The 144,179-nt window shown below is 37.0% G+C and overlaps 6 protein-coding genes across 9 annotated transcripts in view; 4 read left to right on the plus strand and 2 right to left on the minus strand.

Moving 5' to 3' along the window:
• LOC121388283 (ankyrin repeat domain-containing protein 11-like) overlaps positions 1-7,970 on the minus strand; it is a 61,711-nt gene extending 53,741 nt beyond the window's left edge. The window contains exons 1-3 of the mRNA XM_041519564.1: positions 7,822-7,970; positions 2,309-2,399; positions 329-493 (exon numbers count right to left, since the gene is read on the minus strand). Of these exons, the coding sequence (XP_041375498.1) occupies positions 329-493; positions 2,309-2,399; positions 7,822-7,890 (325 nt within the window). The 5' untranslated portion in view covers positions 7,891-7,970. The remainder of the gene's footprint in view (positions 1-328; positions 494-2,308; positions 2,400-7,821) is intronic.
• Positions 7,971-32,512: 24,542 nt separating this feature from the next.
• Positions 32,513-58,264, plus strand: LOC121388475 (paraplegin-like). 3 transcript variants are annotated; one of them, XM_041519825.1, is made up of 20 exons: positions 32,513-32,643; positions 35,231-35,530; positions 37,286-37,400; positions 39,435-39,518; positions 40,261-40,415; positions 41,178-41,258; positions 42,063-42,190; positions 42,844-42,946; positions 43,429-43,578; positions 44,307-44,451; positions 45,116-45,224; positions 46,409-46,535; positions 48,106-48,268; positions 50,380-50,490; positions 50,865-50,980; positions 53,607-53,690; positions 54,894-54,966; positions 55,815-55,975; positions 56,424-56,501; positions 57,693-58,264. In XM_041519825.1, the coding sequence occupies exons 2-20, from the start codon at positions 35,336-35,338 to the stop codon at positions 57,834-57,836; spliced, it is 2,322 nt and encodes a 773-aa protein (XP_041375759.1). In that variant the 5' UTR covers positions 32,513-32,643; positions 35,231-35,335; the 3' UTR covers positions 57,837-58,264. The 3 variants fall into 3 exon arrangements, with proteins under 3 accessions (XP_041375759.1, XP_041375757.1, XP_041375758.1); XM_041519823.1 differs by lacking the exon at positions 32,513-32,643 and adding an exon at positions 32,813-32,915; XM_041519824.1 differs by lacking the exon at positions 32,513-32,643 and adding an exon at positions 33,384-33,524.
• Positions 58,265-61,928: 3,664 nt separating this feature from the next.
• Positions 61,929-87,829, plus strand: LOC121388669 (ATPase WRNIP1-like). 2 transcript variants are annotated; one of them, XM_041520113.1, is made up of 8 exons: positions 61,929-62,515; positions 63,324-63,518; positions 64,353-64,603; positions 68,091-68,317; positions 69,520-69,675; positions 69,893-69,972; positions 82,048-82,213; positions 84,356-87,829. In XM_041520113.1, the coding sequence occupies exons 1-8, from the start codon at positions 61,946-61,948 to the stop codon at positions 84,451-84,453; spliced, it is 1,743 nt and encodes a 580-aa protein (XP_041376047.1). In that variant the 5' UTR covers positions 61,929-61,945; the 3' UTR covers positions 84,454-87,829. The 2 variants fall into 2 exon arrangements, with proteins under 2 accessions (XP_041376047.1, XP_041376048.1); XM_041520114.1 differs by having other exon boundaries at positions 61,929-62,164.
• Positions 87,830-104,963: 17,134 nt separating this feature from the next.
• LOC121389546 (sodium-coupled monocarboxylate transporter 1-like) lies at positions 104,964-132,501 on the plus strand. Its single transcript, XM_041521214.1, has 14 exons — positions 104,964-106,379; positions 118,620-118,685; positions 120,805-120,856; positions 121,674-121,741; positions 122,249-122,403; positions 123,854-123,994; positions 124,878-125,007; positions 125,535-125,623; positions 125,924-126,051; positions 127,896-128,053; positions 129,031-129,248; positions 130,286-130,386; positions 131,489-131,604; positions 132,256-132,501. Exons 1-14 carry the CDS (start codon positions 106,038-106,040, stop codon positions 132,292-132,294), a joined length of 1,803 nt encoding a protein of 600 aa, XP_041377148.1. The 5' UTR covers positions 104,964-106,037; the 3' UTR covers positions 132,295-132,501.
• A 3,409-nt stretch (positions 132,502-135,910) lies between these two features.
• On the minus strand, positions 135,911-139,818 carry LOC121389377. The gene is made up of 2 exons (XM_041520975.1): positions 137,220-139,818; positions 135,911-136,535 (listed from the first exon to the last, which is right to left on the minus strand). Exons 1-2 carry the CDS (start codon positions 139,686-139,688, stop codon positions 136,311-136,313), a joined length of 2,694 nt encoding a protein of 897 aa, XP_041376909.1. The 5' UTR covers positions 139,689-139,818; the 3' UTR covers positions 135,911-136,310.
• A 1,085-nt stretch (positions 139,819-140,903) lies between these two features.
• Positions 140,904-144,179, plus strand: part of LOC121388404 (N6-adenosine-methyltransferase subunit METTL3-like) — a 24,235-nt gene continuing 20,959 nt past the window's right edge. Inside the window, exons 1-2 of the mRNA XM_041519714.1 lie at positions 140,904-141,203; positions 143,361-143,619. Of these exons, the coding sequence (XP_041375648.1) occupies positions 141,056-141,203; positions 143,361-143,619 (407 nt within the window). The 5' untranslated portion in view covers positions 140,904-141,055. The remainder of the gene's footprint in view (positions 141,204-143,360; positions 143,620-144,179) is intronic.

Genomic DNA, 144,179 nt, shown 5'->3' on the forward strand with positions numbered 1-144,179 from the left:
ACTCCATCAATCAACTGTTAGAAGAAAACATTTCGTGGCTAACGGGTCGCCAATAAAACTAAATTTGCGACAGTAAAACCACCGATATACGTCCGCAAATCGGAAAACACAGTAGGGTTATCCCCTAAATGACACCAAATTAGTGCTTGTGATAGTTTTGGAATGTTTTCGTGGAAATCGTTGTTATATTAAAAACACATTTTTGGATATACAAAAAAAGTTTTAGGATCGGCAGGTTCAAATTAGGGTCGGTCGGGTAACCGAAAACAAACAATATTTTATGATACGCCTAATCGAATTTACTCTTTAACAATAATATTTAACCAACCTCCTTGAGAGTTGTCATCGGTCATCCTCATCAACAGAGCCATCTGTTGACGCTCCGACAGAGGCATAGTCATCCGTGAGATGCTTCCAGGGGTTCGAGGGGCTGGGGGTTCAGGAGAACTATCCAAGGTCAAGCCTCGTTTTCGTTTTGGTGTAATTCTCTTATCTGAAATCACAATACACTTATTTGAAATCACAGTACACTTATCTGAAATCAACAGCATTTATTTGAAATTACAGTATACTTATCCCAGATCACAGTACACTTATCTGAAATCACAGTACACTTATCTGAAATCACAGTACATTCATTTGAAATTACAGTACACTTACCGTAGATCACAGTAGACTTCCATATATATATATATATATATATATATATATATATTTGAAATTACAGAAAATGCCACCCTAAAACAGGGACCAATTACTTGGTACCACAATCACAATTTGCTTATGAACATTAAAATGTACAGAGCCGGATTATCCTACTAGCACATGTAACATGTGCTATGGGCCCCGTGCTTTAGGGGACACCACAGTGAGGTGTACATTTATTTTCCTCAGGTCATTTTTTTCCCCTCTCCCCGAGGGGGTTACAAAATATGTATCCAGGGAAGGAGGTCCCACTGTTATTTGTGCTACAGGCCCCGTGGATCCTTAACCGTATTAAATAAATAAGTCAATAACTGATAATAATAAACATGCTATGCAGGTCAACCTGATACAGTTTTTGTGCAGCACTGCTGATTACAGCTGGGAGGTATTGAAATTTCAGGTTCGGTATCAGTATTTTTGGGGTGATTTACCTTGACATCGGTGGTACTGACACAATACTAATACTGATACTGATATGGAGCAGTATTTTTGGTATACTCAGCTTTAAATACATGTGTGAGTTAAGTCTCACCCACTAATTTTATCTAAATAACTTAAATTCCATACATATGGCTCTCGTCGGATTTATACCCAACCCATTTTTTTGTGTTCGTCAGATATGTTAGTGCTTTACTAAGTACCAGGAATTTTTTTTTCAATACTGAAATTTGCTAGATATAGTAAATCGGCATTGGTATGATACTGATACCGAACGATATATACCGTATACCGCCCAGCTCTGCCGCTGATTGCCATAATATATTTTGAGAGCTGGTTGTTTCAGCAAAACATCTTTTATTAAATTTAAAAAAATAAAACTGTCAAATATGTTACAGCTTTAAATTCATAAAAACTTATTTTTAGAGTTGTTAGAGGACATTTTACTTGCCCTACACAAACCATTTCCCAGGCAAATGGACCAGTATTAACATAGTTAAAAGTTAAAGTTAATACTGTTTAACAACACCACTAAAGCATTGATTTATTAATCATCGGCTACTGAATGTCAAACAGGATGTCAAAAAGGCTGTCCAGCACACCTTTAAGAAAAAGGTATAAAAATATAGAAAATGTAGGACAAAAGTAGGAAAATAGAAAGAAAAAAGTAGGAAAATAGAAAGAAAAAGTAAGACAAAAATAGGACTGAAACGATTTTCACACTAGGTAAACGAATGTGTTAACTCAAAAAGGTGCATATTTAAATTTGATCTCACACTGACTTTCAGGGTGTAAATTTAATAGGTTGAGATTGTCTGGTGCAGCAAATTGGGAGATATATCTTGCCACAAAAAAATCCCATCCACAAAACTGTCCCATAACTGTTCACTTTTATAATAACACAAGCAATATGCACGCTTTAACTACAATTAGCAGCATTTTGAAACTGTGTGTGGTAAAGTAAAACAAAAAATTAGGATAAAGTAGGAAAAACTTGGTATTTTTAAGAAAAAGTTAGAAAAATAGGACAAAGACCAAAGAGTCTGAAAAAGTCGGATCTCTGGATAGTCTGCATGTAGTCTTAGAGAGGAAACCCTGAGAGCCTTGACTACACCCAACATGTTATTAAAGAAAATATTTTAACAAAATAATAAAATCCACTAACCATCATCTTCCTGCACGCTTTCAGTAATAATAAGTTTTCTTTTCATTCCCTTACTTTCAGATTGTGGCGTTTTCACATACTGTGGCTTCTCCTGCAATAAACAAATAAATAAATAAATAAGCAAATCAAAAACAAACAAAAAAATGTAAAAAGAAATCTACATACCTTCAAATAACCAGCATAACAGTTTGTCAATTTGTCAAATAAGTGTTAAGTTGAATTAGTATATAATTTTTGAGCAAATCGGAATGTATTTCACAAAAAATACACTAAAAATCTCATTCAGTAATTATCAAATGGCCTTTATTTGGTTGCATTCTGTGTGGCTAAGGTAAAATAAATTTGGAAATACATTTTCAAACATAATGCATCTAATACAAAACTTAAGAATATGGGCCAAATTTGCAAAGTGTGATTATCACATGCTAATTTTATGCACTTTTAAGTCTTAAAAACCCCCACAAAAAACTATGACTTGTACCAGTAACTAATATAAACATCAACATTTATCATAAATTATTAAATTATATACACAGCTATTTAGGAAAATTACACACATGTGACTAAGTGATTAATACCTTTTAACATCCAACCCAAAACCTTTACAACTTACCAAGTTGTAATCACCACCGGTGAAATAAATAAATCATGAAAACTTTTGTTACACAAGATCCATTTGATATACATCAGTCAGTGAATTATATGTACCTATATATACACGTATAGTTCATACCGATAAACAAAAATTGATAATTTCTTAAATGAAACACATACGTTCTTAGTTCATACTTATAAATAAAATAGATTATTTCTAAAATCAGACATATACTTTTAGCTTGTTATTGAAAACAATAATTTACTGGCTGCTGTGATTGATTATTCACTGTTAAAAAAACATTGCTGTAGGCTAAAAATACTTGTGATCATTTTAAAATAGAATCTTGACAAACACAACAAAGAGGAGAGATTCCCTAATTAAACCAGTTACCTAATCTGAAGATAAATTTGGCGTCTTTTGTTTAACACAACAAGTCGGGTATGACTCAATGTTTCATTAGTAATGAATACATGAGTCATCGATCCCGAGACATTCATCAATACCCGAGATGGTCGCACCATTGCAAACCATGAACTTTTAAGCACTAATTACAAAAAGAAAGTCAAAGGATGTCTAATGGCATAATGAGAAACACAAGCAAGCAGAAATCAATATTTGTTTTCTGTGGCAAGGTGCAACCTTGAAAGAAAAAGTGTATAAATGGGAGTACATTTAAATCTTCTGTAAAAGACATCTTGTGTATATGTATATACATATATATATATATATATATATATATATATATATATATATATATATATATATATATATATATATATATATATATATATATATATATATATATATATATATATATATATATATATATATATATATATATATATATACATATACACACACATATATACACACACACACACATACATACATACATGGTTAGTCTTGCAATTTGTGGGCGATTTGGTGCCACAGGTTCGAGTCCCAGCAACGGCATGGGACAATTTGTGAGGCCAGAAAGGATTTAATTATACCCTGCGCCAGTGCGTTAATATCTATTTATGTAACAGTCAACCTCGATATACATACAATATATAGATATTCATACATCAATACATACATACACACACATATATACATATAATGACAACTTCCCTATAAAGGGCATAGTAGCCATGCCAATTCATGAACATTTCAGACCACTCTTGGATGTTATAAATTAAAGCTTGTTTTGTTTAACAATCTTTCCTGTCTTGGACACAATGGCTTGCTCACTCATGAATTTGTGCCCACGACAAGCGTGCACTAAAACAGCTTATTCTGAATGTGCATGACCATGGTTAACAATTCCACTTTATTATTCACATGACTGAACATAAACGAGTTAATAATAATCATACGAAGCACACGTGTAATAACAAGTGCAATGACGGAATTTTGGGAAGTGACGTCATAACATGACGATGCTTCCCCAGGCCTAGCTGAAACTGTGCATTCAAAATATGACGTCATTTCGTAGTCTCCTTGTAGATGTCGCTGAAACATTTTGAGTTGGGTCTTGCTATTCATAAAGAAAACAACAACAATATGGATAATAAAGAAATTATTACACTCGCGTGTGAGTCGTACTGATTTTACGAAACTCATGTCAGGTTTCATGTATTACTTTCACTCTCGTTTGGGCAATACAAAAATCCTGACACTCGTTTTGTAAAATCAGTACGACACACAAGCTCGTTTAATAATCTCTATGTAGTACATTGATTCATCGGCTATAGGATGTCAAACATTTGGTAAATGTGACATGTAGTCTCAAGAGGAAACCCGTAAGTGATCACCGACATTTCCCTACATATGTACGTCATGTATGTGTCGGCCAGGAAAGGTTTAGATGTGTAGCACATTGACTACCTTGCAAAATTATTTTAACTGTTCACCTGGCACCATTTCAGGACCATCATCTTCAGCTTGCCTTGATTTTGCTCATGGTGAAAACTGTACGCACTTTACCACTACTTTTGATATTCCGGTTTACACATTAAATTTAGAACATAACTGACATGGTCATGATGGATTAACCAAAAATTAAAAGGGTTACCAGGACTTTAGACTGCATCAAAGTTGAAGCAATAAACATACCCAAAATACATATGCCCAAAATAATCACGCCCAAATTAAGTCTAAACATGCTGACCTCAAAATAATTCACCTCAAAACCACTGAAATGTTAAGTCTAATTCAGGGCTGGGAACTGATGAACTGTAAAAAAGAAGAAAACTAGACAGGGCCCCAGAAATTCTTGAAATCCTAGGTTAAAATCTGTGCCATCTGACACATTTTGGAGGAAAGGACGATTAAAATGCGAGGAAACGCAATGTTCCATGAGAGGAAAACAGCTGATCTGAGGAGAATTCCCACCCACCCCTGCTAATTAGATTAAAATACTGACAACCCTACAGCAGCTGTCGTTGTGTTAATGACAGTACTGAACTCAAAGACCTTTCTACAATCAGAAAAGACAAAAGTCCCAAATTTTTGTTGCCATTGATTGACACCTGATTTTCAGGATGCCACAGCAAGAATGGAAGCACGGCAACCACGGCCTTAACTGCCGTGGTTAAATTTGGACCCTATATCAAAAGAGCAGGGCTCAATTTCACAAAACATTATAAGCATAGTTTTGCACGTAAACATAAATCTACGACTAAACCACAATTCTTAATACTATTATAGTTCAACAAATATAGTTAGAAGAACACATATTTAATTTTCTTTTGTCTTTTAAAGTATTCCAGCTTCTGTAATGATGTACTTTTCTACGTGAAATTGATGCCAAACACACGACCGGTATAACAGATGTAAACTCACGATGTTTAGTGAAATGGCCCCCAGCTATTTATGCTATCATGTAAACACTATACCATCGAGGGCTGTAAATAAGACTCTCACAACCATTATATGTACTCAATTTTCGCTAGAGATATTTGGAAAAACATATCAAGTAAAGCAACTGCATTTATTGTGTTTGATGGATGACATTTCTAATTGTAGTCATGTATTACTCTACAAATTGCATAGACTCGTTGGTCACATTCCCGCATAAAGTTAAGAGGTGTACAAATTGTTTATCATGACATATTTCAGGGCTTCTAGATTATGGTAGTGATATTCAGTGTTGGGCTAGTAAATAATTACTACGACTAGCCCGACGGCTAGTGGAAAAAACCCTTGTCAAATGCTGCATTTTGTAAATATTAATATCCTTCCACCTTTTTCTAAGGATTTTCAAGCTAAATTTTCCTCTTTAGGTGACATATCTAATTATTACTATTAGTAAAAATGTATTTATTTAAAGTAGGGCTAGTGAATTTTTAATCATGGGTAGTATATTTTAAAAATCACTGATCCCATGGTTAGTGGATTTTTTATAAAATTCTAGAAGCCCTGTATAATATTTTCTATATCCCTGGCTAAAGTTAAGTAGTATAAGTATAATAAAGCTTTATTTTGTTTAACTACACTACTAGAGCACATTGATTTATTAATCATCGGCTATTGGATGTCAAACATTCATAGATGAGAATGCCCCATCCCAAAAAATCTTGAAAATTACAGAGGCTTATTTAGAACATTGTTTAAATGACATACTGTTTAGCAGGTTATAAATTATAATGCGAGGCAGTCACGGGTATAGGGGGAATGCTCCCCCAGACAATTTAAAAAATATAATGGCCTGAAAGTAAAAATATTAATCCTTTTCTAATTATTAGTTTAGATCATTTTAAAGGGTTTTTTTTAGTTGATTTTATTTTGGTGGTTTCACAATATTTTTATCTATCTTAAATTTTATAATACAGTTTATATTTTTACAATAATTGACACACATTGATTATCAAGAAACATCTTTGCAACCACCTGTCTCTCACATCTACAGCTTGCATTCTGAACCAAATATCGAATTATGTTGTATGTAGTGTTATTAATCATTTGTTAAAAATGTGTAACGGACAACAAAAAAAGAAGGTTTTCTACCATTCTTTTTTGATTATTTGATTTCAAGTCTTCAGCTGTAGGCTATGGCTAAATGTTACAATAAAAAAAAATCATTCGTTTTTGGAAGTATTTTTTGTCCTTGACTTTGTATTATTAAATATTATGTTTAAATGATGCAGATGTAAACACGGCTGCCTTATTGGAATTTTCCAACAAGTTTGCTGCTGTCACTTGTCTGACTGACCGGTTATGTGAGGGAGCATCGACCGGCGTACACCGCTGTAGTCCAAACAAATACGCACATTTACACTGCTGACAGATCTCAGAGATCAAAACTGACCAATGGTAATGAAGATAACATATGTGGATAATATATAGTGCGGTCATGTTGGAATCGCCGAAATGCTGGCATAAAACCCGGACTACTGGACAAGTATAAAATCCGGATTGCTGGGTTGGTATAAAACCCAGACTACTTCGTAAGTATAAAATCCGGATTACTGGGTTGCTAAAAAACCCAGACTCCTGGTGTGAAACGTAGCAAATTTTGACAAAACCCGAACCATAATCGGACAGTGCAAACATCCGGAATTCCTGATACATCTGGAGGATTCTCATCTTTGAACATTTGGTAATTTTATAACATATTATCTGAGAGAGAAAACCCACTACATTTAGTAGCAAGGGATCTTTTATATGCACCATGCCACAGACATAATAACACATACCACGGCCTTTGATATACCAGTTGTGGCACACTGGCAAGAATGAGAAATAGCCCAATAGGTCCACCAATGAGGATCGATCCTAGACCGACTGGGCATCAAAAAAGTGCTTTACTACTGGGCTACATCCTGCCCATATAAGTATATAATCACATCTAATATTAGCAGTTAAATTAGCAGTGTGCTGCTCATTGTCACGTTACGTAACGGTTAATAAATTAATAAAAGCATAGACTGACCTTTCTAGGAGGCGATTTCTTCTCTGACATGTCTGGCATGCACAGTATCTTGTACCGTAGACCAGGCATGCAGAGTTTTTAGTCCTACCATCAGGATCAAGTAGCCGGACATGTAGAACAGTTCGCAAAAGCCAGCATCCCATGACGGACGTTCATCTGAAACAAAAAACGTACATTTTAAGATCCAAACAAACAAAACAATCAACAAATCCAAAAAATATATTAAAAAAAATAATAATAAAGAAATTAATCCTGGATGCCATAAAATGTCTGAATGTTTAATATGAAATTATTAAATACACAAAAGGAATGCAATGTGTTCAGAAGATTTGAAAGTAGGTGACTTTTAGACAAAAAAAAACAAAAACAGACGGCTAAATCTACTGAGAACATTAAGCAGTGTTCGAAATAAGCACTTGTCTGTCTCAACAAGTGAAAATCTGCAAAATGTATCTCGACGGTTGCCCAGTGAACAAAGAAAGAAATGTTTTATTTAACGACGCACTCAACACATTTTAATTACGGTTATATGGCGTCAGACATGGTTAAGGTCCACAAACATATTGAGAGAGGAAACCCGCTGTCGCCACTTCATGGGCTACTCTTTCCGATTAGTAGCAAGGGATTTTTTATATGCACCATCCCACAGACAGGATAGCACAAACCATGGCCTTTGATATACCAGTTGTGGTGCACTGGCTGTGACGAGAAATAGCCCAATAGGCCCACCGATGGGGATCGATCCCAGATTGACCACGCATCAAGCGAGCGCTGTGCCACTGAGCTACGTCCTGCCCCTGCCCAGTGAACAAGTCAAAATGTTCAGTGCAGTTTAATTTTAAGCAGTCAAAAATATTGTCCTAGCACTTGAATAAATCTAACCACTTATTTGGACAAGTATAAATATTGGCTGACAAGTAGATTTCTACATGTACTTGTCCGGCTGACTAGTGAAAATGTCTGCTTATTTCTATCGCTGTAAGACCTATGTGCAATTGTTAAGCATTAAAAACTGGGAGCTTTGGCGGCATTGGAGCCGCTGAAAATTGCAACCTGCTGCTTACTAACGAACACTCAGATTGCTTGAGGGGCTGCTTAATTTAACACATTCTGCACGTTTAAACTACAACTATTTATGTTAAAGCCACAATCTGGACTATATTTTTATTTAACAATTTAGAACAGATGAATCACAATAATTTTCTCAATGTCACGTGTAGTGTTGGGAATTGTTTGGAATCTTGCCATGGATTGTCAGTGATAATCTGTTGGCACCAACTGATCAACTTTCAATTATACAATTGGTTAGAATTATATGGCCTTAAGAGGGATTCACAACAGTGGGTAGAGACCCTACAAATTGTTACTTTTACCTTTAAAGTTTAATACCTATTCAGTATTTATTTTCTTTAATACAGCTGAAAACAACTCTGAACACCAGCATATTTACTTCAATTCTAGCACAGTGCTCCACAACTGGTGTAGCAAAGGCCATGGTTGTGGGATGGTGCATATAAATGATCCCTTGCTGCTAATCAAAAAGAGTCGCTCATGAAGTGGCAACAGTGGCTTTCCTCTCTTAAAATCTGTGTAGTCCTTAACTATATGTCCGATGCCATATAACCGTAAATAAAATGTGTTGAGTGTGTCATTAAATAAAAAACATTTCCTTTCCTTTCAATTCCAGTATGTAAACTGTTGGAACAATCACCAGGATTTGACAACTCCACTAGTCCTTGGTCAAGGCTAGTAATTTTTGGTCTGGGCTAGTGGAAATTATCAACTGTATTCCAATAATACATAGGGCACCAGCCAAAGCTTCTGTGACGGCTATAGTGACTTTCTCAAACATTTGTCAAACACTGCAATAACAATTAACAATTTCTATGACAATCAATTATGAATTTTTATAATCAATAATCACACAACAGAAGAGCACAAGCATTCAGTTTTCTTTTATAATCTATCAACGGAACATCAATAGTCACATGTCGTGCTTCAGTATCCTTTGTCTACACTCACTAAACTAGGCAGGTAGCTGGTTATGTATCATGTTGCCATTCGCATCGCAAAATTCCGAGATAATTGTTATAGACTTTTTTTTTGTTTTTGTTACCATGAACTCTCAGTTTAGGACAAGCAAGCATCTGAAAACTGTGAGAACGATCATTTCATTTGCACGCATCTCGTGCAAATTAAGTTGTTTATAATCAGTTGTGTTTTGGGTTTTTTTTTTTTTTTGGGGGGGGGGGGGGGGGGGGGGGGGGGGGGGTACCTGAATTTGATTTTACATTACCCATAAAATGGTTTATGCCAAATTTCCTTTCTCATAGGTTTGGATACATAAGCAGAACTCGAAACAAAGTAAAATATGACCTGCTGTTATTGTTTTGAAATAGAAGGCTAAAAGAAATATGTTCTGCAAAGAAAAATATGGTCTGCTGGAAATGAGACAGCACGGGGCATGGGAAAGCTTTGGGACAGTGTGTGAACAATATGGACCTCTGAGATGTATTTTGGAGCATTATGGAAATAAAATACAACAGAATCACAAGATAATAACAGATGCAATAATCGTATATATATACATTCTCTCTTGAAAAATAACCTGCAATTTTGGGGGCAATTTTAATCAGTTAACTTCTATTTCAACTGCTAGGTCTAAAAAAAATATACCATTTTTCAGTTTTCACAGCTTATTATTTCAAGCCCTGATGAGATGTGTTTATACATCACGATCGAAACTTACATGGGACATAAAAATATAAAAACATCAATCAAAAGGCATGATACTAACAGCTGGCTGCTTTATCTGCATAGCTCCCAGCTACATCTACATCACTGCATAAGACCATAAAAAGTAGAACAAAAAAAACAGAACAAAAAAAGAACACAAAAACCCTAAAATAACAAAAAACAAAACGAAAGAAAAAAAATTAATTTACAAAAATCAATGCTTATATTGTTGCAAAAGCAAATATACCTCCGACATCAAACAAGTGTCTAAAAATCATACAAAAAAACAAAAAGAACATAAAACCAAAAGAAAGAAAAAATTAATTTACAAAAATCAATGCTCATATTGTTGGAAAAGCAAATATACTTCTGACATCAAACAAGACTAGTGTCTAAAAATCATGACACTGCACAGCAAGAGATAAATCATTAAAGCATTCATGTCAAAGGTAGGATTGTCTTTACTTCATTAACACTCTTACCTACGTACAAGTACCCAGGGCTGATTATCATCCAATACTGATATATCCATATACACATGTATGTGTCCGTCTAGCATTGTGGCAACCACTAAGTCAGCAACGAAATATCATTGTAAATTCATTAACTTTAATTAGCGTGTTCAGTCAAAAGCCATAAGATGTGGCATTTCATTTTTATATTAATGTCGGAATGTTAAACCTGACATAGGTTGCCATGACAATGCACTGTGGTTCTACGTGTATTCTAGTATTCTAATATATATTAATAGTACACGTAAATGATGCAGCAAAATGGTCCTTTCTAAAGATAGCAGTAAAAAAGATTGTCCATTTATAATCTTGTATATTGTACAAGTATTTATTAATAATTTAGTTATGATATATATGCAATGTTTAAGTTGTCAGGTGCCAAATCAACAAAGATTACGTTCTGGATGATATATTTTAGAATATGTTCATCAAAGAGTTAATCTGATGTTCAGAGAAATAATCAAATAGTTTAAGGCCATAACAGAATAAATGCTACATTTTCATCATTTTTTTTTTTAAATGGAGCAGAAAAAAGAAAAGAAAAAACCATGTTCAAGGGCAACATTTCCTATGTTCAAGGGCAATAACTCTGTGAAAAAATTTGTAAATAGCCATGAAAGTAGAACCTGGATCTGTAACAGTACATCATAAGGCGATGCAAAATTTCAGTTCAGTATCTTGAGACATTGCGAAAAAAATAGTGCTGAAAACCATGTGTGACAGACAGACAGACAGACAGGAGGATGGAGACGAAACCTATGGTCCTTTCCGGTGGGACTGGTAGGGGACTACAAATGGTAGTGGACCTTTATATTTGGGGTGGGCAGAGCTGAAAATCTAGTATTTATTTTATTATGGCCTAATGGGCTCTTTATGTCATTTGGACAAGAAAACCTGAACATTTTGTACAGATTTCAAGCAATTATACTTTGATGTACATGTATGTGTTTATACACAACTGGTTTACATCAACCATATAGAGATTTAATTATTCACTTTGGGATAACCACTGTCTATGTATATCAAACAAGTAATGTATGTCCGTATTTCCATTATTCTTAATGAGTTTTGTAAAAGACTCTTACATTGTAAGATAAGACTGATGTAACAATGAGTATGATGTTGCAGAGGACCACAGATTGTCTTAGATTATTTCCTATATATACTAGTGGAAAAAAGTAACTGTGTATGGTTATCATGTTGATAAAAACATAATTTCAAGACATAAAACGATAAAATGATCATATAGCATTATTTATTAGGCAATTAAGCAAAACGTCAATTCATTTAAAATGTCACAGCATCCGTCATTTCATCGGTATTGGGGATGAAAGACATGGGGGGTAAAAAAACAGTTCACAAAGTTAATAGCGCGTATGGCCACCGTTTGTGTCGATGCAGGCCTGGCACCGTCGCCTCATAGAGCCTACCAAATTGTTGAAGAATGCCTGGGGAATGCCGTTCCAGATCTGTACTAACGTCTGACCAAGCGCTCTCAACGTCAGCGGCTGGTTAGGCAGTGCACGTACACGACGTTGCATCTCATCCCAGACGTGCTCGATTGGTGCAAGATCGGGTGAGACCGCAGGCCACTGCAACACATCGATGTTCTGCTGTGCTAGAAAATCCATTACCACCCGGGCGACGTGAGGTCTAGCATTGTCATGCTGAAGCGTGATGTGACGTTGCTGTCCTTGCACAAATGGGATGACGTGAGCCTGAATAATGTTGTCACGGTAGCGTACAGCGTTCAAATTGCCATCGATGACCACAAGAGGTGTTCGTCCAGTTGACGTGATGCCACCCCAAACCATGACACTGCCTCCGCCAAATGCACGTTGCTCCACAACACAGGTGTCACTAAAACGTTCTCCAACACGACGATACACTCTTGAACAGCTGTCACTGCTGTCCAAGTGAAACCTGGACTCGTCCGTAAACAGTATACCCGCCCAGTCACGGCGATTAAAGTGCAAGTGTCTTCTACACCAAGCCAAACGTGCTACACGATGACGTCTTAGCAAAACTGAACGGACAGCCGGGCGTCGCGGACGGATACCATGTTCACGTAATCGATTCCGTACAGTTCTGGGATTAATGGCACGCAATCCAGGAATGGTCCGCGCTGTCAGACTTGCCGTTTGGAATCGATTCCTGAGGTGCACGAGTCTGATGTGGTTGTCCTGCTGTCGTGACGTCACGTGTGGACGGCCTGCACATTGTTGGTCTCTGACATTACCAACATGTTGATAACGTCTCCACAAAGCCTGAATACTGTTTATGTGTACACCAAATTGCGTAGCGACAGCGCGATGGCGCATACCAGCCTGGATCATGCCAATTGCGCGAAGGCGGTCATTTTCGTTTATCCTGGGCATTGCTCTGCTACAATTTTCAACAGAAATAACCTGCTTTTCTGTACCCCCGGTTGGCATGCAGTGACCCGACAGTTGAAAAGTCGACAAAAACTTGAAAAGTAACATGTTGGGAGAAAAAAATGGGAAAAACATGTCCATGTCCCAGAAGCAAAACTGCACGTGCAAATACGGCATTGACCCAGCTATTGTGTGGCGGTGCGTTCACTGGTAACATGTACAAAACATCAGGCTAAAATATTGAGCGGTTTTATTTTCATCCGATTTTTTAGGTTACACAGTTACTTTTTTCCACTAGTAATATGTGGTTTTAATAGTACGGTGTATTATTAGTAAGGGGGACCGGGACTTGGCCCAATGATAAAGTGCTCCCTTGATGCATGGTCGGCCTAGGATCGATCCTCGTCATTCAAACAAGTGTACCATGATTGGTATATCAAAGGCAGTGGTATACATGTGCTATCCTGTCTGTTGGGTGGTGCATATAAAAGATCCCTTGCTACAATGTAGTGGGTTTCCTCTCTAAAACTATATGTCAAACTTACCAAATGTTCGACATCCAATAGCCGATAATTAATAAATCAATGTGCTCTAGTGGTGTCGTTAAACAAAACAAACTTTAACCTTATTACTAAGGGGTCATCCCCCACACACCCCAGCACTACGAGGGTAGGCAGAATTAACATGAACATATCAAGATGCATTATTACATGTTGGCACTAAAGTCTGACAACGTAAGTAAAGTTTAATTATTTTCCAAACTTTGGTAATGAGCACTTTATTAGTGCCCCCCCCCCCCCCAATGTATTCACTACCGTGTTGATAAAAGAAACTATTGAATGTGTATCATTCTGCATGTGAATCAACACAGACTCTCATAAACAAACTGTATGTGAATTTTTACACAAATAAATTCACAGAGTCGTCACATTTCTGACCTCAACATAAAGCCTTGCATTAACATGCAGTTCAGGATAGTAGTCGCTCATGAATAACCATGTCAGACCATTCCAAATGGCTTACAAGCAGTAGTCTTCCATTCTTGCTAACTTCACAAGGGCCATGGACGTCATACAAATTACCAAACAATTACATTTTCCCCGACATGCCTTAATATCTTATTAGTGCCTTCTGAGCAAAGCACAGACCATAACACATACATTGTACATTAAAAAAAACCCCATCAAGGACAGTTCAAATGTCTGTGAAACAAAACAGTCATCAGTCGATACTGGCAATAACAGCAAATGGGTTTTTTTTGTTAAAATGATCACCATCCCAGACACCAGTATGATGGCCGAAAGCCAACCAGAAGCATAAAGTGCACAGTTATTGAATGTTCAGAACATTAGTAATGTGAATATCTGGCAACTAGATAATGTTACAAGCTTGTCTCAACTATTATAACAGCATTTATCTTTACTAATGAAAAACACAAGTACAGAACTTTTGATAACATGTGTTGTCACTATCAATAGTTGCCATGAACAGTCTTCATACAAAATACAATCACTATGATAAAAAATAAACAAAACAAATGATAGTCTGTCTCTGGTCAGACTGAAGTTCCAAAAATGATGTAACAATGTTTTTGTTATTGTTGTTCGATTTTTTTAAAACATGAATTGGACAGAAAAGGTGGGTATATTTAGTTATTTTTTCTTGTCCTTGTCATCTGTCTTGGTGCCTCCTCATTGGCCATGGTGACCCGTCATTTGCCTAAATGCTTTTCATCACATTTTCCATATGGCCAAGGCAACTTTAATGACTTCAGATATAACAGGGACCACATCTTTAAAAACGACTGAATGTTTAACACCACCATAGCATGAGCTAATTAGTTAACATCGATCCCAAATTCAGCACTGGAGGGTGGGGACAGATGTCATCACCCACAAATTAATTTTTTTATTTAAACCTTTTAAATGCAACAGGTACACCAGTTATAAAATATTGGTAATAGTTATGATTCTCCTGCAACCCCCTCCCCTAATCATATGGTATCAAGTCTGGAATAACCAGTTACATATCCTGTACATTTAAATGTTAAAGTACCAGTTATTAACTATGAAATGAATATAAAACAAATGTATGTACCTGGGTTTTGTTTTTTAGCCGATTATTGGGATTACTGGCAGTTATATCGCCAACTGTCAAGGTTTTATCTGCGAGATTTCTGCAACTGATTATTTGCAGTATTTTAGCATCTCTTTCAAAGCAAACGCATAGTGACTGATGTTACATTTTTCAGTCAATATTTTATTTTAAATATCTGTACTTTTGTCATGATTGCCGTCGAGCATTTTTTTGCTGTTTGGTTCACAACAGAAGACCAGATCTCAACATTAAAGGGAGCTATCACTCTCGCTTCCCATTACTACCCTAAGACTAGTTCAAGGAGTAATTCTTAGCTGTCCTTAGCATGTGAATTTATATGGTATCAAGGGGGCGAGATGTAACCCAGTGGTAAAGCACTCGCTTGATGTGCGGTCGGTTTGAGATCGATCCCCGTTGGTGGGCCCATTGGGCTATTTCTCGCTCCAGCCAGTGCACCAGGACTGGTACATCAAAGGCCGTGGTATGTGTTATCCTGTCTATGGGATGGTGCATATAAAAGATCCCTTGCTGCTAATTGAAGAGAGTAGCTCATGGAGTGGCGACAGCAGGTTTCCTCCCTCAATATCTGTGTGGTCGTTAACCATGTGTCTGACGCCATATAACCATAACTAAAATGTGTTGAGTGTGTTGTTAAATAAAAAATGTCCTTCCTTCCTTATATGGTATCAATATAATACCTTGGTAATATCTTAAATGGCTCCTCATAACGTACCATGAGTTACAGGAGCAATTAATCACTCTCCTCAATGTTTTGCATGTCGAGGTCAGAAAGACAATTTATAAGCTACTTAATGCTAACATAACACATTCACAGACTACTTTAAATGAACTTTAGTACTCATTTAACTGACTGATTGATATTACAAAACACTGTAACAATTTAATGTCTGTCATGATCAATTAATTGGCCACCGAGGACTATTTAACCTAGTCTGATGACTTAAATCCTGTAACGTTAAGAAGCCTATGGTCTTCCAATATGAACCCAATGGTCTTCCAATATGAACCCAACAGCTAGAAAAATTCCAACACAAAAGTAAACAGCATACAGTAGACCTGCATGTACAGTGAAACCTCTCAAAACTGGCACCTCTGTAAACAAGAATTCACACAAAACTTTAAAGTTTTTCAAGATCACTTTTTACATACGGTACCAGTACAAAATATAACCTCTCTGAACCAGATACCCCTGAAAACCAAAAATGTTATGTGGGTGTCCGGTTTAAAGGAGTTTAACTGCATTTGAAATCCAAAAATTATCTGAAAATGTAGTGTCAGTCAACTTGGAACTACCCTGCTGTATTACTACCGGTCTTACCTAGTAATATATTATGTGTACTAGTAAGACATAAAACTTTCAGTATTAACAAACATCAGTTGCTACATGATAGTGATTTAAAAGCAATAAGAGTACAATGTTTTGATCATTATCAGTGTCTATAATATTACTAAATAAAAGACTAAGTTATGAAAACGAGTTATGTTACACAGCTTTGTCAATTGTGTTTTTAAAAGGGTATAAGAAAACCTTAACCCGCCCAGATCCTGCTGTCATTCGCTTGATGTACAGTCGGTCTACTATCCCTGTTAGTGGACCGATTGGGCTATTTCTCGTTCCAGCCAGTGCTCCACAACTGGTGTAACAAAGGCTGTGATATGTACTATCCTGTCTGTGGGATGGTGCATATAAAAGATCCCTTGCTGCTAATCAAAAAGAGTAGCCAATGAAGTGGCGACAGCAGGTTTCCTCTCTCAATATCTGTGTGGTTCTTAACCATATATCTGACACCTTATAACCATGAATAAAATGTGTTGAGTGTGTCGTTAAATAAAACATTTCCTTCCTTTAACAGCCTCTTTGAAATAAAGTCTCAAAGTACATGTACTCTCTCAAATAATTTTTCTTTTCTATAATTTCTTTTTTTACAAACACAAAACTGAAATAAATGACATGTAATTAAGCATTTATTTTTAAAATCAATTCTAAACATTATTTGCTCAGGCTATTTAGAGCCAATTTTAGCCATAATAAAGCTATATAATACTTTTCAGCCTACATGTAGAAATGATTGATTGCTAGTCATCTAAACTTACAGAACAGCCACAGACTGGATTTTCCCAACCCTGGCGTTGGAACAGCAGAATGGTGTAAATAAAAGAAGGCAAATATTGGCCACTATTTACATACAACTACTGTCTGTTAACTGCCAAATCAGGATAAAATATGTGCTTAGTACATGGTCGCCACTTGGTTTTCCATTTCAGCAATCTTACGTAGTGAAAGTTCTCTATTATATGACAATCTGTAGGACTTTAAATAAACCTGATCTTAATAGTGTGATGGTCTTAATACTAGGTTATCAAATCTAATTAAAATTAAAATCTTGCTTTTTTTTAATATTGGAATTTTATTTTCCCAGTTTGTCATTGATATGATCTTGACTAATAAAATTGATTAATAAGAAATGACGAGACACTGTTTTATACAGAACTAATAGCTCGTAGAATATAATTACCAGTATTTGTTTTTTGTGTGTTCCTGTGCATGTGTGCGTGTGCACAACAAATGCAGCAAAACCACAGAACATAATCATAAAGAATGATCCGGAAATTGATAAACTATGTTTGTATGTCCCTATCCATTTAAAAATCAGGCATATCCAATTTGGAAGCAGGAAATTGTCAGGGACTGCATCTGGGACAATGATAAACAAGATAATTCTGAATTTATAAATTATATGTCACATAGTACTTGGATCACTGACAGTAATTTGCTTCTGCCATTTTTACATCTTACAAATATTTTAAGAGAATTAAAAAATTTGTGTGTGTCAATGTAGCACTCCCAATCTCGATCAGAAAACTGTATGGGATACAATAAAGAAATGCTTGCACATTGAAAAATAAGTACATTTCATCGAAATGGGCTAGTAACCACCTGCTTTAATTGGACTTCCAAAATAACAAATGGTGACCATATTTCACTATTTGGATATTTTCAGTCAACTATAAGGCTATAACTCACATAATAGAAGATGATCACAGGAACAGTTAATCAAGGCCAGTGTACTGTCCAGTGTCTCAAACTAAAGGATGATTTACACACATGTACATATTACATTGTGTGTAAACAAATAATCATGATTCACCAAATACTGGGTCAATAGTTGTTTGTTGTCTGAAAAGGTTTACTGTACCATGACCAACTTTGTAAAAATAGACATGAACTAATTTCTTTCTTCTTTTTCAATACAATGCCTTCATTATATAAAAATTATCATCAAAAAAATAAAAGTAACAATAATTACTGATCAAACCACTACTATAACTGTTCTAACTAAAATAAACCTGTTTTATTCCAGATATTCTCTTCCTAATATATGTAACGTAGATTAATTACAGTAGACATTTCAAAAACAGTTTTAGATAAGCTGTACATTCCTTTAACACCTCGAAACCCCACCCAAAAACAATATATACATGTATATAGGGCTTCCCTTGACTTTTCCATGAACCCAGCCAATTAATGTACATTCTATTGTGACCATAGAGTGTGCAGGGAGCAGAGGATGGCAAATAACGGTCCATATTGATGTGCAAACTGCATTAGCTATACCCTGACCTGGCAGGTGCAACACAATCTCAGTCAAGCTGTTCTATTTTTAGCACCTAACCCATTTTTCACCAGAGCAGTTCAATAGGCCATATGACCATGACATTGCTGCTTTCAGTTATCGTGAAAGTAGTCAACCTTTTCCGATACGCCATATTTCCACATGATTGATAGCCTACAACAGAAAGGAGGCCACCTAAACTACATGTAAACAATTACACACACATTTCTGTGTATGTATGTGGTATATAGAGGATATTACCATATACTGTATTATTACATACACACTCACACATACATTCATATATCTATAATTATGTTCTTTTATAAAACATGGTGCAAGGACCAATATTTGAAAATTGTAGGTAACTAGAAGTCTGTTAACACAATTTTGACCTAGGTAACCGATAGTTTGATTAGGCGAATTATATTTACATAAACAGTCAGGGTTTCTGCCAGAGGGTAAAATGGGTATAATGCCATACCCAAATACTTATGCAGATTTTCTTTTTATAGTTAACATTTTTACACAATTAATTAAGTACTGTACTCTTATCATTACTGTATGATTTTCTAAACCCTAATCCTAAACTTAACCCATTTTCTTTCTGTGGTTGCATTCAATTCCATAGTGCCAAACCCAAAAATTTCATTCTGGCAGAAATACTGTATTTAACACACTACTACCGATATATGATATAGACATTAAAATGTAAATTGTAAAAAAAATTTTTATTTGCATGAAGGTATTATTTATCCATTTAACTACTGATGTATAATGTTAATATTTAAGACAAACCAATAACATCACTTCATTTTTCCAGCCAGTGCACGATGACTGGTCATGGTATGTGCTATCCTGTCTGAGAGATGGTGCTTATAAAAGATCCCTTGCTACTAATTAATGGGAAAATATAGCTTGTTTCCTCTCTAAGACAATATGACAAAATTACCAAATGTTTTACATCCAACAGCAGATAATACCTAAATCAATGTACTCTTAGCAGGTTTTCCATCAGACTGTGTATGTACCGGTAAGCGCCTCTACTAACTGGTTATCGACTTGAAAATGAAATGGTTTGAAATTGGACACTGCATTTCACATACTCTGATACATTTTTAACAGCAGTTCTATTACTATCATCTTTAAACAAAATTATAAACATATATCCATTAATCCATTAATTTCAAAAATTTTAGAGAACATAATTTTACCCTCAGTACGCACTGTTAGTGGTGTTGTTAAAACAAAATAAACTTTAATGTTTCACCTCATTCTTTGGCGTAAGTATCAACGTGGTTACATCACATCAAATGACCAATATAGCCAACTGTAATTTCAGTCACCTGTTCTGTCTAATCTTAATGACATTACTAAAACATGGCAATTTAAAATATTTTTTTTACCAACTTCCCCTGTTTTATAATGCTAAGACCATTCCCCCCATCACTCTACAATACATAACACTCTAGAGTCTTGTCAATACCCTCCAACCAGGCTTTTTGCCAGACAATAATTTGAGGGTACGTGATAAAAACAAAACAGATCATAGTGCCCTTACTACATGTAGGTGGTTATGGGAATGAAACCTTTGTAAGTTGGACTCTGCATTCTATGTACTTTGACAAATTGTGAACAGCAGTTTTCTTAACGTAAACAGATTTCAAGAACCTATAACAATGTATCAACTAATTTCCAAGATTTTAGGGTACATAATTTTACCCTTTGCACTCTTTGGCAGAAACCCTGCCAACCTTTCACTGTCACAGTGATGTAATTTAACCAACATTATAATTAGATTTTATGTTACAATTAAAAAAGAAAAAAAAGTATATAAATAAATACTGTACGGCCATAATATACTCTTGAAAAAAGTAGGGGATCTCTAATAAGAATTTACAACTGCCAAAATTGTAAGGTATTATGATAATAGTGAATTAATTGGGCAAACATTACAACCGCTAGTTCAGTATTACAGTAGGTTTTATGATGACCAAAGATCTTGAAGGACGATTGGGGTAAGAAATTTGACGTTTTTCTATCAGAAAATTGCAAATTCAAACAATAAAAATTACTAAAAACAAAACAATAACAACTGTATGATCAACAGAATGAAATAGATTGACAGAAATAATGTTCTACAGTGATTAATCGACCTTCCTGGAAATTTTTCAAATTGAGAATGACACCCCACGTATGTGTACGGGGCAACTGCGTGATGCATGTGCAAACTATGGAATGTGTTGACAAACAGACCTGAATGTTCTTTACTAGGATGTTTGTGGTCAAAACATATGTTCGGTCTAATATTAACATTAATAATTCAGGTTCCCCTACTTTTTTTGAAGAGTATAAAATAAATCTTAAATCTTCATCTGTGCCTGCCCCGAGGATAAAAGTCCATCCCAGGTTGTTGTTGTTTTTAAAAAATTTACTTACCCCCATCAACCCCACCCCCCATCCTTTAGGGGTGTTAATTATGTGGGGGCTGACCTCTTAAGCCTCTGTGCTCCATAAACCACATATGTACACATGGCTTCTAGATTATGGTAGTCCCACTCCCATGGCTAGTGATATTCAATATTGGGCTAGTAAATAACTACTATTGCCTGATGGCTAGTGAAAAAAAACACCTTGTTAAATGTTGCAGTTAAGTCTATTTTGTACATATTAATATCCTGCCCACATCCCAACCCCCAATGTTAGTGATTTTCAGCTCTATTTCCCTCTTTAGGCAACATCTTTGATTAATACAATTATTTAGTAAAGTTGTATTAACTTAAAGTAAAGTAGGAATAGTGAATATTAAATCATAGCTAGTACATTTTTTAAATCACTGATCCCATGGCTAGTGGATTTAAAAACAATTCTAGAAGCTGTACATGAATATTGTTCAGCAATGACTACCTGTATTTAAATATATACAAACACATCCTTCCCGCCCCCTGGGCTTTAGATTGCATCTAAGTTAAGGCCATAAAATATTGTTCCCAAAATATGTATTCCCAAAATAATCACACTGAAATTAATTTCAAACATGCCGACTTTAAAAAATCTTACCTCAAATCCACTGAAATGTTAAGCTCTAATTAGATAATTTAAACAAGTTGAAATGTATTTGTGAATATTCACAAACCTTCAGCAGCTGTTAATGACATTAATGACAGTAATGCACCAAGAAGACCTCACTGTACAGACCAGACAAAAATCATGTGGAACCCAAATTAGTGAGATCTAAAGCCATATTCCCCAATAGCATCCAATGATCCCCCCTCCCTGCTAGTGCATTACACAATTACTGAATGGTATTGAATGATATTCCATAAAATCTTTACTTCAAAAAGTATGTATATATCCTATATATACACGCAGTTCATTAATACACATGGAAGCCTATATTTTATGGGATATCATGCCACTAGCAAACTGTTTCTATATAATTAATAATGACAATTCAGATTTCTAGTCTGACAGAACCCTTTAGGGCTCATTTGTACTTGCAATCCATTATTCTGATCTTAACTGATAGTATGGTTTGCTATCATTATATTATTTTAAAGCCTTTGAAAAAAGAAAAGTAATTTTGTACAGTTAAGTTTTCCCTGCATGTGAATGTGAATGCATAATTAGAAAGTTTGTCATATATATATATATATTATGTGTATCTATAATTTTGTATTTATTTATTTTATAAACATCATCTTAATACTCATGTGTACCATGTCACTAATGTAACCAAATTATGTGTCAATGGGATTTTACGTTATACAAGTTGTATACTAACACTATATCTCTGTGTATATACATTATGTGCTCAAGGGTCATTAAGCTTAATGCGAATAAAGTTATTATTATCATTCAGGAAGTAAGGAAAGAAAATGTTTTATTTTATGATGCACTCAACACATTTTATTTACGGTTATATGGCGTCAGACATATGGCTAAGGACCACACATATATAAAGAGAGGAAACCTGCTGTCGCCAGTTCATGGGCTACTCTTTTCGATTAGCAGCAAGGGATCTTTTATATACACCATCCCACAGTACATGGATTGTTTTTTGTTTTATATATGTCATATTAAAGGTGAAGGTGAAGTATCATAGTTAGTTATATTAACTAATAAAATACCACTTGTTCAATATATCACAGATGCAAGCAGTCAGTAACTTCACAGCGATTGGATGCATAATTTTAACAGGTTTAACAACAACAAAATAACATCTATATACTGTAACTCAATGCCAGTGCAGTACTGACTATATGTAACTCTGGTTGAGTAGAACAGTTTACTCAATTGTATTACCACTCTTTCTGTAACCAGAGAAACTCCACTGTTTCATAACAAGAACTAAAACAACATCATACAATTAAACCTACTTTACCAGCACCTGTATTAAGCAATCACTGTGTTAAAGAGGCCACATTTTTATTCTTCAAATTCATCTAATATAGTGTACGCTGACCTGTATCAGACCTCACCATTTAAAAGGAGCTATAAAAACTTGCTACCCTGAGACTAGAAAGAAAGAAGTGTTTTATTTAACGACGCACTCAACGCATTTTATTTACGGTTATATGGCGTCAGACATATGGTTAAGGACCACACATATTTTCTTAGAGGAAACCTGCTGTCGCCACACAGGCTACTCTTTTACGACAGGCAGCAAGGGATCTTTTATTTGCGCTTCCCACAGGCAGGATAGCACAAACCATGGCCTTTGTTGAACCAGTTATGGATCACTGGTCGGTGCAAGTGGTTTACACCTACCCATCGAGCCTTGTGGAGCACTCACTCAGGGTTTGGAGTCGGTATCTGGATTAAAAATTCCATGCCTCGACTGGGATCCGAACCCAGTAACTACCAGCCTGTAGACCGATGGCCTGCCACGATGCCACCGAGGCAGGTCCCCTGAGACTAGTTCAAAGAGTAATTTTAGCTCCCCTTAGCATGTGAATTATACGGTATTAGTATGGTAATATCTCAAAATTACACCCCATGATCTAAGTTACGGGAGCAATTAATCACTCCAATCAAAAACATTTCATGTCCATGTCTGCTGTCTGTATTAAGCAATCACCTGTCTTAAAAGGCCACTTTTTGATATTCCCTTTGGTGGCTGATTAACACAGGTTGGACTGTATTTAGGTTTAGGAATTATGCATGTCATTTTTCCTGTGGCATTCTAGACATTCCACAACCAGTACAAATGGCATAAATTAAAATGAAATTAGAATGCACGCCTTCATATCGGTGGTGAATTATTCAGTAGGACGACAACTATTATGCACTACATTACATACTTTTATATGAAGCGGTTCAAGGATTCGTTTGTTCACGTCACTCATAAATCTAATCTAAATATGTGAACCTGTTTTTTATTTGCACATTAAATTTAGGACATTATTTACATAAAAGTAATAGGTTACGCTTTATATAAAAAATTTTTTTTTAAAAAAAAGTTAGAAATAAACCCTGTGAATAAATCACTATGGCAGGGGACCAACTTCGACAAGGTCTTCATTGTAATCAAACAGTCTATGTTCGAGCCGGTAAAGACATACACAGGCATGTTTGCTTTACAACACCCCAGCACATTCATGAGCTGCCATCAGAAATCAATGTGTTATACTAATGAAATACTGGCTCTAAAATATCAAAACCAAAATCTGCAGCCACCTGATGAAAGCCACCGATACATCATATAGTAGGGGAGTCACTTTATCAGTATAGTTCAGTAGGATGCAGGGAGCTTGTGCCCACCTCCCTCCCCTACTTGAAGACAAAAATGTATCAATGTTTCTTTTTTTCGTACTCTATAGATATAAATAAAGATAAAAATATGGCTTTTGTCTCCACCCCCGACCCCACCCCACTAGAAATTTGCCCACCAATCCATATATCGATCCTACAGGCCTGTAGTAGTAAGATATAATTTATATAAAATGTCTGAGAGAATAGTACATAACAAACAATATAATGCACCAACATAGCCTCCAATCATGGATATTGGATAATATGATGAAACAGAAAATAACACATTAAGTCCATCTAAAGTGAATGCCCTTACAATTGAGCTATGCTTACATACTGTTTATAGACTAAGCACAAACTGCTTACTTATATGTCATGGTATACAAATGTATAATGAAAAAAGAGTTAACTACCAGTACGTTTTATTTAAAATGGTAATCCTTTTAAACCCATGTTGACAGATGTTACTTGAACTGAGAAATGACTTTTCATCATTAATTGCCTTTAGAACATATGAAAGGACACATCTCTTAACAGCTCCTCTAGGGATCGACAATCAACTTTAAAACATATGAAAGCACACATCTCTTAACCCCTCACCTAGGGATCGACAATCAACGTGTTTGGCAAGGACTCTGGTCGTTGAAATTCGTGTATTGAGTATGAATGCCATGTATTGTACATATATTGTATAGATTCCGCATACATATACACACACACATCAGTGGCCCTGTGGAACAGGGATTGAATAAATATTGATTGGCCAAGAATAGCCATGATTCACAATGTCTGTTCTGTACAGGATAAACAGAACACCATTACAGTTCATTTAAATAGTTCTGCCCATTGTCAAACAAAACATGGCCACATACATGTGCTTAAATGTTACACTGCACAATATGTATATATTCCAGTAAAATACGTTGTGCATAGAACTATGTTCATTTTGTACATATACATGTAACAATTTGCACAATTAGATATGAAAGTATGTGTATGTACACACATATATATATATATATATATATATATATATAGTGTCAGGTTTTTAAAAAAATAATTAATATGATGATTATTATTATTGACATGTTACACTGCACAATATGTATATATTCCGGTAAACTATAATGTTCATTTTGTATATATACATTTAACAATTTGCACAATTAGATATGAAAGTATGTGTGTATATATATATATATATATATGTATATATATATATATATATATATATACACACACATATATATATATATATATATATATATATACACACACACACATATATAGTATTAGTGGGGGTTTTAAAAATAATTAATATGATGATTATTATTATTGTTATAATTAGTAAGGCCTCGGGGAGAATAGTCTAGAACTAATTGAGCTACTGTCTATAAATAAAGATTTTATTATTATTAAAATTATATATCTATGTATATTAGGGGTTTCTAAAAATTTAGCTAAAAATCATTTTATTCACTCAAAACAGCTTTGTATAACCATTTTTTCGTGCAATAAATTTACAGCTGCGACAGTTTTAAGTAACCTATATATATACTTTAAGCAAATTTAACATAATTTTCTGGAGTCTCTTTAAGCACATGCGTGCACTAAACAATTTCCTACTCTAGGGTCTAGATGCTACAGTACACACAGTGATTTCCTGCATTAAGACATAAATGTAATCTAAATAAACATTACACTGCAACCAACTACAAATCTGATTAAATTTATCTACCAAGCCACACGTTACATGTACCTAGAATATACTGCACATGCAGTAAAACCAGTAGTGTAATACCAAACGTATACTATTTATAGAACCACATTCATATATATACGTAAACACAAGCTACATGCACATCTACATATAATACATATCAGTATACAAATATATTAATATAAAGAATACAGAATACAACATGAACATGATTGGCAGTTTCAGATCATATCCAATGAGTAAAACTGAAATGAGTTGTAAGATAAATATAACTACAGATCATGTTCTGTACATAACAGATATGAGTGTAGTATTCTATTTCTTAAATGTCCTTACAGCTAAGTTTAAAATAAATTTCAACATATTTTTTTTAAAAATGTAAAGTATTTAACAGCCATGTTTACCATGTGTAACATCAGACAAACTAACCGTTGAAATAGGTGTATCGGTTTATGGCCTTCGCTGTAATTTAACAGTAATTTAGATCATGGCAGAGTTTGTTTTTCTGTTTCCTATATGTGTAACTCAATTAATTGGATCATAACACCTTTCTACACTGTTAAAGTTTGTTTTGTTTAACAACACCACTAGAGCACATTGATTAATTAATCATCGGCCATTGGATGTCAAACATTTGATAATTCTGACATGTAGTCATAGAGGAAAGCCGCTACATTTTTCTGAATTCTGCAAGGGATCTTTTATATGCACTTTCCCACAGACATGACCTTTGACCAATTCTTTGCATACAGATGCATCAGGGCTCGAAACTCGCCAAAACATATGGTGGCCCAAAAAATAATAATGAATACTGACAAATTATGGTAAGTAACCATGAACTACAAGCAAGATTTTAATGTGGAATAAATATATGCAATACAAATATTAATAGTGGCTCATATGTTATAGCTCTAAATAAGATCACACAAATAATATTTGGGTGACTAACGCCATTATTTTTTAATATTAAAGTCGCCCAAACGGGACATTGGTCACATTTAGTGACCTGGCCACAGGCTGTTTTGAGTCCTGATGCAGATATTAAACAAAGATGTGGAAAATCCTAATTATATAAAAACCAACATGATATCTATTATTTGTCATGCACATACAATCGTAACATTCTCAAACGATGAAATCATGCAGATAACTAAATGCAACATGACATCGCAATAGGATATATACAAATATAGCTAGTGGGATTGGTCAGTTGGACAGGAAAACTATATACCAAGACCTCTCCCTAAATAAAATTATGAAATTTTTACATGTGGCTAGAAAAAGCCCTACCCAGAACAAAATACTAACAATAATGCTATTAGTGGTGAGCCATAATATTAGTATTCAATCAACAGTGCTGTACATAGAGTTATCTATTACACCTGTTATAGAACAAGAGAGTCTCAAAATGAAGGCATGGATAATATAGAATTTTCTCTGTAATAAATTGACAAAAACATGTTAGGCCGTAAAATAAATTACAACAAAGTTCTGTAACCCATGTGAATTTAATTTTCATTTAAAATTCAATACATCTAGATAAAACAAACCATGTAATTTATAATACAATGCCTTCAAACAACTAAAACAAAGTCCAGCTCAGTAATTAGAAAAGACAAAAGGTAAAACGAAACACTTACACATGTATGTAGTCTGAAATCATTTCATAACATTACATCTTGCTGTACACTCTTCTTATAAACACATCTAGCTTTCAAATGTGTCCAGCACCTGCACATGTATATATATGATATAACCGCTGTGGTAAGAGTTCAGTAATATTACTAATAAACTTGTAATCTGAAATAATCCATACTTATCAGAGTAGTACTAGTATGACTAACACCTGTAGGCTACATAACATACATGTAGTACAAACCTACATAACATACATCTAGTACCAACCAACATGACATACATGTAGTATAAACCTACATAACATACATCTAGTATAAACCTACATAATATACATCTAGTACCAACCAATATAACATACATGTAGTACCAACCTACATAACATACATGTATAAACCTACATAACATACATCTAGTACCAACCTATATAACATACATGTAGTACCAACCAATATAACATACATGTAGTACCAACCTATATAACATACATGTAGTACTAGTACCAACCAATATAATATACATCTAGTACCAACCTACATAACATACATGTAGTACCAACCTACATAACATACATGTATAATTTATACTATAAACCTACATAACATACATCTAGTACCAACCTATATAACATACATCTAGTACACCTACATAACATACATCTAGTACCAACCTACATAACATACATGTAGTACCAACCTACATAACATACATGTAGTACCAACCTACATAACATATTGTGAAGTACCAACCTACATAACACACAATCATGTGGTACCAACCTACACAACATAAATGTAGTACCAACCTACATAACACACAATCATGTAGTACCAACCTACATAACACACACTCATGTAGTACCAACCTACATAACACACAATCATGTAGTACCAACCTACATAACACACATGTAGTACCAACCTACATAACATACATGAAGTACCAACTGGTAAAAACAGACTACATTTCAGATCATCAAACTATTTCTTTATTCCAAGCTTAAAAACTGTACTAATGCTATTGGTTCTGCGATTATTGATCAGGCTTTGAATTCAGCAGGATTCCATGTATCCCAAAATATCTACGGTATATTACTAGGGATAGGTCGGTTCAGTTTTCGGTCCACGGTACGATTTATTTGTGGTTTGGTTTATTCACGATATGTTTTACAAGTAGTACAAGTACGCCAATTATCATACATACATTTTTATAAACTATTTTAAGAGCAAGACACTTTATTTTTAATGGTCGTTTGTAAAATAATTCCAAATATAAAATTATATCTTGATTAAAAAACAAAAATTGCATTTTTACCATGCCACGTTAGCATGTTGGGTCTGGAATACTTGGGCAATGTGACCCCTAGGATTTGAGTTCAGATAGTTGGCAAAATAATTTGGGGACGAGAATGCTAGGGATAATCTCTCAGGTATTTTTTCTTTTAAATTCAGTTGTCTTTAGATGCATTTTGGCGTACATAATATATGGGTGTGACTGTGTCATGTACACATTATAGAAATCTAAATGAAAGATATATATATGTCAAGAACTATTTCTGTAATGTTTATTATTATTTTAATGATGTCACTATTATCTAATTGAAATAAAATTAATTAATCATTGGCTATTGGATGTCAAACAATTTGTAATTTTGACATAGAAAAGAAATGTTTTATTTAAACACGCACTCAACATTTTATTTACGTTATATGGCATCAGACATGGTTAAGGAACATACAGATATTGAGAGAGGAAACCTGCTGTCGCCACTTCATGAGCTACTCTTTTTGATTAGATTAGCAATAAGGGATCTTTTATATGCACCATCGCACAGACAGTGTAGTACACACCACGGCCTTTGATATACCAGTCATGGTGTACTGGCTGGAACGAGAAATAGTGCAATGGGGTCACTGACAGGGATCGATCTCACTAACTTTGACATAGTCTTAGAGAAGAAACCCACTACATTTTTCCATCAGTAGCTATGGATCTTTTATATGCACCATCCCAAACAGAATAGCACATACCACAGCCTTTGATATACCAGCTGTGGAGCACTGACTTGGAACAAGAACGATGGACCCACTGATGGCAGTTGATCCTAGACTGGCTGCACATCAGGCAAGCACTTGTCTACGACCTGCCCCTTTTAGGGCAGTAATTATGTTACTATTGCATTCCAAGTTATTTTAATCTACACTGTCACATGCTATTAAAATGTAAAACAACTGGTTTTGAGATGAAATATCTTGAGGTCAGCATGTTTGTATTTTTAATTTGGGCATGATTATTTTGGGAACAGCATTTATCACCTTGACTTTGGTGTGATGTAAAGCTCTGGTGGCATACATATATATCCTGCTAGTGAGTTTTAAATGTTTCAAGTCAAATCTAGCTACTCAATTCACTGTGATCAGAACCCAATACATATAGTATATGTATAGTAAATGTTTGTGTTCAAACCGGCCTTGGTGGCATCGTGGTTAGGCCATCGGTCTACAGGCTAGTAGGTACTGGGTTCAGATCCCAGTCGAGGCATGGGATTTTTAATCCAGATACCGACTCCAAACCCTAAGTGAGTGCTCCGCAAGGCTCAATGGATAGGTGTAAACCACTTGCACCGACCAGTGATCCATAACTGGTTCAACAAAGGCCATGGTTTGTGCTATCCTGCCTGTGGGAAGCGCAAATAAAAGATCCCTTGCTGCCTGTCATAAAAGAGTAGCCTATGTGGCAACAGCAGGTTCCCTCTAAATGTTAGATATATCTATTATCTAATTTGTTTGAGGTACTACATAAATGCTAGGTTTCAGTATATTACATTAAGATTCGTCACACAGATTTCAGAGATCGTTACGTAATTCTAAAATATTAAATAGCAGTTACTAATTATAAAGTTTCAAACTGATTAGCAGTATAGCAACTGTTGTAATTTATAAAAAATTCCCTGACATGATGCTTATTTACATTTTATGTCCTCGGATAAATGTAATACCAGACACTGATGAATTCATTCCTTCCTAAAACTATGACTGGATATTGGTTATCGTTATTTTTTTCACTTCTGATGCATGAAAACAGATCTCCTCTAGCATGTTTATATGGTATTAATATGGTAATATCTTAAATGGCTCCCCATAGTCAAAATTAAAAGAAGAATTAAGCTCTTTTTATTCCACGTTGAGGTCTGTAAAAATGCCCTTTAACTAAACCACATTTTAAAATTGAATAATGAAAACATGTATGCATAATTATGTACCTTTTTAATGAGGTTAAGATAGTGCAAGGTATTATGTACATAGCCTTAAAAACTGATTTAAATAACACGAGTGCACTATTTGTAATAATAATTATTATATTTCAGGGTAGATGTATTCCTATGGAATCTTCTAGTCAGTTAATAAAAAGTTGCACTTACATTCCCCATTACATGCACAACCACATATATTACCCCCAACTCCAAACTTCTTGCAACCTTCTAACAAATATATAATGTAGATATTCTGAAAGAAATGGCTCACCATGTGTAGTATTAAATCATAAATATCCAGAATTAATATATATATATATATATATATATATACACACGGAGTGCATATATAATATACAGGCACAACATTATAACTTCCAAGTAGACTATAGGCTATAGCCTATCATGTACAGATAATTCTGCTATGGATATAAAATCAATACAAATAAAATAATAACAAACCATTAAACAGTCAGTACTCCTTGATGCTTACAGCCATGCCCTGTCATAATTAACAGATCCAATCAGAAGATGACACAAAGGGAATGTTGTGATAACAAAATGAACTGGAATGGGCTTTACAAGCAACACTAATTAAGCCAAATGTTCCAATGATTGATTTTTGCGTGTTTAGGTTGAACATGAGCCTTAAATATTAGTATCATGTGAGTTTTTTGTGAAACATATTATAAATAGAATATGTGTGGAAATATCAAATTATTGGCAATAATGTGAACATAAGAACATCATGATGACACCAGACGTGCATCCTGTCTTGTGGGGAAAAGACGCCATTACGTGACAATTTTTATATATTTAGCACAGATTGTGCACTCATGAAAAAAATATTATTAGATTTTGGTGTTTAATGGTTCTTCCTTATTTTATTAATTATCGTACTGAGACAATAATTGAAAAAATATATTAAAATACGAAAACAAAGGCAATGTGTTTGTAGCTTTTCTTCACAAAAGCGTGGAATGGTCGGTCATAGTAAACAAACATTTCTTCGTATCCAATTGCTACATTTTGCAAACTGGGCGTTATTATTTTCGCATTTTATAGAGTAATCACTCCCGAAACGCATGGCGTGATTTTTAAGCTCGTAAGTAGTACACATTAAATAATATTTAGAGTCAAATACAGGTACTCACCTTCAAAGGACACACTTCTTTCACTTTACGCGGGGTTAAACCTCTTTTTGATTGGCCAATTGCTCCACACAAATTGACTTCCTTTGCATTTTGTAAACCTTATTTTCATTGCTTGAGTTTATAAACATCAACATGAGAACGTGATATACCTATTGGAAGTTTGTCTCTTTCGTGATTGTTTCGTTATTTCTTTTACGTCATGTAGACCTAGGATTAATTTGATGTTAGTACGGTTGTATACGCAGCATATAATAATTCCGTTTTCAGTCGTTTTACTGTGATTTATAACATTTTGGCCTTAGTAAAGTGTTGAAATGGTGTTCACATGTCATCATGGTGTTTTGCCCTTGAAATTCCAATTTTTGTCAAGATCTAGCATAGGCACCAGCCATTGCCTGTATTCTGCTTTGTAGCATGAACATTTACATGTTATTGTTGGAACACCATAGTAACTGTAAAAGGGCATAACAATTTAAGCGAAAATTACTAAGCATAAAGTTAACTAATTTATAATGCATGTGCAGCAGTCATCTGTCATCTGACCAGGCATTGATTAAAAAAAAAAAATTGTTTAACATCACCACTAGAGCACATTGATTTATTAATCATCAGCTATTGGATGTCAAACATTTGGTATTTTGACATATAGACTTAGAGAAGAAACCCAATACTTTTTTCATTAGTAACAAGGGATCTGTTATATACATCATCCCATAAACAGAACAGCACATACCACAGCCTTTTATATAGCAATCATGGTGCACTGGCTGGCATGAGAAATAGCCCAATGGGTCCACTGACAGGAATCAATTCCAGACAGACCTTGCATCAGGTGAAGCTTTACTACTAGGCTACTAATGCATATAGCAAGGCAAACAATGATGGTTGACACAATGGACAAGTGTTGTTAGCTAGTAAATTATTTCTTGGATGATTTATATCTCATTACATGTGCATACTACAGGGTATTATGACCATCTTAAAATGGAAATAAACTAATTAGTATATTGTTGGCCTTAATCTAGAATTGAAAAAGTAGGAAAAGTGAATCCTCCCCTTTCTAGAAGAAGTTTGATAAAAATAGGCAAAGCGAACATTTTTTGGTACATTTTGTAACATTTCGCCATATTCCGCGTTCATGTGGAAAAATTCTGAATTATACATATTGTTCTAATCATAATATTTCAATATAAAATACTACTTCCTGTAATAACATTTAAACAAAACAATTGTATTTTTCATTAAAAATGTTGATAATGTGTCGTTATGTTAAAATGAAAGTAATAATTAGTATTTTCTGGCATTACTGGAATTAATGTGGCCGAGGACTAACAACGCTTAATTGGTCACTGCACATGGCGTGAGATGCGTCGATGTACATTTAGGCACTAAAGTAAAAACACAGACCGACATGTGGCGACTAGGTGCCAAGTGAGCTATGACAAGTCTGGGTCTTGACGTCTGTTGTTTGATTTCATTTTTGAAATTGGATTAGGTCCAAAATATCCCGACGACTTCGACTTCTCACTACTGCGAATAACTTGATGACTTGAGCCAACTTTTGGTGAAGAACGCGTTCATTTCACCGGCAAGATTAGGACCTGATATTGTGGCAGGGAATTCTTTGTCTGAACATTAAATATTACATACTGATACAAATTAATTTCCATTGCTGATAACAGTAAAAGTTCAAATTAAATTTATATAATCTAGTGGTGTATTTAATGTTGAATGATTAAAATGCACAGTTTAAATGAAATATGTTTAGAAATAATATATTTTAAGTCACTGGTGAACAGTATCCATTGAATTTGCAAGCAAACCACTTATTATATATGATGTTTGATATCATGATATTAATATGTTGTATAAAATCAGAAGTAATTTTTTAAGAATTTTTCATGAAGTGCAGAAACTTAATCATATTTTGTAAAATTTTAATATGTTGGGAACATGACAGGTAAATCAAACATTAATTGTTTATATAATATTTTTGTCACTTCATCACACTGACACCTTAAAAATTTTATATTTATTTATTTAAACGCTTTTGATTGCCTTGTGCTATATTACAATTTGTAATGGACTAAAAGGTAAATAAAACTGTATACTTGAGTATTCACAGGTCTAAAAGGCTATTAATTGTTTTAATTAATTATATCATAATAATACATAGAGATTGTTATTTTTATAAGTTCATTGTTTATAGCTGACATATTTTTCTATTTTACACATTTTTGTTTTAATAACAGCTCTTTAAAACATATTTATAATTCCCCTACTGGTACAACATGAGGAGACTAGGTTTCATCTCCATCCTTCTGTCTGTCTGTCTGTCTGTCCATCTGTCCATCTGTGTCCCACATATACTTTTCCGGATGTTTTTTTCACAATGACTCTAGATATTGAGCTAAAATTTTGTACATGTAGCTTTATCATGCACTGTTACAGATCGAATGATGCATTTAATTTTCTTATTGAATATTATTAATGGTTTTAAGAAAGTATAAAAGTGATTTTGTCTTTTATCTTTTTCAGACTGAGTGAGTGAAATTGTAGACTTTGAGAACCTCAGTTTTGTCACTGATTAATCAATGGAGTGACACACATCATAAAAAAATAGATTGAATTTTGGACAGCACAATGAATCAACTTTGCCAGGTACCCCGAAGGAGTTGGCAGTGTCTTAACCCAGTTGTGTTTAGAAGTGCCACAGAGCAGGCTACTTGTGGTGACAGCATGGCACATTCTGCTTGTAGAAGATGTTGTATTCTTCGAAATTTGTCATCTGCTTCACACCCTCCCTGTGCCTTTTCTGGACACCAACGTAACTTAAAGGTGAGCAGAAGTCTACATGTTTGGGGGTTTTTCATCACTTTCATGAGCTACAACAGTAATCAAGTCTTTAAAATCAATAGAGCTGCACTCCTTTACATCTGAGGTGCACAATCACACTTTTGCGCCCAAGCTATTTTTACTGTCCACGTAAAAATATGGTAATAGCGTGCTTCCCACTGGTTGTTTGAAAAGAAGATGTTTTAACCACAGCCAGTCTCAGTGTATGATACATCCTTGACTAATTGATATTATTCAGGGCTCACACTGGAACAAATTTTGGTTAGGCCAATTTTCAAATATGTAGAGAATTTCCATGATATTTTTTTTTTAATGTGGTTAGTTTAAGGAATATTTTATTACCCAAAACATAAATATTGTAGCCACTTTGGGAAAGTACAGGGTGAGCTGTAATTATTTATACTATAGATTGGGATCATTTACATCTATGTTCTACAGGTGTTTTAAAGATCCCAGTAAAACAGTTACAAACCCTCCCACCTACAACATAGTGGAATAAATGAATGAATGAATGTTTAACAACAGCCTAGCACAAAAAAACACATCAGCTACAAAAAATATATTTGCTTATAGAACTTTATTTGAAATTTTCTAAGAGAGAATGAAAATGTATTGTATTCGATATTCTCATTGCTCAAGAAAACCCACAAGAATGTTGCCAGCCCTGCATAACAATGCGGATTGTTACAGCACACATTGGGGACGTCATGGGGGATGCACAGCCTTGTGTACAGATTTATAAATGTTAACTCATTGCAGATATATTTGTGTATATAATGTTATAATTATTCAAGAAAAGTGTTGCCGTAAATTACATAGGCCCCTTCCCAAAAGAAAGTGGCCCTGAAAATTCCCAATTTCTATTCTAAAAACTCACAGCACAAAAGATCTTAATGTCTGTTCCATTAAATTAATTTAACAGTGGTGTACTACATCATTCAGTGACGTAAAAAAAAATCCCAATCCCAATCCCATCAGATTGAGGATCCTGGTGAAAAATCTTTGATAAATCCCTGAGGAACCTGGGTTTTCTGTCTCGACCAAGAAACGAAATAACTATGTTAGGCACTGAACAAGTATATTTTAAAATGCACTGAGGGGTAGTTAAAAATATCCTTCACTTTTAAACAATTAATAAATAGTATGTCAAATTCAGAAAAGTTTGTGTGATGTTTCATTGCAGTATTCTTACAAAACATTCTAACTGAATTATCACATTATAATATCTTTTGGTGACTTACCGGGGTCTGTATGTAGTTAATAAATCCTGATCACAGAGCTCAAACCTAACGATATCAGTGATGGCAATAGCTGTAGGTGCATTATGAATTGTTGTAAGTCAGTCACTTGACCGATAGCAATATTTTACTGCTGGATAAAAATTATTGCCATAGGCTGAGTGGATAATTAAATTTTTTAAAGTTATGTTTATTTGTTGCAAAAATTACTGGTTAAAATTGCCATAGGCGAGCTCGAAATTTCCTTAGGTTAACATTCTGCCAATAGCAAAAGCATAATTTAAAAAAAAAGTTTTATCATCTGTATTTAATAATAAAGACATCGTATTAGGACCGAATTTATGAAGCCTGTTTTTCTTAAACGCAGGTGTTTAAGCATAGTAAATGTATGTACATAGTTACATACATGTAAGTAAAAAACAGGCTTTGTAAATTCGGTCCATAATATACAATATATCGCTTTGTGGATCCTTTAAACCAGGTTTTTCCTTTTTCACAGATCTTTTCATTGCCGAAGACGAACAATCTTGTCCGGGAATTCAGAGCATTTTCAACTCTCTTGAGGAGATCGGGATTCCGCAGCCAAGACGACCTGGCTAAACTCTTTGGTTTTCGTAAGTTTATTGTCACACTAATGCCACTAGAATTTAGCCTGGTGGCAGAACACACATCTACGGTTTTCCCAATTGTAGGGTTTCACAAATCCAATAGCCCTCGCTCCCAGCTAGTGAATTTCTGGTCTGGGCTAGTGGAACTTATCAGCTGTAATTACTATAATACACCGGGCACTAGCCAAAACTTCTGTGAGGACTAGGAACTTTGGCAAACATTTTTCAAACACTGTGATTGGTGTATCAAAGGCCATGGTATGTGCTGTCCTGTATCAGAAAGTTCATATAAAAGATCCTAAATAGCAGCTAATGAAAAACATGTAGTGAGTTTTCTCTGAAGACTACGAGACATAATTATCAAATGTTTGACATCCAATAATAGCCAATAATTAATTAATTAAATTGCTTTAGTGGTGTAATTAAAAACTTTTTTTTTATCTGAGATATAAGAGATCAAAGGAATGATCCTGCTCAATGAATTTAAAGAAGAATGTGTTTATTTCCATGACTAACATGTGAATTAGAATTATTCACTTGTTATAAACATCTTGTATACCTGTATAAAATCAGGTTAGCTATAATTACTTGCTACATACCAAGGGATCCATTTCAATTTACAGTTATACTATAGTTAAATTGTTAATCATCAGGATAAACGCATCATGAAGATAATTTTGATTAGTAATTACTTTATGTACTATGATTGCATTTGATCAAATTATCCTCCTGGTGCATTTGCCCCTTATTGACTTTATTCTTTTCATTTCAACTTATTTTCATGATTATATCCAATTAAGATTCAAGCATGCTGTCCTGGGCACACACCTCAGCTATCTGGGCTGTCTGTCCAGGACAGTGGGTTAGTTGTGTTAGTTGTTAGTAGTTAGTGAGAGAGAAAAGGGTGTAGTGGTCTTACACATACCCATTGAGTCATTAAAACTCGCTCTGGGTGGGAACCGGTACTGGGCTGCAAAATCAGTACCTACCAGCCTTTTGTCTGATGACTTAACCACGACACCAAAGAGGCCAGTGATTGACTTTAAATAACTGCTAAGTCATCGTATTTATTTATTTATTCATGTATTAGTTTAATAATCTGTTTCCCAAGGGAATGTACTCCATCGATATGTACACGAATGTAGGTCAGTAGGCCATGGAGTGATAGTTTTCAGCTGTGCATTGTGTATAATATGTATTTGACTTCTTGTAATAGATGTTACGAGAAGCAGTTCTTTAGTTGCTTGTACAAGTACAGGTGGATATAATAGACCTGACTGGAACTTACTAGAGCAGAACAGTTTAATTTACCATGAAAACTACTGCTTCTTTATTTAAATGCACCTGTTCACGTTTAAGAGCTTTTACTGAAAGGCATTATCCATATTACCATTTTAACACATTTTAAGGTGGTTTGTCAGTTTGTCTGTCTGTATCTGTAAACACTGAACATGCTTAAATTCAAATGTAAAACAACCACATCTATTTTGTGTAAAGAAAGAAAGAAATGTTTTATTTAACGACACACTCAACACATTTTATTTATGGTTATATGGCGTCAGACATATGGTTAAGGACCACACAGATATTGAGAGAGGAAACCTGCTGTTGCCACTTCATGGGCTACTCTTTTCGATTAGCAGCAAGGGATCTTTTATATGCACCATCCCACAGATAGGATAACACATACCACAGCCTTTGATATACCAGTCGTGGTACACTGGCTGGAGCTAGAAATAACCCAGACCAACCGCGCATCAGGCAAGCACTTTACCATATATGCTTTACACTGCTTTACACGCTGTATGAACAATGCAGCACATTAGTGAGAAGCCGTTTATACAAAAGTGTGAAAAGCAATTCTACAGGTTATGTTCACATTCTACAGTCCAGCTTTTTCTGAAAGTAGTGCAAAATTGAGGGTCATGGATTTTTAAAGTCATACAGTATCATTTAATTTTTTTTGTTGTTAAAATTATTTACTTGGATCAAAGAAATTATAAAAATTAAATAATTCAGGTTTTATTTATTTTGTTTTAGGTCAGGTGCGATTATTTAGCACCAGTGATTGTCGCTATAACAATGAAGAAGACAAGAGCCAGGAGGACAAAGAAAAGGAGCCTGGTACAGTGTTCATTTTATTGTCAGATTTAGAGTTGAGGTTTATATTACTGAAGTGGGCGGGGGGGGGGGGGGGGGGGGGGTATTTAATCTTAAATCCTTTATTTTAAACTAAACCTGTGAGAAAGGTTCTCCTTTATTTTTTAAAATTTATTTTTCTTTCTTGGCTCTCTTTCTCTCCAATGCATTGCAATAATAAGGTTGATTTATTAAAATTTCATCATTGATTAAAATCATGTTATTAGTCCCCTACCGGTCCAACTGGAAAGGACTATAGGTTTCATCTCCGTCCTTCTGTCCGTCTGTTTATCCATCCGTCTGTCCCACATATTATTCTGGATGGTTTTGTTTTTAGAAAGCCTTGAGATATTGACCTGAAATTTTATGTATAGTTTTATCATGTACTGTTACAGATCAGGTTTGACTTCCATAGCAATTTACCCATTTTGACAGAGTTATGGCCCTTGACTTTATGAGATACGAAAAATTGTTGTGTTTGATACGGGACATGTATTGCTTAGGTATTGAAATTTGTAAAATCTGTTAACTGAAGACATAATTGCATATTTATTAGCATCAGCAACACTGTTTATTGTAATTATTTCTAAATTTCCTAGGTCTTCAAGCACTCTTAAGTTAACTCTTTCACCACAACAAAAATATTCAGCACTTTAGGTGTAACATAGTTACATACTGATTTAAAATGATGATAAATTATAAATATTTTGTGTGTCTCCTATTTCAGTGAATCCAAGATCAATATTTTTTGGGTTGCTGTTTATGATTGTGTGTGGATACCTGCTGTATGCAGATGCCCCTCTGAAAACAGATGATCAGTCCGGGCTCTACAGATTCATATCCTGGAATGAATTCTATTATGAATTACTGGCCAAAGGGGAGGTAACTAGCTTTATTCTTTAAACATGGTTAAAGGGAGATAATAATATAAAATTAACAGGTGTGGATGTACTATCTACCAGCCTCAGTTGCACAGTAGTTATGCCATAGGACTACACACTGGTAGGTACAGGGTTCGCAGCCCGGTACCAGCTCCAACCCAGAGTGAGTTCTTAAGGGCTCAGTGGGTAGGTGTAAGACCACTACATCCTCTTCTCTCTCACTAACCACTAATCAACGAAAAACTAACTCACTGTCCTGGACAGACAGCCCAGATAGCTGAGGTGTGTGCCCAGGACAGCGTACTTGAACCTTAATTGGATATAAGCATGAAAATAAATTGAAATGAAAATGAAATGTACTATTACATAGGTATTTATATTTTGTAATCAGGTGTACATTTTGTAATTAATTATATATTCTTGTTATAATTCAATAAATATGGGTATCATCCATCACTGATCTACCATACTTTTTAATAATACAAAAAGTATATATGTCACTGTTTGATATTGGTTTTTTGATACGTGAATTTATTAGTACTTACTGGTCTGTCTGTCTGTCTGTCTGTCTGTCTGTCTTTCCCACATACAGTTTTTGGCCCTTTTTTTTTTGCAATGGTACAAGCTATTGAGCTGAAATTTTGTGTATAGCTTTATCATGTAGCCTAACAGATCAAGTTCAACTTTAATGGGGATTTGCCAATTTTGGACAGAGTTATAGCCCTTGTTTCCTGTATTTTAATATATTTTAGTTTTCATGTAGGTTGATCAAATTACAGTCCGTCCTGAAATAGAAATGGCCATAATTCATCTTCACGAGGATGCTGTTATTAGAGGAAAGAGGGTAAGCTGTTTTTTGTCTTCACCATATTAATTCTCTAGCAGAATCATTACTGTTGATCTTTGGTAGGCTAAATCAAAGGCTGTGGTATGTGCTATCCTGTCTGTAGCACGGTGCATATAAAAGATATCTTGCTACTACTGGAAAAATATAGCAAGTTTCCTCGCTAAGACTATATGTAAAAATTACGAAATGTTTGACATCTAATAGCCGATGATTAATAAATCAATGTACTTTAGTGGTGTCGTTAAACAAAACAAACTTTAACTTTTATTTACCACCCAATTTCCAATGTATTTTTTATGCTGGAGTGTCGTTAAACATTCAGTAATTCAGTAATTCATTCTTAACTCTTACTATTGGTATTATTTTTCAGTGCAACTTTAAACATTCATAATATTAACATAGCCATTTTAAAATTTGCCTTTTTAAAAAAAAACCCACAAAAATAATGGATTTAAATATTTTTTAGTGTTCCTGGTTTTAATTGTTGTTTTTATGTTTAGTTTTCTCTTGAAGATGTTAACATTTTATTGATGAAACATTGAGAATTTTCCATTCTAGTTTTAAACTGATATTTTATTACTTAGAATTGAAAGTAAATTTGTTTTCCTTTTTTTTTTTTCTCCCCCATTTGACGCACATGTAGCTGGGTAGTTTTACCGTCTCCACTCTGTGTCAGTCGTAAAACTTGGTTTGTGACTTTAAAGTCTAAATTATGATTCAGAAACAAAACTATTACCTGATTTTTTATTTAAAGAGCCTGTACGTATGTGACAGAATCATTTAAAAAAAAATTCATTTCAGGCTGAATTTTCCTACTACACGATGAAAATTCCTGATCCTTATCGTTTTGAGGAAAAGCTTCGAAAAGCTGAAGCAGATCTCCATATAAAACCTGAGGATGGAGTCCCTCTCATATACCACAGACAAAAGTATTCTAATTTTACCATTATACATTTATCTTGTGCCTGTATTAAATTGAAGGGGTGGGATGTAGCTGAGTGATACGGTGCTAGTATAATATGCGGTCAGTGTAGGATCGATCCCTTGTGGTGGACGTGTTGGGCAATTTTTCATTCCAGCCAGTGCACCTCGACTGGTATATTGGAGGCCATGGAATATGCTGTTCTGTCAGTGGGATGGTGCATATTAAAGATCCCTAGCTACAAATGGAAAAATGTAGTGGGTTTCCTCTCTAATACTATGTGTCAGAATTAGCAAATGTCCAGGGTATGCAAAATTATATCTTGACATGGATAACAGAAATTCCTATTGAATAGTCTATTCATAGACTATTAACAGTTTATTTTTTTAATGGCCATTATTTTAACATTAACTGGTCCTTAGACGAATTCTTAATGTTTGTAGTTTATCATATGATCTAATGATCTACTTGCTAAATAAATTAACTGGACTGAAATTATGTAATCTGTTAATAAAATTTAGAAAATAGGTAAAAGCATTGTGAATTCAGCACAAAGTCATATTATATGCTACTCTGGATCCTAGTAATATTAAGAAAGAAAAAATCAGTTGTTAAAAAATAATGATTTTTTTTTTTTTTTTTTTTTTTTTTTTTTTTCAGCAACTGGGGTGGTGTCATAGCTTTGGCCCTTTTTGGACTTGCTATCTATTTCCTGATCAAGAGTGCCCCTAAAGGATCGCTTGGAGTTTCTTCAGACATGTTTGTAAGTTACCGTATTAAATATCGACTATTAGTTCTCATATCAGTGCTAAGTTAGAGGTTAATATTAAAACACAAACAACCTTCAATCACACATTTAAAAAAAAAAAAAGCCATTGGATTTTTTGCATTATTTTGCATGAGATATAAAAAATAACCTACTATATAATCACATAGACTACACTTTTTGTGATAGCACATACCTAATAATTATGCTTTATGTAGGTGTGTATCTGATAAACCACTAGATGTTTGTCAGCCAAAACGTAGATGGGTTTTTTTGTATCGAGTACAAAAATGTTTTGTTTTTGTCTTGCCTCAACAATTGGAAAGTTAAACCCCGTTATTATCTTTTATTTTTAACAATACATTAAATTTTGCAATTTAGCAAAATTTCTCAGTGAAAATTGGGTCATAGTTGCACATCAGAGCATTTTAAAACAATAAATAATTGATTAACTTCCATTTTGACGTAACTTTGTTCAGGCGAGTGAAAGGAAGGCGAAGTTTGTCCGTGTGGACATCATGTCCCTACAAGGCAAGGGAATCAGCTTTAAGGAGGTGGCTGGACTCAAGGAGGCAAAGATAGAGATCATGGAGTTTGTCGACTATCTCAAGACTCCTCAGAGGTTTCAGGTGAATCATCAGCATCATTTGTCCATAACCAACCTCGGTGGCATCGTGGTTAGGCCATCGGTCTACAGGCTGGTAGGTACTGGGTTCGGATCCCAGTCGAGGCATGGGATTTTTAATCCAGATACCGACTCCAAACCCTGAGTAAGTGCTCCGCAAGGCTCAATGGGTAGGTGTAAACCACTTGCACCGACCAGTGATCAACTGGTTCAACAAAGGCCATGGTTTGTGCTATCCTGCCTGTGGGAAGCGCAAATAAAAGATCCCTTGCTGCTAATTGGAAAGAGTAGCCCATGAAGTGGCGACAGCGGGTTTCCTCTCAAAATCTGTGTGGTCCATAACCATATGTCTGATGCCACATAACCCTAAATAAAATGTGTTGAGTGCGTCATTAAATAAAACATTTCTTTCTTTTATTTGTCCATCAGTTGTCCATTGGTTGTCCATATGAGGGGCAGGATCTAACTCTGTCAATACCTATTTGTAATTAACGTTCATGTGCACCATTCTGGGAACAGCTTATTAAAATAAGGCCAGTTATGGCAAATAAAGCTAAATAAACTTTATTCTGTAGTACATGTATATAGTAAGCAATTCCTAAATACTTACATCTGTTAAGTACTGTATCCTAATCTACATTTTTTCCCCCCCAGAAACTAACTTCGTTATTATCTTTTCCAGTGTTTGTTCCAGGCACTAATGGATGACTTTTGTGGGTTTTCTTTTTTCAGGAACTTGGTGCAAAAATTCCTCATGGTGCACTGTTGCTAGGTCCACCAGGGTGTGGCAAGACTCTGCTTGCCAGGGCTGTTGCTACGGAGGCTCGTGTTCCCTTTTTAGCCATGGCCGGGTCAGAGTTTGTTGAAATGCTTGGAGGTAAACTATTTATTGTTGACTAAAGCATACATGTGTAGTCGGCATCTAGTCTTAATACAACTAATGGGGCAGTATGAATATATTAATGACACAGCAATATAGGGTCGTCTCCAACTAGGCATTAAAGGCAATTTTTGTATTTTTCCAAGAGGGAGACTACCCTTACCCCTCTTGAAAATGGGATTCTGTTTGTGTTGTGTTGAAGATTAAAATAGCTTCTAATGATTAGTTTATGCATATTATATAATAATGTTTTTGCTGGAAAATTGTTGTTTTAGAGTTGCATTTGAATTTTGATAAATGGTCGAACAGCTCCACTGAAAAATGCAAAAGAATATGAAAAATTACTTGATAGAATAAGGCAAAATTATTGATATCATTTGATAGAATAAGACAAATTATATTGTTTGATAGAATAAGATAAATTATTCATATTATTATGACAGAATGAGATTAATTATTGATATTATTGGATTGAATGAAATACATTTTTAATATTTGATAGATTAAAATAAACTGTTGATACTATTTAATAACATAATATAAATTATTGATATTTATTTGAAAGAATAAAATAAATCATTGATAATAATTGATAAAATAAGATAAATTATTGATATTATTTAAAAGAATAAGATAAATCATTATTTTGTTTCTTCATTAGGCCTGGGAGCAGCAAGAGTGCGAGATTTGTTCAAGGAGGCTAAGAAAAGAGCTCCCTGCATTGTTTATGTTGATGAGATTGATGCCATTGGTCGAAGGAGAAGTGGAGGGTTAGTGAATCATTAACATACATGTTTTGGTTATGACAAAACAAAATTCTGTCTTAAACACATTATTTTCTAGGAGAAGACTCAACATAAAATTGAGGGCATAATTTAAAACCAAGGGGTGTGGAGGGTTCAGATTGAAAAGCTGAAATTAATAGAAAAATCACATCTTCATGTCTAATGTAAGACTTGAATACAATTGAAATACAGAGGCGAAAGAGTGTTGTGGTTGAAAATAGTCAACCATGAATCTTGGATCAGTAAATGTTTTAGAAAGACTTGAGTTGTGGAGGCTGTGTAGGTTGGAGGGGTCTATAAGCTGCATCTCTGTCCTTCTGTCTGTCCGTCCATCTGTCCGTCCATCTGTCCCACATATAGTTTTCCAAACTTTTTTTCACAATGCCTCAAGATACTGAGCTGACATTTTGTTTATAGCCATATCATCTTCTGTTACAGAACAGGTTTGGCTTTCATGGTGATTTACCCATTGTTTTCCCCATTTTTCACAGAGTTATGGCCCTAAAATTGAAATAGCCCTTATTGGAAATGAAAACATTTGTAATGTCATCTCATGATATTTGACTCCAACTTTCATGGTGATTTACCCATTGTTTTCCCCATTTTTCACAGAGTTATGGCCCTAAAATTGAAATAGCCCTTATTGGAAATGAAAACATTTGTAATGTCATCTCATGATATTTGACTCCAACTTTCATGGTGATTTACCCATTGTTTTCCCCATTTTTCACAGAGTTATGGCCCTAAAATTGAAATAGCCCTTATTGGAAATGAAAACATTTGTAATGTCATCTCATGATATTTGACTCCAACTTGTGAAAAAGAAATTCTGTCTGGTTTTGAACTTTAGCTTATTACAAAGATAACCTTTAAATTTCAAGTTTTATATTCTCTAGCTTTGTTACTTATCATAGTCATTACCTGTCTTCATAGTTTTTAGTTTTTTGTGATACTGAATTTTACTATAAATTTTAATTTACCCATCTGTGCTATTTGTATTTATTTTGCAGTTCTTTACACTGTGTTTTCATTTAAATATTGGAATTTTTATATAGATGTTGATCATCACTTCATTTTTGCATCATTTACCTTAGTTGGACACCCAATAGCTGATGTATTTTTCATGCTGGGGTGTTAAACATTCATTCATTGAGTTGTTATTTCTCCAGTGGTGCAGGATCCAATGCTGAGGAGGAACATACCCTGAACCAGCTGCTGGTGGAAATGGATGGCATGGGAACGATGGACGGAGTCATCATGTTGGCATCCACCAATCGGGCAGACGTCTTGGATAAGGTTATAGTTTGTTTTGTTTAACAACACCACTAGAGCATATGGATTTATTAATCATCGGCTATCGGATGTCAAACATTTTGTAATTTTGACATATAGTCAGAGAGGAAACCGGCTGTATTTTTCCATTAGTTAAAGTTTGTTTTGTTTAACCTTTAGACTACTGGATTAATTTTTAACAAAAACCACGTTGAGTGGGTACAAGTTTGTAATTTTTACTCACATATATTCACTTAAATGTTTTATAAATACATGAAATAAAGTTCATATATGAATCGGTAAGTATTATTTTCGTGTTTTTTTTTGTAATTTTTATTATTTTTATATCAGCTAACTGTGATTAAAATTAGGCAAAAAATCGAAAAAGTTGTGTTTACTTACGGGCATTTGTGGCCAGCTGTCCAGTATTTATGTCCATTATTCCCGATAACTGGGTTTTTTTTGACCAGAATTTTTTTTTAAACCCGAACTACGATTCATATTGCAATATTTGGTAATTTTCATTGTTGTTAAAACGATCAAATTTATTATCAAATTAGCTTTTTGAACTCAAAATTTCAAGGTATTTTCAATTGAAAAAATCAAAACAAAAGCCACCATTTTGAAAAAGAATCATTTTTCTTTTATTATATTTCCGTTTCCGGTGAGTGTCGTGTGCAAAACGACAGGAAATATGAATTGGGGAATGCACTGTATACAGTGTACAGTATGTCGACTGACATGACGTCGGGCGAGATATCTCGCCTGCAGTACTCGGAAGGTTAACGACACCATTAGAGCACATGGATTTATTAATCATCGGCTATTGGATGTCAAACATTTGGTAATTTTGACATAATTTTAGAGAGGAAACCTGCTACATTTTTTAATTAGTAGCAAGGGATCTTTTATATGCACCATCCCACAGACAGGATAGCACATGCCTTTGTTATATCAGTCGTGGTGCACTAGCTGGAATGAGAAATAACCCAATGGGCCCACAGATGGGGATTGATCCCAAACTGACCACGCATCAAGTGAGTGCTTTACCACTGGGTTACGTCCTGCCCCACATCTTGGATAAGGTCAGAACAATAAAAACACAAGTTAATTGTCTTTGGGAATATTTTCTGTTTGTAATTCATCAAATTTGTAATACTCCATGGACCTGTTTTGTAATTACCGATCTTTAAATATTTTACCACTGTTGTTTGTAGTCATAAGGTATAGATGTTATTATTTGACTATGTTTCACTATTGTATACATATTATGTATGTGTTCATATTAGAAATAATTGTATTATGTAGCCATGATTATCAGGCCTGAACTTTATTTTATGTATAATGTAAAAAAACACCTAAATATATCTTTGTAAAATAAGGTATACATTTTAAATTCTATTTTATTATTTAAATAACAGCACAAATGTAACAGAGATAATGACATTATTAATGACATTATTTGTTAGGACTTCACATCCATTTATAGATGAGGAAATATTTAAATAAAACAAACATTATTATTCCGACATAAATCTGTATTATAGGCTCTTTGTTGAGTGCGTCATTAAATAAAACATTTCCTTCCTTGTAGGCTCTTCTTCGTCCTGGTCGATTTGACCGTCACATCATGATTGACTTGCCGACACTGATCGAGCGGCGTGAAACATTTGAGATGTACCTCAAGAAGCTTAAGTTGGAGAAGGATCCGTGGGTGTACGTACCGAAGTTAGCTCAGCTCACGCCAGGAATGAGTGGTAAGTGTAGCATGTACTGGCATTGGCGTACGAGTCGAGTTTGAGAGAGTCAGTAGCATACACTGCCCCCCCCCCCCTTCCCTTCCCCCCACCTCCCAGTGCTGGAGGAAATCTTCGTATTTGGGCATGAAGGATGGAAGATGTTCCCTGTAAAAAGAGCTAGAATGAAAATGTTTCAACATATTTCCATCAAGCTGTTCACAATATTAGTAGTAATGCATGTAAAAAGTGGAATCCTATATAGCTGTTTGATTGTAATGCGAATATGTAGGAAGGAAGGAAGGAAATGTTTTATTTAACAACACACTCAACACATTTTATTTATGGTTATATGGCATGAGACATGGTTACGGACCACACAGATATTGAGAGAGGAAACCCGCTTTCGCCACTTCATGAGCTACTCTTTTCGATTAGCAGCAAGGGATCTTTTATATGCACCATTCCCAGACAGGGTAGTACATACCACGACCTTTGTAACACCAATTGTGGAGCACTGTCTGGAACGAGAAATAGCCCAATGGGTTCACCGACTGATCGATCTTAAACCGACCATGCATCAAACAACTGCTTTGCCACTGGGCTCTGTCCTGCTCCTTGCAAATATGAATAAATGTAGTTATCAAGATTTGGGCATTAGTGTTTGTAGTTATCAAGATTTGGGCATTAGTGTTTGTAGTTGTCAAGATTTGGGCATTAGTGTTTGTAGTTATCAAGATTTGGGCATTAGTGTTTGTAGTTATAAAAATTTGGGCATTAGTGTTTGTAGTTATCAAGATTTGGGCATTAGTGTTTGTAGTTATCAAGATTTGGGCATTAGTGTTTGTAGTTATCAAGTTTTGGGCATTAGTGTTTAAATCAGGCAAAATTTCCCCATCCCACCCCTGACAAAATGTGTAGTTGCAGGTGACAATACTTCTAAATGTAGTTATCAAGATTTGGGCATTAGTGTTTAAATCAGGCAAAATTTCCCCATCCCACCCCTGACAAAATGTGTAGTTGCAGGTGACAATACTTCTAAATGTAGTTATCAAGATTTGGGCATTAGTGTTTAAATCAGGCAAAATTTCCCCATCCCACCCCTGACAAAATGTGTAGTTGCAGGTGACAATACTTCTAAATGTTTGGTCTGTTCACATGATTGTTACCTAGGTAACTGATTGTTCAGTTACATGAAGTACCTTTGAATAACCAGTGAGTTATGTAACCCTAACACACTTGTACTACATTTGACATTACTGTTATAAATGTTCTAAGATTCAGTTTAAATTAGCTAATAATATGCAGTAAACAAATTGAGTACATGAACAGTGAGAATGCATGTTTATGCGTTGTAAACAAAATGACATTGTAATAAATAATAAATTTTAAAATCATTGACCCCAGTTACATACCTTTTCTATTTTGCATGAAATGTATTTCAAGTTTTACCTTTTCTGATAACCCAATAGCCGAGGTGGTAAAGCCCTCGCTCAATGTGCGGTCGGTCTGGGATCAATCCCCATTTGTGGGCCCATTGGGTTATTTCTCGTTCCAGCCAGTGCACTACGACTGGTATATCAAAGGCCTGTCTGTGGGATGATGCATATAAAAGATCCCTTGCTGCTAATCAAAAAGAGTAGCCCATGAAGTGGCGACAGCGGGTTTCCTCTCTCAATATCTGTGAGGTCCTTAACCATATGTCTGACGCCATATAACAGTAAATAAAATGTGTTGAGTGCATTGTTCAATAAAACATTTCTTTCTTTTTTCCGAATAGCCGATGTGTATTTTTGTGCTGGGGTGTTGTTGAACATTCATTCATTCATTCATTCATTCATTCATTCATGCATGCATTCATTCATTCATTCATTCATTCATTCATTCATTCATTCATTCATTTATTAATTCATGCATTTATGCATTCATTTATTCACAATGCAAGTTTCAGAGATCGCTACACAATTTTAAAACATTAAACAGTAGTTGCTAATCAGTTTTCAAATGACTAGAAATATTGCTGATCAAGATTTTTAAAACAAAATATTCCCTGATATTGCATTGTCTGTTTTGAACAAAATCTCATAATCACAAGTAAATGGAGGACACTGTATTGAGCTCTATATCAACAGGTGCTGACATTGCCAACATATGTAATGAAGCTGCCATTCATGCTGCTCGATTTCAGAAGAAATTTATCACTGGAGCTGACTTCGACTACGCGGTAGAGAGAGTTGTCGCAGGTATATCACTGAAATCTAGTGCTTCTGCTCCTTCCATAACTCTTAACTAATCATCCTTCAGGCCAAACAAAATATGTTGCTGGTCCATGTTATTCATCTTTGACAGAGCTATGGCCTTTAATATAAAAGATTTTGGGGATTGTTAGAGAACATGTATTGTTTCAGCAGCACTTTAAAAATGCTTGTTAGTCTGTAATATATTTATCTTTTAATTTAAATGTAATTTTTAATTTCACATTTTAGAATATTTTGTCCGAAACTGAATTTTCAAGCAAAGAAAAGAAAGGGGAATTTTTTTTTAGTGACATTTTACAATTTTGTTTTTAATCTACATATATTCAAGATGTCACATGTTATTGCTGAATTATTTTCAGGTGTGGAGAAGAAGACGCGACTGTTGTCACCTGCCGAAAAGAAGATTGTTGCGTACCACGAGTCGGGACATGCGTTGGTTGGCTGGTTGTTGAAGTACACAGACGCCTTGCTCAGGGTTTGTGTTCTTGTGTAAACCAGTAATGTCAGGATTGTCAATGATCAGCTTTTCATTTGATTTCAGCTTTTCTGGGGGGTATGAAATGATTTTCATGAAGTAGATTGGATTTGATCTGAAATGCTAAAACATGACCTTTATTTAGGTATGGTAAAAAGGTTTTAGCTTTTTAAAGATCATTTCAGCTAGTATTTTAATATAAGGGTTGTGTTTGATCAGCTTTTTGTCCAATTTCAGCTTTTTTGGGGGGTATAAAATTATTTTCATAAAGTAGATTACGTTTGATCTGAAAAGCTCATAAATGACTTATTTATGTATGGTAAAGAGGTTTCAGCTTTTTAAAGATCATTTCAGCTTGTATTTTAATATAAGGGTTGTGTTTGATCAGCTTTTTGTCCAATTTCAGCTTTTTTGGGGGGTATAAAATGATTTTCATAAAGTAGATTACGTTTGATCTGAAAAGCTCATAAATGACTTATTTATGTATGGTAAAGAGGTTTCAGCTTTTTAAAGATCATTTCAGCTTGTATTTTAATATAAGGGTTGTGTTTGATCAGCTTTTTGTCCAATTTCAGCTTTTTTTGGGGGTAGTAAATGATTTTCATAAAGTAGATTACGTTTGATCTGAAAAGCTCATAAATGACTTATTTATGTATGGTAAAGAGGTTTCAGCTTTTTAAAGATCATTTCAGCTTGTATTTTAATATAAGGGTTGTGTTTGATCAGCTTTTTGTCCAATTTCAGCTTTTTTGGGGGGTATAAAATTATTTTCATAAAGTAGATTACGTTTGATCTGAAAAGCTCATAAATGACTTATTTATGTATGGTAAAGAGGTTTCAGCTTTTTAAAGATCATTTCAGCTTGTATTTTAATATAAGGGTTGTGTTTGATCAGCTTTTTGTCCAATTTCAGCTTTTTTGGGGGGTATAAAATTATTTTCATAAAGTAGATTACGTTTGATCTGAAAAGCTCATAAATGACTTATTTATGTATGGTAAAGAGGTTTCAGCTTTTTAAAGATCATTTCAGCTTGTATTTTAATATAAGGGTTGTGTTTGATCAGCTTTTTGTCCAATTTCAGCTTTGGGGGGGGGTATAAAATTATTTTCATAAAGTAGATTAGCTTTTTTGGGGGGTATAAAATTATTTTCATAAAGTAGATTACGTTTGATCTGAAAAGCTCATAAATGACTTATTTATGTATGGTGAAGAGGTTTCAGCTTTTTAAAGATCATTTCAGCTTGTATTTTAATATAAGGGTTGTGTTTGATCAGCTTTTTGTCCAATTTCAGCTTTTTTGGGGGGTATAAAATGATTTTCATAAAGTAGATTACGTTTAATCTGAAAAGCTCATAAATGACTTATTTATGTATGGTAAAGAGGTTTCAGCTTTTTAAAGATCATTTCAGCCTGGTTTTTAAAGGAACAGATCCTAGTTTCAAAAACACTTTGAATGTATGGAAACTGATAAATCTAAACAATAAAATCTAAGTAAAGTATGATTTCAGTCATCAAAAATGGCTATAATAGTAAAAAAAATATGCCTTAGTGTATAAAAACTAGGGTATGTCCCTTTAAAAAGTTTTTAATTAGTTATCGCATCCCTGCAGTATGTTTGTTGAAGACTGGATATCACTGTGTCACCAATGAGTTTTTCCCTTCTGTCCCCCCCACCCCCCCCCCCCCCCCCCCCACCCCACCCAAATATTGGATTGAGAAATCATGTGACTACTGTCTTAAACAATAAAAAATATATAATCCAGTCCTTTCTTTTTTTCACACAATAATCGTGGGTGGTTACATATTCAGTAACGGGCATCCATGACACATCTGAGATTATAGCCTTGTAATTAGCTGTTAGGATGTTTAAACTGGTTCATGGGATATTGGGTATTAACGGATAAGGTTTACAATGCTTATGGGTTAAAAATCTTAACCTGCAATAAACTGCTCTCCTGAAATTATGTAGAAGAGCAGTTACTCTCCATGTGATTGTGAGTTAATAAAGTAATGAGGCAAGCAGATTTTCATCTCTGCTAAAATCCTTTTGTGCAAGCAAAAGCTATTGGACAATAAGGACTGGACTTGTTTTTAATGTGCACATAAAGAATAGGTATTAAAGGTAAAATTAACCATTTTTGGGTCCGTCATTGTGGACATAGAATAGGTATTAAAGGTAAAATTAACCATTTGTAAGTCTGTCCTTGTGGACACAACACAACAGGTTTATGGTCCTAATAATTCAAACCTCTCTTAAGTTCATATGTTTCTAATCAATTACATCACTGAAAGTTTATTGGTTGGTTCAAAATGATTATAGCTGTTTATGCTAAAACTGCAAGCAATTTCTAACCCTATTTAGCTGTATTTACATAAAATAATATATACATACTGATCTATAAACAATGATAAAACCAAAAGGTTCCTGCAAAAAACAATGATAAAACCAAAAGGTTCCTGTGAAATAAATGTTCTGAAGAGATATCTGGTATGATTTAATTTATCAACTGGAGATAAAATGATTCTATGTATTTCCCTTTTTTCTAGGAACTGACAATTCCATATATACAGTAATATTTTATGTATTACACATGTATGTAACTAATGATTGTGTGATCTTTACAGATCTCCATTGTACCACGGACAAACAGTGCACTCGGGTTTTCCCAGTACATGCCTTCGGACCAGAAATTGTACTCAACCGAAGAGGTGAGTGGGTTTCTTGGTACGATAATTAATGTTTATTACATACTCATTGAAGCCTCACAATAAGACAGCCTAGGATAATTGAAAAATGTATCCACTGATTTTGGCAGACATATTTTTCTTTCTTCAAGGTAACCAGTAGATCACCAGAATCAGTCGCCTGTATTGTAAATTGCCGGTGGTTTAGGTATAATATTAGATGTACTTACGGTTAAGTTCTCGAGTTATTCTGTACTGCTTCACTGTTCAGTCACTAGAGAGCGGGTTTTCGGACTCCCGAACTGTCTGCTGAGTCCCGGCACCCACGTGACGTTCCTCGTCCAACCGATGGGCTCCTTCTTCCCGCCAAAGCTCTATATGGTCATATACCAGTAGATCTTCTGTCTCCAGGGGTGTTGCGGTGGACCATTCACACAGTCTCCATCCGGTCGTCGACTGGTCACGAGTCACCACACCTGAAACTAGTGAATTCTACCCAAAATTTATATTATTAATACAGTGATATCCTACTAAACACTCAATAAACTGAAATTCCCCCAAATCCGGGTATTTTTCATGGTTGTTTTAAATATCAGTACAGAACAGAACCTCTCTAAACCAGATACCCCTTAAAACCAGACTTTTTACATGATCTAATGGGTGTCCAGTTTAGAGGGGTTAGGCATGCATTTTTAATTCTGATTTTTAAATTATTGAAAATAATGTTTTTAAAAATATATATTAAAAAGTCAGTCCTTAATATAAAAAAAAAAGTCATTCATCTGAATATTTTTTCGAGATGTATCTTTTTTTTGGCATGGAGGGAAGTGGGAATAGGGGCCTCTGGGTAAGACCTAGCTTAGATAGTTACAAATTAATTTAGCAAGATTCTATGCTCCTATGAATCACAGATTTTAGTTCGGAAGTGTAATATTTTGAGACAAGCCCAACATATTTATATTACATCATTTTATGATTCTGACAAAATCAAAAACAACAAAAAAGTAATAATCATAAAAAATCCCCAAATTGAAGGATTGTTAGATATACCTGGATCCCCAAATTGAATTATTGTTAGTTATATCTGGATCCCCACTTCAATGCTTGTTAGTTATATCTGTATCCCCAAATCCCCAATTTCAATGATTTTTAGTTATACCTGGATCCCCAAATTAAATGCTTGTTAGTTATACTTGGATCATAACAACTGATGTTGTTTTTTGACAGCTCTTTGAGAGAATGTGTATGGCGCTCGGTGGCCGGGTAGCAGAGGCTGTCGTGTTCAACAAAGTCACCACAGGTAAGAAACTTTCTTTCAAGTCATATCTCGTTAGTGAAGGTGGAACAAAATACAGACTTATTGTCTCACATTCTTAATATGTGAAACTAAATGATTGCCGTCTCGTTCTCGTTTTAACCAGTGCATCACAACTGGTATGTGCTTTCCTGTCTGTGGGAAAGTGCATAAAAATTATCCCTTGCTTCTAATGGAAAAATCTAGCATGTTTCCTCTGATGACTGTGTGTCAGAATTACGAAATGTTTAACATCCACTAGCCGATGATTAATTAATTAATGTGCTCTAGTGGTGTTGCTAAACAAAACAACCTTTAACTTTTAACTTTATTTCATACAGCAGTCTCTTTGTGTCTGTGTGTGTCTGTCTGTGTGTGTGTGTGTGTGTCTGTCTGTTTCTCTGTCTATCTAGGGGTGAGACATAGCCCAGTGGTAAAGTGCTCATTTTATGTGGTCGGTTTAGGATCGATCCCTGTCAGTGGGCCCATTGGGCTATTTTTCGCTTCAGTCAGTGCACCACAACTGGTACATAAAGACTGTGGTATGTGCTATCATGTCTATGGGATAGTGCATATAAAAGATCCCCTGCTGCTAATCGAAAAAGAGTAGTCCATGAAGTGGTGACAGTGGGTTTCCTCTTTCAATATCTGTGTGGTCCTTAATCATATGTTCATATAACCCTACATAAAATGTGTTGAGTGCGTTCCTTCCTTCCTCTGCCTATCTATCTGTCTGTGTCTGTCTGTCCTGTCTGCTTGTTTGTAGTCTGTCTCTTTGCTTCTTTCTCTGAAAGACACATGTTACAGCTACGATTTAAAATCTAGCCACTCACTGTAGTTGCATCTGGTTGCAGGTGCTCAAGACGACCTTGAGAAGGTCACCAAGATGGCGCTGGATCAGGTGCGATCGTACGGGATGAACGAGAAGGTTGGACACTTATCGTTTCCAGCCAGATCGTCGGAAACTCTCGGCACTAAACCATACAGCAAGGTTTTAGCTGCTACCATTGATGAGGTAATACACTTGACGAGATGTGGTTTGTTCGACAAGAGTTTGGAAATTGTAGCATTTTTCAGATAATTACATCATGTTTCATGGGTGACATCATGGTGTAAAAGACTTGTGCTTGCCAGATTGCTTGGATATAATTTGTGTATTTAAAGAAAAACTACTTGACCAATTCCAACAAAATTTTGGCACATGGAGAAAGAAAGTTGTGAATTTGGTCATTCTGACCACACAGGCACTGGAAGGGCAGAGCCCAGAATGATAGAATGAAACCATTTTTTATAAATCTTCTCTATTTCCAGAAATGCTTTGATGGAACAGTCTTCATATATGAAGAGATCAAAGATGTTTTTTTCTAATTTATTAAAGTTGGGTCCCCTGTTTGTCTCCACAGAGTACATAGTTATGTAGAAAAATGTATTCAAATTGTTATTATAAATATTGTTTCTTACAGGAGGCAAGGCGATTGGTGGGCAAAGCTTATAGGTGCACAGAAAAGATTCTAAAAGACAACAAAGATAAGTTAGATAAAGTGAGTTGACTTATTACCTGTAGTCCATCCCATGGGGATGCCTTTTTTCATTGTATGTAATTTGCTACAAGGTTTTTTTTATTTCGGAGTCAAATGTTTTCTAAATTGGACACAAAAACAGTAATTTTTTGTTATTTCTAAAACACTTTTACTTTTCTTCTTACGTCATCAAAACTGAAATTATTTACAAAAAAACTTTTTTTTTGGAGGATGGGATGGACTATATAATATAACATTTTGCACAGTAATTTGCCTTTGGTTGTTAGATTTACAAATCCTTTTTTAACTTTGGGTATTGATACTGAAGATAATACTTTAACATCTAGATTAAAGGGAATTTTTAAATTCATTAAAATTGTTTGAAAGTTAGTAGGTCTTTATCAATTTCACATATTCCTATTAGTCTGTTTGTCAGGGCACTAATCTTGAAATCTATTACCTCTAAAACAGACACCAACAGTTTAGTCGTATGTAATAAAATTTCCGATATTATTTCTCTGTTTTGGCACCATCTTGAATATTTTAAAAATGTTCAAGTGTACCAAGTTTGCATACTTACAAAAATGTAAATGCCACAAAAACAATTGTTGGTATCTAACTGCAAGGTTTAGCCTGAATGAGGTTTTGGCAAATGGACCATATGCTTAATACTGTATACTGTGACATTTCTGTAGGTCTGGTTTTTACCTTGAAACTGACAGTCATTATTGAAATAGCTTAATTTTTTTTATTTCTTTTTACCTTCAAGGTAATTTGGGGCGAGACGTAGCCCAGTGGTAAAGCGCTCGCTTGATGCGCAGTCCTTTTGGGATCGATCCCCGTCAGTCGGCCCATTGGGCTATTTTTCGCTTCATCTAGTGCACCACGACTGGTACATCAAAGGCCGTGGTATGTGCTATCCTGTCTATGGGATGGTGCATATAAACGATCCCTTGCTGCTGATCGAAAAGAGTAGCCCATGAAGTGGCGACAGGTTTCCTCTCTCAATATCTATGTGATCCTTAACCATATGTCCGACATATAACCATAAATAAAATGTGTTGAGTGCGTCATTAAATAAACCATTTCCTTTCCTTTCAAGGTAATTTGAAAGACATTTTAACTACTTAAGCTTATTTAAGTTTCCTTCCAGCTTACATTACTGTTGTTTGTCGGCCATTTTGACTCTTCTTGGTTTTATTTTCCTTCCAGCTTGCGTTATCACTGCTCAGTAATGAAGTCCTAACGTACGACGATGTACAGAAGCTGATCGGTCCACCACCACATGGAAAGAAGAAAACAATGGAGCCACATGGATGGGAGGGAATTATGCCATCCACCAATGATAAATCATGACACTGTTGGCTAAGAAGATGTGCAGTAAAGAGAATGCTATCTAAATAATGTCTGATGATTGGTTGCAATGAAACCAGTGACTTTTTGAAAAAAATGTGAATTAAGTTTACCCTTCAGTGTATTGGTTATTGTCTACTTTCAATAAACTGTTTAGGTTTTGTTTTTTATTTTGCTTAACAAGTTGTATTCTGCAACATTTTAATATCTACTAATGCAATACAGTAGTTTACAATAACTGTCGAACCAATTTGGTTTTTGGAAAATCATGTTGCCATTTTATGTGCATGTTGTAATTTGAAAAACATTAAACAAATGAAGAGGTGTTCCTGGACTAAATTATTGTGGGTTCGTTAAAAATAAGAAGTAAATATAATGTGGTGTTTTGTATTACATGCTACTGTAAATAAATAACTGTGTCAAACTATAAATGGAGTTTTTGTGCATTCCATATTGTTTTGGCATGAACATCATCATTTATCACATGTATTCTATTTGTTGTGTTTGAGATTTCAGCTTAGGAATTGCAACCCAATCGATAATCAGTATGATGAAACAAATAAATAAATTAATTTCACAAAAAAACCTCTAGACTAAACAAAGAGAGAAAAACAGATGGCTTAGATTAAAACTGGAGAAACGAAAGGAAGAAAGAAAGAAAGAAATGTTTTATTTAACGACGCACTCAACACATTTTATTTACGGTTATATGGCGTCAGACATATGGTTAAGGACCACACAGATTTCGAGAGGAAACCCGCTGTCGCCACTACATGGGCTACTCTTCCGATTAGCAGCAAGGGATCTTTTATTTGCACTTCCCATGGGCAGGATAGCACAAACCATGGCCTTTGTTGAACCAGTTATGGATCACTGGTCAGTGCAAGTGGTTTACACCTACCCACTGAGCCTTGCGGAGCACTCACTCGGGGTTTGGAGTCGGTATCTGGATTAAAAACCCCATGCCTTGACTGGGATCCGAACCCAGTACCTACCAGCCTGTAGACCGATGACCTGCCACGACGTCACCGAGGCCGGTCTGGAGAAACGAAAAACAGATGTCCAAACCAAATCGGTGAAGGAGAAAGAAGTAAGTTACAGTCACATGACTGAAACAGGAAGTAGAGGACTCACTGGAAGATTTTTAAGCCATGGGGCCGTCCATATATTACATAACGCTATTTTTATCAAAATTAGACACCCACCCACCCCCTTGTAACGCTTGACCATACACCTCCAAAAATATTACATAACACTTGGAGAAACTCTAACACGTAGACAAAGCAATGTGGCAATGTTTATACCCATGTGTACTACGATGATGTCATTAAAGTGACGTATTGCTGTAGGATGGGGAAAAAACCCCGCTGGTTTTCACTTGCGCCATTTTAAAATGTCTTGTATTATAGCATTTCAGCTTGATTTATAATTGTTTTGGGTTTACCTCTAAAAACCTACATTATATATTGTTGTCATGGCATGGCACCTTTAAGAGAAAACAAAATTGTGTTACGTAACGCTGTTCAATACACCCCCACCCCTTGTAACACCACATAACACATGGACTTACACACACCCCACCCCTCTACGCATTACGTAATATTTGAATGGCCCCCCATTACCATTGACTGTTGGGATGTTTGGACCAGACTAATATCCTTAGGGGAATATGCCTTTGTTTGAGGTCAGGTGAAGTATTCTTAAATGAGAAAACATTCCAAGTTTTCTCCAATATATTTAAATAACATATACTTACAGACAGGATTTTTGTTGATGCGGGCTACAAAATAGCCATTGACCATAGGCCTATATTGGAATTTTGATATTGGCTAAAGTAAGCAAAATTCCAATATTTTGTTGTCATTTGACACTACAACCAGCCTCGGTGGCATCGTGGTTAGGCCATTGGTCTACAAGCTGGTAGGTACTGGGTTCGGATCCCAGTCAAGGCATGGGAGTTTTAATCCAGATACCAACTCCAAACGCTGAGTGAGTGCTCCGCAAGGCTCAGTGGGTAGGTGTAAACAACTTGCACTAACCAGTGATCCATAACTGGTTCAACAACAGCCATGGTTTGTACTATCCTGCCTGTGGGAAGTGCAAATAAAAGATCCCTTGCTGCCTGTCATAAAAGAGTAGCCTATGTGGTGACAGTGGGTTTCCACTAAAAAACAGTGTCAGAATGACCATATGTTTGACGTCCAATAGCCGATGATAAGATAAAAAATCAATGTGCTCTAGTGGCGTCGTTAAATAAAACAAACTTTACACTACATTGGATAATAGAAATAACGTCAATAAATGCATTAGATGACTGCAATGAGAATGCGCACCAGCATTTTCTTGTTAGTGGAATGGTTTCAATAGATTGAGGATACTGGGAGAGGAAAAATAATGATAAATTCCAAGTTTGGTCAAATATCATTTATATTTTATTGCCCATTCAGTACTGCTACATAACAAAGAAAACCCCAAAAATAATACCCATGCACCACGTCCACTCCAAGAAACCACAACAAGCTAATAATACATGTAAAGTGGGGTTGTTTTTTTTCAACAATAACTTTGGAGATGTAGTCCAGTGATAAAGTGCTCACTGTCGGCATTCCCAGTCTGGAGTTCATCGCGGTAAGACGTGTTTGTGCACACTGCACGTGCTTTCACGGCTCGACTTTGGGATCCTTCACTTTTGTTGTTTTTGTCAGCGAAGTGAAGTTTTCTACTGGGATGTATTGGAACTGATTGAACGCTGGAACGCTTCTCGTTTCGACAGTCTGCACCACCAGGTTGGATTCTTTTTTAGCAAGATTCCTTGCCTCCACGTCATTTCTCCGTCTGACTATGTTGACTTGTTTTTTTTGTGACTCGTATGGCGGCCATTCTGCAGAATGCCACGGTTGTTTGCGTTTAGTCTCTACATGTCCGAGCCTGTCCTAGCAGCACTGGAAGATTGACTGCCCCACTTTAAGAAGAAATAGGAAGCAGGGTCGGCCCCTACTACTCTTTTTTAGACTTTACTTTGTTTTATTGTGATACCATCTCATATCCTCCAGAGTTGGGCCTGTCTGCACCACTATACCAACCCATGACGACTGGACTATACCCTAGTCTGATTCTCTCTCTCGTTCAGACGGATCCGGCTTCTCAAGATCTGTATTTCAGCACAGCACTACACCTTCAACATCTATTGACTGTCAATCTAGGTGTTTTCTTGACAGGATGCAACCCATCTCGTCCCTACAAGCTGTGCACCATAACGGCCTTAACGAGGCCACTCACGTGGACATATAGATCGGACTTTAAACTTTTAGACCTTCATTCAAAAGTTTATGTCAAAATATTTTTTTTTTTTAATATTATTAAATAGTCCGATCCTCTTTTCTTTCTCTTATATATTTTTGGACTGTCCTTCTAAAATTCTCCAAATTATATAAATATTCGACCGAGCAGTCAATTCTTTTTTTTTTTGGCTTGTAACTTTTTTTATAAATTCTATTAACTTTTTTACTAATTGCTATTTTCAAAATTTTGCCCAATTTCTTTTTGACCACCCGATCTAATCTAGCGACCAAATTTAATGAGTAGAATTTTCTTTATTAATTATATTAATTAGAGATGCGCATCAAAATTTTAGAGGCCCACTATTTAATTTTTGGATGTAAATTTCAAAATTGTCCACTTAGTTTTTTTCTGTCCCGGGACAAGCCCCGAGACGGACATGCTCGAAACTCTAGTGGTATATGAGCATGTAAAAATTATTTGCACTTGCACTCACTGTCGGTGTGCCTATTGTACTATGTCAGTACACCACTACTGGTATATCAAAGGTCGTGGTATGTACTAAACTGTCTAGGACCGTGCATACGGTATAAAAGATCCCTTGCTACTAATAGAAAAATGGAGTGGTTTTCCTCTCTAAGACTATTTGTCAAAGTTACCAAATGTTTAACATCAAATAGTAGATGATTAAAAAAAACACTTTAACTTCCAACCATAACTTTTAACATTGAGTATACTTTAATGTGGTCCGTTTATCATGGGAGACTACTCCATACGCCTCACAAGTGTTTATAGGTGGGGCTTTGAAATAGAATATGGAGGGATTTGTGAAAATGGAAGGAATTGACACTTCAGAATGCCCTGTTTGTAGCAAGACGTTTCCAGTGTCATCAATTACAAATCACGTGAACGAGTGCTTGAACAACTCGGCTCAGAAAAGCAAACCATCAACTAGTCTTGGGAAACGTAAATCTGATACAAATAACACGGTTTCGGCATGGAATTTCCTCACATCAGCCTCAGGGAATACAAAATCAAGCAAAAAGTTAAAAGTAAACGATACCAAAATATCTCCAGATTCTAAAAGATCAAATGCTCATTTGTCTTCCGTTTCTTGTTTGACAAAACAACCAGATGCATCAGTTAAGAAGGAAAACATCGGGAGTGAAAAAGAAAGCATAAACGATAGAAATGTTACGCATAATTTCTCGAATATGACAGTAAAGTCGACTTCATGTTCAAAGACTGATTTAATACCTTTGGCAGAAAGGATGCGTCCCAAGACACTAGAAAACTATGTAGGGCAGGACAGTGCTGTTGGCGAAAAGAGTCTTCTCCATTCTCTTTTACAAAGTCGGCAGATTCCATCAATGATCTTGTGGGGACCACCTGGCTGTGGGAAGGTTATTGAATTTTAAGTAATAAAAGGCATGAGTTCCACTCGTACCCCCTTTCAATGGTTAGGGTTACTTTTAAACTTAGGGTTAGTCTTAGAGACTTTGATATAGAGGGGTACAGGTCAAACTCTTTAAGTTTGTAATAAAATATTACAGTGCGGCAGTGATAAGAAATACATTCCAAAAAGCAACGGTAAACAATAAATGCTGGAAATATCCAAGACTTTGCCCCCAAATAAGGGGTGGGACGAAGCCCAGTGGTAAGAGCGTGCCTGATGTCTGGTTGGTCTAGGATCAATCCCCTGTGTGGCCAGTTGAGCTATTTCTTTATCCAGTCAGTGTAGCATGACTGGCTACAGACGGCGAATTGATCCTAGACCAACCACGATTTACGACAAGTGCTGACCACTGGGTTTTGTCCCACCACTTATTTTAGGGCAAAATAGAAGTCCTAAAACTTGCCTTGGCTATATGAAAAGTGTGAAGGAAAGCTTTTAGGAAACCAAGGCAGATGAGGAGGATATATAAATATATAACTGTATATACATATATTTACCTTTTCTGTGCAATCCATGTTTTTTTAGGACACCCTCCCCCCCCACCCACCCACCCACCCAAAAAAACCCAACAACAAACAAACCAAACAAAGCCCTAGGAAAAAAAAATGCACAGCGTCACTCAATTCTGTAACTGATAAAAAAAAGAGAAATATTTAGAGTCCATTCATTAAGTATTTCCAAGGTGAGCAGCACTGAATAGTTTCACCTTTAGGAAGATGAGCTAGTTACATATTTTTTATTATTTTCTGTTTTAGACTACGTTAGCCAGAATAATTGCAAACAACTGTAAGAGTTGTGGCAATGTGAAATTTGTTCAGCTGTCAGCGACTACATCTGGGATCAGTGACGTCAAGCAAGTCATTGCAATTGCAAAGAATGATCAGAAACTGCTCGGACGAAAAACAATTCTCTTCTTGGACGAAATTCACAGGTTCAACAAAACTCAGCAGGTACAGAATATTATAATTTTCATGACCAGGATTTTATATAATGGAAGTGGAGGTACACTGTCTTTTATAAGTGTTATGGGGTGATGGGCAAATATAAATGTGGTCGGGGGAAAAAAAGAGGTGTGATTGGTGGGGGCCACAGCCCTCTATGTTAACTTTTCCATCTAGGAGCCAGATGGCATCTACTTGTATTTTTATATAGATAATATGAAATATTTTGGTTGCCAAATGAACAAAATGATCACATATCATATGCAACAAAATCTGTTTCAGTGTACCGGGCTGGGCCATGACCTCCATCCTGTCTACACTAGTGCAGATTGGTTTTTGTCAGCTTATACATCCTGCTACCACTGCCGCCTACCTTTCATACTTACAGTTGTAACCTCTCTTGCATTCGGTAGATGTAAATGCTTATTTTTCTCAGACGACCTGCTACTTTCAAAGTTACGAAATAAGCATATGGGAGGGTGTGTGTGTGTCAGTGGAGCAGCTGCTTTGTATCATTTGGCTGAATGATGTTGCCAGTTCAGACTTCCCCAAAACCAGTAGAAGATATGGCTTTGAATAATTTTAGCTTAATATCTGTACAAATTTAGGGTATGTATTCTTTATGTAATTAGTGATCATATTACAGCTTTTCTTGTGCAGACATATTACATATTTGTAGTTTATGATTTAAAAATATCCATTTAAGCTCTATGTTCTAGGAACACAAAGTTTTAAAAAGCCATTTTGTCGAAAGGCAAATTACAAATACCAGATAAAATGCAGCTTCTAATCACTTAGTTTTATGTTATTCTTTTGTTGTGTACTATGTAAATTACATTCCAGGATTCTTTGCTTCCACATGTTGAGGATGGGACTATTGTGTTGATTGGCGCCACCACCGAGAACCCATCCTTTCAAGTGAACAGTGCTCTACTCAGTCGGTGTAGAGTTATTGTCCTAGAGAAGCTGTCCGGTACAGCTGTGGAGAGAATTTTATACAGAGCAGTCGACGAGATGAATGTCCAGGTTGTTGACAGCGAGGATGATGTGGCTGATGAAGATGTTGAAGATGACGGTCAAGGTCAAACAGACAGGTTCATTTGCATTTTATTTTGATAAGAAGTGATAGGATATTAAACAAGATTTTATGTTATATCAAAGTTAAAGTTTAACGACACCACTAGGGCACATTGATTTATTTATAATGGGCTGTGGGATGTCCAAAGTTTGGAATTTTGACATATAGTCTTAGAGAGAAAACCTGCTACAGTTGTTTTATTATTAGCAAAGTATCTTTTATATGCACCATCCCACAGACATGACAGCACATACCACTTCCTTTGATATACCAGTAGTGGTGCACAGGCTGGAACGAGAATTAGCCCAATGGGCCTACTGACGGGGATCGATCCTGGATCATCCATGCATCAGGCAACCTCTGTACCACTGGGCTGTGTCCTGCCTTTTATGTTGTATCAGTTTATTTCTCAAGTGACATACAGTGAAACCCTACTGGCCCCGGTGGCGTCGTGGTTAGGCGATCGGTCTACAGGCTGGTAGGTACTGGGTTCGGATCCCAGTTGAGGCATGGGATTTTTAATCCATATACCGACTCCAAACCCTGAGTGAGTGATCCGCACGGCTCAATGGGTAGGTGTAAACCACTTGCACTGACCAGTGTTCCATAACTTGCTCAACAACAGCCATGGTTTGTGCTATCCTGCCTGTGGGAAGCGCAAATAAAAGATCCCTTGCTGCCTGTCATAAAAGAGTAGCCTATGTGGCGATAGCGGGTTTCCTCTAAAAAACAGTGTCAGAATGACCATATGTTTGATGTCCAATAGCCGATGATAAGATAAAAAATCAATGTGCTCTAGTGGCGTCGTTAAATAAAACAAACTTTACTTTTTACAGTGAAACCCCTAGAAACCAGACCCTCAGTAAACTACATCAAACAACAGCTCAGACCATGTATTAGTAGCAAAACAGTTAAACCTGAAATGCAGATGGTAAAACATTATACCTCTTAGTAAACTTGGATATATGAAAGGCTGAGGTAAATGCTGCAGAAAATAAATGTTTAACAGACCCTTTGATGCTGATAAAAAAGGTTGTGGTATGTGCTATCCTGTCTGGGATGGTGTGTATAAAAGATCCTTTCTACTAATGGAAAAATGTAGTGGGTTTCTTCTTTAAAGGAAACATGACACGAGACCATATTATAGCTCATTTTAAAAGCAAAATGATATAAAAATAATATACAAATAACTTTATAACAATAAAATACGTGTAGTTAACTTAAAATGAAGAAATTATGCTAATCAGTATCAAAGTACGATTTATGCATATTTATTTGTGAGCGTTCGGAAAAAAAGGGAAGTGACGTCAGAGCCGCTGTACTCTTCCATTGTTGTTAACTGTTTATATATGGAGTAAGGGGCTTACGATCTTTTCAGTCCAACAGTGCCGTACTGCGCGGCCTTTGGGTGTAAAAATAAACAGTTTAAACGATCAGGATTGTCTTTTTATGGTTTTCCAAAGGATTGTATCCGAAGAAAGACGCGTGTATTTTATCGCAAAAGAAAAGATTGGACACCAACACCGCATAGTACTTTGGTGTCGGCCTATTTACAGCCCAGAGCCCGAATGTTACCCGGAGACAAAAACAGTACTCGGTTGCGAATGCCGAGGTGTACATTGTACATATTTGGCACAAAGATACACCTCGGCATGATGTATTGATATATGTTATTTTTTTTTTGGGGAAAAAAAAAAAGAAGATTTTTCATGTTAGGGCTGTAGGCCTACATAACAAAATCTGTATTCACCGTCCGAAGAAGGAAACGTCAATAAGTAATTAAATATGGCATATACAAACATGGGATTTGGCATGAGGATACATCTCAGCACAATGTATTTAAATATGTTTTTAAAAAAAACCGTGTAGAAAACAATAATAATTTTAAATAATGTTTTTAATCACAAAAATGTTCCTCAATGCCCGAAGCCCCAAAGTAACACGAAGTTCAATACAAAATAAACCACTACTGTCGGTGTCGAAATAACTATTATGTTTCATCCACGGGCTGACTTGAGAATCAGAGTGTTGTTTTAGTTAATTGGTCCTTTCTTTCCGTGGCCTGCACATGTGATTCCTGATTGGCATGTGTATATTGCAGGGTATCGACCAGGTAAGTGATTACCACAGTCTAGACATACGTACAAAATACGTGCCAGTTTTTTTAAGATCACAGGGTATTGTGACGTAACCTGTCGCGACTGTAGTACAATGTTAATGGACATTATCAGCCGCCCTGCTTCATTACTGTAAACAATGCTGTAAAACCCTTGATTAAGTAGACTTTCCCATCTAAAATTACAAAACTGACCAATTACGTAGTACCAAAGAAAAAAAAAAATTATCACTTGGGTATCGTGAGTGGTCATTTTTACTCTAACGCACCCTACCAATAGGCCTAATAATATGCTACTTTTTTTATGAGAGAAAAATACTATAACCCCATTTCGTTCTATTGATGCAAATAGAAATATATTTAGTTTAAAAGTTGATTATACTCTCAAGTCATTTATGTTGTTTTACAAGTCAGGTTAATGAAAGTGAAGCGCCTTGTCGTAAATTAGAGCGTTTGTTTACACTGTGCATACAGATTTCATTATGTACAGCCCGAACATAAAAAATGCGATATTTTCTAAAAAAAAACCACCCAAAAAATGTTTGTCCTACATATATATTTTTTACATATTTAAATACATCATATCGAGGTGTATCTTTATGCTAAATATGAACAGTATACACCTCGGCATTAGCATCCGAGTTTTGGTTTTGTCTCCGGGTTACTTTCGGGCTCCGGGCTGTAAATTGGTCGACCGGTCTGGTCTGGCACCATCGGTTTCTCCACCCTCCGACTCGCTATCCGTTTTTTCTTCAGTATCACTGTTGTAAGTAAATGTGTGTCTTTCTTCATTTACTAACAGCTCATATTGATACGGCAAAACGTTTTGCGAACGAACACTCATTGTTTTGGTAAGCTGTGCAAGTCTTAGATTCTTTATGAGTGGTACGGACTAATGCTTTTAAGTGTAAGGCTTCAGATCAAGCGACGCGTCTCTGACGTCACGGACCTCGTGATTGCCCTGCTCATTAAAGATCGGCATTTCCGCTAAGAGCTCGTATCTGGGTTTTTTTTTATGGAGATATTTTAAGTACGGTAATTAATTTTTATTTTTATTTTTTTTAGGTGATTCAATTTATAATTAATTGTACATGGTTGGTGCCAAATATAGGTTACGTGACATGTTTCGGAATTATCAAATGTTTGACATCCAATAGCCGTCACTGATTAATAAATCAGTGTACTCTAGTGGTGTCGGTAAACAAAACAAACTTTTTAACTTTGTTTTGTGCAACCATGTGTGAATGATCGAATCCTGGCAAAACAATTACATTTTGGTCATCCGGTCAATGTATAAATAACTTCCTAAAAAAACAATTGTCTGTTTTAATTACAACATTAGCCCAAATTACATAAAACTAAATAATTTGTTTCGCTTCCATTCCAGTCCACCGGTATTGATTGAACGCCAGGCACTGAAGTCGCTTGCACTTCTGTGTGATGGAGACGGTAGGATTGCGTTAAACGGTCTCCAGATGGCCGTCCAGTCACGGGTCGCTGATTTCAAGCAGCAGAGTGGAGCAAGTGATGGTGGCCATAAACACAATGTCGTCATCACCACAGATCACGTAAAGATTGGGCTGGAGAGATCTCATGTGCCATATGACAGGACAGGTTTGTCATTTATTATCTGCATGGTTCAACATAACCGAGTTAATAAAAAACACCATATAAAGCACACATGCAATAACAAGTGTAATGGCGTAATTTTGGGAAGCGACATCATAACAGGACAGCAGTTTACCAAAATATACGATATACTTTATCATATTACAAAACATAAAAAAGTACTTATTGTTTATTACAGTTACATTTGGACAGTAATGTCATCAAGTATGTTTTGGTGTAAAGACTTTAGATCTTATTTCAGGTAAATCACTTAAATTTATATTTGGAATTATCCCTGTAGTATTGAAAAATTCCATTATTATTTTTATATGTGTGCACTCATGTGGGTGGGAGTTAAAACTACAAGATAAAGTAAAGTAAAGTTTGTTTTATTTAACAACGCCACTAGAGCACATTGATTTTTAATCTTATCATCGGCTATTGGACGTCAAACATATGGTCATTCTGACACTGTTTTTTAGAGGAAACCCTCTTTCACCACATAGGCTACTCTTTTACGACAGGCAGCAAGGGATCTTTTATTTGCGCTTCCCACAGGCAGGATAACACAAACTGTGGCCTTTGTTGAACCAGTTATGGATCACTGGTCGGTGCAAAACTTCAAGATAGATTTTGATTTTGTCCCAGAATAATATACGCTAATTAAAGATGATTCATTTTTACCATAACATTAAATAACAATAATTGTAAAAATGTAGGCCTACTAGATAATTATGGTGCATCCAATCCATTCCAATAAGCTGTTGATTTCCAGATTTTAAAAATACATGCACTGTCTGCAATATGTGTTCAGCTCAATTCTTTTAGAAAGACCTGGCCCAAAACCACAGAAGCTTGAGTCTGGCACTGTCAAAATATAGAGCATGTTCTGTCTTCTGTCTTCTGCTGCTTTAGTTCACACCAGCACAGATGCAGTGTGTTTTGTAACATTTAGTTTAAATGCGTTCTTTCTTCTTTTTAACTGATACAATACTCGCCAGACACTAAAATCGATGGTCGCCCAACGGATTACCTTTGTAAAAATTCTTAGTCGCCTTTAGCCAATAAAGGTCACCAGGGGTGACCAGGCGACTGCTAATTTTCAACCCTGTCATTCTGTTGACAACAGGTATTAATTCTAGACATAGTGGTCAGTTGTATGGAAATACACATTGTGTCATCAACAGGTGTTATAATTCTGTTTACAGGAGAGGAGCACTACAACATCATATCAGCTATGCATAAGGCTGTGCGTGGATCTGACCCCAGTGCTGCCCTCTACTGGATGGCCAGAATGTTACAAGGGGGAGAGACTCCGCTATATGTTGCTAGGCGACTTGTAAGAATGGCAAGTGAAGATATAGGTAAGTTGAGTTAATGGTTATGTAATTTCAATCTGTGAAGTACTCTTTTGTTATAAATGTTTGGATTGGTCCAAATAATACCATGCGACTGCATGAATCTCAGTGTTGCACTATTTTAGGTAGTGCTTAGAAACAAAATAGATCATTTCAGGTGTTTCAATATCAAATGTCTTATGTATCAGTGATGCTGTATTTAAGTTGTATTTGTGTTTTGTAGGTTTAGCTGATCCAGCAGCGCTGGTACAAGCGGTAGCCACATATCAGGCTTGTCACTTTATCGGAATGCCAGAATGTGAGGTAACATTCAGTTCCAAAATTACTTAATGTCAAAAATACCATTACATTGATTTAGTTTTAACCTAGAAGTATCACGATACTGTAGTTAGCAAATATTTTTTATTAACAGAACACATTTTGTACATGACAACATTGCAACGCCAAGGACAGTGTATTGATATAGGTGCCTTAAATGCTACAGAATAATATTCTTATAACTGAACATGGTAATAATTTCATTTCTTGATTGATATCATCAAAGGCTGTGGTATGTGCTGTCCTGACTATGAGGAAGTGCATACAAAAGATCTCTTGCTGCTATTCGTTGTGGTAGCGTGTTTCTTAACTCCATCTGTCAACCCAGTATTTCAAATAGCTATTGGTTAGATACCAAATAAGTATTTTTTTAAATTTAATGAGTTGTCTTTAAACAAACATTCGTTTTCTTTAAACTGAATCTTCTATTGGTTTTGATGCGACTGTTTCAAGACACCTCTCACTCTGGTTCCCCATCACTCCTGCTACACTAATGAGCGTCTTAGCTCAGAACAGTGGAGATAATAAAACAGGTGGCTCATCACTCGTCAGGGTCCAACATACTCGGACAATAGCTGTATTTTTTCATTGCTTTGTCATTCTTTGTTATACCACGATCATAAGGGACCAAAACCGTACCAGCTCTGTACAGGACGTTCCTACACAGCACAGTTCTGCACAGGATGGTCTATAGTATACGCTGCAGTGAACGGTTACCAGTCGTTACCAGTTGATGTTTGTCTACACGTGTACTGAGATATGGGGGGGAGGGGGGGGGTCAGTAATAATAAAGAAAATATATGTATATTGTGGATACTAGTATTAAAAAATATATATAGTGATGACAGCTCTGTACAGGACATTCCTACACAGGGCGGTCTAGTATTTTATATACTTAGATATGGTGGAAAACACATTAACAGTAAAGGTAATAAATATATTGTATAATACTCAATGCGTTCGTGTTGACACTGTATAAAAACGTGTGCATGGGTACACTTTGCTGCATAAAAACTCAACTTTGCCACCCAAATATTTTTAATGTACTTTTCCCAATTAGATAGACATTAATAAAAATGCAACAAAACACATTCTGATATTTAAAATATTAATTTACTGTTAAAACAAACTGATACATAATTTCAAGTCACTCAGTTGGTCGCTTATAACCTGAAGCTAATCAGAGACAAACCAGGTTTCTGGGACCCTGACGATCATCGCGCCATCTGGAATAGAGTTATCTCCACCTGTTTCAGCTAAGACACTCATTCACAAAGAGTAATTGTTAGCTCCCGTTAGTATGTAAATTAAAAAAAAATTAGTACACTGGTGGCACCTAAGCATTTGTACCGGCCTCGGTGGCGTCGTGGTAGCCATCGGTCTACAGGCTGGTAGGTACTGGGTTCGGATCCCAGTCGAGGCATGGGATTTTTAATCCAGATACCGACTCCAAACCCTGAGTGAGTGCTCCGCAAGGCTCAATGGGTAGGTGTAAACCACTTGCACCGACCAGTGATCCATAACTGGTTCAACAAAAGCCATGGTTTGTGCTATCCTGCCTGTGGGAAGCGCAAATAAAAGATCCCTTGCTGCTAATCGGAAGAGTAGCCCATATAGTGGCGACAGCAGGTTTCCTGTCAAAATCTGTGTGGTCCTTAACCATATGTCTGACGCCATATAACCGTAAATAAAATGTGTTGAGTGCGTCATTAAATAAAACATTTCTTTCTTTCTTTCTAAGCATTTGTGTTATATTTTAAAGTTAAAATCTTTTTATTTTAATATTTGTTTCACCGCCACAGTACAATGGAACAATAAACGTGTTACTACTGAAAGTTAAAAATGATTTATTTTTTTTAAACTTAAGTAATAGCGCTTTTTTTTAGTGGCAACCCCCTGTATTTACTGACCTGCATAACAGCATATAAGTCTGAGCAGCAAACATTAAAACAACCACTTCCGTCGCTATTGTTCACAGAAACAACAAACGGGGAATGGATCTGACTTTTTTTAAGTTCTAGACAGCAAACACTTCCTAGTATAGTTTGCTTCAGGTTAATTTAGATTATGCAAATAAGATAAATATAAATGGTGTTCCATGCTCCTTAGTTTGAATAACACAAAATAACAATAAAAAAGCCCATGTCCAAATTTATGATCAATATGCAACAAAAGTTGTCCGTTATTAACTGTGTAAATGAGTACAAACAGTGTTTGTTAGGCATATAGAACAATCGATGATAATTATGAAACAGACTATAGCTAAAAATAGGTCATGCTGTAAGATTTATTCGAAGTATGCTTGGATATTTGTGTTAACAGATAAAACAATCCATTTATTTCATTTATGGATTCATAAGTTACAATAAGGTATGTATTGAAGCTTCTATATAAACGTATTTACGTTGATATACAAGGTTGATCATTACAGTGGTGACAGACACGTGTTGACAGGTGATACAAAAACATGTTGATCGAGGCTGGCAAAAGTATACTTTTAGTGCATTAATTACGTTTTTCAGTTTTATGCATATATTCACAATCAAGATGTGTTGTTTTAACAATTGTTTTATGAATTAAATTAATGTTGTTTGTTTACAAACATACCCCAACACTTGTTTCAAGACGTAATATTACATAATTAACATGCACAGACTAAATATTAATACAGACTAATGTGACCTGAGTGTACTGCACAAGTAGTAAATATTAATACAGACTAATGTGACCTGAGTGTACTACACAAGTAGTAAATATTAATACAGACTAATTTGACATGAGTGTACTACACAAGTAGTAAATATTAATACAGACTAATGTGACATGAGTGTACTACATAAGTAGTAAATATTAATACAGACTAATTTGACATGAGTGTACTACACAAGTAGTAAATATTAATACACACTAATGTGATCTGAGTGTACTACACAAGTAGTAAATATTAATACAGACTAATGTGACATGAGTGTACTAGACAAGTAGTAAATATTAATACTCGATGTGGTACTATCTTTAATGGCTCCCTGTAATCTCAATATTAATACTCGATGTGGTACCATCTTTAATGGCTCCCTGTAATCTCAATATTAATACTCGATGTGGTACCATCTTTAATGGCTCCCTGTAATCTCAATATTAATACTCGATGTGGTACCATCTTTAATGGCTCCCTGTAATCTCAATATTAATACTCGATGTGGTACCATCTTTAATGGCTCCCTGTAATCTCAATATTAATACTCGATGTGGTACCATCTTTAATGGCACCCTGTAATCTCAATATTAATACTCGATGTGGTACCATCTTTAATGGCACCCTGTAATCTCAGTATTAATACTCGATGTGGTACCATCTTTAATGGCTCCCTGTAATCTCAGTATTAATACTCGATGTGGTACCATCTTTAATGGCTCCCTGTAATCTCAGTATTAATACTCGATGTGGTACCATCTTTAATGGCTCCCTGTAATCTCAGTATTAATACTCGATGTGGTACCATCTTTAATGGCTCCCTGTAATCTCAGTATTAATACTCGATGTGGTACCATCTTTAATGGCTCCCTGTAATCTCAGTATTAATACTCGATGTGGTACCATCTTTAATGGCTCCCTGTAATCTCAGTATTAATACTCGATGTGGTACCATCTTTAATGGCTCCCTGTAATCTCAGTATTAATACTCGATGTGGTACCATCTTTAATGGCTCCCTGTAATCTCAGTATTAATACTCGATGTGGTACCATCTTTAATGGCTCCCTGTAATCTCAGTATTAATACTCGATGTGGTACCATCTTTAATGGCTCCCTGTAATCTCAGTATTAATACTCGATGTGGTACCATCTTTAATGGCTCCCTGTAATCTCAGTATTAATACTCGATGTGGTACCATCTTTAATGGCTCCCTGTAATCTCAGTATTAATACTCGATGTGGTACCATCTTTAATGGCTCCCTGTAATCTCAGTATTAATACTCGATGTGGTACCATCTTTAATGGCTCCCTGTAATCTCAGTATTAATACTCGATGTGGTACCATCTTTAATGGCTCCCTGTAATCTCAGTATTAATACTCGATGTGGTACCATCTTTAATGGCTCCCTGTAATCTCAGTATTAATACTCGATGTGGTACCATCTTTAATGGCACCCTGTAATCTCAGTATTAATACTCGATGTGGTACCATCTTTAATGGCACCCTGTAATCTCAGTATTAATACTCGATGTGGTACCATCTTTAATGGCACCCTGTAATCTCAGTATTAATACTCGATGTGGTACCATCTTTAATGGCTCCCTGTAATCTCAGTATTAATACTCGATGTGGTACCATCTTTAATGGCTCCCTGTAATCTCAGTATTAATACTCGATGTGGTACCATCTTTAATGGCTCCCTGTAATCTCAGTATTAATACTCGATGTGGTACCATCTTTAATGGCTCCCTGTAATCTCAGTATTAATACTCGATGTGGTACCATCTTTAATGGCTCCCTGTAATCTCAGTATTAATACTCGATGTGGTACCATCTTTAATGGCTCCCTGTAATCTCAGTATTAATACTCGATGTGGTACCATCTTTAATGGCTCCCTGTAATCTCAGTATTAATACTCGATGTGGTACCATCTTTAATGGCTCCCTGTAATCTCAGTATTAATACTCGATGTGGTACCATCTTTAATGGCTCCCTGTAATCTCAGTATTAATACTCGATGTGGTACCATCTTTAATGGCTCCCTGTAATCTCAGTATTAATACTCGATGTGGTACCATCTTTAATGGCTCCCTGTAATCTCAGTATTAATACTCGATGTGGTACCATCTTTAATGGCTCCCTGTAATCTCAGTATTAATACTCGATGTGGTACCATCTTTAATGGCTCCCTGTAATCTCAGTATTAATACTCGATGTGGTACCATCTTTAATGGCTCCCTGTAATCTCAGTATTAATACTCGATGTGGTACCATCTTTAATGGCTCCCTGTAATCTCAGTATTAATACTCGATGTGGTACCATCTTTAATGGCTCCCTGTAATCTCAGTATTAATACTCGATGTGGTACCATCTTTAATGGCTCCCTGTAATCTCAGTATTAATACTCGATGTGGTACCATCTTTAATGGCTCCCTGTAATCTCAGTATTAATACTCGATGTGGTACCATCTTTAATGGCTCCCTGTAATCTCAGTATTAATACTCGATGTGGTACCATCTTTAATGGCTCCCTGTAATCTCAGTATTAATACTCGATGTGGTACCATCTTTAATGGCTCCCTGTAATCTCAGTATTAATACTCGATGTGGTACCATCTTTAATGGCTCCCTGTAATCTCAGTATTAATACTCGATGTGGTACCATCTTTAATGGCTCCCTGTAATCTCAGTATTAATACTCGATGTGGTACCATCTTTAATGGCTCCCTGTAATCTCAGTATTAATACTCGATGTGGTACCATCTTTAATGGCTCCCTGTAATCTCAGTATTAATACTCGATGTGGTACCATCTTTAATGGCTCCCTGTAATCTCAGTATTAATACTCGATGTGGTACCATCTTTAATGGCTCCCTGTAATCTCAGTATTAATACTCGATGTGGTACCATCTTTAATGGCTCCCTGTAATCTCAGTATTAATACTCGATGTGGTACCATCTTTAATGGCTCCCTGTAATCTCAGTATTAATACTCGATGTGGTACCATCTTTAATGGCTCCCTGTAATCTCAGTATTAATACTCGATGTGGTACCATCTTTAATGGCTCCCTGTAATCTCAGTATTAATACTCGATGTGGTACCATCTTTAATGGCTCCCTGTAATCTCAGTATTAATACTCGATGTGGTACCATCTTTAATGGCTCCCTGTAATCTCAGTATTAATACTCGATGTGGTACCATCTTTAATGGCTCCCTGTAATCTCAGTATTAATACTCGATGTGGTACCATCTTTAATGGCTCCCTGTAATCTCAGTATTAATACTCGATGTGGTACCATCTTTAATGGCTCCCTGTAATCTCAGTATTAATACTCGATGTGGTACCATCTTTAATGGCTCCCTGTAATCTCAGTATTAATACTCGATGTGGTACCATCTTTAATGGCTCCCTGTAATCTCAGTATTAATACTCGATGTGGTACCATCTTTAATGGCTCCCTGTAATCTCAGTATTAATACTCGATGTGGTACCATCTTTAATGGCTCCCTGTAATCTCAGTATTAATACTCGATGTGGTACCATCTTTAATGGCTCCCTGTAATCTCAGTATTAATACTCGATGTGGTACCATCTTTAATGGCTCCCTGTAATCTCAGTATTAATACTCGATGTGGTACCATCTTTAATGGCTCCCTGTAATCTCAGTATTAATACTCGATGTGGTACCATCTTTAATGGCTCCCTGTAATCTCAGTATTAATACTCGATGTGGTACCATCTTTAATGGCTCCCTGTAATCTCAGTATTAATACTCGATGTGGTACCATCTTTAATGGCTCCCTGTAATCTCAGTATTAATACTCGATGTGGTACCATCTTTAATGGCTCCCTGTAATCTCAGTATTAATACTCGATGTGGTACCATCTTTAATGGCTCCCTGTAATCTCAGTATTAATACTCGATGTGGTACCATCTTTAATGGCTCCCTGTAATCTCAGTATTAATACTCGATGTGGTACCATCTTTAATGGCTCCCTGTAATCTCAGTATTAATACTCGATGTGGTACCATCTTTAATGGCTCCCTGTAATCTCAGTATTAATACTCGATGTGGTACCATCTTTAATGGCTCCCTGTAATCTCAGTATTAATACTCGATGTGGTACCATCTTTAATGGCTCCCTGTAATCTCAGTATTAATACTCGATGTGGTACCATCTTTAATGGCTCCCTGTAATCTCAGTATTAATACTCGATGTGGTACCATCTTTAATGGCTCCCTGTAATCTCAGTATTAATACTCGATGTGGTACCATCTTTAATGGCTCCCTGTAATCTCAGTATTAATACTCGATGTGGTACCATCTTTAATGGCTCCCTGTAATCTCAGTATTAATACTCGATGTGGTACCATCTTTAATGGCTCCCTGTAATCTCAGTATTAATACTCGATGTGGTACCATCTTTAATGGCTCCCTGTAATCTCAGTATTAATACTCGATGTGGTACCATCTTTAATGGCTCCCTGTAATCTCAGTATTAATACTCGATGTGGTACCATCTTTAATGGCTCCCTGTAATCTCAGTATTAATACTCGATGTGGTACCATCTTTAATGGCTCCCTGTAATCTCAGTATTAATACTCGATGTGGTACCATCTTTAATGGCTCCCTGTAATCTCAGTATTAATACTCGATGTGGTACCATCTTTAATGGCTCCCTGTAATCTCAGTATTAATACTCGATGTGGTACCATCTTTAATGGCTCCCTGTAATCTCAGTATTAATACTCGATGTGGTACCATCTTTAATGGCTCCCTGTAATCTCAGTATTAATACTCGATGTGGTACCATCTTTAATGGCTCCCTGTAATCTCAGTATTAATACTCGATGTGGTACCATCTTTAATGGCTCCCTGTAATCTCAGTATTAATACTCGATGTGGTACCATCTTTAATGGCTCCCTGTAATCTCAGTATTAATACTCGATGTGGTACCATCTTTAATGGCTCCCTGTAATCTCAGTATTAATACTCGATGTGGTACCATCTTTAATGGCTCCCTGTAATCTCAGTATTAATACTCGATGTGGTACCATCTTTAATGGCTCCCTGTAATCTCAGTATTAATACTCGATGTGGTACCATCTTTAATGGCTCCCTGTAATCTCAGTATTAATACTCGATGTGGTACCATCTTTAATGGCTCCCTGTAATCTCAGTATTAATACTCGATGTGGTACCATCTTTAATGGCTCCCTGTAATCTCAGTATTAATACTCGATGTGGTACCATCTTTAATGGCTCCCTGTAATCTCAATATTAATACTCGATGTGGTACCATCTTTAATGGCTCCCTGTAATCTCAATATTAATACTCGATGTGGTACCATCTTTAATGGCTCCCTGTAATCTCATCTCAATATTAATACTCGATGTGGTACCATCTTTAATGGCTCCCTGTAATCTCAATATTAATACTCGATGTGGTACCATCTTTAATGGCTCCCTGTAATCTCAATATTAATACTCGATGTGGTACCATCTTTAATGGCTCCCTGTAATCTCATATGGTCTCAATATTAATACTCGATGTGGTACCATCTTTAATGGCTCCCTGTAATCTCAATATTAATACTCGATGTGGTACCATCTTTAATGGCTCCCTGTAATCTCAATATTAATACTCGATGTGGTACCATCTTTAATGGCTCCCTGTAATCTCAATATTAATACTCGATGTGGTACCATCTTTAATGGCTCCCTGTAATCTCAATATTAATACTCGATGTGGTACCATCTTTAATGGCTCCCTGTAATCTCAATATTAATACTCGATGTGGTACCATCTTTAATGGCTCCCTGTAATCTCAATATTAATACTCGATGTGGTACCATCTTTAATGGCTCCCTGTAATCTCAATATTAATACTCGATGTGGTACCATCTTTAATGGCTCCCTGTAATCTCAATATTAATACTCGATGTGGTACCATCTTTAATGGCTCCCTGTAATCTCAATATTAATACTCGATGTGGTACCATCTTTAATGGCTCCCTGTAATCTCAATATTAATACTCGATGTGGTACCATCTTTAATGGCTCCCTGTAATCTCAATATTAATACTCGATGTGGTACCATCTTTAATGGCTCCCTGTAATCTCAATATTAATACTCGATGTGGTACCATCTTTAATGGCTCCCTGTAATCTCAATATTAATACTCGATGTGGTACCATCTTTAATGGCTCCCTGTAATCTCAATATTAATACTCGATGTGGTACCATCTTTAATGGCTCCCTGTAATCTCAATATTAATACTCGATGTGGTACCATCTTTAATGGCTCCCTGTAATCTCAATATTAATACTCGATGTGGTACCATCTTTAATGGCTCCCTGTAATCTCAATATTAATACTCGATGTGGTACCATCTTTAATGGCTCCCTGTAATCTCAATATTAATACTCGATGTGGTACCATCTTTAATGGCTCCCTGTAATCTCAATATTAATACTCGATGTGGTACCATCTTTAATGGCTCCCTGTAATCTCAATATTAATACTCGATGTGGTACCATCTTTAATGGCTCCCTGTAATCTCAATATTAATACTCGATGTGGTACCATCTTTAATGGCTCCCTGTAATCTCAATATTAATACTCGATGTGGTACCATCTTTAATGGCTCCCTGTAATCTCAATATTAATACTCGATGTGGTACCATCTTTAATGGCTCCCTGTAATCTCAATATTAATACTCGATGTGGTACCATCTTTAATGGCTCCCTGTAATCTCAATATTAATACTCGATGTGGTACCATCTTTAATGGCTCCCTGTAATCTCAATATTAATACTCGATGTGGTACCATCTTTAATGGCTCCCTGTAATCTCAATATTAATACTCGATGTGGTACCATCTTTAATGGCTCCCTGTAATCTCAATATTAATACTCGATGTGGTACCATCTTTAATGGCTCCCTGTAATCTCAATATTAATACTCGATGTGGTACCATCTTTAATGGCTCCCTGTAATCTCAATATTAATACTCGATGTGGTACCATCTTTAATGGCTCCCTGTAATCTCAATATTAATACTCGATGTGGTACCATCTTTAATGGCTCCCTGTAATCTCAATATTAATACTCGATGTGGTACCATCTTTAATGGCTCCCTGTAATCTCAATATTAATACTCGATGTGGTACCATCTTTAATGGCTCCCTGTAATCTCAATATTAATACTCGATGTGGTACCATCTTTAATGGCTCCCTGTAATCTCAATATTAATACTCGATGTGGTACCATCTTTAATGGCTCCCTGTAATCTCAATATTAATACTCGATGTGGTACCATCTTTAATGGCTCCCTGTAATCTCAATATTAATACTCGATGTGGTACCATCTTTAATGGCTCCCTGTAATCTCAATATTAATACTCGATGTGGTACCATCTTTAATGGCTCCCTGTAATCTCAATATTAATACTCGATGTGGTACCATCTTTAATGGCTCCCTGTAATCTCAATATTAATACTCGATGTGGTACCATCTTTAATGGCTCCCTGTAATCTCAATATTAATACTCGATGTGGTACCATCTTTAATGGCTCCCTGTAATCTCAATATTAATACTCGATGTGGTACCATCTTTAATGGCTCCCTGTAATCTCAATATTAATACTCGATGTGGTACCATCTTTAATGGCTCCCTGTAATCTCAATATTAATACTCGATGTGGTACCATCTTTAATGGCTCCCTGTAATCTCAATATTAATACTCGATGTGGTACCATCTTTAATGGCTCCCTGTAATCTCAATATTAATACTCGATGTGGTACCATCTTTAATGGCTCCCTGTAATCTCAATATTAATACTCGATGTGGTACCATCTTTAATGGCTCCCTGTAATCTCAATATTAATACTCGATGTGGTACCATCTTTAATGGCTCCCTGTAATCTCAATATTAATACTCGATGTGGTACCATCTTTAATGGCTCCCTGTAATCTCAATATTAATACTCGATGTGGTACCATCTTTAATGGCTCCCTGTAATCTCAATATTAATACTCGATGTGGTACCATCTTTAATGGCTCCCTGTAATCTCAATATTAATACTCGATGTGGTACCATCTTTAATGGCTCCCTGTAATCTCAATATTAATACTCGATGTGGTACCATCTTTAATGGCTCCCTGTAATCTCAATATTAATACTCGATGTGGTACCATCTTTAATGGCTCCCTGTAATCTCAATATTAATACTCGATGTGGTACCATCTTTAATGGCTCCCTGTAATCTCAATATTAATACTCGATGTGGTACCATCTTTAATGGCTCCCTGTAATCTCAATATTAATACTCGATGTGGTACCATCTTTAATGGCTCCCTGTAATCTCAATATTAATACTCGATGTGGTACCATCTTTAATGGCTCCCTGCTCAATATTAATACCTGTAATCTCAATATTAATACTCGATGTGGTACCATCTTTAATGGCTCCCTGTAATCTCAATATTAATACTCGATGTGGTACCATCTTTAATGGCTCCCTGTAATCTCAATATTAATACTCGATGTGGTACCATCTTTAATGGCTCCCTGTAATCTCAATATTAATACTCGATGTGGTACCATCTTTAATGGCTCCCTGTAATCTCAATATTAATACTCGATGTGGTACCATCTTTAATGGCTCCCTGTAATCTCAATATTAATACTCGATGTGGTACCATCTTTAATGGCTCCCTGTAATCTCAATATTAATACTCGATGTGGTACCATCTTTAATGGCTCCCTGTAATCTCAATATTAATACTCGATGTGGTACCATCTTTAATGGCTCCCTGTAATCTCAATATTAATACTCGATGTGGTACCATCTTTAATGGCTCCCTGTAATCTCAATATTAATACTCGATGTGGTACCATCTTTAATGGCTCCCTGTAATCTCAATATTAATACTCGATGTGGTACCATCTTTAATGGCTCCCTGTAATCTCAATATTAATACTCGATGTGGTACCATCTTTAATGGCTCCCTGTAATCTCAATATTAATACTCGATGTGGTACCATCTTTAATGGCTCCCTGTAATCTCAATATTAATACTCGATGTGGTACCATCTTTAATGGCTCCCTGTAATCTCAATATTAATACTCGATGTGGTACCATCTTTAATGGCTCCCTGTAATCTCAATATTAATACCCGATGTGGTACCATCTTTAATGGCTCCCTGTAATCTCAATATTAATACTCGATATGGTACTATCTTTAATGGCTCCCTATAATCTAAGTTGGGGAAACAATTAATCACCGCCTTCATTTGTTTTTCATGGCGAGGTCTCAGTAATTGCTGTTTCTTGCAGGTGATACTTGCACAGTGTGCGACCTATCTAGCGAGGGCCCCTAAGTCTATAGAGGTGTACGCGGCGTACAGTAAAGCCAAGGCCGCCATCAAGAACCACGAAGGACCTCTTCCAACGGTTCCACTTCATCTGAGAAATGCTCCAACCACGTTAATGAAAAATTTAGGTACCATCCTTTATGACCATCATACATTTGTAGTTTATATTTCGTTTCCAACTTCATGCTTAGGATATTGATGAAACTGCTTCAAGTGGCATTCATTCATTCATTCATTCATTCATTCATTCATTCATTTATTCATTAATTTTTCTCATATATCACCCTCTGCCCAGTGTTCTCGCTGGGTGAAAATTAAAGGAGGGCGGCCGCTCGGCACCACACCCTTCAAAAAAACACCAAAAAACCCCCACTAATAAACGAAAAGCAAAAAAAAAAAAAAAAGGGGGAGGGGGGAGTAGTTTGGTTACCATATTGTTGTGTGTTGATAGACTTTGAGAAAAGACATACTCCTTATTTTGCCTACAAAAAAGTGCAAAGGGGTTTATAAAAAGACTCGTCTTTTAATTGAACCGAAGATGATATCGGTCTGACATTCACGGGCAGTTCCGGTTTTGCTGGATCGATCAAAGTTTTAATATTATTTTTAATAAAGATTTCAAGATATACGAAAAACAATAAAGATGTTTGTAAAGTGATCTCCTAATGTCAGATACATTTTTGTTATTTCTATCTTCATCGAATGAATCAATCGCTGTGATAAAATATTATCATCAACTGATAAAAAGTTTAGTTTTTGTAAAGACAGTGTATATATTATTTGGCACTCAAGATAAATGTTTTAATGATAAACACTACCACTTCCGTTGTTTTTATAAGCGTTCATATCCCCTCAAAATGAAAAGTTTACAATATTTTATAAAGAACTGCTGAATAAACAGAATAACAGAAAGTAAAAATCATCAGTTTCAACCAATTATATCTGCAACTGAGGACAAAATATCAAACGATAGTGGAAACAAAAGACAGAATGACCGTTCTGATCACGTGACAAATTTGGCGCCAAATAAGAGGGTTTTTTTTCAATCGGAGATTGCCGAATCCGTAAAAAATAAAATGTTTTCATTGCTTACATAAAATATAACTTTTATTGTGTCTATCAAACATACAAATGGATACAGATATTGGACAAAATAGAGGCTCTTAAAAAATATTGTTAAATTACGTAAATGTTTCGTCAATTGCTTTTTCGTACTCAACGCAGCTTGTTTCCTTTGATGTCCAGTGTGCAGACTGATCGTTGTTTTTTGTGTAAAAAAAAGTGCATTTGGAAATAGCAGAGATAAGTGCTGAAAAATAAAGGAGGGCGCTCAAAAATAAAGGAGGGCGGGGAACATGAAAGGAGGGCAGCAAAATGGAATAGGGGGGCTGGGCGCCTCTGCTTAAATGGAGCAGCGAGAACACTGCTCTGCCTGTCATTCTCATTATCTTAATATAAAAAACTTTCCAATTCATTCATTCATTCATTCATTCATTTTAACTTATTTCCGTGCTTAAATCCAATGAATCAGTGGACCCATTGGGCCGTTTCTCATTCCAGCTAGCACTCCATAACTGGTGTAACAAAGGCCGTGGTATGTGCTATCTTGTCTGTGGGTTGGTGCATATAAAAGATCCCTTGCTGCTAATCAAAAAGAGTAGCCCATGAAGTGGCAACAGCGGCTTTCTTCTCGTGTGTGGTATTTAATACGTCAAATACCATATAACTGTAAATAAAAATGTGCTAATGCATTCTTTCTTTCTTTTATATCCAATGAAGGTTTATGCACACTGTCCTAGACACACACCTTAGTTATCTAGGCTGTCTGTCTAGGTCAGTGGGTTAATGGTTGACCATTGGTTAGTTAGTTACAACTCACTCTGGGTCAGAGCTAGTATGAGGAATATACACGATAAACTCAATACCTACCAGTCGCATAGCTTAACCAACTGACATTACTGGAATATTTAATCTGTAATTGGCTGGGGCAGGATGTATATGAAGGGGAGAGGTATGATGGTTCATAGTATCAATCCCCATCAATGGAACTGTTTTACAACTCATCCCGTTTAGTGCTCCAAAACTGGACAATCAAAGGCTATGGTGTGTACCATCCTATATGAGAAAGTACACATAAAAAATCTCTTACTGCTGTTTGCTAGGAGTAACCTATGTGGTGGCAGCAGGTTTCCCATGTCATCATGAATTGTTGGCATTTAGAATGGCCTCGTATAATTTGCTAATATGCTGTTATTTGATTTTCAATGCAGGTTATGGTAAAGGTTACAAGTACAACCCAGAATTCTCCGAACCCGTGGAACAGGAGTATTTGCCAGACTGTTTGAGAGGAACAGACTTCTTCAAGTAGTTAATACACAAAAACTACTTCTCTATTAACTGTGGGATACAATACACCAAAACCCTGTTCTCTATAACCGTGGTACACCATACACAAAACCCTGTTCTCTATAACCGTGGTACACAATACACGAAACCCTGTTCTCTATAGCCATGGTACACAATACACAAAACCCTGTTCTCTATAGCCGTGGTACACCATACACAAAACCCTGTTCTCTATAACCGTGGTACACAATACACAAAACCCTGTTCTCTATAGCCATGGTACACAATACACAAAACCCTGTTCTCTATAACCGTGGTACACAATACACAAAACCCTGTTCTCTATAGCCATGGTACACAATACACAAAACCCTGTTCTCTATAGCCGTGGTACACCATACACAAAACCCTGTTCTCTATAGCCGTGGTACACCATACACAAAAGCCAGTTCTCTATAACTGGTACACAATACACAAAACCCTGTTCTCTATAGTCGTGGTACACAATACACAAAACCCTGTTCTCTATAGCCGTGGTACACCATACACAAAACCCTGTTCTCTATAGCCGTGGTACACCATACACAAAACCCTGTTCTCTATAGCCGTGGTACACCATACACAAAAGCCAGTTCTCTATAACTGGTACAAAATACACAAAACCCTGTTCTCTATAACCGTGGTACACCATACACAAAACCCTGTTCTCTATAACCATGGTACACACTACACAAAACCCTGTTCTCTATAACCGTGGAACACCATACACAAAACCCTGTTCTCTATAACCGTGGTACACCATACACAAAACCCTGTTCTCTATAACTGGTACACAATACACAAAACCCTGTTCGGTACACCATACACAAAACCCTGTTCTCTATAACCGTGGTACACCATACACAAAACCCTGTTCTCTATAACCGTGGTACACACTACACAAAACCCTGTTCTCTATAACCGTGGTACACACTACACAAAACCCTGTTCTCTATAACCATGGTACACACTACACAAAACCCTGTTCTCTATAGCCGTGGTACACCATACACAAAAGCCAGTTCTCTATAACTGGTACACAATACACAAAACCCTGTTCTCTATAACCGTGGTACACCATACACAAAACCCTGTTCTCTATAACCATGGTACACACTACACAAAACCCTGTTCTCTATAACCGTGGAACACCATACACAAAACCCTGTTCTCTATAACCATGGTACACCATACACAAAACCCTGTTCTCTATAACTGGTACACAATACACAAAACCCTGTTCGGTACACCATACACAAAACCCTGTTCTCTATAACCGTGGTACACCATACACAAAACCCTGTTCTCTATAACCGTGGTACACACTACACAAAACCCTGTTCTCTATAACCGTGGTACACACTACACAAAACCCTGTTCTCTATAACCATGGTACACACTACACAAAACCCTGTTCTCTATAGCCGTGGTAGCTGACCCATAACTGCTTTAAAGGGGGAGGGCAAATTAAGTCATCCCAGCAAATTAAGTCATACAAACACTTGATTGCTTTTATTGTAGTTTTGTTCAAATGAAGCAGTGTCACTGTGTTTGTGATAAGGGAGAAGAGGAATCCATTATAGAGATCATATGGGTCGTGAACATCCTGGAAAGTCCTGGGATGATCAGATGTCATTTTCCGGCTTGGAAAGTCTTACAACCGAACATTAATGTTGTTTGTTAATTAATTCCCCCCCCCCCAATAAAATAAGCATTGTAATGCTGTTAGATTCTGTTGATATCAACATAAAAAAATCATATAAAAAGGCATGGAAAGTCCTTTAATTTGGTCCAGATAAAGAGTAAATGTTGCCAGTGCCTTGAGTCCCAAACATTAAATTAAAGATTGTTTGTCACAGTGAAGTGCAATTTTTAAATGACTAGAGTTGATGCCTTGGACATCCTGTGTTCTTTTCTTGATCTCTTAATCAGTGAATACACCTTGGTCATCAATCAGAGATGTAAAAACCTCCAGATGTTTTTGGAAGTATGGATTTTAGAACTGATCCTTGTTCTTTGGTGATAAACTCGCTTCAATTCCCTTACTTTTCAAGACCCTGCAAAGTTTTCTATAATTTTTGTCCCATGTAATTTTCCTATCTGATAAAGCTATATAAAGAGCTAGATGTGCTAGACACTAAAGTCGAATGTGGTCCCAAATAAATAGTGCTGTATGTATTATATAGATTTCATGTATGATCATTAAGCTGATGGAAAGAAATAAGCACCAACAGAGATTTAAATCCCTACAAGCATACATGGCCGTAGCTAGGATTTTTTGTTGGGGGAGGGGGGGGAGGCAACTGAGTAGTTAATAGTCTAAAAGTCCTTAAACGGTTAAAAATAATTTTCTTTTAAGTTTCTATAATTTTTTCTGGATTTTTTTACTGGACAACTGCCCCCTTGCCCCCCCTCCACTCCGCTAGCTACGGCCCTGGCATAGAAAAAGTTGTGGTATGGGGCTGAATGTCAGTAGTGTTGAATTGACTGCCAGTAATAGAGTCAACTTACGACTTTTGTTTGATCAACTTACCATTTGTGTGATCCCTTGGTACTCTCCATCAGGATATATTGTGATCACTTGTGAAGCATTCATGTGAGCTGGTGACATTTACAACATTTGTATATTAGTGAGAAAATGTGTGTGTGGTGTGTGTGTGTTGTATGTGCTGAGGCTTATAGATACAATTATAAAATTATTTTTTCCAGTGCAGATCATAGTGCCCGTACTACATGTAGGTGGTTATGGGAAAGAAATATTGATAAATTGGACACTGCATTCCATGTACTTTGACATAACTTCAAACAGAAGTTCACTGTTGTATCTATTTAAAAAAGTTTAAAATGTATCCATTAATTTATTTCAGTCCCTGATTTACATGACAGACAACTCATGCTGAGGACAAAACATGAGTCGCGGACAGCACCAGTACATGACATAATTATTAGATTTTAAATAAACTTTCATATTCATATATGTAAACTATACAAAACATGTAAACAAAACAAGACAAATAATACCACTATGGTTTATAAATGTAATAATGAAAAACTGTTATGGTTTCTGTCAATCTAAGTTATAGAAGAGGGATTAAATACGGGAATCAAGATAATAAGTATAAATAAATAAATAAATAAACCAATAATAATAATAATTTAAAAAAAATTAAAAAGTAGAAACAAAACACAAAAGACACACACACACACACGCTTACTAACTCGCATAGGTAATTTTACCCTTCGTACCTTCTGGCAGAAAGCTTGCATGGGTATGTTAATGTTAGCAGCTGTGACATAATTATACATGGTCACCGATTACACATAAGCTGTAATTTTGTGTTAATACAAAGCGAACGAAGGACCGTGTATTCGTACACAATGTAGTTTCTGCACTATGATGAAGATCAATTATAAACTCTCAGTCTGTTACCGTGAATCTCTTCCAATCTGGAAGTGGGGTTTGGTGCAACTCTGGTAAGTGAAGTTCTGTGTGGACTCCACTGCGACTTGCACTATGATGAAGATCAATTATAAACTCTCAGTCTGTTACCGTGAATCTCTTCCAATCTGGAAGTGGGGTTTGGTGCAACTCTGGTAAGTGAAGTTCTGTGTGGACTCCACTGCGACTTGCACTATCATGAAGATCAATTATAAACTCTCAGTCTGTTGCCGTGAATCTCTTCCAGTCTGGAAGTGGGGTTTGGTGCAACTCTGGTAAGTGAAGTTCTGTGTGGACTCCACTGCGACTTGCACTATCATGAAGATCAATTATAAACTCTCAGTCTGTTGCCGTGAATCTCTTCCAGTCTGGAAGTGGGGTTTGGTGCAACTCTGGTAAGTGAAGTTCTGTGTGGACTCCACTGCGACTTGCACTATCATGAAGATCAATTATAAACTCTCAGTCTGTTGCCGTGAATCTCTTCCAATCTGGAAGTGGGGTTTGGTGCAACTCTGGTAAGTGAAGTTCTGTGTGGACTCCACTGCGACTTGCACTATCATGAAGATCAATTATAAACTATCAGTCTGTTGCCGTGAATCTCTTCCAATCTGGAAGTGGGGTTTGGTGCAACTCTGGTAAGTGAAGTTCTGTGTGGACTCTGCGTAAGATGAAGATCAATTATTCTCAGTCTGTGTGACTGCAACTCCACTGCGACTTGCACTATCATGGATGACCAACTTCCAATTCAACGTTTGTGCAATTCTTTATGTTGGTGCTACCCAAAAACTGTTCCTGCCCTTGTTCTTTCATGAAAAGCTTAAAGTAACCCACTATTTTTCAAAGTGTTTGGCATTTTTGGTTTTTGCGGGGATGGGGTGGGGTGGGGGTTGTATTTTGTTTCGTTTTAGTGCCCAAGTTGCTTTGGTCCTAGGATCAAAGACGATGGTTTGAGTTCTGTCTATGGGAAAGTGCATGTAAAAGATCACTTGCTGTTAATGAAAACAATGTAGCAGATTTCCCTATAAGATTATAATGTTAAAATGACCAAATGTTTACAATGCTTTCAGTGGTGTCGTTAAACAAAACAAACTTTTAACTTAGGGACACATGGCATAGGCGTACGGGCTCCAAATTTTGGCCGAATTAAACCAAAATGCCAGAATTTGGACAACATTTATTCACATAAACATTGCTGCCAAACAGCTATATGGGGAAGCAAACGGATCATTACGCATTTTAACATGGACTATAACTACGGGTACGGGTTGAAACGGTTTCAGTCCACCTTATTTTGCCCGAATTTGAGAAGTTGTTCCAACACTAGGGGTCTATTGGCCCACGTTCCAACTGTCTCGTACGGCATGAGACGCCACGACCCTCCCGCCAGCCCTTCTTCCTCCTGTCTCGTACGGCATGAGACGCCACGTCCCTCCCGCCAGCCCTTCTTCCCCCGTCTCGTACGGCATGAGACGCCACGACCCTCCCGCCAGCCCTCCTTTAAACTGTCTCGTACGGCACACGAGATGCCACGACCCTCCCGCCAGCCCTTCTTCCCCCTGTCTCCGGCGGCACATGAGACGCCACGACCCTCCGGTCAACCCTCCTTCCCCGTGTATCGTACGGCATGAGACACCACAACCTCCGGTCAACCCTCCTTCCCCCTGTCTCGTACGGCATGAGACACCACGACCCTTCGGTCAACCCTCCTTCTCCCAGTATCGTACGGCATGAGACACCACGACCCTCCGGCCATCCCTCCTTCCCCGTGTATCGTACGGTATGAGACACCACGATCCTCCGGCCATCCCTCCTTACCCCTGTATCGTACGGCACACGAGACACCACGACCCTTCGGCCAGCCCTCCTTCCCCCTGTATCGTACGGCACACGAGACACTACGACCCTCCAGCCTGCCCTCCTTCCCCGTCTCGTATGGCACACGAGATGCCACGACCCTTCAGCAAGCCCTCCTTCCCCCAGTCTTGTATGGCACACGAGACGTCACGACCCTCCAGCCAGCCCTCCTTCCCCTGGTCTCGTATGGCACACGAGACGTCACGACCCTCTAGCCAGCCCTCCTTTCCCCTGTCTCGTATGGCACACGAGACGTCACGACCCTCCAGCCAGCCCTCCTTTCCCCTGTCTCGTATGGCACACGAGACACCACGACCCTCCAGCCTGCCCTCCTCCCCCCTGTCTCGTACGGCACGAGACACCACGACCTTCCAGCCAGCCCTCCTTCCCCCCGCCTCGTACGGCACGAGACACCACGACCCTCCAGCCAGCCCTCCTTCCCCCGTCTCGTACGGCACGAGACACCACGACCCTCCAGCCAGCCCTCCTTCCCCCCGTCTCGTACGGCACGAGACACCACGACCCTCCAGCCTGCCCTCCTCCCCCCTGTCTCGTACGGCACGAGACGCCACGACCCTCCAGCCAACCCTCCTTCCCCTGTCTCGTACGGCACGAGACGCCACGACCTTCCAGCCAGCCCTCCTTCCCCCTGTTTCGTACGGCACGAGATGCCACGACCCTCCAGCCTGCCCTCCTTCCCCCTGTCTCGTACGGCACGAGACACCATGACCCTCCAGCCAACCCTCCTTCCCCCCTGTCTCGTACGGCACGAGACACCACGACCCTCCAGCCAGCCCTCCTTCCCCCCTGTCTCGTACGGCACGAGACACCATGACCCTCCAGCCAACCCTCCTTCCCCCTGTTTCGTACGGCACGAGATGCCACGACCCTCCAGCCTGCCCTCCTTCCCCCTGTCTCGTACGGCACGAGACACCATGACCCTCCAGCCAACCCTCCTTCCCCCCTGTCTCGTACGGCACGAGACACCACGACCCTCCAGCCAGCCCTCCTTCCCCCCTGTCTCGTACGGCACGAGACACCATGACCCTCCAGCCAACCCTCCTTCCCCCCTGTCTCGTACGGCACGAGACACCATGACCCTCCAGCCAACCCTCCTTACCCCCTGTCTCGTACGGCACGAGACACCATGACCCTCCAGCCTGCCCGAAGCTGCCAGGTTCACGGTCTCTTGCCAGTTCTGATATCCTTGCTGAACAAGTGGTCCAGAAACAGAAAGTTAAAGTTTGTTTTGTTAAACGACACCACTAGAGCACATTGATTTATTAATCATCAGCTATTGAATGTTAAATATTTGGTAATTTTTACATATAGTCTTAGAGAGGAAACGCGCTACATTTTATATATATATATATATTTATTTATATATATATATATATATATATATATATATATATCGATCAACCGTCGGGGATTGATCCCAGACCGACCGCGCATTGAGCGAGCGCTTTACCACTGGGTTACGTAACTTAAGTCCCGCCCCGAATCGGGAAATGACATTTCTGTTTGTGTTCCCCACTTTAATAGTCACAAACGGACGTATTTTAGTTTTTGGCGCACTTGGACTACTGATATTTTTGTCGGTAGGCCCATTGGGCTATTTCTCATTCCAGCTAGTGTCCCACGACTGGTATACCAAAGGCCGTGGTATGTGTTATCCTGTCTGTGGGTGCATATAAAAAAATCCCTTGCTACTAATGGAAACAGGCAGTGAGTTTCTTAAAGGGACACATCCTAGTTACGGCTAGTTGTTAACCATTACGGCGTTGTTTTTCGCTATTAAACCCATTTTTTCACAAATAAAATTGCACTTTACTTACCGTTTATTATTTAGAATATACATTTCCATTCACCTGAAGTGTTTTTTGGTAATCCTGGTTTTGTAATACCACAAAATGCATTTTTCGTATTTCATAAATCGCACGCATGTCTGAGAAAAAACCGTTGAGCAGTCAAGGTCTAATCTATTTTTAGAGGGGATATTTCCATTTCAATGTCACAGACGTTGGTATATCACGTGACCGTTATCATTTTGGTTCGGTTTGTTTTCTCGTGCACGGTTCGCGCAATCAACATCCGATTTGTTGTTGTTCATTTGTGAGATTTTTCTTCACAGTTGGTGAACATTTTCAGTAACAATAAAGTTCAGACAAGTAAGAGTCTCAATACAAAACGTTACAAACCCTTAAAACCAATAATTTTGCTAAGTCTTACGATATCTGGAGAGGGGATACAACCAGGACAGAACAGTTGGAACATGTCCAGGAGAGGTGAAAAAAACGCACCCCAAGTCTGTGAAATTTGTCGTGACGTAGGCATTGTTGTTCTTCGAGCGACATCTACCGGTGACATCAGAATACTAACTTTCAAAATTATTTCAAGCAATTGGGACATGGGGATTCCCATGGTATTTATCGATATAAAACCTGCTTTTTCACTCGATTTGATAAAAACGTGATCTAAGTGTGTTACAGGTTTGTAGATAACCAAATTATAATTTATTTTCGCTGGATGGAACTAGGGTGTGCGGCTTTACGATTATCAGAATTACAAAATGTTTGACATCCAGTAGCTGATGATTAATAAATCATTCTGCTCTAGTGGTGTTGTTAAACAAAACAAACTGGATATTTTATATGCGTTATGCCAAACAGTTGTGGAGCATTATTACTGGTTGTTGATATTTACGTTTTAAGTAAGCAAAATGGTATTTCAGAGCCTCTAGATTTCAAAATTTGTTGGGGCCATGCCCCAGAACCCTTGTCTTGCGCCTTCCATGCTCGTTCGTTCCAAAAATTCACCCCCCCCCCCCCCAACACTCACATGCTACGGCCCTGATTGGTTAGGAGGGGGTAGTCAACCCACTGAAATCGATCGATTCTACGATCCATGTAACTTTTGGCCTGCATCGACCTTCCCTCCCCCTCCCTGCTAGTCAGAGGAGGTAGATGCATAAATAAAAATAGTTCTCCATCTCAAACGGAGCGCCATGACTGATCTATCAAAAGTCGTGATATACGCAAGCTATCCTGTCTGTGGGATGGTGCATATAAAAGATCACTTATTGCTAATAGCAAAATGTACCATGTTTTCTGTGAAGACTCATAATTATTTAATGTTTGACATCCATTAGTGTCATAAAACAACTACACCATCCGCTTTAAATAACAAAAATAAAAACCGGTCAATTTTGAAGGGTTATAATTATAATCAAAATTACTAGGCCTACATTAACCAAGATTTTTTTCTTTTCAAACTACTGAACTGCTTTTATTGTTTACACGTATTTTTACGTGCAATATCCTTGTTTTCACACCATCTTAATATTGTTTGTCTTTCCCCGGTAACCAGCATGCTAATGGCGCTGAGTGTGTTTACCCTATGCCTTGCAGCTATGCTGACTGTTTTTGCACGCAGTATAATGCCAGAATGCGGACAAATGTCTTCTAACAAAAACAACTTTCCCACTCGGCAAACAGTGCATGTATATATTAAGTTGTATCTGTACATCCTGGTTAGACATGAATAATAAAAAGCACTCCCATTATACATGCCCGTAGGTGAATAAAATAATAATGTATATTATATACTCGCGGGAAAAGGTTCCTGTTCAGGGCCGTAGCTAGGATCTTTTGTTGGGGGGGGGGGGGGGGGGGGGGGGGCAGGAAGGAAGGGATATTTTATTTGCGCTTCCCACACTTAGGATAGCACAAACCATGGCCTTTGTTGAACCAGTTATGGATCACTGGTCGGTGCAAGTGGTTTACACCTACCCATTGAACCTTGCGGAGCACTTTCTCAGGGTTTAGAGTCGGTATCTGGATTAAAAATCCCATGCCTCGACTGGGATCCGAACCCAGTCCTACCAGCCACCGAGGCAGGTAGGCAACTGAGTAGTTAATAGTCTAAAACTAGCATCTCTAATCAAGATCATCAGATGCAAGTGCACTGGAAAGTGTGACAAAAACACGTTCATGTCGGCAAAATGGGCTGCAGTGTAATTTGGCATGTGGTCACTGGAAAGAAATAACCTGCACGAATGGACAAACATATGATTTCACTGACACAATAGATTAATCTGTGTGCAATTGTCAGAAAATCACCTTCTGAAAGAGTAGTGTGAACTTCGCGATATTTTGTAATATCTATTGATAAAAGTGCCTATATATCAGTGTCGGGTCCAGAAAATCCATTTAGGGGGGCCCCAATGACATAAGGCCAATGGAACTTTGGGGGAGGTTTGGAGAGGATCGTAAAACAATGAAAATTAATATATAATAAAATTATAATTCGCAAAATTTAGTGGGGCGGGCCCCTGCCCCCTCCCCCTAGATCCGCCTCTGTATGTAACAGGTCGCAGTATAAAGTTAGCCCCTGCGTGTGCTTTAACCTCACCGTGGTGCAGGGGTGTAACATTCTCTTTGAGAATGGCCAATACAGCACAAATTGAAGTTTAGAGTAAAATTCGGTGTCCGTAAAATTCTGTGATATTTGTATTTGTATTTTTGCACAGTTCTTTACACTGTTTTTGTTTAAACCTTGAATTTTTATATTGATGTTGATCATCACTTTATTTATTTGATTACCATAGTTTGACACCCAATAGCCGATGTATTTTTCGTGCTGGGGTGTCGTTAAACATTCATTCATTCATTCATTCATTTATAAAGTTAGCTCCCTTCTGTACCCTGTCACGACAAGAGTTTGCTTGTTGTTTTTGCACAGATCCATGTTTGAAGGCTAATTATTTGGAATACAAGGTAAATTCTTAAGCTTAGTGATAGCCAAAGATTTATTTTTAAAAATGACATTTGGTTTTTCACCAGGATTGCAAACGGTTTAGCTGTAATGAGGCTTGGTATCCATGCACTGGATTTTCCATGTAGTAAAAGTGGTGAGTGATCAATTTGGGTAACTTTAAAACAGCTGATTTTGTAATGAATTGAATAGCGAAACCGTTATTTAAATGAGTATTTTTGTAAGGTTTGATGAGCAAAGTTTCCATAAATATATGCGAAATATCTTCCAACTCCCGCTTGCTTGGGTGTGGTTTGTATAGGTGTGAACATTGTCAAAAATGCACTCAACATCATGCAGTTTGGGCACATTATGGCTCAACATATAAAAGGAGTCATTTTTATAATTATGACACTATTTGCACTTCCCTGTAGATCAATAATACCTGTATCGTTCGTTATATTTAAACCATAGGTGGACATTTAGGATGTCAGGAGCTGGCATGTATCTCGGCTGACGATTCACAAATAACTGGTCTTCTACCAAAGATTGTATGGTAACCATCTTGAATATTACCATAAATATTTTATTTATCCAGGGGTTTTCAGATGGTTTTTACAGCCATGCAACTACTTTATAGTGGTCTTAGTTATATACAAATGATAATATTGTATGTTTTGTGAAATATTGGCGGCCATCTTGAATTTTTAGATGAATCTGAATATGAAACCCCAAACCTTTAATGACTGGATTGTAATGGCAGTACTGCCATTATATACGAAGAAGAATGACGTCACGCAATTGTTAGGACAGTAAAAACGATGTTTGGCTCCCACAGCAAAAAGAACTATCGGAGAATCGTTGGACACTTGTTGAGACAAGAAAACAGATCCACGACTTCATATCATACATGGTATAGACCTCTATCCACTAAGATAACTATTGCACGTATGATTTTCCTCCAATGACAAATGACGTCACGCAAGTCTTAGACACTTTCACGCCAACTTTGGCTTCCACAGCTTAAACAACGATCAAAGAATCGTTGGGCACTGGTTAGAACGGGAAAAAGGACAACAATGGTTAGAATGAGAGAGAAAAAAATCATCGACTTCATATCCTACACGGTAACGCGTCTTGACCACTAAGGTCTCACTACACAGATGTCATCTGCCATTGAAACCCATGTTAAACTGCCCAACTTCAAGCGAAGATTGCCCATAGAACGGGTTCTCGTTGGCACTAACAACATGCACCATTGCGAACATACATTATATAAGCATTTATTTTCACTCCAAAATTGAGAACATTTCCGTCTCAGTTTTTTGCTATATGACCGCACCTGGCTGTAGTACCGGTCCGAACAGGTGGTTCATTAACCGATTCACTCCGGCTGTCACTTGCGCTATATACCCATGTCCCAAAAGGTCGATGCACAATAATACAAAATGACATGGGCAAAATACAGCCAGAAGGCTTACCATTAAACATACATATTGTTTTAATTCTTCACCATTTCCTAGAAGTGAATATGTGAACCATAACATGTGTCACAATTAGGAACTATAGTGGACCGTGATGAATGAACTGTCACCCGGAAGTGATCTGTGTAGTGAGACCTTAAAGTCTAGTGACCGATTTTGTCAAACTTGGTTTGAAGTCAATTTGATAATTTGGGTCATTTACACCATGAAAAGCTATACTAGAGCCGTGTAACTTATGAACTCTAACCAATACACCAAAAGATAGATGCACCATACCATCCAATAAAACTTTATATCACATTGTTACTCCTTGATCATCCACACAATAGATGGCCATCAAACAAGCAGCCACTATATGGTAATGTATGACCTTGTTGGTAGTTCTGATATAGGGAACATACAAAGAAGCTAATTATCTAGTTAGTTCAATAAAAATATTAGTTTCCATCAATTGTTGCTATGGGCAACAATTGTTTCATAATGAAATGTTGAAATCCTGTTTTTTTCTGTATATTTCAGCATGAAGATCCACATATTATTAATGGCAGATACAAATTCTACTTTCATAGTAGAATACTATGTTATATATTCACAATACCATCAAAACTGTTTGTCGCTATGACTGTACATTCGAAAAAATTCATTATGCACAAATTTGGGTCATTTACACCATGAAAAGCTATACTAGAGCCACGTCCACCTTCATCGAAGGACAGCTGACACTAAATCGAGTCTACAGTCTAATCTCAATATTGCCATTGTGATTATGTTGCAATGAATGCCGTCACGCGATTGTTATGGTCTCACTACACAGATGTCATCTGCCATTGAAACTCACGTTAAACTGCCCAACTTCAAGCGAAGATTACCCATAGAACGGGTTCTCGTTGACCCTAACAACATACACCATTGCAAACATACATTATATAAGCATTTATTTTCACTCCAAAATTGAGAACATTTCCGTCTCAGTTTTTTGCTATATAACCGCATCTGGCTGTAGTATCGGTCCGAACAAGTGGTTCATTAACCGATTCACTCCGGCTGTCACTTGCGCTATATACCCATGTCCCAAAAGGTCGATGCACAATATTACAAAATAACATGGGGAAAAATACAGCCAGAAGGCTTACCATTAAACATACATATTGTTTTAATTCTTCACCATTTCCTAGAAGTGAATATGTGAACCGTAACATGTGTCCCAATTAGGAACTATAGTGGAACCGTCATCAATGAACTCTCACCCGGAAGTGATCTGTGTAGTGAGATCTTAGATGCTTGGAAGAGAAAGTTTGGCTCCCACAACATAAACAATAACCTAAAAACCGTTGGGTACTTACTTGTTTGGACGAGTGAAAAAAAGCCCTGAGTTCATATCCGACACGACATCGCCATTTACCCATTAAGCTCAATATTTTCATAATAGTTATGTCACAATGACAAATGACGTCACACAATTGTTAGACGCTCAGAAGGGAAGTTTGTGTCTTACAGTATAAACAATGATCCAAGAATCGTGGGACACTGGTTGGAACGGGTAAAAAGATCCCCGACTTCATAGCTTAAAAGACATCGCGTTTTACCCACTAAGCCCAATATTGACATTATGATTGCGTTGCAATGACAAATGACGTCACACAATTGTTAGACAATTGAAAGCGACGTTTGGTTCTCACAGCATAAAAAACTATCTAAGAATCGTGGGGCACTGGTTGGATCGGGAAAAAAAATAGCCTCTACTTCTTATCATGCACGACATCGAGCTCTATCCACTAAGTTTGGCGCCCACAGCATAACAATTACCTACGAATCGTGAGTCAGTGGTTGGGACTGTTAAAAAGAACCCAGACTTCATATCTTATATGACATCTCGCTCCACCCACTAAGTTCAGTATTGCCATTATGTTACCATTACAAATAATTACGCGACACGATTGTTAGAAGTTTGTCTCCCAGAGCATAAACAACGATCTAAAAATAGTTGGGTAGTGGTTGGGACTAGAGAAAAACCATCGACTTCATATTCAAATCGACAACGTGCCCTACACAATAAGCTGAATATTGCCAGTATATTACAATCACAAATGATATTGCCAGTATATTACAATCACAAATGATATTGCCAGTATATTACAATCACAAATGATATGCATTTCTTAGACGCTTAGATGCGAAGTTTGGCTTCCACAGCATAAACCAGCAACATGGAATCGTTGGGCACTAGGCAAGTATTGCGCCCCCTAACCAGTGGACCGTTAGCACTACCCGAGTCCCTTCCACCAGTCCAGAGTTTTGCGCCCGGGGCAACCGCCCCACTGGCCTCGCCCACACTACGTCACTGGTCAGGTCAGGTCGGAGAATTTAACGTGCACATTCAGAGGAAGATGTCGCGCACGCCTGCCCTGGGCGCAGATGTCGACCTCAGCCGGCTCCGTCCAGGACAGGAAAGGGTGGGGTGGGTGAAGAAGGGACCGCCTGCACTGGCAGGTCCGACCGTGATCGGTAATAGGCGGGGGGTGGTTTGGTGCTATGGTCCCGTAGGACGAGTCCAAAGGGAAATGGTGCGCATTTTTGTGAAGGGAATTGGGCGCATTTTTTAACGGTCCGCTAAATAGTAAAAGAGAGAGCTTTGTAAGGTTTTGGAATTAGTGAGTTGAGAGTAGCTCGTTAAGTGGACATAGATACGCCACTGCCCCGACTTTATATTTTATACGAGATCGCACTCTACCCACTAATATTGCCATTATGATTATGTTTCAATGATAAATGACGTCTGGCAATTGTTAGACGCTTGGAAGAGAAGGTTTGGACCCCATTGCACAAAACAAAATGACTTTAAAATTCATTGTGCAGTGGTTGGGACGAGAAAACAAAACAACTACTTCATATTCGTACACGACATCACGACCTACACAGTAAGCTGAATATTGTCAGTATGATTATTCAACAATAACAAATCGTGTCTCGCAATTGTTAGACGCTTGGAAACGAAGTTTGACTTTCACACCAAAAAACAACGATCCGACATAGGCCTAAGGCTGATAGGTATTGGGTTCGCAGCCCGGTACCGGCTCCCACCCAGAGCGAGTTGGGTAGGTGTAAGACCACTATACCCTCTTTTCTCTCACTAATTACTAACAACTAACCACTGACCTGGACGGGTGTGTGCCCAGGACAGCGTACTTGAACCTTAATTGGATATAAGCACGACAATAAGTTGAAATGTGGATCTATTAGGCTATTTCTCATTCTGGCTAGTGTACCCAGACTGGTGTATCAAAGGCCATGTTAGGTGCTATCCTGTCATATAAACGATCCCTTGCTACTAATGGGACAATGTAACGGATTTCCTCTTTAAGACTATCTGCCACAATTACCAAATATCTGACATCCAATAGCCGATGATTAATAAATCAATGTGTTCGAGTAGTGTCGTTAAACAAAATAACACATTTAACTTTTTTAAGCCCGCCATAAGGCGTTAATGCTAATGCAAACGGCTGTTTTAGTGTTCCATTCAGACATCTTTCACTAATCATTTCTAATCATTTCTAATCATTTCTCGTTATAATCTCATTTCGCAGATAGTTCTGAATAATTTCCCTTACTAAATGGGCGCCATTATCAACATTACCCAAAATAACGCGCGTTCCATTCAAGAGAGTTCCGCCTGTATCCGGCACGCACGGCGTGTTGTCCCAATGCGTATCGCATCATCCTTGTATCATTTTTCTGTTTGCACGAGACGCTCTTTGTTTTAACTGCACGGTCTGAGCACTGATGATAAACACGACAGACAAGGGTTACATGCCAAACCTGGTAAAACACGACCACCGAAATCTTATAGATCACTTGGAAAGCTTCGATGGCGCGTTTACTTGATCATGTCATCCAGTTTAAGGTTCGTGTGCACAGGGTCGTACCCCACTGCCGGTGTTTTTAGCTTAAAGCTGCAATTTCTAATACAGTTTTGATTGTTCAAGCTTTCAGAATGGATAATATAATTTAGTGTTCTTCCTTTAACACAGTTGAAATGTGCTGTGAACGATTGTTTTAACACATTTATGGATACATTTTTGTTTCTTTATATATTGGAAATATATGATGATAGAAAGAAAGTTAAAATTTGTTTCGTTTAACGACACCACTGGAGCACATTGATTAATTAATCATCGGCTATTTGATGTAAAACATTTGGTAATTCTGACTCGTAGTCATCAGAGAAAACCCGCTACATTATTTTTCTAATGCAGCAAGGGATCTTTTATATGCACTTTCCCACAGACAGGAAAACACATACCACGGCCTTTCTCCATATGTGGTGCACTGACTGGAACGAGGAAAAAAAAACCAATCAGCTGAATGGATCCACCGAGGCGGTTTGAATTTGCGACGCAAGCACCTCAAGCGAATACTCAACCGACTGAGCTAAATCGCAAGAAATAAAGGAACTCACTCATGATATTTGAAACCGCATTTAATTCAGTTCTAGAGTATTTCTGTCTGTATAAAATACAGACACGTAATGAGGGATTGAATGTCAGTACTGTGGGATTGACTGTCCGTAACACAGTTAACTTCCTGATATTCTGAATGAGAGTTATGGTTGTAGCGGACCCGTAAAAATGAGGGGGGTGGGGAGGGTCCTTTCCCCCATTTAAGAAAAATATGTACGTTTTTTTAAAATCCTACTCCATACACATAAAGATAAAGGTATGGCTAAAGACTATTCCCCTTCCACTAGAGGTTGTGCCCCCCCCCACCCCACCCCACCCCCACCCACACTCCAGATATCGATCCTACGGGCACATTTGTTCCTTTATGTGTTTCCTTAGTTTTTTCCATCAGTATGTATTTCGACACCTCAGCACATTTTAAATTAGAAGATCTAACATATTTTTATTTTGACAATTGGTCTAGTTGGTGAAAGAGATAACCCGCTGTCATCATCACAAAGGCTTTTTTTAAAACGAATAACACATATTAAGTATCTTGTGCCATCCCGTAGACAATTGTGCCAATCTTTATTCTTGGAAAAATGTGACCAACATTTCTAGTAACAAATTAAAAATAGAACGTCCTGGATAATAGGAGGTAATGGTTATATTTACGCATCTCAGATTGCTGACTCCCCAACCCACACTATCCCTCCCCTAGCTCACTGTGTCTACACGCACATCAAAGAACAGCTCTTCTGTCCCCCGCCACAGGAGTCTTCGTTCCCATTCCCTGAGAACAAACTGCTGGGAAAACCCAGTCGGTGTTTGCCGATCTTACACGAACATCAAAGAGAAAAGAAAAGGGGCGCGTAATAATGTAAAATTCTGCATGATTATAAAATTACGTGGCAGGTTTTGTACTAACTTGAATGTGTAATGGTGGGGCTGGTGCTCGTTGGGTTAGTAGTAGCACTAACGCAAATATAATTAAACAAATAAGGGAACAGTTGGTTGGCCTATTGTGGACCAAATCTCAGTCACTATTGGCGTCGTAATGTCTGTATGAAGTATAAATATATTTGGTGGGATTAGATGTCAGTAATGTGGGATTGAATATCAGTAATGTGGGACTGAATATCAGTAACGCGGTTAATTTCCTGGCACTAAGCATGAGGGTTTTGGTTACAGTCACCCCTTCCTGTTGTATGCTGTTCATTCTGTTACATGGTGCATATAAAATATCCCTTGCTACTCATTGACAAATGTAGTTGGTTTCTTCTCTAAGATTATATGTCAAAATTACCCATAGCCGATGATTAATAAATGAATGTGCTCTAGTGGTGTCGTTAAACAAAACAAACTTTAACTTTTTTGCCTGTTAGTGTTGGTGTGATTCCGTATGTCTGTCCATCAGTATGTCATTATCTCGGGGTGCGGCATTTATATATCAGATTGATCCCCAATATTAACCCTTGCATTATCTCGGGGTGCGGCAGTTATATATCAGATTGATCCCCAATATTAACCCTTGCATTATCTCGGGGTGCGGCAGTTATGTATCAGATTGATCCCCAATATTAACCCTTGCATTATCTCGTGGTGCGGCAGTTATATATCAGATTGATCCCCAATATTAACCCTTGCATTATCTCGGGGCGCGGCAGTTATATATCAGATTGATCCCCAATATTAACCCTTGCATTATCTCGGGGCGCGGCAGTTATATATCAGATTGATCCCCAATATTAACCCTTGCATTATCTCGGGGTGCGGCAGTTATATATCAGATTGATTCCCAATATTAACCCTTGCATTATCTCGTGGTGCGGCAGTTATATATCAGATTGATCCCCAATATTAACCCTTGCATTATCTCGGGGCGCGGCAGTTATATATCAGATTGATCCCCAATATTAACCCTTGCATTATCTCGGGGTGCGGCAGTTATATATCAGATTGATCCCCAATATTAACCCTTGCAGTTTTACTTGTTAGTAGGGCGGGACGTAGCCCAGTGGTAAAGCGCTCGCTTGATGCGCAGTCGGTTTGGGATCGATCCCCGTCGGTGGGGCCATTAGGCTATTTCTCGTTCCAGCCAGTGCACCACGACTGGTATATCAAAGGCGGTGGTATGTACTATCCTGTCTGTGGGAAAGTGCATTATAAAAGATCCCTTGCTTCATTAGAAAAAATGTAGCAGGTTTCCTCTGTTGACTATGTCAAAATTACCAAATGTTTGACATCCAGTAGCCGATGATTAATAAATCAGTGTGCCCTAGTGGTGTCGTTAAACAAACAAAACTTTAGTTGTTAGTATTTTGTATTTTATGTACTTAAATATTGTTAGATAGCCAGACTGTTTGCTGGTTAAACAGACTATGTTTGAATGAAACATGTATTGTATTGTATCTTGTATTGTATCGTGTATTGTATTGTATTGTATTGTATCTAGTGTTGTATTGTATTGTATCTTGTATTGTATTATATCTTGTATTGTGTTGTGTTGTATTTTGTATTGTATTGTATCTTGTATTGTATTATATTGTATTATGTATTGTATTGTATCTTGTATTTTTATTGTGTTGTATATTGTATTGTATAATGTATTGTATATTGTATTATATTGTATTGTACGGGAGTGGCAATAATGTCGTTGTTTTCCTAGGGAGTCGTAAATAAAGCACAATTTCAAATTTCTGAAAAATAAATTAGTTCTGTGATATTATTTTCAAAGTATCTGCTTTTTACAGCTCCATTCACTGTTTCCATTGTGTGATCACAATGTTTGGGGTGTTTTGGGATTTTTATTTTTATTTTTATTTTTTTTACGATTTTGGTTTTATTATGTTTTCTTGACATGCTTCATTAAGTCTTTCGTGAAACTGACTCCTTTGCAGTTGTTTACACTGTTTTCTTGACATGCTTCATTAAGTCTTTCATGAAACTGACTCCTTTGCAGTTGTTTACACTGTTTTCTTCATAATGTTAGAATTCCTGTATCGGTGTTGGTCGTCATTTAATTTTCTCTATAAAAATATATGTAAAAATTACTAAATGTTTGACATCCAACAGTCGATGATTAATAAATCAATGTGCTCCAGTGGTGTCGTTAAACAAAATATACTCTTTTTTGTTGTTATCATCATCATCATCATCGTCGTGATTGTCATCATGTCTCAGATGATCTGCCTGTATAGGATACGTATCGGGGCGAATACGGGATTTTGTAACAAAAATAAAAGAGAGAGAGAAGGAAAACAGAATGGGGGGAGGGGAGACATAAAATTGAAATGGGGGCGGTCGAGAAGGACAATGTTGGTAGGGTACAGTTCACTCCATCCCTGATTACATCCCGTCTTTCCGTGTTGTCCTAAAACACGTGGTGATCACGCATTCCATTATGTGCAGACAACATCTCCGAAGTGTAGACACACAGCAGTGTGTGTGGCTATTGGCGTCGAACGCCAGCCTCGGAGTTACAAGCTTGTCCGTTTGGTGCGCGATTTGAATACTGATTCCCTTTCCTACGACAGGACGTTACAGAACAGTAAAACCGTTCAAACACCAGTTAAATAATATGGTTTTATGGCTTTGTCAAGATTTAATTAAAAGTCGATCCCAGCTGTTCACCTGTTTTTGCAGAGTTACAGGAGTATAAAGAAGAAACACGGTTATAAATTTTACAGATATTAGTTGCAAGAAGCTTCAGTTTTCACGAACCAAAACGGATTATGCGTGTTAATGGGTGTTTTATTACTTGCGACAGGTGAAAATTGTAAGATTTCTTGTTTAGTCACAAATCTGCTTTCTACTATTGGAATTCTTCTAAAACTTTAAGAATTAACTGGTGAAGGTTGTGGATATCAAAAGGTACCTAAACTTTTCTTGCAGTTCTATTGGAACAATGTTACGTTATTGTTTTGAAATTTGGATGATGATTACAAACAGATAATAAAAACAAAAGAATAATATGTTTTAGTTTTGCAAAAGAGAAAAAGAAAAGTGAAAGAAAGGAAAGAAAAAATATTAACAGGACGGAAAGACAAAAAGAAAGAACGACAAGAGCAACAAATACAAATACTTTGCCCTGAGGACAAAACGTCTTCTGATATCAATATAACTGACTTCTCTGGTGGCTATACACTATTCCACAAGACACAGCAGTTAGTGAATATTGTGGAACAACTCAAAACTTCAAAATGTTAATTATCTGAGAGAAAGTTCGCCCTGAGACATTAACAAGTGCCAACAACACGCGCGGTACTGCTATCATAAACGAACAGCCAGCGAACCACTAAGTTCGGAGACTAATTTCAGCCGGCATTCCCCGGACGCGATCTCTTAGTTAATAGTCGTAACACGTGTAATAAGTTTGTGCTGTTGATGAAAAAAAAGAGTTTTTCTTTGTGAAGGTATTTTTGACTGCTGTGACATACAAATTACTCGTTGTGGGAGAGTTATAAGAATTTAATAGAACGAAACGAAATAGCATGTGAATGGTGGATTATATACCTACACCTGGACACTGAAAATGTCGGTTATATATTTGATATTTGTCTCTGACAGTGGAGTACGAACACATATTGCTTAGAAACGAGTAGAAATGTCGTGTTAAAAGACCAAACAGGTCGAGACAATTGTATATTTGTTTTTATCATGATGGAAAACTATTGTTGCACTTTGTACATATGATTTAACTTTGTACGGGGGAGGCTATGAACAGCCGTTCATTCATGCTCAGATGATTTTATGTCAAAGCTTGCATCCGGAAATACGATAGGTGATATTTAAAATTATGTGACATTATTAAATGTTTCATTCGTACAAATATAATCCTATATCCTATAATATAATACAGAAGATAAAACGCACGCAAGTGTTTTGTATTTCTCAAATGACAGAATGTTGTGAAAACAGAATGCTGTGAAAACAGAAAGCCGTGAAAACAATACCAAAACGTTATTCCATTTCGATGACAAGAAAATGGAATATAATGGACCTGACTGTTGGTGATTTGTGAAGCGCAATCCGGATATGTTCTAAAGGATGTGGTTTACCTGAATTACACCCCTATTATTATACTGGATATAAAAAAAAAGCTAAGGAAAGAATCGTCTGCTTTTGGATTAAGACGTCATCAAACACCTACAATGGCAAGCTGTGGTATATAAATAATTGTGAATTCATGGAAAGCACAAAAAGGTCTAAAAGAATTCTGGATTCACGGAAAGCAAACCTAAAGGAAAAAAGTGAATGACAAAGTTTTAAAACGTTCACAATACGAGTTAAATTATGTGGATTCTGTTCAAAGTGTAGCTCATTTTCATGACTTTTCATTGCTTTCTTATGATCTCGTGTTTATTATCGCTGCTCTTCCGCAAATCAAACAAACATAAAGTGTCGTAGACAATATTCAAATTGGTTTCATTGACATTGTTCTAAAGATGTCAGTATATTTCCTACGAAACGTTGATATGTTAATTTTAATGAGGTGATTTCAACGGAATATACTTCATTATATCTAGAAAACTTTGCAATTTCATGACACTCGACGTTAAAGCACAATCATAGCAAGTCACCGTCATCGTTGAAAATGGAAATGTCCGATCGATTCGGGTGGCCGGACTACCTGGTTCTTGCTCTTGTATTAGCGGTCTCCGTACTGATCGGGATATACCATGGGTTTCGCGGGGGTGGCCAGCAGACGACAGACGAGTACCTGTTGGCGGGAAGACACATGCGTCTACTTCCGGTTGGATTTTCGGTGCTGGCCAGCTTCCTATCGGCCATTTCTGTGCTGGGTGTTCCGGTGGAGATCTACGCGTTTGGCGGAGCATTCTGGGTGAACAGTTTCTCATACTTCATTTCTGTGCCCATAACGGCGCACGTTTTCATACCGCTGTTCCACCGCCTCAAACTGAGGAGTGTGTACGAGGTACGTCCATCAATAAACAATGCATAAATATGGTCCTTCCAAATTCCCCCCATATCAATATTAAAATGGTCAAAAATAAAAATAAAAAGTTTAAAATGTCCCCAAAATTCTGCTAAAAGTGAAGGTATCAGTATTGCATAATGGCGGTTTCCCGCCAAATTTTTTAATTAGTTTTGTTTCGAAATGTAAAGATTATACCTTTAACTATATGACCAAAAATAACAACCAACAAATTTCATTTAATAGTAGAAATTGCATTTTATTTTTATTGGAAAATCTATAAAGACTGGCCGTCAGGTTAAATTCCTGACGTCACAGTTATCTAATATCATATATATTTTTTTCACTCAATGTCTACAGATAATTCTTTGACGGCAAAGAACTCACCAGCAGCTGTTTTAATGGATCCATAACGTCATTTTTTTTTCTTCTTCTTCTTCTTCTTCTTCTTCTTCTTCTTGTCGTTGTTGTTGTCTTGTTTACTTTCTTTTCTTGTGTCAGCACATTATAATTGTAACATTCTTCATTAATTTTATAGAAGATTATACGTGGGATCGATTCATTTGTAGTTATTCGTGGGCGGGACGTAGACCAGTGGTAAAGCGCTCGCTTGTAGCGCGGTCGGTTTGGGATCGATTCCAGTCGGTGGCCCCATTGGGCTATTTCTCATTCCAGTCAGTGCTCCACAACTGGTGTAACAAAGACCGTGGTATGTAATATCCTGTCTGTAAGATGGTGCATATTAAAGATCCCTTGCTGCTAATCGAAAAGTGTAGCGACAGCGGGTTTCCTCTCTCTCTATATGTGTGGTCCTTAACCATATGTCTGACGCCATATAACCGCAAATAAAATGTGTTGAGTGCGTCGTTAAATAAAACATTTCTTTCCTTACTTGTAGTTATTCGTCACAAATATATGTAAAACTAAGTAAATATGGCACATGCTTAAATTGATAATAAAGCTTTAAGATCACTTGTGATCCAAAAGCTTAACAATCCAGCGTACTCTGCCTTTCAGAAAGTAGTTTCTAGTATTTTAGTTTCAGTATTATTTATTATTTATATTTATAACCCTCTCATACCACTCATCCTTGGGAGGCATTTTTCCGACGGCCATGAATATTGGTCTGAATGTACCATACAGTTATGTCCATATTAAGACAGTTTTACAGACGTCTGAAAATTGCGAGAACGATAGTTTTGTTCGCGCATCACTCACGGAAGCCTAGTTTTGTGTAATCCATTGTTCGTTCGCGCATTAAATTTAGGACATCATTCACAAGGCAGGGCGGTAGCTAGCGGGGGGCAAGGAAACAATCCGGAAAAAAGTATAGAAACTTAAAGAAAATTCTCTTCTTAACCGGTTAAGGAGTTTTATACTATTAATTACTCAGATGCCCTCCTCACCCCCCTCACCCCTTATTTCGATATCAAATATACCCACATTTTTTTGTGCAATCAATGCTTTTTAAAAAAAAAAAAAGTTCAATTTTTTTTGTTGTTGAAAAAACCACATCGTCGCATCAATTCTGGTACTTATTATTATTATTATTTTTTTTTGTTGTTTTTTTGTGTTTTTTTTGTTGTTGTTTGGTTATTTTTTATTATTTTTTTTTTTTTGGGGGGGGGGGGGTGCCTAATATAAGCACTGGATCAACGCATCCAGAGTAGGATCTCCACGAGTACTCGGGTACGAGCCGAGTCTAGCAAGACTCGAGTCCCTTAAAGAGACATTCCTGAGTTTCCTGCACTTTTTAAGATGTTATCGACTAGCAAAGACTTTTTTACGATTGTAATTACATATCGAATATATTTTTAGCATAAAATATAAGTGGTTGTATATTAAACGTGTTTCTGATCGTTCTAATATTTGTACTAGGTTAAATTTCATTTTATTTCCAAAAATATAATTTTTTCGTACGTACGAAATTCTTTGAAGACATAATCCAGTTTGGGCTTCTTACAAATATTAAAACGACTAGAAACACATTTAATATACAGACACTGATATTCTAAACAAGAAAATATATTTAACATGTAAGTTTAATCGTAGAAATATTTTATTAGTCGGAAACATCTTACAATGCAGCAAACTCAGGAATGTCGCTTTAACAGGTCTCGAATACCCGTGCAAGGAAGAGCACTTTCATTTAATTATTTTTGTTTACGTCACTTTGCCATATCCTTGCTGCCGGTTGCATTATAGGCTATGAGACATGGAGGGAAAACAAAAGTCGAATGTGTGGAATGAAATACAATGGTATGATTTAGCATCCATGTTTAGCACTGGAATTAAGATGCATAATGCTATTTTACTATGTTATTCCTTAGTCTCATTATCATCTGGGGTGGGAGTGGGGAGACGTAGCCCAGTGGTAAAGCGCTCGCTTGATGCGCGGTCAGTTTGTGATCGATCCCCGTCGTGGGCTCATTGGACTATTTCCAGTCAGTGCACCACGACTGGTACATCAAAGACCGTGGTATGTGCTATCCTGTCTATGGGATGGTGCATATAAAAGATCCCTTGCAGCCAATCGAAAATAGTAGCCCATGAAGTGGCGACAGCGGGTTTCCTCCTTCAATATCTGTGTGGTCCTTAACCATATGTCTGACGCCATATAACCGTAAATAAAATGTGTTGAGTGCATCGTTAAATAAAATATATTTTCCTTCCTTCATTATCATCGGGTGTCGGGAACTCGAGTCCGGATTTGCCACTCGAGTACTCGATTCAATAGTTTGGACTCGTGGAGGCCCTATCCCAGATAGTACACATATCAAACTAGTGGCACATTTCATTTAATCTATATGCAGAAAAATACATCAACCGGTGTGTCGCATGATTTTTATGAAATAAGTAGAATGTTTTTAATAACAACTCTCATTTTGCAGAAAACCACAGTTTTGTGTTCTGGTAGAGCTTATCCTTTACTGGTTTTAATTTCGAGTGTAGATATTAAATAAAAGTATACTAATTTACTGTAAATAGATAACAGTATTTTCACAAATAAAATAATGTCGCGTATTACAATCAGTCAGAGAGCAGTTTTTAAACCCACTGTGAACGGAAGTTCTTGAATTGGTGCAATGCAACCGACAAATAATCAGTGACAGGAAGGCATCAATATATATCGTTTAACAGTGAAACTATATTAGTCCACGTATTATATTTCACCACATCACATACTGACATTGTGATGTAAACAGGCTGCCACAAGTCTCTAAATCCATTCTAATATCAGTTGATTGTTGTGGAAAGCTGTCAAAGACGATATACTTAGCCTACTAAATCGAGACCACAAATACACACCCGATACGTCTGATCTCCAAATCACCGTTTTATATTCCACCTTTTGGGAGCAAAACCAAACCTGTGATTTCTATTTTAAGCAAAGGGAAAACAAACACATTGTTATTTTAGGAATTTAAAAAGAAGTAGCCCTTTATTCCGATAGCTGCCATGCTACAAATAAGAAAGGAAGGGTGACAGGAGAAGGTAATACGAAAACAGCTCGTAAGACCGGTTGTAAAAATATTTACAGGAATGCGTGTAAATCTATATCGTACGTTTGCTTGTTGTAGCCATTATTACTGTAATAGTTCGGTTCCTGTCTTGGACACATTTCCTGGATAACTGGCCTCAGATTGTCGTTATCTTCCCATTTGTCCGCGCAAGTAGTCTGCTGTTTGACTGTGACTGTTCCACGGCAGACAGCTATGAAGTGGCAACTATATGACTGAAGTGACCGTGTAGAGTATATAGTTTGTAAACATGTGTAACTTGTTGACATTGAAGACTTGTTTGTGGTAATTCCGGCCCATGCAAAAGTAGTGCTTTTTGTGTAAAATGGGTGTACTCCGGCCAGGTTTAGAGGGTGTGTTTGTTTAAATCAATATCCTGGGAGAAAGCGCTGGACAACAGGGGTTGTCTTTTCCAGGGTACATACAAAAATCTACAGGCCTGCTGATATTAATAAACATGTTATAGCCACTAAGGCTATATAGAAACATATAGCGAAATTAATTGTGGTGTGTGGCCAACTTGGAGGAGGTGTCTGCATCAGACGTGCGTAAACATTCAGTGGATGTCGGCACGTGTCAAATCATTCATTGGTTGATACGTAGGTAACAAAAACAAAAACAAAAAACCCCACACCACTGTTAGTTTTTTGCGCTACTTTTATTGCAAAAATATTGTTAAAGATTTAGTTGTGTTGTTGTTGTAGAAACGAACCATACTGTTAATTTTCAATTTGAGATATTTCACTTCTTTGGGATTCCCTCATACAGGCTTAAATATTATTTAAATGTCTGTGTGTGTGTGCGTGAACATCCGTGCGTTGGCCCTCTGTGTTATATCGCGATACACGGTAATACTTTACTAAATTTCTCATAATTACGGATAGCGAAAGACAAATAAAACAACATAATATATTTTTGTCAAATCTAGTTACAATATTTCAAACTGTGTCTCAATCTTTTAACTGAGTAAATTATAAAGCAGGGGCAGATCAAAGAAATAGTTTGGTGGGGGAAGAGCACATGGACCAGCTCGTATAAAGGGTATCTAAATGAGGAAATAAATAAGAGGAAAAGAAAGGAGGCACTTGAAGTATTATTAATAAAAAGATTAACCAAACCTTCATATAGCCTCACACTCATCTTCCCTTTAACCCGCTCTCCCACAAATAGTTGCTAAAATAAAATATTTCTAATGGGCACATAATTTTCAGGACCCTAATATTACAAACGTCAATTACTCTCTCTCTCCCCCCCCCCCCCCCTCTCTCTCTCTCTCTCTCTCTCTCTCTCTCTCTCTCTCTCTCTCTCTCTCTCTCTCTCTCTCTCTCTCTCTCTCTCTCTCTCTCTCTCTCTGTATGTGTATGTGTGTGTGTCTCCCTCTCCATATATAAGTGTGTGTGGAATGGCGAATGCCGCGAAGTTCTGTCGAGCAGGATAAAGCCGATATATTAAGGCAGTAACCTGTTGTTTTATTTATCTTGCAGTCATAAACCGAACCGTTTAATTTTATTGCTTCCCAGAGTACAAGGTCCACACATGTGCACTGCCTAGTCACTTACAACATCTATAAACCAAGTCAAAATAGTTCTTAAATTAATGACAATTTATGCTTATTTTTAAACACAAATTGTCTTCAATACAGTTTTTAAATATAAAAAACATCAACTGGAAATAAAAGAATATGTTACTTTGAACAAAATAATATTTCTTTGCTTATCACAACTAGTGTAAAAGTAGTTCCGTCCCAAAACTCTATTTTTGTCGGACTGACCTATTGCTGCACCTCCTGAGCTGATAAATTTTATATTTATGTTCAAATAATTATCAACTGACGACACTTGTATTTGTATGAACGAGTGCTGTCGTAATTGTTCCTAACGGGAAAAACAAAACGGTTCTTGACCGTGTTATTTAAGTACTACTAATAAATATACTGCCAGGACTGTCGGATGGAATTAATAACACACAGGCCATAAACTATAAATTACGTAGAATTAGATATTATAAAAATGGCTGTTATCCATATCTACTCACAAAGGCTGCTGATGTTTCAATGATTTATTATAATCGAAAGTTGATCGGGGGAGTTCTAGTGATCTGACGATCGATTATGCAATTCATAATTCATAATCGATTGTTGTGGAAAACGTTAACCAATGATTCCTACAATCTATTCAGTCCTAACAATTCAAATCTAAACGATTGTATAAGCTGTTGGACTGTTGGTGGAAGCCGATTTTTATCAATAATCGATGATCAAATTCCAACCGATTTTCAGCAGTAGATAATTTATTATCGTTTCTCACGAGATGGTTGGGTGGAGGTTCTGACGTAGCGCAGGACAGCAGTAACAAGAAAGGAATGACATTTAACTGCCAGGGACTCGGAGATAAGGAAAAAAGAGCCGATGTTCTGAACTATTTAAAATGCAAGAAATATAGCATATATTGTTTACAAGACACACACTTTACGTCACAGTTAGAACCCTATATACAAACACAGTGGGGATATAAATGTTTATTTAATTCTTACACTGGAAATTCTCGAGGTGTGGCAATTATGCTCAATAATAATTTTGAATATGTTTTACATAAAGTTAAAATGGACAACTCGAGAAACTATATTGTTACAGATATAACAATAGAAGGAGAAAGACTAACTTTCATTACTATATATGCCCCTAATATAGATTATCCACAATTTTAAAAACATATTTTTGAATGTATTGAAGACTTCCAAAATGACCAAATATATAATTTGTGGAGATTTCAAGTTAGTGTTAAACCAGGATCTGGATACAAAAACATTATTTACACGTCAGCCATCCTAAATGTAAAAAAGTAATTATTGATAAAATGGAAACGTTAGATTTAATAGATCCTTTCAGAGAACTTTATCCTAATCTTAGAAGGTATACTTGGAAAGAAATGACTCCTTTAAAACAAGCTAGACTCGATTTCTTTCTAATGTCCAATAATTTGATATCAATGGTAGAAAAGGTTATAGTGGAAAATAGTTATCGTTCTGACCATTCAGCAGTAGTTTTAAATATAAAGTAAATTCAAATAAACAAGGGTCCAGGACTTTGGAAGTTTAATAATTCATTACTTATAGATAAAGAATATTGTAAGGTGGTGAAGGAACCATATCAAAAATAATACGGCAGTATGCCGTCCTTATATATAATTATAAAATCTTAGATTCTATACCAAAAGATGAAATTCAGTTTTCCATAGATAGTCAACTTTTCTTGGAAACGTTATTGATGGAAATAAGAGGCAAAACTATATCATTTTCAGTTTAAAAAAAATTATGTGATGAAATTAAATTATTAGAAGATGAAAAGATGATTGATTTAGAACATATTGAATCTAAAACGTTTGAATTATAAGAACTAAGAAAACAAAAACTTAAAGGACATTATATAAGGTCAAGAACAAAATGGATCGAAGAGGGCCGAAAAACCAACAAAATATTTTTGTAATTTAGAATCCAGAAACTACTTTAGTAAACTAATTTCAAAAATAAAACTAGAAAATGAAACAAAGATCAGGAAGAAATCCTAAAAGAAACTAAAGCTTTTTACCAAAACCTCTACTCAACTCCACCTGGACAAAATGATAATGATATTCATGGGCGGATCCAAGGGGGGGGGGGGGGGGGGGGGGGGACCAGGGGGACGCGTCCCCCCAAAAAATTGTTCAAGTGCCCTCAAAATGTCCAAGTGCCCTTTTTGTTTGTAGAATTTTTTTTTTTTTAAGTAAACAATAATTATATTGTAGATAAATGAAATCAAGATTTTCGTGTACATGCGCAAGCTTGCAGATATGTGTCTGTGTTATTGAGTCTCAATGGGGCCCCATTGAGGTTCTAACGCGAGTGACGCCAATTTACTTCATTATTGCTAGTATATTATGACGTAGAACTGTAGGAATTCATATTAATTTTAAATATCAAAACTTGTAGTAAGGTGCCCTTTTGACGAGTCAATGTGCCCTTCTTTTTTGGTCCCCCCCCTAAAAATATTTCTTGGATCCGCCCATGATATTATGGAAACACTTGCAAATTATAATTTTAACGTCCTGACAAACGAAGATTCAGAAACATTAGAGGGGAAAATAATACACTCGGAAGTATTAACGTGTCTTAAAAATATGAAAAATAATAAGAGTCCTGGTTCGGATGGGTTTACTGCCGAATTTTTCAAATTTTTCTGGATAGATTTTGGTCATTTTATTGTTCAATCTATCAATTACAGTTATGCTAAGAAAGAAATGTCTAATGTCCAAAAGTTAGGAATCATAACATGTATCCCGAAACCAAACAAACCTAAAGAATTTCTAAAAAAAACTGGCGACCAATAACTCTCCTAAACTGTACATATAAACTGGCTTAAGGTTGTATTGCAAATCGAATAAAAAAGGTTCTTGATAAAATAATAGACTCAGACCAAACAGGCTTTATTAAAGGAAGGTACATTGGTGAAAACATTAGATTAATTTACGATATTATGCATTATACCGACGAACAAGATCTCCCTGGTTTACTATCATTAATCGATTTCGAAAAAGCTTTTGATTCAATATCTTGGTCATTTATCAATAAAGCCTTAGACATTTTTAACTTCAAAACATCAGTGAAAGCCTGGATTAAAACACTATATAGTAACTCGGTATCGAGAGTAATTCAGAATGGATTTCTTTCAGAGCCATTTAAACTAGAAAGGGGCTGTAGACAAGGCGATCTTTTGTCTCCTTATATATTTATTTTATGTGCTGAAATCCTCGCTATCATAGTAAAAAACTCCAATAATATAAAAGGTATCACTATAGATGGTGAAAAATATTTAATATCGCAATATGCAGACGACACAAGTTTTATTTTAGACGGCTCTCCTGAGTCCCTGCAGGGTGTTCTATCTGTCCTAGATTATTATACACAAATATCTGGCCTAAAAATGAACTACACCAAATCGAAAGCTATTTGGATAGGTAGCAAGACATTTTCAAATGAAGTTTACCATCACTCTCGATGGAAACTAGAATGGGGCAGTACACAGTTTAACCTTCTCGGTATTAACTTCTCCATTAACCTAGAAGAAATTATTGATTTAAATTATTATCGAAATACAAAAATTAATGAAGCTGTTTTAGGAAGAATTACAGTCCTGAAAACGTTAATAGTTCCTAAACTAACATACCTACTGAAAACATTACCAAATCCAAGCGAACGTTTGCTAAAACATATAAATGCATTATTTTTCCAATTTATTTGGAATAGCGGCCGTGAACAACTTAAAAGAAACTTAATAACGTAAAACTATAAAAATGGTGGCATCAAAATGATAAACATAAATAATTTTATGACCGCCTTGAAAAGTTCGTAGATCCGACGAATATTTTTAAATAACCCATTTTCTATACTGTAAAAAAAGTTCAATAAAAAATAGATTTTGGAGAGACACATTGGTTAGTTGGTTACGGATACAAGAAAAACAAATTCCAGTAAACGAAGATGATATTCTCCAGATCAATATCTGGTTTAACAGTAAAATATGTATAGATAAAAAGCCATTTATACTAAAACGATATATCTCAAAACGTATTATCTTTATTAACGATTTGTTGAATGAGCAAGGAGACTTTCTAACATATGAACAGTTCATAGACACGACATAATTACCAATTTTCTGGAATATGCTTCATTGGTCAATGCTATAAAATCATTCATTTACAACCTAGATAATTTAAATGATTACAAAATCCTGTTCTTCCATATAACTTAAAGGTTTTGTTCAAAGATCAGAAAGGTTGCAAAGATATATATGATTTACTGAACGCTCAAACCACCATTGAAAAATCACAAATAAAATATTCTAAAGAAGGATATATCTATGATATATATGATTGGGAAAAATATTACATTCTACCCTTTAGATCTGTCAAAAGCACAACGTTATCTTGGTTTCAGAATAAAATCATACACAGAATTCTTACAACTTACAAATTTCTAAATATGATTAATTAAATTTATTCCAATGCCTGCAGTTTTTACAACAAATTACCTGAAACCATACAACACCTATTATTTGAATGTAGTTTAGTACATTCTCTGTGGGAAGCAATAGAAGAATGGATAAGAAATAAAACTGGAATTAATATTACTCTAAGCAGAGACATAGTTATGTTAGGCATGATCAACAACGAAACAGGTAATTGTGTTAATTGGCTGACTATCAACATAAAGTATTATATTTACAGTATGAAAATACAAAAAAGAAATTTACATGTCAATGCCGCGAAAAATATTCTACAAAATAATTTTGAAATAGAAAAATATATTTATTAAAAAAATTGCAACTATGAAGCATTTCATAAGCAATGTACACCCTATAAAACACTCTTTGAAAGAATGTTTTAATTACAAAAATAATGCTTTGAAAGTTCACTTGGAAATAGAGTAGGCCTACTAATTAAAATGTCATTCTCTCATACTCCCTCAATATCCCCACAACTTCTTTACACTTATCTACTGCTGTTGCACCCTTTCTCTCTCTCTCTCTCTCTCTCTCTCTCTCTCTCTCTCTCTCTCTCTCTCTCTCTCTCTCTCTCTCTCTCTCTCTCGCTCGCCCTTTCCGTCTTATAAATATCATAGAAAGCATTAACATATTTAAATAGCATATTTTGTTTAGATACTATTGTTTAAATATGTACTTTGTAAGGCAGTGACCACGGCTCCTCAACCTGTTCACTACCTATGTTCTGGGGGCAATAAATCTTTTCTTTCTTTTTTTTTAAAGAAAAAAAGAAAGAAAAAAAAGAAAGAAAGGAATGAATGTTTATCGACGTCACCCGAGCACGAAACGGCTATTGGGTGTTAAACAAGTTAAGAATGGATAAGCGACTGACATAAGTAATCAAAAGTGTAAAGAGACACTCTTATTTATCACCTGGATCCTAAGGTTTTATCGTTTGATTATACATGCATGTTGTATATAAAGTAGCTGAACACTTCCACATACAAAATAATAATAATTGAAAGTTGTGGGCTGGAAAAAATCTTGCAAAAAAAAAGTGCAAAAAAAGAAGAGAAAGATACGCGTCCACCGAGGCGTGACCTGCATCTACACCTCCTGCTAATATATATAGACTATTAGAAGTCATAAAAAGTTCAAAATACTAATGGAAAGAAATAAGGAATCACGCCAACACCAACAGCTAAGAGTAGCTGCAACTAAAACCATTAACCCACAGAAAGAAAAAAACAGAAAGAAATGTTTTATTTAACGACGCACTCAACACATTTTATTTACGGTTATATGGCGTCAGACATATGGTTAAGGACCACACAGATTTTGAGAAGAAACCCGCTGTCGCTACTACATGGGCTACTATTTCCGATTAGCAGCAAGGGATCTTTTATTTGCGCTTCCCACAGGCAGGATAGCACAAACCATGGCCTCTGTTGAACCAGTTATGGATCACTGGTCGGTGCAAGTGGTTTACACCTACCCATTGAGCCTTGCAGAGCACTCACTCAGGGTTTGGAGTCGGTATCTGATGCCTCGACTGGGATCCGAACCCAGTACCTACCAGCCTGTAGACCGATGACCTAACCACGACGCCACCGAGACCGGTATTAACCCACAGTGTCAGCAAGTTAACCATGTTATTGGCATTCAGTCTCACAGTAACTCTGTATACCTTATACGGACATTGCGGTGTTAATACTGACAGACATTTGGTCTACAATTACTACTAAGTGATCATTTATTTATTTATATCAGTAAATACAGACGTATGACTGACATCAAGATATAAAAAAAACGTTATTATACAATGGATGTTGTTTACAATATGGAATTTTATTGTACGAGTTCAAGTTGTGTTAACAATCCGTACTGAACGAGAACAATCGAATGCAATATTGTAAACACTTTACAACTTATTTATTACTTTCATACCAGTCCCTTGTGGAAATTTCGGAAACAATTCATCGTCTTATTAATCAGATTCAATAAAAATTACCTGATGTGCTAGACAGTTCAAAACAGTTCCGAAACAATTTAAGAAACAAACCAATATCTAAAAGTCGTCATGTTAATACAATTCACTTGTGTTCATAACTTTAACTAAAGTGGCAAAATTAACATTTATAGTGAGTCAATCTCTCTCTCTCTCTCTCTCTCTCTCTCTCTCTCTCTCTCTCTCTCTCTCTCTCTCTCTCTCTCTCTCTCTCTCTCTATTTTAATACGTACATAATTTTTTGACAATTACCTTTTGAATCATGTACCGTTTGCATTCAAGTGATACTTTTTCCATCAATAGACAATACAATAAATTGTTTCATTCTAATTCTCAGTGTTCAATGTTACCTGGGATCTATGCCCGTCGGTGGGCCCAATGGGCTATTTTTCTCTCCAGCCAGTGCACAACGACTGGTATACCAAAGGCCATGGTATGTGTTATCCTGCCTGTGGGATGGTGCATATAAAAGATCCCTTGCTGTTAATAAAAAATAGTAGCCCATGAAGTGGCGACAGCGGGTTTCCTCTCTCAATACCTGTGTGGTCCTTAACCATATAACCGTAAATAAAATGTATTGAGTGCGTTGTTAAATAAAACATTTCCTTTGTTCAATGTTACATACTTTTCCTGCCATTTAGCTTTAAAACGTGGACTATTTTTCTGTGAATGTATATTTTTGTCTTTTCTTCCAGTACTTGGAGATGAGATTTTGTTACCGCATACGAGTTCTTGGGTGTCTTGTTTTTACCATTCAGATGGTGAGTTAATCAGTTTCGTATTTTGGGGAAGTAAAAACCAATTTGTGCTTATTACAAATATTAGGACGATCAGAAACACATCGAATATACAGACATCGATAATCTAAACAAGAAAATGTTTTAATATGTAATCTTTGTTGTTAGAAAAAAAAGAAACGATTGTTACTGGAAAACATCTTAATTAACAATGGCAGCAACTGAGGACAGTATAACTTTTAAGTATAATGATAAAGTGCTCGCCTGATGCGCGGTCGGTCTAGGATCGATCCCCGTAGGTGGCCTGGGCACATTAGGCTATTTCTCGTTACAGCCAGAGCTCCACAAATGTTACAAAGGCCAGGGTATGTACTATCCTGTCTGTGGGATGGTGCATATAAAAGATTCCTTGCTGCTAATTGGAAAGAGTAGCTCATTGAATGGCGACATCGGGTTTCCTCTCATTATCTGTGTGGTTCTTAACCATATGTACGACGCCATATAACAGTAATTAAATGTGCTGAGTGCGTCGTTAAATAAAACATTCCTTCCTTACTTTCTTAAAAACTATATGTAGCATAAAATAACACAACAGGTAGAGCTACCAGGGGGTCCGAATCTGGGACTAGACAAGTTGTGCTGACCCTCTCCCAACATGAAAAATTATACATTGCACATGTGAAATGAAATATTGAAAATTAGAGAGCAGTTATGTTTTGTTTTGTTTTTTCAATTAGTTTCTTTAAATTTTATATTTACATTAATCTTGGAAGTTTTGAAATGTTGTCTTTTTAAGTTAAAATGTTAGTGTTCCCTAACTTATTTTGACTGGTATATTTTCGACGTTGCTTCAATAATTGTAAATGTTCTACATTTTTAATATATTGTCTTTAGTATATGAGATGAATACAGATGATAAACTTCTAATATATGATGGGTCTTTCGCTTTTTGTCTGGACTATTCGAAAACGTTTTGACTATCTCAACTTCAGATATGTAACAGTCTCGTAAATTTGGCGCTAAAATCCTATCACTGGTTCCATTTAACGGAAAACGTACAAGATAAGTAGTGTATATCGCGATATGAAAATATTATTACAGGTAACCCGAATAGTGTGATACGACAACGAGGCGGCGCCATGTTATTAAATAAACAACCTTTCTGCACAGGAGAGTTCCACGAGGCTCGATAATAGATATATCGGTGAACCAATAGACTAGTAATAACAAACGTTGAATTTTCTTAGGTATCTTTTGTTGGAACAATGCCTACGAATGCTGGCATATCGCGAATACCGAAAATTTCTGCAACAATTCGCCTACTCAGTTCTCAGATCAGAATCAGTCAACACAGTAGTAGCAATTAATACTATGACATCTTTCTTTTACATTTGCAGGTAAGCATGAATGATGGTTTTGGTCTCAATGAGATAAAAACAAATTCTATTTTTAAAACGTAAACGAAAAACAACAAAAGAAACCCAACAAACAAACAAACTCAGACTTGTAAAAAGGAAAAAGAAGTAGAACCCCAAAATCCGTAACAAATTAAAGTTGTTTTGTTTATTTACACTACTAAAGCACATTGATTTATTTAATAATCGGCTATTGGATGTCAAACGTTTGAAAACCCCAAATCCCCAACAAAAAGCTAACAATAATACGATTCCAAAATGAAGGATAAACATTGAAAAAGACATTATATAGTTTTGCTATAATGCCTGAACTATGCCTATGTTAAAAAAAAAAATAAAATAATAATAATAAATAAATAAATATAATAATAATAATAATAATAATGCTTGAACTGTTGTTTTCTTGTCTTGGACAGAACTTTGATGATGTCAGAGGTTGTGTCCACGACAGGCGTGCTTGAACATTTCTATAATACCCAGTCCCTTAATTACACAAATGACATTCAAATCTTTCTTACGTAACATAAATCCGCCTCCCTCCTTTCTAGATAAAAATAAGGAAAGAAACTGACAAAAATTCCGCCAAAAGACAACCTAGCAAAAACAAAAACATGGAACCAAAATATAAACCTGCTGCTTCTTGCCAAATATATATCAATATCTAGTTAAATATATTGTTGACAAACAAGTTCTGTCTGTATTGTAATGTATCAGTTTTCTTTCAACAGGTCGTCTACATGGCTGTTGTATTTTATGCTCCTGCATTAGCGTTCAGTCATGGTAAGTTAGAATGTCTGTCAGTGTAATTATGCACATGTATGTATGTATGTATATATGTATGTATGTATGTTGGTATGTATGTGTGTATTGATGTATGAATATCTATATATTGTATGTATGTCGAGGTTGACTGTTACTACATAGATACCTGGCACTGGCTAGTATGTATTGATGTATGAATATCTATATACTCTATGTATGTCAAGGTTCACTGTTACATACATAGATATTAACGCACTGGCGCAGGGGATAAATAAATCCTTTTTGGCCTCACAAATTCGAACTCGAACCTATGGCACCGAATCGCCCACAAATTTGCAGACTAACCACGACGCGTTCTGAGCTATCCAGACATCCATCCATATATATATATATATATATATATATATATATATATATATATATATATATATATATATATATATATATTTTGGTATACATGTACGTACGTACGCCCGCACGTACACACGCATACGTACATACTAGATGGACAGATGGACGGATGGACGAATATATGCAATTATATATTTCTAATCTTTGTTACATGCATTTTGAAATGCCAAATAATTAGACCAGTTTTTTTATGATAATCAGGAGTAAACTTTGCAACGGTGTAAAGATAGAAGCATTGGTATTTTGTTTTTGTTGTTTGTTTGTTTGGGTTGTTGGTGGGGTTTTTTTAATTAATTAATTATTTTTTAATTTTACTAAAACTATATACCTAGTGTCACAACAGTTATATACTTGACATATGTTGGGGCACAGTTTTCATTTGACCAACATACTATTATGTATAATATTATTGCATATTTTTCAGTTAGCGGTCTTTCCATGTGGGTGTCGGTGCTAGCGGTCGGTGTTATATGTACGCTGTATACAACAGTGGTGAGCTGCAATGCATAGTTTTACACGAAGTTAAACCTGTCTATAACGACCATTATGTGGACATGCAAAATATTATTTAAAAACAGAGTTAATAGATTTTCGTGCTTAGAACACCAATGCCTTGTATAATGAACGTGTTTCTTATCACCCTAATGCTTTCAGTAGCCCAAACCGGATTTGACCAACTATTTTCTAATACATGTATATAAAAATTAGTGCGAGGTAAAATCCATTTTGAGCTACTCTGGACCAGAATCACGTTGCCAGCTGACGTAACTGTATCATAAAAAGATCAGGTTTTTTGTATTCTACAATAGTCGCATTGGGCACGCAATGCAATGGAAACACATTTTTTTTCACACAATAGTTATCGTGTCTTATAGTTCATAATGTCCTACGTTTGCTGTATTTCATAATGTTCAGCATTTGCTGTTTTTACATAGTGGCCAACGCACAGTATTGGTCGTGTGTTGTGTTTCACAATGGTCACTGTTTTGTGTATTTCAGGGAGGTTTGAAAGCTGTGATATGGACAGACGTATTTCAAATTCTGGTTGTTATTGCCGGGTTGCTTGCCCTGATCATTAAGGGAACTCTTCAGGCGGGAGGCGTGAAGAGCGTGTGGGACAAGGCGGCGGACGGGGGGCGACTGGACATATTTAAGTACGACAGTAACAACGAAGCTTTAAAGATAAATAAAACAAATACATGTACAACCATTTCAATACAGAAGGAGACAAGAGAAGTAGGGTTGGATAGCCGTCATATTAATTTAATTTCAACTTATTTTAATGCTTATATCCAATTACGGTTCAAGCACGCTGTCCTGTGCACACACTTCAGCTATCTGGGCTGTCTGTTCAAAGAGAGTGGGTTAGTTGTTAGTTGGTTAGTGAGAGAGAGAAGAGAGTGTAGTGGCCATACACCTACCCATTAAACCTTTAAGAACTCGCTCTGGGTTGGAGCCGGTACCGGGCTGCGAACCATGTACCTACCAGCCTGTAGTTCGATGTCTTAACCACTGCGCCACCGAGGCCGGTCGCCAGATTAAATAATCTTCAGAGAGAGTTAAGTCACTGTCATAACTCCTTGACAAAACTCATTATGAAATCAGACTTTTAGTTCTAGTCTTGTATATATTATGATCTTATGGAAAATGTTGCAATCGCAGACGCTATTGCGTACATTCTAGAATATTCTTTAAATACTTTTTTTTTAATTTCTTTTAAAATTATGAGAGCATGTCAACCGTCCACTATTCATTCTTAGCACCGATGGCTCTAAATGATTTATTTCTTAGTCAGAATGTCCCAGTGTTTAAATTTGAATAGAGAGAAAAAGTGTGCAACACAGCATATTTCACGAAACGAGTTTAGTAGATTATCTATTGATTGGTAAAAGTTTCACTTCGATGCATATCTCAGTTTTAAAATGATGCATGATACAAAACTTAATGTGAAAACAATGCTGTATGTAATTTAGTCTGCTGTACGTACCAAACACGATGATAGACTGAATATTTCGAGATTTCCTTTTCATGTTCTTGTACCATGAACATTCAGCACGATCGCTGTCGACTTTGTTGGAGAGAGAGAGAGAGAGAGAGAGAGAGAGAGAGAGAGAGAGAGAGAGAGAGAGAGAGAGAGAGAGAGAGAGAGAGAGAGAGACTTAAAAAAAGGAATTCTTAAAATGTCGGGGAAAAGATCACTGTAGAAAAAGTAAGGATGTGCATTTTACCACAGAAAAAAAAGAGACTACGATCTATGGCTAAAAACGACCATCGTTTTCAGTGTACAAAGAAGTATAGATTTTGATTAGCTTCTCAATGGTATAGGATTTTTTGATATTACTAGTTGTTTCATGCATCATTCTAAACGTAAGCTGAAATTAACATAACTTTACGATATAATAAACTGGTGTTGTGCAAAATTTCAAGCTTCTGTGTTGTATATTTATTCTGCTATTCAACGTTTTTTTTTTTTTTTTTTTTTCATTTTTATTAATTACCCGATATGTTTTTGTTTTTCTTTCGTTTTGTTTTGTGTTTTGTGGGGAGTGTTTTGTTTTCATGTTTGTTTGTTTTTTAATGTTGTGTTCGTATGATGTTCTGCAGTTTCGACCCAGATCCTCTCGTGCGACACACGTTCTGGACACTGGTGTTTGGGGGAGCCGTAACCACACTCAGTGTCTACGCCGTGAATCAGGCACTCGTCCAGCGGTACCTGTGTGTACGAGATCTCAAACACGCACAAGGGTAAGTGGGATACTTAAATACGATATAACATCTAGCCACCGTTTAGTAACAGTCGGATCATGTCCCATAGTGTAAAATACATCAGTAATAAGTGAAATAAAACGAGTATGCCTTTTTAGGCTGCGCCTATATTACGTTAAGAGGCGAGACGTGATCCAGTGATAAAGTGCTGTTCCTCTAATGCGCAACCTGTCTATTATAATCGATCCCCATCGGTGGGTCCCAATTATTCGATTATTTCTCCATCCAACGTATGCGCCATAACAAAGTAGTATAACTTTATTAATCTGTCTCTGTCCAAATATTCCGACGCCATATAACCTTAAATAAAATGTGTTGAGTGCGTCGTTAAATAAAACAATTCCTTCCTGTCCAAATATGAAAAGTAGGCTTTTTTTAATGACGACAAAAAACAAGAATGATACTCTATAATTAGGTCATGTGTCTCCATCACACTAACATGTTGCCTTATTTGAATGGCTCCGACGACATAATAATCGTAAATAAAATGTGTTGAGTGCATCGTTAAATAAAACATTTCCTTCCTTCTTTGAATGGCATGTGATATAAACCAGTGGTCGAAATACTGCCGTGCCGGCTGGTTTTTCCGATCAACGTCACAACGGACCGGGAAATATTTTCGCCTGTCGTCCCGTCAACCCGGCAATTATTTTGCGTTTTGACTTTCTGATCATGTTTTGTCCGGTGGGTTTTGATTCTGTCCGGCAGAATTTGTAGCTTGTTTGACCGAATTTCCCGTTGGAAAATCAGCCAATTTCAACCTGTACACGGTACATTACATTCTATAGTTTATGTCCTTATTTCAAGATGGTTTTGGATGATGTACCTACAGCGATACGAAGGAACTTTGTTTTTATTTCAGGACCATCTACTTCAATCTTCCAACCAATATTATGACCACTACATTGCTGACAGCTCTAGGATTGGTTGCATATGCCAACTACAAAGACTGCGACCCCTTGCGGAGTGGAAGGATAACTCGTCTTGACCAGGTACAGCTACCTTTATTACACTATACTACTGGAATAATTGACATTGACGTAGCCAGGATTTGATATTTGGGGACCACCAACAGGGGGGAAGCACCCATAATGTCTATGACGTGTTATGGGGCGACAGACAAATATAAAAGGTTGGGGGGAGAGGTATGATGTGAGGGTTATGAAGGGCCCCCATGCCCCTTTTGGTTGCGCAAGTGAGTACTTATACCATAAATGCATGATGTTTTAATTCATGGCAGTTAGGATGTACATGTACTTTCAAAATTGTTGCATAATGCATGTATGTCTTTCAGTCTATGGTATTAAAAAGAAAACAATTTTATAAATACAAGCTCTTTAGAATAACATACTGCAAAGTCGAGTAATTTCATTGCATCTTAATAACATAAAGGGAAGAAAAAGATGGGGAGGTTTATTTAATGACCTCCCGATAATATTTAAAACGCAGAACAGTCCCTTCTCTGTAAAGACGTATTGTATATTTACTCTCAGAACTATCATGTCTTGACTTGTTCCAGCTGGTTCCGTTGTTGGTGATGGATACTTTAGGCATGGCCCCTGGGTTGCCTGGACTTTTTGTGGCATGTGTGTTTTCCGCCGCTTTAAGGTAAGGACTGGCGTCTTTTTAAATATATTTTTAATCCATCTCAAATGACTGCAATATTTTTTATCATCAATATTATGGCACGGAATCAATAGGCCTAACTTTTTATTATAAATAATAAAAAAGATGCTGATACAATTTTTGCATAATTATAAATTGTGTAAGTTTTGTTTTGTTTTTAAAAATAATTATTTGAGTTAATCAACAGCGAGCATTTCTATTTATATTACAATAAAACAAATGCATGAACTTATTAATAATATTTCTAGTTTTAATCCTGCTTGTTGTTTTTCCCGCCAAAAGCACGGTGTCGTCTGGTACGAACGCCTTGGCGCTGGTGCACCTGGAGGATATAATAAAACCGATCTTCAAAATGGCGCGGGGAACTTCTATGACAGAACGCTATTCAACCATTACGTCCAAGGTGCTAGGTTAGTTTTCGTTTTTCTTTAGCTGTATAGAGCTGCCAGGACCGAGCTGGGGGAGCTTGACGCCTCCATTTATGCGAGCCCTCATATTTAAAGTTAGACAAAACCTTCTTTAAAATAGCTTAGTCCAGGGCCCGTGCTTATTAAACTTTTAGAGTCCAGACTCAATCTCTAATGTCGTCACATGCATACAATTTGTATGGCGTTGCCATGACGTTCACATCTCAGACTCTATTAGAGTCTCGAGTCTAGACTCTAAAAGTTTTATAAGCACCAGGCCAGAACTTTCCATTACCAGTATCAATCAAATGGTATTCATATGTATGTTCTATTGTTTTAGTCATACACAATTATGTACGAAAGCCTGTAATACAGTTTATAAATAATATAAGACCATTTAACAGATCTTTAACACTAAATAACAACAAAGATTTAACCAAAGAAAGGGGCTGCAATGTGTAGAACCTTAATGTAACCAGCTTTGTAAACAGTGTTTTGAACAGTGAGAAATGATGGTAATCGTATCTAAGTGATAAACCGAGCTTGGTAGAATATACAAGAATTATGTTAACGTATCTTTGATAGACATTGAAGTATACAAGAATTATGTTAAAGTATTCTTGATAGACATTGAAGTATACAAGAATTATGTTAACGTATCTTTGATAGACATTGAAGTATACAAGAATTATATTAAAGTATCCTTGATAGACATTGAACTATACAAGAATTATGTTAACGTATCTTTGATAGACATTGAAGTATACAAGAATTATGTTAAAGTATCTTTGATAGACATTGAAGTATACAAGAAGATAGACATTGAAGTATACAAGAATTATGTTAACGTATCTGTGATAGACATTGAAGTATACAAGAATTATGTTAAAGTATCTTTGATAGACATTGAAGTATACAAGAAGATAGATATTGAAGTATACAAGAATTATGTTAAAGTATCTTTGGTAGACATTGAAGTATACAACAAGATAGACATTGAAGTATACAAGAATATGTTAACGTATCTTTGATTGACATTGAAGTATACAAGAAGATAGACATTGAAGTATACAAGAATTATGTTAAAGTATCTTTGATAGACATTGAAGTATACAAGAAGATAGACATTGAAGTATACAAGAATTATGTTGACGTATCTTTGATAGACATTGAAGTATACAAGAATTATGTTAAGTATCTTTGATAGACATTGAAGTATACAAGAAAATAGACATTGAAGTATACAAGAATATGTTAACGTATCTTTGATAGACATTGAAGTATACAATAATTATGTTAAAGTATCCTTGATAGACATTGAAGTATACAAGAATTATGTTAACGTATCTTTGATAGACATTGAAGTATACAATAATTATGTTAAAATATCTTTGATAGACATTGAAGTATACAAGAATTATGTTAACGTATCCTTGATAGACATTGAAGTATACAAGAATTATGTTAACGTATCTTTGATAGACATTGAAGTATACAAGAATTATGTTAAAGTATCTTTGATAGACATTATTGAAATATCCTTGAAACATTTCTGAAATTTCTTTTGCCCCGTGTAATCTTTTATAATTGTAATTTACTGTAACGACCTACATATTCAGGTGCGTGTGCAGGGGTATTAGCAGGTGTGTGTGTGTGTGTGTGTGTGTGTGTGTGTGTGTGTGTGTGTGTGTGTGTAGACTGTGGCTACTCATGCTCCCCTGGAAAATATATTGAATAAAAAGAAAATGTGCTTGAAACCCGAAAACCTCCCCCTGCACCCGCTTCTGATATTAAAACCAATTCAGCAACAAGTATGGACAATAAATGATTATGTCTGGTTGTTTCAGCTCTATTCTTCGGCGTCTTGACGATAGGCCTGGCTTTTCTCTCGAGTATTCTGGGACGGACCATTCTTCAGATAACACTCAGCTCCTTCGGCATGACAGGGGGGCCTCTTCTTGGACTCTTCCTTTTAGCCATTTTCTTCCCGTTTTCTAACTCTTGGGTAAGTCCACATTACTAAGGTCTATATTTTAAAGTATTTATTCATTATTATGCCATACTATATCGTAATTTGTATTATATGTAATCATGACTTTGACGTAATGTTCCAGTAGCCGATGATGAATAAATCAGTGTGCTCTTGTGATGTCATTAAACAATTAGGGCCCCGTTCCACGAAGCGATCTTAGCCCTAATATCAACTTAAGTACATACGGTAGCTATGCGCTTAAGGTAATCTTAGGGCTAAGATCGTTTCGTGGAACGGGGCCCTGAAACACAAAACCGTAATACATGTACATGATCAGGGCCGTATCTTTGCACAATGCGGTCGAATTGGGCATTTGGCAAAATAGTGGTTGATTCCTTGAATCTCCATCTAGTGTCGCGTCTATAGGAGGACAGCCACTCCCGATGAGATCCTTTACTGGACAATACATCCTTTTGACAACCACAAAGAGGACTGCAACTCTCAGACTAGTTTAATAAAAATTCAAAACTGGCATATGACAGAGCTCATTGGAATATATGCAGCTGTGATGATATGCACTCATGAATCACTGACAAAAGAGTGATGATATCAGGTGTTCGCGAAAGGCGAGCATGTCTTGCCCCACTGGTGGCACCCGTCAAAACAATCTTTACTTTTTAATTAATGTTTGTATCTACAACACATGACGTAAGATCATAACAGTGATATATATATATATATATATATATATATATATATATATATATATATATATATATATATATATGTGTGTGTGTGTGTGTGTGTGTGTGTGTGTGTGTATATACATACATACACACACACACACACACACACACACACATATATATATATATATATATATATATATATATATATATATATATATATATATATATATATATATATGATGTAATTTGTATATACCATACCGTGCTATAACGTAATGCGTGTATATATTAGACTTCAATATGACGTCATCACATTTCCAGGGAGCTGTTGCAGGCCTTACGTCTGCTCTTGGCTTTAGTTTCTGGGTGGCCATTGGCGCCATCGTCAACCGTCCGCCATTACCAATCCTGAGTCTTAATACAGACGGGTGCTTGATGAACACAACAAACGCCACCTACGACGTCGTCACGTCCTGGACTACTACTGCTTTCACGACCTTGGCTTCGGCAAACATGACCTCGATTCCAAAAGGATCCGGGTAGGAAGAAATTGAAAAACTATGTTTAAGCCTGGAATCACTGCTCTGTTTAGTTTAGTATCATTGCTTTATTTACTTTGGCATCCTTGTCATGTACTTTAGAAACTAAATATAAATGCACTGTCGTAACTAGCGGGTGGAGTGGAGTGGGGTGGTGGTGGTGGTGGTGGTGGGGTGTCAACTGCGGGGAGCACAGTCAGTGAAACTCAACGTGCTAGGTTTCCGTTTAGACACAAATCAGTATATTATTATGAATCATAACATATTTCATGTATATATTTTCTTCCTTAATAAACTTTTCACATGCGTTAGAGTTTGATTTGTTTCTCTTCCAAACTTCATTTTTGTACTTTCATCGAGTATAACCTTCATATCTGTATTGGCTTCCATAACAAACTTGTTATCTGTGTTTTCTTGTGTCACAAACATCGTATACGTATTTTCTTCCACCACCAGTCTCGTATGTTGATCTCAAAATGTCATCACTACGGATCGCATGCTTCAAGTGGCACTGTAAGATCTGTGATGAATGCTCCTACGATAGATATAGCAGATATTGAAAAACACGTTTACTTAGGGTTGTTCCAGAACTGATTACAAGCGGGACAGGGGCAGATGCAAGATTTCTTTTTAGAGGAGGACTTCAGAGTTTGAAAGATCACCTAGCTCTACATAGACGTCGAAAAGTGCCAGCAAATGGAGGGGGTCGATTTAATAATGAGTTATATATTAATTAGCTTTCCAACTCGAGGGGTCAATGCATAATCATCAGAGTTTTGCGTGGGAGAGGGATAGTAATGTGGCATTAATTACCTCTGATTCCCACCACTTCCGTCGCCTATGCTATAGATTTTATGGGCACGTCAAAATTCGACGGGGGTGGTTCGCACCTCCCCTCATGTGGTCAACAGCTCTTAATGACCACTGAAAAGTTGAAGACAGTTATGTTACTATTCAAGTTAGCTGTGTTTCTTATTAAAAAATCTTCCCAATGTTGTAAAGTTTAGTGTCAAAATGACCCTTATTCTTTTCACCAGATACACGTCGTTGGAGCTGTACCGGTTGTCGTACATGTGGTACAGCGCCGTCGCCGTCGTCATATGCGTCATCGTCGGACTTGTTGTCAGTTTTCTCACTGGTAAGTTTGTTCGGTTCTGTGTTCAAGTGGACGCGACTGCTCGCAAACAAGTTATCCTATCTTAACATATTTATTTAACGTGAGGTGCAAAAAACAATTTAGCCAATGGCGGCGAGTGTTCGGTCTTTTGAACAAAGACCAGTTCTGTGTTCTGAAGTCTCAATAATAACAATATAGTGACTGGTACCCGTCGAAGACAATATTCAGAGTCCATGGAGTCAATTTGAAATTTAACTGTCATTGCGATTTACAAAATATGGGAATGAAAGAGTCAGCCTATGGTCTGGGGGATGGGAATTTAAGTGCCCAACAATGCAAAGGGCCTAAACCTGCTAGAGGAAGTTCTTCGAAAAAAATTTAAATTTCAGATGTTCAAAAATGCCATTTTCAGCATTCTGAGAACAATAACAGGGAAAGGTAGGGATATGGTCTTCGCCCCAAACCCTTTCCACGGCCCCTGACATTAAAGTTGAGAGAATAAGGTAAGCATGAAAACAAGAATTGACCCATACTTGCAATGGTAGGCAGCAGTCTACTAAATGGGTCCAAAGCTTTAACCACAGGACCATGTTTGAATTGTAGATGATCCTGTGTGCATTCTAGGACATTAAAAAAAAAATTGCCTGTTACTTTAGAAGTAAGATGGGGCAAAAACATTGCTGTATGTATGTGCATGTTTTATCCCTGCTGCTGTTGCTGCTGCTGTTGCTGCTGCTATTGATAATGATAGATAAGTGTAATATAGGATCTTGGTAATAAGTTTAATAATAATGTTAACTTTTTCTTTTTGTTTCTTGTCGTTTACCAACATATTAAAATAAATAATATATAAATATAATCAGCATGCTTGAAATCGGTATCTGTTGGTGATGTCACTGTACATCCATCTATCGATTATCTCACAAAATTCGTGCTTATCGTATTCAGTAGGAATCATGACGTCATATAGATATATTATGAACTACTGGATTAGGGATTAAAACAAATAATTCCTTTGTTTTATAATATAATTTCCATTACTCTTTTTATTAATGTTATTTCATTACTCTTAGATTTTTAACTCTATCTATCCGGAAAAAATGGGTTGTTTGTTTTCTTTTAGGTGGGCAGCGAGGCCGTGTAGTGAACCCTGACTTGGTGATTTCAGTATGGGGTAAAATAAGCAGATGGTGCCCGAAGAACAAGCGAAATAATTACACGTTTACCAGCGATGCAGAGGTAATGTCACAAGACAATAACCAACATACTTGTAACTAGGTATATTGGTACTTGACATTTTTGCCACTTTGAGTAAAATCCACATGATATCAGGTGCAAAACTTTTAATAAGTAAAGAGGGATCCTGGGTTGTTTGTTTGTTTTGGGTTTTTTTTTTGTCTGCCTGTTTTTGTTTTATTTTGTTATTTTTGCGGATGTTTGTTACTTTGTTTGTTTTTGTTGGGATTTTTGTTGGTTTTTCTTTGGGGGGGGGGGGGGGTATTCGATATAAAAATTGGTTATATATGAACTGATAACCATTCGTCTTTGAATGTACAGGGCTTTATTACCCACTTGACCTGATGAACATATAGCGGTGCCATAACAATATTATATATGTATATATATGTATCTTGCTTAAAATAACGGGGTGGGTCAGTAAAACAAATAAGCGCACATTAATACAGAATTCTTCTATCAGGAAAACCCCCATCTATTTTAAACTAAAGGGGAAGTTTTTCTTTGTTTTCGGTGGCTGTTGCTATTCCTGGTTATTACAATGACGCACTTTATTCCTCCTCCATTAAAGATGGCCTCCTTTGCACTAGCACCCTACAGAACGACGTTGGTTTAATACTATCTATTTCTACATCATTTTTGTATTTATTTCAGACTCATATCCTACCGGAACTGTCCTCCCCCCATCGATGAGTGACATACTGCATAATTTTAGTACTGCTGAAATATTGAATAAAACGTTGTGGCTTCATTTTGGTGCTTCACAGAGACATACGCCATGACAGTTTTATCATAATTGTGATTGGTCGATCATCTAGAATATGCATGTCACGTGTTCATTGGATTCGTTACACACCATAATACTTGCATGTTCAGAAAGTAAATAAATATGTTTGTGTCTATGACTTATTTTTAGTAGGCCTAGCCTCTGTAGAGTGGAGTTAGTCTCCTTTGAATTCCATCTCATTTCTTTCTGATCTGGCAGCTTCTATCTTCCCAGTCCTTGTCTCTCGAGGTGCTCGTCTCTTGTGGCCATCCGTGCCACACATTTGCCATTTCTCTATTGCAATGAGCTTTGTATGACCACTTTGGAGTGGTGGTCAGTGGTCATTTCTGGCATTGTTAAGTGGAACTTGTAATAACCACCTACTACTACCCCCCCCCCCCCCCCACACACACACACACACTCCAACTATTGGCACTAGTTAGTGCCGTGGGCCAGACCATCGTGATTAGCGACAGAGACTGGGGATGTCAGGTGGATACAGGGAAGTACACAGATACTGCACCTGGGGAGTAATTGGAGATGTAAGACCACTATTACCCATCCCACTTTTAAAATGTCTCAGAATGCGCCCTATGGAATCTGAAAAAAAAGGAATATTTGTTTAATGACTCCTCAGCATATTTTTTAAACTACAGCTATTGGGGGGGGGGGGGGGGGGGCGAATCTATAGAAGACGATCGATCTTGTGACCCATCGTACCTCAAGCAAGCGTTTTACCACTCGATTACATCGGGTAATATGAAGACTCTAAAGGCAACGCTACACGATACGAGAGTATCGTAATGAATAACCGATTGCACAGCAACTGACGAAATCGTACTACTAGTATTTGTCTTGTCACAATCGGCTTTCTTGTACGAGGTACTCGTATCGTGTAGTCTCGCCTTAACAGTGAACTCGGGTGACATATCAAAGGTGAACTATATCCCGACCCTAATTACATTTATAACTGACCATTGTTTCACAACAGTCTGACCACCTATAACTTGTGTTGTCAGTATTAAGTGTAATCCATAATCATGTGTCCATGCATCCAGCTGAAATTTCTCTCCAACGGGCCTGTTCCACGGATGTATTATTTATCTCATAATTTGATATTCTTATTGGTCATGTGACTGGTTTTTGACCAATAAGAATACATATATATCATCATTGTGTAATAAATATACATATTACTCAACTTTCGATAGGGATCTAATTAACGTTCAAGCACGCTGTCTTGGACACACACAACCCTTAGTTTTCTAGGCTGTCTGTCCAGGACAGCGGGTTACTGGTTAGTTGTTAGTGGTTAGTGACATAAACGTCGGTGTATTGGGCGTTAAACCTAACTCTGGGTGGGAGCCAGTGCCGGGATGCGAACCCAGTACCTACCTGCCTTATGCCCAATAGCTTAACCACGACACCACCGAAATATCTCTGCACCGGGCCTGTACCACAGATGTATTATTTATTTCATAATTCGATATATACTACTCAACTTTTTGCTAAAAAACACACGTCAAGTAAAGCATCTGCATTTAATGTGTTCGATAGAAAGAAAGAAAGAAGTGTTTTATTTAACGACGCACTCAACACATTTTATTTACGGTTATATGGCGTCAGACATATGGTTAAGGACCATACAGATTTTAAGAGGAAACCCGCTGTCGCCACTACATGGGCTATTCTTCCGATTAGCAGCAAGGGATCTTTTATTTGCGCTTCCCACAGGCAGGATAGCACAAACCATGGCCTTTGTTGAACCAGTTATAGATCACTGGTCGGTGCAAGTGGTTTACACCTACCCATTGAGCCTTGCGGAGCACTCACTCAGGGTTTGGAGTCGGTATCTGTATTAAAAATCCCATGCCTCGACTGGGATCCGAACCCAGTACCTACCTGCCTTATGCCCAATAGCTTAACCACGACACCACCGAAATATCGAAATAATTTGCTTGAGCAGCAGGTGGGGGTGGGGGGGGGGGGTCGATAACCAAAACCCACCCCCTGCACACGCGCCTGTGATGTATGCAACATCCAAACTGCATAGTCTCTTTGATCACATGTTGTACAATTTAACATGGGCACAAATTGTTTATCATGACATATATTTGGTATATTCCTAGCGAAACTTAAGTAGTATATATACACAGGTATAAATATACAATGAACACAAATGTAATAGATGTTGAAAATATATGCTTACATCTATTGCATGTTGTACTGTCTGGGTTTCTGCTAGAGGGTAAAACGGGTATGGCGCCAGACCTAAAATCTTTGGCAAAAATTTAGTTTTTAAGTTAACTTTTTGATAAAATTAATTACTCTTATCATTTCTGTATGATTTTCACAACCCTAACCCTAAACTATACCCATTTTCTTTCTTGTGGAGGCCCCCCATACCCCGTTGACTGTGGTTGGTTGCTTTTAATTCCATAGCGCCATACCCAAACATTTCTTTCTGGCAGAAACACTGATTGTGTAGTTAGTTATGTTATAATTCAGAATGTCTTCATTTACAATATACCTCTCGATATAGTGATGTGTTCAAACATAAAAATAAAAATGTGTAGATTAAACATGGAGTTTGTTGTCATTATGCAAGAACAAAACACACCAGTTACAGTTAGTCACAGAATCGGCAGAAGCAGGTGGAGGGGGAAGGGGTGGGGCTGACAGTCGAGGACTAGAAGCGCCCATGTTTCTATTGGGGTTAATGGGGCATGCTGTGTGATCCTTAACCATATGTCCATCTAATTATAAACAAAATGTGTGCCATTTTGACTTACTTTAGGATAGTCGGTTTGGGATCGATCCCCTTCCCATTGGGCTATTTCTCGTTCCAGCCAGTGCACCACGACTGGTATATCAAAGGCCGTGGTATGTGCTATCCTGTCTGTGGGATGGTGCATATAAAAGATCCCTTGCTACTAATGGAAAAAAATTGGTTTCTTATCTAAGACTATATGTCGAAATTACCAAATACTTGACATCCAATAGCCGATGATTAATAAATCAATGTGCTCTAACGGTGTCGTTAAACAAAACAAACTTTTTTTTTTAATTTTTGGGTAGATTTTGTATAGCGTCCATTTTGATTAATTGTATTCGGGTCCATTTTGAGCCTGATCTGTCCAAGACTCGTAGGGGTGTAACTTAGTGGTATAACGGTTGCTGGAGGTGCGATGAGCAGCAGGATCGATCGGCACCCATGGACTCCGATAGTTTACCGTCCTGGGTAACCATGCCCCATCGTGTTATGGTCTCTAGAGACCTAATATTTTTGTTTCTGTAAAGCTGTTTCACTTATAGCTTTACACTTTTACAGTTTAAAGTTTGTTTTGTTTAACGACACCACTAGAACACATTGATTTATTAATCATCGGCTATTAGATGTCAAACATATGGTCATTACTGACAGTCAGAGGAAACCCGCTACATTTGTTTCATTAGTAACAAGGTATCTTTTATATGCACTATCCCGTAGACAGGATAGCACATACCACGGCCTTTGATATACCAATCGTGGTGCACTGGCAGAAACACGAAATAGTCCAATGGGCCCACCGACGGGGATCGATCCTAGACCGACCACGCATCATGCGTGTACTTTGCCACTGGGTTACGTCCCGCCCCGGTACACTTTACAGAGACAGAAATAGTCGGTCTTGTTATGGACGGTCTTGTCTATGAAAAAGTGCCTATAAAAGATCCCTTGCTGCTTTTTTTCGCTAGGAGTAGCCAGTCTGGCAGTCTGGTAGCCCGAGTACTCTGACTGTAAGAGAGCTAGACGGACATTTGGAAATAAATACGCTCTCATTACATGTAATGAGAGCGTATTTATGTCCAAATGTCCGTCTAGCTCTCTTACAGTCAGAGTAGGCCTACTCGGGCTAGCTCAAAATGTGCACGTTAAACCGTACGACCATGACAATGATCATCATAATGGAACAACGCTGCTGTCGACCTGCTTTCTCCTCACACCCAGTGGAGACTTCGGCCTCTTCGCCTGGCCCACCGCACTCCCCTGGTCCTGATGCTGTGGCACTTTCTTGTCTCTCTTCCCTTTCGACTTGTTCCCCGTTGTGGACTGCTGCTGCTTCTTGTAGAGGTCCCTCAGTTCCTTCTGGTGAACGCTCATATCTTTTTTCTCTTTTGAAGACAGGCCTCCCACTTTGCCTTTAGTTTTCACCGGTTTCAAAGGAGTCTTAAAGTGTTCACTATTGAAAACCACATCATCATCATGATCGCTATCCATCTCTGTTGAGTCCGGTATGACGACTGCATCGGACACGATGTTTGTCGCGGGGCTGTTTGAGCCAACCCGTGCCAGGGCGGCTGTTCCAGCTCTATCTTTATCTTCTTTAATGTTCTGCAAAATGTGTAAGTAGTCTGCTGGTTTCACAGAGTCATTCAACAGCAGAAGTCCCTCCTCAACCTCGTCACAGGAGTAGCCCACCGAGAGTCCCAGGTTTCGAAGGTAATTCAGATCGGAATTATTCTTGTCACCGCCCGAGTTGTTTTTGTCACCACACTCCTTTCTGCTAGACAACGCCGCCACTTTCGACTTCTGGAAAGCTGCCCCACCATCGGTCTCCAGAACCTCCAGCAGGCTGGATGCGTAAGCTGTTTTCGTCGTTGAAGCATCTCCACTGCTCGTGTGGTGATGATGAGGATGGGGATGACGATGGTTTTTGCTACTGAAGTGGGATGCAGCAGAACATTTGACATTGATTTCTCTTGCACCGGACTCAAACAGGTCTGCCTCACTGACATCTTCGTGGGAAAGACAGTCCAAGATGACGCGCTTCACTGAATTTGGCACGGCCTGGTAGTCTTTTGAAGACAGGCCTCCCACTTTGCCTTTAGTTTTCACCGGTTTCAAAGGAGTCTTAAAGTGTTCACTATTGAAAACCACATCATCATCATGATCGCTATCCATCTCTGTTGAGTCCGGTATGACGACTGCATCGGACACGATGTTTGTCGCGGGGCTGTTTGAGCCAACCCGTGCCAGGGCGGCTGTTCCAGCTCTATCTTTATCTTCTTTAATGTTCTGCAAAATGTGTAAGTAGTCTGCTGCTTTCACAGAGTCATTCAACAGCAGAAGTCCCTCCTCAACCTCGTCACAGGAGTAGCCCACCGAGAGTCCCAGCTTTCGAAGGTAATTCAGATCGGAATTATTCTTGTCACCGCCCGAGTTGTTTTTGTCACCACACTCCTTTCTGCTAGACAACGCCGCCACTTCTGACTTCTGGAAAGCTGCCCCACCATCGGTCTCCAGAACCTCCAGCAGGCTGGATGCGTAAGCTGTTTTCATCGTTGAAGCATCTCCACTGCTCGTGTGGTGATGATGAGGATGGGGATGCTTTTTGCTACTGAAATGGGATGCAGCAGAACATTTGACATTGATCTCTCTTGCACCTAACTCAAACAGGTCTGCCTCACTGACATCTTCGTGGGAAAGACAGTCCAAGATGACGCGCTTCACTGAATTTGGCATGGCCTGGTAGTCTGTTGAAGACAGGCCTCCCACTTTGCCTTTAGTTTTCACCGGTTTCAAAGGAGTCTTAAAGTGTTCACTAATGAAAAACACATCATCATCATGATCGCTATCCATCTCTGTTGAGTCCGGTATGACGACTGCATCGGACACGATGTTTGACGCGGGGCTGTTTGAGCCAACCCGTGCCAGGGCGGCTGTTCCAGCTCTATCTTTATCTTCTTTAATGTTCTGCAAAATGTGTAAGTAGTCTGCTGATTTCACAGAGTCATTCAACAGCAGGAGTCCCTCCTCAACCTCGTCACAGGAGTAGCCCACCGAGAGTCCCAGCTTTCGAAGGTAATTCAGATCGGAATTATTCTTGTCACCGCCAGAGTTGTTTTTGTCACCACACTCCTTTCTGCTAGACAACGCCGCCACTTCCGACTTCTGGAAAGCTGCCCCACCATCGGTCTCCAGACCTCCCAGCAGGCTGGATGTGTAAGCTATTTTCGTCGTTGAAACATCTCCACTGCTCGTGTGGTGATGATGAGGATGACGATGGTTTTTGCTACTGAAATGGGATGCAGCAGAACATTTGACATTGATCCCTCTTGCACCGGACTCAAACAGGTCTGCCTCACTGATATCTTCGTGGGAAAGACAGTCCAAGATGACGCGCTTCACTGAATCTGGCACGGCCTGGTAGTCTTTTGAAGACAGGCCTCCCACTTTGCCTTTAGTTTTCACCGGTTTCAAAGGAGTCTTAAAATGTTCACTAATGAAAACCACATCATCATCATGATCGCTATCCATCTCTGTTGAGTCCGGTATGACGACTGCATCGGACACGATGTTTGTCGCTGGGCTGTTTGAGCCAACCTGTGCCGGGGCAGCTGTTCCAGCTCTATCTTTATCTTCTTTAATGTTCTGCAAAATGTGTAAGTAGTCTGCTGGTTTCACAGAGTCATTCAACAGCAGGAGTCCCTCCTCAACCTCGTCACAGGAGTAGCCCACCGAGAGTCCCAGCTTTCGAAGGTAATTCAGATCGGAATTATTCTTGTCACCGCCCGAGTTGTTTTTGTCACCACACTCCTTTCTGCTAGACAACGCCGCCACTTCCGACTTCTGGAAAGCTGCCCCACCATCGGTCTCCAGAACCTCCAGCAGGCTGGATGCGTAAGCTGTTTTCATCGTTGAAGCATCTCCACTGCTCGTGTGGTGATGATGAGGATGGGGATGCTTTTTGCTACTGAAATGGGATGCAGCAGAACATTTGACATTGATTTCTCTTGCACCGGACTCAAACAGGTCTGCCTCACTGACATCTTCGTGGGAAAGACCGTCCAAGATGACATGCTTCACTGAATCTGGCACGGCCTGGTAGTCTTTTGAAGACAGGCCTCCCACTTTGCCTTTAATTTTCACCGGTTTCAAAGGAGTCTTAAAGTGTTCACTATTGAAAACCACATCATCATCATGATCGCTATCCATCTCTGTTGAGTCCGGTATGACGACTGCATCGGACACGATGTTTGTCGCGGGGCTGTTTGAGCCAACCCGTGCCGGGGCGGCTGTTCCAGCTCTATCTTTATCTTCTTTAATGTTCTGCAAAATGTGTAAGTAGTCTGCTGATTTCACAGAGTCATTCAACAGCAGGAGTCCCTCCTCAACCTCGTCACAGGAGTAGCCCACCGAGAGTCCCAGCTTTCGAAGGTAATTCAGATCGGAATTATTCTTGTCACCGCCAGAGTTGTTTTTGTCACCACACTCCTTTCTGCTAGACAACGCCGCCACTTCCGACTTCTGGAAAGCTGCCCCACCATCATGATACATGTAAATTATGTCATATACTTTTAACACAGGATATATGTTTTTACTATTTTAAATGTCGACATTGTTATATTTTTAGAAATAACGATCATAAAAGAGTACGAAACCTAACGGAAAGTGCACCCACAATTGAACTTTCTACTTCCTTCTCTTATCTATGACGTCAGGTATCAGGTCTCACTACACAGATCTATGTCGTCTGTCATTGAAACCAATGTTAAATTGCCCAACTTCAAACGAAGATTGCAAATAGAATGGTTTCTCATTGGCACTAACAACATACACCATTGCGAACATACATTATTATATAAGCATTTATTTTCACTCCAAAATTGAGAACATTTCCGTCTCAGTTTTTTGCTATATGACCGTATCTGGCTGTAGCCTAGTACCGATCACCCACCTGTTTTGTTTAACGACACCGCTGGAGCACATTAATTTATTAATCATCGGCTACTGGATGTCAAACATTTGGTAATTTTGACATATAATCCCAAGAGAGGCAACCCGCTTACATTGTTCCATTATGATGATCATTGTCATGGTCGTAAGCTTTAACGTGCACATTTTGAGCTAGCCCGAGTAGGCCTACTCTGACTGTAAGAGAGCTAGACGGACATTTGGGCATAAATACGCTCTCATTACATATAATGAGAGCGTATTTATGTCCAAATGTCCGTCTCGCTCTCATTACATGTAATGAGAGCGTATTTATGTCCAAATGTCCGTCTAGCTCTCTTACAGTCAGAGTACTCGGGCTAGCAGTCTGGCAGCAGCGGGAAGGCCAGAAAGAACTGTATCTGGAGTTGGGGGCACAATCTCTAGTGGGTGGGTCACAGACTCACACACACACACACACACACACACACACACACACACACACACACCGTTTCCTTAGGGCCTGACGTGTTTCCTTTCTTTGTTTGTCAACTTAACAGCTGTTCGGTATATTAGACAATGTAATGCTGAAGGTGAAAATTGATGTGCGCCCAAGACAGGGGAAATAACTACTTTCCATCCCCAAAAATATTGTCGTTCTTGGGAGACATTATTAATATAAATTATACTAATTTCTAAAACGAATAATAAAACGTAGAAAAATAAGCTGCTATTTATATACTTACCTTCGAATAATAACCATCTTTAAGATTTATTTTACTTCGTTATTATTTATTAATATAATTTATTGTTTTATAATATGTTTACCTAAAACGGATGCATTCACTAACTGCTCCAAGTAAAATGGCAGCCTCCTTTCTAAGTGGAAAATTCTGCTTTATAATTTAGTTTATGTGCACACCCTGGTTTTAGAAGAGCCATTTATTTGAAAAAATAATAAAAATAGATCTGCTGTGATATATTATTTCACAATGTCGGACACTTGGGAGGATTTGCAGGCGATCAAAAGTCGTCAGAGCAGTCTTCGGGAGAAAATGCGCCAACGCAAGAGAGAACGCGAAGGCATTGTAGCTCAGCTTGCAGCCGTCATTCCAGAAACAGCAGCATCACTTGGAAATGGTAAGGAAAATAAAATCATGAGAAATATTTACACCTTTCTCTTTGTGTTAATTTGTAAATGTCATGACGCAATGAAGTGACTTTCCCATAAACACAAATCAGTTTCAAACTTGGCCCGAGTACACTGACTGTAAGAGAGCTAGACGGACATTTGGACATAAATACGCTCTCATTATAGTCAGAGACCAAGCTATGTATTTTTTTGGCAATTCCCGACAAACAAAAAGTTGGCAAAGATTTCTGCTCTAATACCACAACAATCCTATGTTTGATGTCAAATACCTTTACATCGATCCTTTTCAAGTTAACTGATTAAAAAAAATCCACATATTAATCACTAATATACATAGTACAGAAAGAAATCTGACAGCACCCACATTCAGCTACGCTTTGAGACACTTTGTCGCAAGAATTACAAAACTCGGTGACCTATTTCGTGACGTAGATCACATGATCGCCCACTGGGCGATTCCGCCTAGTAGTAGTAGACGGAATGGCTGAGTGGGTGATCATGTGACGCAATGTCACGATATAGGTTGGCGAACTTAGAATTCTGCTGTCTGGAGTTTGCCGAAGCTTAGCTGAATGTGGGTGCTGTCGGGTTTCTTTCTGTATAGTGAGGGTATTAGTGATTAATATGTGGATTTTTTTTTAATCAATTAACTCGAAAATGATCAATGTAAAAGTATTTAACGTCAAACATAGGATTGTTGTGATATTGGAGCGGAAATCTAAAACATCCTTTGCTACTAATGGAAAAATGTAGCGGGTTTCCTCTTTAAGATTATATCATATCGTCAATGTCCATAACTGCGTTAAATTGCTTCCGTTTGTTTTCTTGTGCACAGTTTGCGCAATTAACAGATTAACATCTGATTGTTGTTGTCTGTCGTTCATTTGTGAGGTTTTTCTTCACAGTTCATTAACAATAAAGTTCGGACAAGTAAGTATTTCAATAAATAAACTTTACAAACCCTAAAACCATTACTTTTGCCAAGTCATTTTTGTTTATTCCTTAAACTTATCGATATCAAGTCCATTTGATTCGTAGAAATTGAGTTGAAATGGAGGAAGATGAATTAACATTTGGTGCATGTCACATTACCTCACATATATGTCAAATCAACAGAGCCAAATCATTTAATTTTGATGATTTTTAAGCCCCTTATTGTTAGAATTTGTTTTCAATTATGATAGGTATGCTACATTTTCGTGCCTCTACTGTAGTGAATATTCATAATGCATAAAATTTTTGTAACAATTGTAAATAATTTTGAGTGTATAAATTGTGTTAATTGTGAATCAATTCATTTGAAAATTGATATTTTACAAGCTATTCACTGATGTGAACGTAATGCCTATCTGTGTTGACATCAAGTGTTAGCGATGGGTGTTGGTAAAACTCGGTCTGGACCAGATTACTTGACAAACTGAATTTATCCTTTTTAAAAAATTTATATGAAACAAAGTTTTCGTCCACTGTACATATATCAGAAACATATATTTTTTCATACAGTAGCCTTAAAAATGAACAATAATAAACCTCACATGCGCGGTACGATACTTTTTGCAAATGTATGTGCCTAAAATACATAGTACATACATTGTACAATCATATTCATTGTAATAATACTTATACTTGACTTGTAACCATATTATTGTTTTAAAAATGTATGTTTTCACCAAAGCGTAACTCTGGTCCTGTCTAAAGACTAATTTTAACAGGGACATAGACAAATTTGGGCTGTGCACGACCATATCTAGCCAAAAATCAGTGGTATGTCATAGTCAGTACAAAAAGAATCGAGGCAAAGTAATGTAGGATCTTCTCCAGATGGACACTTTACCTTTTTGTATTTTTCTAGTGTTGCAACTGCCCCGACTTATATCCCTATTGGGTATGGCCCTGCTGTGATAGATATAATATTCTGTTCGGGGTGGTGGACAGGCATTTCATGGTAATGTTTTTGGGACAGTTGTGGCATAAAACTGCTTCCATGCAATGTTGTGTGTACTCTTCTTTACATTTTGTATTAATAGAAACCATATTAGTGATGTTTACTTCAACCAAGAACAAAAATAATTTGTATGTGTATTTTTGGATAAATGGACATATTAATGAGTGTGAATGATGTGACATTAATTTTCTTATGCCAGTGAAATCAGACAGTTCAGCCAAATCCTCTACTTCTGCTCCGTCTTCATCAACTGAGGCTCCCTCAACAAAACCAGAGTCGCTTAAGATTGAACCGGATGTTGAGAAGAAACTTCTACTTGTCTTGTGTGATATTATGCTGGACATTCCGTCAGACGCTCTGGTGATTACGAAGCAGACGTCAAAACTGCTTGGTCGAGAGGTTAAACAGCAGCTTATCGAACAACTACTTCATAAGTTTGAGGCTCAGCAGATGTTGAGGTAAATATTAGTTAGGTTTGACCAGGGTGCATTCAGCCAGAGTGGAATTTAAAAGTTCACTAGACTGGTTCAGGGTCTTCATATTTAAAAACCAAATAACTATAACATCAGCATCACTAGCTGTCGCTGTACATAGGGCAGGTTTAATAAAAGATCGGTTTGTATTTTCCGATACACTGCACACAATTTTATTTTTTCAGGTGATGGTGTATTTTTATCATTTGTAGGGGTGGGTGGTTGGGAGACGTAGCCCAGTGGTAATGTTGTCATCAGATGTGCTATCAGTCTAGAATTGATCCCCCTCACTGAGCCTATTGTGCTATTTTTTATTCCAGCCAGTGCTCCACAACTGGTATAACAAAGGCCATGGTATGTACTGTTCTGTTTGTGAGATGGTGCATATATATATATATATTGGATTGGTGGCAGTGGATTTTCTCTCTCATTATTTGTGTTGGCCTCAATCATATGTCTGACACCATAACGGTAATACATGTAAAAAGGTTGATTCATTAAATAAAAATTTCTTTGTTTCTTTGAGTTTCTTTGCCATAAATATG

The sequence above is a fragment of the Gigantopelta aegis genome, chromosome 14 (genome assembly GCF_016097555.1).
Source record: "Gigantopelta aegis isolate Gae_Host chromosome 14, Gae_host_genome, whole genome shotgun sequence".
In the NCBI taxonomy this organism is placed as follows: domain Eukaryota; kingdom Metazoa; phylum Mollusca; class Gastropoda; order Neomphalida; family Peltospiridae; genus Gigantopelta; species Gigantopelta aegis.

Excerpts from the sequence above, each read along its gene's own strand:
- LOC121389546 (XM_041521214.1), top strand. The coding sequence starts at position 106,038 with ATGGAAATGTCCGATCGATTCGGGTGGCCGGACTACCTGGTTCTTGCT. Across the intron at positions 123,995-124,877 it reads GATCTCAAACACGCACAAGG|GACCATCTACTTCAATCTTC; the intron begins GTAAGTGGGATA and ends TTTTTATTTCAG. Across the intron at positions 128,054-129,030 it reads TCCCGTTTTCTAACTCTTGG|GGAGCTGTTGCAGGCCTTAC; the intron begins GTAAGTCCACAT and ends TCACATTTCCAG.
- LOC121388475 (XM_041519825.1), top strand. The coding sequence starts at position 35,336 with ATGAATCAACTTTGCCAGGTACCCCGAAGGAGTTGGCAGTGTCTTAAC. Across the intron at positions 37,401-39,434 it reads GGCTAAACTCTTTGGTTTTC|GTCAGGTGCGATTATTTAGC; the intron begins GTAAGTTTATTG and ends ATTTTGTTTTAG. Across the intron at positions 50,491-50,864 it reads GGTAGAGAGAGTTGTCGCAG|GTGTGGAGAAGAAGACGCGA; the intron begins GTATATCACTGA and ends AATTATTTTCAG.
- LOC121388669 (XM_041520113.1), top strand. The coding sequence starts at position 61,946 with ATGGAAGGAATTGACACTTCAGAATGCCCTGTTTGTAGCAAGACGTTT. Across the intron at positions 68,318-69,519 it reads TGTGCCATATGACAGGACAG|GAGAGGAGCACTACAACATC; the intron begins GTTTGTCATTTA and ends TTCTGTTTACAG. Across the intron at positions 69,973-82,047 it reads TCGGAATGCCAGAATGTGAG|GTGATACTTGCACAGTGTGC; the intron begins GTAACATTCAGT and ends TGTTTCTTGCAG.
- LOC121389377 (XM_041520975.1), bottom strand. The coding sequence starts at position 139,688 with ATGTATCATGATGGTGGGGCAGCTTTCCAGAAGTCGGAAGTGGCGGCG. Across the intron at positions 136,536-137,219 it reads CTAAAGGCAAAGTGGGAGGC|CTGTCTTCAAAAGAGAAAAA; the intron begins CTGTCTTCAAAA and ends AAAGTGGGAGGC.